The 123,849-nt window shown below is 33.4% G+C and overlaps 6 protein-coding genes, 3 long non-coding RNA genes, 1 other non-coding gene and 3 pseudogenes across 14 annotated transcripts; 6 read left to right on the forward strand and 7 right to left on the reverse strand.

Annotated features, from left to right (window-relative positions):
* The first annotated feature begins 15,108 nt into the window (after positions 1–15,108).
* On the forward strand, positions 15,109–17,849 carry LOC110653907 (cytochrome P450 78A5). Its single transcript, XM_021809707.2, has 2 exons — positions 15,109–16,347; positions 16,913–17,849. Exons 1-2 carry the CDS (start codon positions 15,361–15,363, stop codon positions 17,516–17,518), a joined length of 1,593 nt encoding a protein of 530 aa, XP_021665399.2. The 5' UTR covers positions 15,109–15,360; the 3' UTR covers positions 17,519–17,849.
* A 10,657-nt stretch (positions 17,850–28,506) lies between these two features.
* On the forward strand, positions 28,507–30,349 carry LOC110653905 (pentatricopeptide repeat-containing protein PNM1, mitochondrial-like; annotated as a pseudogene).
* Positions 30,350–30,942: 593 nt separating this feature from the next.
* On the reverse strand, positions 30,943–31,104 carry LOC131175610 (U1 spliceosomal RNA). Its single transcript, XR_009145806.1, has one exon. It is a non-coding gene; the product is annotated as a U1 spliceosomal RNA (small nuclear RNA).
* Positions 31,105–31,828: 724 nt separating this feature from the next.
* Positions 31,829–36,581, reverse strand: LOC110653903 (cleavage stimulation factor subunit 50). 2 transcript variants are annotated; one of them, XM_021809705.2, is made up of 14 exons: positions 36,387–36,577; positions 35,951–36,034; positions 35,710–35,837; positions 35,428–35,500; positions 35,238–35,321; positions 35,060–35,146; positions 34,562–34,632; positions 34,257–34,308; positions 34,084–34,141; positions 33,468–33,568; positions 33,224–33,378; positions 32,683–32,791; positions 32,328–32,384; positions 31,829–32,244 (listed from the first exon to the last, which is right to left on the reverse strand). In XM_021809705.2, the coding sequence occupies exons 1-14, from the start codon at positions 36,486–36,488 to the stop codon at positions 32,089–32,091; spliced, it is 1,317 nt and encodes a 438-aa protein (XP_021665397.2). In that variant the 5' UTR covers positions 36,489–36,577; the 3' UTR covers positions 31,829–32,088. The 2 variants fall into 2 exon arrangements, 1 of the variants encoding a protein (XP_021665397.2); XR_002494648.2 differs by lacking the exons at positions 31,829–32,244; positions 32,328–32,384 and having other exon boundaries at positions 33,050–33,378; positions 36,387–36,581.
* Positions 36,582–37,457: 876 nt separating this feature from the next.
* LOC131175444 (uncharacterized) lies at positions 37,458–43,482 on the forward strand. The gene is made up of 3 exons (XR_009145650.1): positions 37,458–37,823; positions 38,596–43,032; positions 43,338–43,482. It is a non-coding gene; the product is annotated as an uncharacterized LOC131175444 (long non-coding RNA).
* LOC110653902 (COBRA-like protein 4) lies at positions 43,426–46,483 on the reverse strand. The gene is made up of 6 exons (XM_021809704.2): positions 46,232–46,483; positions 46,055–46,134; positions 44,721–45,177; positions 44,483–44,630; positions 44,111–44,388; positions 43,426–43,998 (listed from the first exon to the last, which is right to left on the reverse strand). The coding sequence occupies exons 1-6, from the start codon at positions 46,428–46,430 to the stop codon at positions 43,715–43,717; spliced, it is 1,446 nt and encodes a 481-aa protein (XP_021665396.2). The 5' UTR covers positions 46,431–46,483; the 3' UTR covers positions 43,426–43,714.
* On the forward strand, positions 46,369–46,894 carry LOC131175445 (uncharacterized). The gene is made up of 2 exons (XR_009145651.1): positions 46,369–46,516; positions 46,605–46,894. It is a non-coding gene; the product is annotated as an uncharacterized LOC131175445 (long non-coding RNA).
* Positions 46,895–52,951: 6,057 nt separating this feature from the next.
* LOC110653877 (COBRA-like protein 4) lies at positions 52,952–55,113 on the reverse strand (annotated as a pseudogene).
* A 707-nt stretch (positions 55,114–55,820) lies between these two features.
* LOC131169085 (COBRA-like protein 4) lies at positions 55,821–72,044 on the reverse strand (annotated as a pseudogene).
* A 1,549-nt stretch (positions 72,045–73,593) lies between these two features.
* Positions 73,594–74,252, forward strand: LOC110653901 (histone H4). Its single transcript, XM_021809703.2, has one exon. It carries the CDS (start codon positions 73,804–73,806, stop codon positions 74,113–74,115), a length of 312 nt encoding a protein of 103 aa, XP_021665395.1. The 5' UTR covers positions 73,594–73,803; the 3' UTR covers positions 74,116–74,252.
* Positions 74,253–75,464: 1,212 nt separating this feature from the next.
* Positions 75,465–76,165, reverse strand: LOC110653900 (uncharacterized). The gene is made up of 2 exons (XR_002494646.2): positions 75,708–76,165; positions 75,465–75,582 (listed from the first exon to the last, which is right to left on the reverse strand). It is a non-coding gene; the product is annotated as an uncharacterized LOC110653900 (long non-coding RNA).
* A 3,912-nt stretch (positions 76,166–80,077) lies between these two features.
* Positions 80,078–82,973, forward strand: LOC110653899 (UDP-arabinopyranose mutase 3). Its single transcript, XM_058140051.1, has 4 exons — positions 80,078–80,580; positions 81,767–82,017; positions 82,099–82,267; positions 82,391–82,973. The coding sequence occupies exons 1-4, from the start codon at positions 80,257–80,259 to the stop codon at positions 82,727–82,729; spliced, it is 1,083 nt and encodes a 360-aa protein (XP_057996034.1). The 5' UTR covers positions 80,078–80,256; the 3' UTR covers positions 82,730–82,973.
* A 2,827-nt stretch (positions 82,974–85,800) lies between these two features.
* On the reverse strand, positions 85,801–94,138 carry LOC110653897 (squamosa promoter-binding-like protein 6). Of its 4 annotated transcripts, none has more exons than XM_021809700.2 (6): positions 92,798–94,138; positions 92,024–92,160; positions 88,103–88,273; positions 87,638–88,023; positions 87,382–87,559; positions 85,801–86,284 (listed from the first exon to the last, which is right to left on the reverse strand). In XM_021809700.2, the coding sequence occupies exons 1-5, from the start codon at positions 93,457–93,459 to the stop codon at positions 87,398–87,400; spliced, it is 1,518 nt and encodes a 505-aa protein (XP_021665392.2). In that variant the 5' UTR covers positions 93,460–94,138; the 3' UTR covers positions 85,801–86,284; positions 87,382–87,397. The 4 variants fall into 4 exon arrangements, with proteins under 4 accessions (XP_021665392.2, XP_057996033.1, XP_021665390.2 ...); XM_058140050.1 differs by having other exon boundaries at positions 87,638–88,008; positions 92,798–94,136; XM_021809698.2 differs by having other exon boundaries at positions 87,382–88,023; positions 92,798–94,136.
* Between the last annotated feature and the right edge of the window lie 29,711 nt (positions 94,139–123,849).

The following is a 123,849-nucleotide window of genomic DNA, read 5'->3' on the forward strand; positions in this document are numbered from 1 at the left end:
AGGCCTAAGAAAGCCTAGTTAGGAATTTTAAATGGGACCCATTTAATTATTTTCTAAAAATTAAAATAACAAAATATCTCTCTCCTCCTTGGCCCCACTCTCTTCCTCACTCCCTATTGGTGCCTTCCATTTTTTCCTGTATTCCTATTGGTTGAAACACCTCACCCATATCCCAGTCTTATTCAAATTCTGCAATCGCAGTTGTTTAAGCCATCTAAACTTTATCACCCTAAGACTTCAAATCCTACCACACCTCTTCCTCATTCCCTATTGGTGCCTTCCATTTTTTCCTGTCTTCCTATTGGTTGAAACACCTCACCCATATCCCAGTCTTATTCGAATTCTGCAATCGCATTTGTTTAAGTCATCTAAAGTTTATCATCCTAAGACTCCAAATCCTACCACACCTCTTCCTCATTCCCTATTGGTGCCTTCCATTTTTTTCTGTCTTCCTATTGGTTGAAACACCTCACCCATATCCCAGTCTTATTCGAATTCTGCAATTGTAGTTGTTCAAGTCATCTAAACTTTATCATCCTAAGACTCCAAACCCTATCACACCTCTCTCCCAAAACCCTATAAATACCCTACTAGAGAAGAGAAGAAGGGGATGATGGGAGGAAAGAGGTAGAGAAAATTCAGAGTTATGAGAAATTTAGAGATATTTAAGACTCTTTGAGTTCTTCCTTATTATTTTTTTTTCTTCAAGAAGATTTTCATACAAGATTTCTGGAAGGTCAGTTTTTATTGTTTTCTTTTCAAGATCTATGCCACACAATATTTTAATTCTATGCTATTTGTCTTCAATTTATTTTATATGTTCATATAGATCATGTAATCATGTTTAATTTGAGGGGATACACAACTCTGCACATATTTAGTTTCTGTCTCTCGTACTTTTATTATTTTTCTTTATTTTCTTTATTTTTTTATTTATAAACAAAATTGGTAAGTAGCCCTAAGGTAAGTGCCAAAGAGGGCATTTGCGCGGAGCTTATATGGAGCTAAACGGGAGTAAGCCAGGGATATCATTGCCATACTAGAAGAGAAGACGTAGCTTGCCCCAATGGCAACTGCATTTACCAACAAGTAAGTAGTTCTAAACTTCTCGAATAACCATTGGCATGAAATTGTAGTAATAATAGAACTTTCATTTGGTAAATTAAAAATTAACTTTGTTTTTAATTTAACTGACTTTTGCATGTAATTAATTTAAATTAATACTTTGTAAATTAAAATTAATCTTGTTTGTAAATTAAACTAATATTGGCATGTAAAATAAATTTAATTTAATACTTGGTAATTGTAAAATAAAATTGCATGTTAGAAATCTTTATTAGGTTGTGATTGTTTGGGACTTATGTGATATTAGAATAAATTACACATGTACATAATTAACTTAGTTCAATTATCCTTAGGGTAACTTGGTGAAAATTAATTAATTAGGTTAAATAGAAACATAGGGTTATTTGAAATTGAATTTGTTTGTAAATTAAATTCCCAATAATAAATTAATTTTAGTCATCTGGTAAATATCATTTAAATAATTAGCAACCCCATAGATAGGAATTACTTGTGCATGAAAATTGTGTGTAAACAACAACCCTTTTTGTGAATTACTTGCGTGTGTATGATTAGAATTGCATTTTTTAGGATAAAATTTAATAAAGGAATAATAAACAAGACTTCTAGAAACATTAGTAGAGGACTGGCACTCGAATTAACGAGGTTAGACCAGGCGTAAGGGGTGCCTAACACCTTCCCCTTACGTATCCACTATCCCGAACCTAGACATTGGGCTATGGTAATGACGGTTGTGGAAACTCTGCAAGGAGTAAGTTGCCATCCATGACCCTCGGAAGAAACACTAAATATGTCCCGGTTATTACCCGGGTGGCAACTCCTGTCTATCTATGCCTTCGTGGCATAAATCCTTAGTACCGTGGTAGTGTTATGGGAAGACGGTACTTACCAGTGGTTTGATTCTATTAGGATTGTATGAAGTGCATGTCTAGGAAATGCTGTCTAAGGAGGTGGTACTTAAGTGAGACCATTGTGACTCCACCATCTTTTCTGGGCATTACCTGGTGCATTTTATATAATTCTAATGGATGATATTTCACCTCACGCCCCACCCCTTACAGTTTGGCGACTCCACTGGGGACTAAATGGATAGTTACTCCAACATGTTTCTATTAGTCTAATATTATTCCTTTGTTAAACTTTTTGCATTGCACTACACTATCACACGGATCACCCTTACCCTTTTAGCCTCGTTAGTACTAGCCAAGGAGACCATGGTTCTACTCGAGCTATGACAAATTGGTGAATGCTAGCACCCATGCCCGTACCTTCGAGTATATAAAAGAGCCACAGCTCCGGCCGTTGTGCTTAATGGACAAGCTCTCGCATGGGTGACCCTTTTCCTACCCAATAAAGCCCATGAGCCATAGATTTCAACCCTAGGTGCCCCGTAGGTTTTTGTTGTGCTGGATTTATAACCTTACTATTTAAACCATAAGTTCTAGTGGTCGTTGAGATGAACCTAGGCCTATGCATAAACCCAATGTGTGTATAGGCCCAAGTTCATTTCAAAACCCATGTTAAGTAAGAGGATGCTTACTTATGGTTACACTTTAAGGATATAAATCCTTTGTTTGTGAGGGAAGGATCATCCTGGACCACCCCCTGTTGGTGTGTCCAGTGTACCAAAGCCTATGATAGAATTTTTTCTTACCCTGCACGTGAGAGTTGAAGGTATAAGGGGGCGAAGATTCAGTTCTGGAGACATTCTTTTCGGTTTATCATTTAGTCTTTGGTCCGATTTTAGTTCGGTTTATACAGTTTGGTTTTGGTTCAGTTTTGGTCGTATTAAATGCAGTTCGGTTTGGCTTTGTAAAGGCAAAGGTAAAAATGAAAGTGCATATTCATGCATTCATGCATTGCATTTGTACATAGCATAAGATGTTAAAACCTTGTATTTTTTTTCTCTTGTAGTAAACATAGCTTTAGAACACATCAGGAAGACTTCTAATCAGGTCACTTGGGTTAGGGAGGGAAAGAGATTGGTAAGAGTTACACCTGCACAAGCTAAAATGGAAGACACTAAGGTCATGTTTAAACAGATGCTTGAAGAAGCTTTGAATGCCAAGATAGCTGAGCTTGAAGGAAAAATCATGGCCAACTTTGAGAAGAAGTTAGAGATGGGTGGGCCTAGTGATGTTCAGGTGAAAAGGCCTGAAGAAGAGACTAGTAAAAAGAAGGCATTTGATGACGTTTGGGATGAAGAAGATTATCTCCAAGACAAAGCCAAAAAGAAAGAAAAGGGGACAAGTGAGGAGATTAGAGTTGTTACTGAGATGATGGAAAAACTTCAGGCCAGTGTGAAAAAGCAAGCTGAATTTACTGGAATGGGGCTGTTAGATGCAGATGACTTTGACATCCAGTTGGATGGAAATCTACCTGGAAAATTCAAGATGCCTGATTTGGCTAAATTCGATGGTACTGGTGACCCAAAAACCCACCTCAGGTCTTATCTTATAGTCATGAAAACAACTGGTTTGACTAAGAATCAAGTCACTCAGTTCTTTTCTATGTCACTAGGATGGGTTGCATCTTCATGGTATCATGGGGTAGGAGCCATTGTGAGAAAAGATTGGAAGGAGATAGTTAGGAGATTTGTGCAACAATACTCCTATAATACAGCTTTAGATGTTACCCTGAGAGACTTAGAGACCACTAGGCAAAAACCAAATGAAACCTTTTCAGAGTATCTATTGAGATGGAGGAAAAAGGCCATGAAGATGACCAATAGGCCTGCTGAAAAGGATCAAGTGCGATTGGTAGTGAAAAGTCTGCAGCCTAGTTATTATGAGAAACTTTGTTATTATCCCTTGGCTACCTTTGAACAGCTATATGATGCTGGGGTATTAGTGGAGGATGTATTGAACAATGAAAAGAAGAGTTATCAGCCCAAGAGGGGAGGATACCAGTCAGCTGGCAACATTACTGGGGAAAACAAAGTCATTGAGGTTCAAACCGTGTCTCGTACCCCTAGAAAGTTCTCTCAATTCAACCAACCTCTATCTAAAGTCTTCGAGCGACTCAAAGCTCGGGGTCTCCTCGAACCCTTGGCACCTAGACCACCACCAAACCCACTGCCACCCAATTACAATGCTAACCTATATTGCCAATTCCATCAAACTCATGGCCATGACACTGATAGATGTTTTCGGCTAAAACACGAAGTTCAGGACTTGATCGATGCTAAGAAAATAGCTGACCCAGAAAATCGACCCAACACACGCACCAACTCAATGCCCAACCATAATGTTCCACCTCCACCAGGACTTTATATGATTTCCACCACCTCAATTGACCCTGACCAAATTCTCAACCTTATCCAACCTATCCAAAAGCTTGATGAACCTCGATCTGTAATGACAATTGATATTTGGGATAGTTCCAGTGATGAGGAAGGTTTGTTAGATGTTTGGGTTGACTCTGACGGAGAGGAAAAGAGTAGGGTGAGCCACATGACCAAGAGTGGTGGATATTATCCTGATCCACCCATGGAGAAGGACAACGTGAGAGGGAAAGCCAAGGTGTTGGCTAAAGAGGACACAGATGAAGAGGATGATCAGTTCCTTAGGCAATTCAAGAGGACTCAGGCTAGTGTAACGGTCTAGGAATTGCTATTGGCATCAGAAAAACACAGAACCGCACTGACCAAGGCCCTGAGTGTACTCAAGGTCTCCACGGAGATAACTCCAGAAGAGATTGCCAAAGTTGTGCTTATAGAAGATGGGGGTCATATTACTTTCTCTGATCATGATCTCCCAGTTGAGGGGAGAAACCATAGTAGGGCTCTGTTCGTGACCGCCGAGGTTAGAGGGTGGAAAGTGCCTTGTGTGATGATAGATGATGGGTCAGCCATCAACGTATGCCCTCTGAAGATTCTACCAAAATTAGGAATTTCTATGTCTGAACTAACTGGTTCTGATCTGGTTATCAGGGCCTATGATGATTCAAAGAGAAACGTGATAGGGGTATTCAAGACTATGGTTAAGGTGGGGCCTGTAGAGACCGAAGTTGAGTCTACTGTGCTAGACATCCCCATGACATTCTCTTTACTGTTGGGTAGAATCTGGTTCCATCCCTTAGGTGGAGTCCCCTCTACACTCCACCAAAAGATCAAGATCCCGTATCAAGATGGTATAATCACCGTCAATGCTGAAAGAGATGGGGAAGTAGCTATGCTGCAAGTGGATGGTTCGGTACCACTATTGTCTGGTTTCCAAGTTGCTGGGATCTATGAAGACTGGATGGATCCTAGGGTGGCCACTATGATGAAAGAGATGAAGTTTTTTCCTGGCATGGGTCTGGGAAAACGAGCTAATGGCTTAATGACTTTTCCAGAAATAAAGGGGCAAATCACTAGATATGGGCTGGGCTATCAGCCAACTGAAGATGAAGAGGAACTCAAGCCCACCAAGTTTATCAGGGAAGGCGCAATTGCATGGACTGATGACCAGGAGCTGCCGCATGTTGAGGAATTAGAACAAGAGGTCAATGTCATCAAGTTAAGGTCTGCTTGGAAGCCAAGCACTTGGACCTACACCCCTAAGTTTGAGTCTGTCTTTTGTAATGCTCATAATAGTGATACTGATATTGTTATTTCTGATGTGCTTGATGATGATTTTGAGGCAAAAATAAATAATATGACTAGTCCTTTTGCTTATTTGTTTGATGTTCTTCCTAATGGCTACACGCATAGCATTCATAATCATTTAGAATCTATTTCTGTTAATGCATTAAAATCAATCTCTATTAATTTGGGTACACCAGATGATCCTAAAGACATTAAGTTAGCTGAAGATTTAACCTAAAAAGAAAGAGATAAATTTGTAGCCTTATTAATAAAGTACCAAGAAGCATTTGCCTGGTCTTATAAAGATATGCCGGGAATTAATCGAGACATAGTACAACACAAGATCCCCACAGACCCTAACATGAGGCCAGTAAAACAAAAGAAACGTCGGCTTAGGCCAGAATGGGAAGAAAAGATAGCTCAAGAGGTGAAAAAGCTTATTGAGGCTGATTTTATTGAAGTAATTGAGTATCCCGAGTGGTTAGCCAACATTGTGCCAGTCCCCAAGAAGGATGGGCGAGTTCGGATGTGTGTAGATTAAAGGGACAAGAATAAGGCTACTCCTAAGGATAATTTCCCATTGCCTCACATCGATGTGCTTGTTGACAGTGCTGCTTGCATGGCCATGTACTCTTTCATGGATGGTTTTTCGGGATATAATCAGATCCTCATGGATTTGATAGATAAAGCAAAGACAGCTTTTATCACTGAATGGGGGACTTATTGTTATAAGGTCATGCCTTTTGGGCTAAAAAATGCTGGTGCAACTTATCAGAGAATGGCTACTATGTTGTTTCATGACATGATGCACAAAGAAGTTGAAGTATATGTGGATGACATGGTAGTAAAATCCCCAACTAGGGAGAGACATTTTGAGGCATTAGAGAAGTTCTTTCAGAGAGTCATCAAGTATAAATTGAGACTGAACCCTAGCAAGTGTGTGTTTGGGGTCACTTCAGGCAAACTGTTAGGGCATATGATCAGTAGGAAAGGGATTGAGGTTGACCCAGATAAGGTGAAGGCAATCCAGGAGATGCCAGCCCCGAGAACAGAAAAAGAGATTAGAGGTTTCTTAGGCAAATTACAGTACATCAGTAGGTTCATAGCTAGGCTCACAACTACCTGTGAACCAATTTTTAAGCTACTAAGAAAGAATCAGCCAGTGGTGTGGAATGAGCAATGTCAAGAGGCATTTGAAAAGATAAAGCAGTACCTGAGCAATCCACCAATTTTGTCACCACCCATACCTAGCATCCCTCTAATCCTCTACCTATCAGTGGAAAACATGGCCCTGGGGGCAATGTTGGCACAAGAAGTAGAGAATCTGGAGAGAGCCATCTATTACATCAGTAAGAAACTCCTTGCTTATGAGGAGAATTATTCACTAATAGAAAGAACCTGTCTGGCTGTAGTATGGGCAACTAAGAAGTTAAGGCACTACTTTCAGACTCATCGAGTTATTGTAGTATCCCGGATGGATCCTTTAAAGTACCTATTTGAAGTACCGACGCTAGTTGGAAAATTGGCCAAATGGTTGGTCCTACTGTCTGAATTTGATATTGTGTATGAGACTCGAAAAACCATTAAAGGGTGTATAGTGGCCGAATTTCTTTCTGAAAATCCAGTTAATGAAGGGGAAGAAGTCGAAACAGCCTTCCCGGATGAGAGTCTCAAGCTAGTAAAGGTCCAGTCATGGAAAATGTACTTTGATGGGGCCATGAATAAGAGCGGAGCCGGTATAGGGGTAGTTTTGGAAGCACCGAATGGAGAACAATTGTTAATGTTAAAAAGGCTATGTTTCCCAACCACTAATAATATTGCAGAATATGAGGCTTGCATTTGTGGCCTGGAGGCATTAATAGTTGTTGGGGCAAAAAAAGTGGAGGTATTCGGAGATTCAATGCTAGTGGTTTCCCATGTTAAAGGTGAATGGGAATTGAAAGAAGAAAAGTTGAGGCCATACCTGGAGTATGCTAAGAAACTATTATTTAGCTTTGAGGAAGTGACAATGAAGCACATGCCTAGAGCTCAGAACCAGATAGCTGATGCTCTAGCCACGCTGGCATCCTTATGGGAGAAGGGTGATCGGAGCCTGACCAGATTATCTTGATGAGGAGTAGAATCCCATGCTATGAAGGGTTAATAATAGCACATTTAGATCTAAAAGATGAGATGAAATGGTATGAGGACATAAGAAGATATTTAGAGGTAAGAGAATACCCACAGTCAGCCAATAGTAGGGATAGAGCTACAATTCGTAGATTAGCCACTCAGTTCACTTTGGCTGGGGGGCAACTCTATAAAAGGTTCTTCGAAGGACTATTGCTCTTGTGTGTGACGAAAAAGCAGTCTGAGCAAATAATGGAGGAAGTACATGCAGGAGTGTGTGGTCCTCACATGAACGGAAGGGTATTAGCAGGCAAAATTTTAAGATTGGGCTATTACTGGTCTACTATGGATACTGACTGCGCTAAATTTGTGAAAAGATGCCATGAGTGCCAAATCCATGGAAATTTGAATCACCTACCATCCAGTGAACTCTACAGCATGACTTCACCGTGGCCATTCTCAATATGGGGCATAGACATTATTGGGAAGATTTCTCCCACGGCTTCTAATGGCCATAGATTTATCATAGTGGCAATTGACTATTTCACCAAGTGGGTTGAAGCTGAATCTTATAAAGTAGTAGGGGCTAAGCAGATAAGTAAGTTTGTGCGAAGGAACTTGATTTGCAGGTTTGGGGTATCCCATGAGATAGTATCAGATAACGGCAGCTAGTTCAAAGGTGATTTCTTAGAATTAATTACCGAATTCAAGATTAAGCATCACAAGTCCTCACCATACAGGCCACAGACTAATGGAGCAGTAGAAGCAGCAAATAAGAATGTGAAAACCATTCTGAGAAAAATGGTTGAAACCTATAAGGATTGGCCTGAGAAACTCCCTTATGCTCTTTGGGGTTATCGCACTACTACAAGAACATCCACAGGGGCAACTCCATTCTCTTTAGTGTATGGGACTGAAGCAGTGCTACCCATTGAGCTAGAGGTCAAATCCTTGAGAGTGATACTAGAAGCTAAGATTCTGGAAAATGAGTGGGCACAGAAAAGATATGAAGAACTAGCTTTGATTGATGAGAAGAGGATGCGAGCCTTGTATCATATGCAGGCTTATCAAAGGAAGATAGCAAGGGCCTTTAATAAGAAGGTGAAGCCAAGAAAGATCAAAGAGGGAGACATGGTTTTGAAACAAGCTCGGCCCATCCCTTTTGATCCAAGAGGAAAGTTTAAGCCAAACTGGGATGGTCCATACATAGTCAAAAAGATCTTGTCAGAGGTCTTTGTAAGAATATCGCACTGGATGGGAATGAATTTCAAGAACCACCAACTTAGACAAGCTCAAACGGTACTTTGTGTGAGATAGGCCCGCTAGGCTGAAAATTTACAAAAGACGGTCTAGGCAAAAATAAGGGTCAAAGAAAAAAAAAGAAAAGAAAAGAAAAAAAAATGTTAGATTGAAAACCTGCAAAAGTCAGTCTAGGCAAAAGGAGAGATGAGAGAAGATTTGGATGGAAAACCTAAAAAGGCCATTCGACAGGTTATAAAGCTTATTTCTAACTTTGGAAGGTTAGAAATTTAGCAAAACTAAATGTAAGAGGGAGTAATGGTGTACCTGAATAAATAAAGAAATTTTTATTGCATTGACTAGGAATGGGTTTTATTTAATTATGATCGTGAATGTTTGTGTCTTGAGGGATACATCAAATGATTAAGTAATTAAACTGTGTTGTTTTGATTTAATCTATGTCTTCTGAGCATGACAAGATAGGTGCTTGATATGAATGTCCTGGTAATTGTCTAATTTCAAAAAAAAAAAAAAAAAAAAAAGGAGCTTGCTAGGTGGAAAACCCGGAAGGGCCACTTAGGCAAAAGTTAGAGCAAGCTCGCTGAGATGAAAATCCGAAAGGACATTTCAGGCAAAAGTTAGGGCACAGAGAATGGAGTTCATGGAAGAGAAATGAGTCAAGGCAGAAACCATGGGGGGAGAGAAGAAAAAGAAAAATCAGAGAGAAATTGTATTGTGACCTTAAGGAAGTCTTTTTTGGTGAACAATTCTTCTAAAAAACTTAGAGGCTAAAAGAAAGTTTTTGTAAAAAGAGGTCCCTCAGAGGACTAAGTTTTTTTAGAATCTCTAGCAAAATCAGCATGCCTATGATAGGAAGTAGCATACAAGAAGCACAAAAATCACAAAAAGTGTTATGAGACCTAGTCATCCTAATTTTTCAAATCATGAATTAGATATTTTTTGGTAAGTCCTTAGACGTTGTTTAGGGCGCATGACATAGTTGTGTAAGGTATAGAAGAACATGCATCAACATGTCACCTGTGGGTGTGTAAGGCGTAGAATAACATGCATCACCACAGTTTCAATTGTCGAACTACGAGGTGGTCTGATTCTTCCTTAGGATAGCGAGGGGGATACGTAGGTAGTTTAGGACCGCGGTCCTAAATATGAACCCACAACATTTCATGACAGATATTTTTTTTTTGTAAGTCCTTAGACGTTGTTTAGGGCATATGGCATAGTTGTGTAAGGCGTAGAAGAACACGCATCAACATGTCACCTGTAGGTGTGTAAGGCGTAGAAGAACATGCATCACCACATTTTCAAGTGTCGAACTACGAGTGGGTCTGATTCTTCCTTAGGATAATGAGGGGGATACGTAGGTAGTTTAGGACTGCGGTCCTAAATACGAATCCACAACATTTCAAATCACACATTTGCCATTGTCATGAGACCATAGCTAGTCTCATGACACAGAGTGTATTGACAGAGCAAGATGCACTCAATTTTCACATGACACAGTTATCACTGTTATGAGACCGTAGCTAGTCTCATGACGCAGAGTGTATCGACAGAGCAAGATACACTCATTTTTCACATGACACAGTTATTACTGTTATGAGACCGTAGCTAGTCTCATAATATAGAGTATGTCGACCGAGCAAGATATACTTGATCCTCATAGCCAATGTTTCATAGTTATTAGAAATTCGAGTTTCACTTTGACGAAACTTGAGCAATGCTTTCGCATTGATTTCAACTTTCGCCAAAGTGGGGGGCAAACTGTAGACCCTTATTTTGTGATGAGTATGTGCATTGAGGCCGTGGGAAACCCGATGATGAAAAATTATATGACTGTAAGATGTAATTGGAGGCATTGAGCTGAATTATTAATTTCGTGGCATGATCTTGAAAAAAATTAAAATAATAATAAAGTTTTGGGAAAATTAATTTAATTAAATTTAAATAAAATTTTATTTTGTTTAAATTTAATATGGGTAGTTTTTTAAATGGATCTAATTAAGTTTAATTGGGCTCCATAGGCCTAAGAAAGCCTAGTTAGGAATTTTAAATGGGACCCATTTAATTATTTTCTAAAAATTAAAATAACAAAATATCTCTCTCCTCCTTGGCCCCACTCTCTTCCTCACTCCCTATTGGTGCCTTCCATTTTTTCCTGTCTTCCTATTGGTTGAAACACCTCACCCATATCCCAGTCTTATTCGAATTCTGCAATCGCAGTTGTTTAAGCCATCTAAACTTTATCACCCTAAGACTCCAAATCCTACCACACCTCTTTCTCATTCCCTATTGGTGCCTTCCATTTTTTCCTGTCTTCCTATTGGTTGAAACACCTCACCCATATCCCAGTCTTATTCGAATTCTGCAATCGCAGTTGTTTAAGTCATCTAAACTTTATCATCCTAAGACTCCAAATCCTACCACACCTCTTCCTCATTCCCTATTGGTGCCTTTCATTTTTTTCTGTCTTCCTATTGGTTGAAACACCTCACCCATATCCCAGTCTTATTCGAATTCTGCAATTGTAGTTGTTCAAGTCATCTAAACTTTATCATCCTAAGACTCCAAACCCTATCACACCTCTCTCCCAAAACCCTATAAATACCCTACTAGAGAAGAGAAGAAGGGGATGATGGGAGGAAAGAGGTAGAGAAAATTCAGAGTTATGAGAAATTTAGAGATATTTAAGACTCTTTGAGTTCTTCCTTATTATTTTTTTTTCTTCAAGAAGATTTTCATACAAGATTTCTGGAAGGTCAGTTTTTATTGTTTTCTTTTCAAGATCTATGCCACACAATATTTTAATTCTATGTTATTTGTCTTCAATTTATTTTATATGTTCACATAGATCATGTAATCATGTTTAATTTGAGGGGATACACAACTCTGCACATATTTAGTTTCTGTCTCTCGTACTTTTATTATTTTTCTTTATTTTCTTTATTTTTTTATTTACAAACAAAATTGGTAAGTAGCCCTAAGGTAAGTACCAAAGAGGGCATTTGTGCGGAGCTTATATGGAGCTAAACGGGAGTAAGCCAGGGATATCATTGCCATACTAGAAGAGAAGACCCTTTTTTAAGGGTAGCTTGCCCCAATGGCAACTGCATTTACCAACAAGTAAGTAGTTCTAAACTTCTCGAATAACCATTGGCATGAAATTGTAGTAATAATAGAACTTTCATTTGGTAAATTAAAAATTAACTCTGTTTTTAATTTAACTGACTTTTGCATGTAATTAATTTAAATTAATACTTTGTAAATTAAAATTAATCTTGTTTGTAAATTAAACTAATATTGGCATGTAAAATAAATTTAATTTAATACTTGGTAATTGTAAAATAAAATTGCATGTTAGAAATCTTTATTAGGTTGTGATTGTTTGGGACTTATGTGATATTAGAATAAATTACACATGTACATAATTAACTTAGTTCAATTATCCTTAGGGTAACTTGGTGAAAATTAATTAATTAGGTTAAATAGAAACATAGGGTTATTTGAAATTGAATTTGTTTGTAAATTAAATTCCCAATAATAAATTAATTTTAGTCATCTGGTAAATATCATTTAAATAATTAGCAACCCCATAGATAGGAATTACTTGTGCATGAAAATTGTGTGTAACAACAACCCTTTTTGTGAATTACTTGCGTGTGTATGATTAGAATTGCATTTTTTAGGATAAAGTTTAATAAAGGAATAATAAACAAGACTTCTAGAAACATTAGTAGAGGACTGGCACTCGAATTAACGAGGTTAGACCAGGCGTAAGGGGTGCCTAACACCTTCCCCTTACGTACCCACTATCCCGAACCTAGACATTGGGCTATGGTAATGACGGTTGTGGAAACTCTGCAAGGAGTAAGTTGCCATCCATGACCCTCGGAAGAAACACTGAATATGTCCCGGTTATTACCCGGGTGGCGACTCCTGTCTATCTATGCCTTCGTGGCATAAATCCTTAGTACCGTGGTAGTGTTATGGGAAGACGGTACTTACCAGTGGTTTGATTCTATTAGGATTGTATGAAGTGCATGTCTAGGAAATGTTGTCTAAGGAGGTGGTACCTAAGTGAGACCATTGTGACTCCATCTTTTCTGGGCATTACCTGGTGCATTTTATATAATTCTAATGGATGATATTTCGCCTCACGCCCCACCCCTTACAGTCACCCAATGGATATGCCGCTTATGATTTGGTTTAACCTTCGGAACCTCTGGATATGCTATTGGAATCCAAGCATCTGTTTTACACAAGATTGATCTCCGATCCCTTAGTTGCCATTTTACTCATTGTTGAAGGATATTTTTTCCCCATTTAAACTTCGCCAGCCCCATGAGGAATTGCTTCCCACGTTTGCTTCCATGAAAGAGGAGAATGGATAATATTTGTTTTTCAATACTTGAGCTAGCAGAGAGTTGGGGTTGGAGATTAATCTCCACCCTTGCTTAGCTAAAAGAGCCATGTTAAAGCCTCTAGGTCTTTGAAACCAAGACCCCCCTGAGATTTGGGTTCACACAACTGCTTCCATGAAATCCAGTGTAGTTTCTTCTTCTCTTTTTGTTGGCCCCACCAAAAATTAGAAATTAGACTATTTAAACTCTGGCATATGGACTGAGGAATGCGAAAGCATTGCATGGCATAAACTGGTATGGCTATCACCACTGCTTTAATAAGAACCTCCTTCCCTCCCATAGATAGAAATTGCTCCTTCCACCCTGAAATTTTGTGTTGAATGCAGTCTTGAATTTGACTAAAGACCTGTCTCTTTGATCTATCGAATGACTTTTAAAAATATGAGCTCCGAGTTTTAATTTGTAATATAATACTCTCATTAGTTTATGAATTCAAATACTATTAACCATTCTTTTCAAGGGATAATTTGTAAATTCTACTATAATTTCTCAATAAAATTAATAATATGCCTTCATCATTGACTAAGGAACCTCCCTTCACTTAGATTTTTGTAATAAAAATAAATATATCTATCAAACTTTTATTATACATCCAAACAATATAAACTACAAACACAACAAATTATTATTTTACAAAAACTTCATAAAATTCAAGTACTTTGAGAATATATATAGCTGGTTCTAATAAGAAATAGAAGGTAGATGTGGTTGGACCCCTCTCATTTTCAATATGAACATAGCTATGCATATTTATGCTTATTAATCAGCCCTTCTAGAATAGAATTTGATGCTTGAAATTTTCATTATTTAATATTCATGACCCTACTACACTATCCATAATAATTTTCCATTGTGCGTTATTATAGAAACACTAAATTTAAACTTTAATGTCTATATATATATGAAGACATATTATTATTATTACATAATTCTTATATCATCAAACTTCGTATTATGCTGCATCATCATTAGCATCATAGTCCACAAATCCCATTTAAAACATAATTGTTGACTTTCCATTCCAATTCCACCCTCCATAAAATTATAAATTACATTTACTATAACGTAAATAATCGTCCAAAGTAAAATTTTTTTTATCATATTAATAATAAATATAAATAATTAAAATTTTCAAAATTGTTTACTACCCTTACATTTAATAACTAATTTTATTAAATATTTTTATTTTAAATTATTATATAAATAACTAATTATTAATAGTTAATATTTAATTATTAACTGTTTATAAAACAATAGATAATTATTAAAATAATTTAAAATTATTAAAATAATTAATATTACTGAATAAAACTTTAATAATAATAATAATAATAATAATAATAATAATTTATGCAAAAAAATTCATTATAAGAGTTATTTCTTCATAATTTATAATAATTTTATTTGGCACCATTTAAATCGTCTCTAACATGGGTCCGAATCATTTTAGTAATGAGTAATGAGACACAGCCACAGCCAAACCCTGCCAAGGAATAAAGCCTACGTGGCCTTCAATTTAATTTTAAGGCCAAACTCTGCCCAAAGAAGAGAGAAAAAGGATAGAAAATTTTAAAATACTATACTTTAAAAGATAACGGCAGTGAATCATTTTTAACCATGGTTAATGCGTTTCCTCCGCCGTTCCTATAAAACCGCCTTCTCTGATCTTCTTCCTTCACCAGCAACTTCTCAGCTCTCTCTCTCTCTGCCCTCCCTCTACCTCTACCTACAAAGCTTTACGCTTCAGTGTCTTTACAGCTTCCTTTTCCTTCGTTTCGAGCCTTCATTACCGTTTTCTTCCTGTGTTTAAATAACTACCCATTTGCGCACTTAGCAAAGCGTAGCCTTTTTTTTTTCTTAGTCTTCCCTGAAATTAAAAAGTCTTCTTGCTTCTCTTCATTTGTGAACTAACGAATCACCAAAATGTCACCAGAATTCGTGTTTGAGTGTTTTCCCTTCATTTATCGAACTGGGTCTTCACCATTTTTCAGTTTGGAGGTCGTTCTCTGCCTCTTTCTTTTTGTTTTCATTTTCTCTTTCTGGTTAGCTCCAGGCGGTCTTGCTTGGGCTCTATACAAAATAAGGTTCAATGTTCAATCCCCAGTTGCTATACCTGGTCCTTCTGGTTGGCCTGTCCTTGGTATGGTCTTGGCTTTTACTGGTTCCTTGACTCATAGAGTTCTTGCTAAGACCTCTCAGCAGGTCAAATCAAAGTCTTTGATAGCATTTTCCGTAGGCTTTACTCGCTTCATTATCTCTAGCCATCCTGAAACGGCTAGAGAGATCTTGAACAATTCAGCTTTCGCTGATAGACCTGTTAAAGAATCCGCTTATGAGCTTTTGTTCCATAGAGCAATGGGCTTTGCACCTTATGGAGAGCACTGGAGGAATTTAAGGAGGATCTCAGCTATCCATTTGTTTAGCCCTAAGAAAATCGCTTCTTTTGGCCAGTTTAGGGCAAAGATAGGGCAGAAAATGGTGGCTGAGATAAAGGGTTTACTGGAGAGAGATGATGAAGTTGAGGTTAGGAAGGTGTTGCACTTTGGGTCACTAAACAATGTCATGAAAAGTGTGTTTGGGAGGAGTTATGAGTTCAATGATCACAACAATGTTGATGCCTGTGAACTTGAGGGTTTGGTGAGAGAAGGTTATGAGTTACTAGGAATTTTTAACTGGAGTGACCATTTTCCCTTCCTGGGTTGGTTGGATTTGCAAGGAGTGAGGAAGAGATGTAGAAAGTTGGCCTCCAAGGTGAATGTTTTTGTAGGGAAGATTATAGAGGAACACAAATTGAGGAGGGCTGAGAATGGAAGAGGAGGTGATGAGAATTCTGGTGATTTTGTTGATGTGTTGCTGGATTTGAAAGAGGAGAACAGGCTCAGTGACTCTGATATGATTGCTGTTTTATGGGTATGCCTTGAATCTCAATTTTAACAGATTGATAGCCCCATACAATTAAAATTACTTGAAACTTTTGCTATTTAGATTGCATTTATTAGGTCGTGCCTTAATATATGCCGTTCTAGTATTGTAATTGAAAGTACTGTTGCATAAAATAGATGCTTGAAGGAAGTTCGACCTTTAATCACATGCGACACTTACTCTCACAATCTAATCTTTATCTGAAATTTTTGTTTCCTTTCTTTGATTTTTTCTATGTACTTCATGAAATTGTTATTTTACCTTTTCTTGTATGGAAGTCTCCTGGAAACTGTTATCTGTGAAGATGATAGAATATGTTCGTTGTTATGCAAAGAAGTTGAGAATCTGAATATTTTCTCTTCCTTTTTTTTTCCCTTAACAATATTCTCTTTTCTTGTCTGGCACCTCTCATGCTTTGTTTATATGCTATCTCACCTTTTTTTTTTTTTTTTATCTTATACCCTATTATGTATGCCCTAGCTAGCTGATACTGCCTTTACTTTTTTCCATCTTTAATAAATGCTACGGAACTGAAATTAATTTTTGTTCTCAGGAAATGATCTTTAGGGGTACTGATACAGTGGCAATCCTTATCGAGTGGATTCTTGCAAGGATGGTTCTACACCCAGACATCCAAGCCAAAGCCCAGTCTGAAATAGACACTGTCGTTGGCACTGGACGGTCAGTCTCTGATTCTGACCTGCCTAACCTCCCCTACGTCCGTGCCATTGTCAAAGAAACATTACGAATGCACCCACCAGGTCCTCTCCTCTCGTGGGCGAGGCTAGCCATCCATGACACCCAAATAGGCCCCCATTTCATCCCTGCGGGCACCACTGCAATGGTCAACATGTGGTCCATAACCCACGATGAGCAGTTCTGGTCGGAGCCGGAGGAATTTAAGCCGGAAAGGTTCATGGAGGAAGATGTTGCCATCATGGGATCTGATCTCAGGTTGGCTCCCTTTGGTTCAGGTAGAAGGGTTTGTCCTGGCAAGGCTATGGGCTTAGCAACTGTAGAACTTTGGCTTGCTCAGCTGTTGCAAAAACTGAAGTGGGTGCCAAGTGAGTCTGAAGTCGATTTTTCTGAAAACCTGAAGCTGTCCCTGGAGATGAAGAACTCCTTGGTGTGCAAAGCTGTGCCTAGGGTTTCTGCTTGATATTTGGATGTGTTGATTTGGCTTGCAGTTAATCTCCTACATGATTTTGGAAACCTCGGGAGTGGGGAGATCAAGAAAGAAAAGAAGCTTGGTTTGTGGTATTAATTAGGTTTTTGTTCTAGGAAATGGGTTGGTTTTCTAGTATTTGCAGGGCTTGGATGTATCTGTAAAAAAAAAAAGAAGATGCATGTTTAATACCTGCTACAATATTAGGTCTTGTCTTTGTGTTTAATAACTTCAAGATGTTTTAAGCATGAAAGTTTTCCTTGCACTTGTGAACAAATTTGCCATATATCAGTGCAATATATCAGTTTGTTTCTTTTGTTGTAAATCCATTCCAGATTAAACAAGCTAATTACAGGTAATTAATATTAAATTAACTGCAGCCTAGCTTAACTTGGTTTCCAGTGGCTAAAGGCGTTCTGGATCCCTACTTCTCCATTTGAAATTAAAATTGGAATATTAATTTACAGTGGTCATGTTTGTTACATGAATTAATATATATATATATATATATATATATATATATATATATATATATATATATATGGTCATGTGTGTCTCATGAATTGATTTTTAAGGCAAATTGTTGATTTCCGTTGAGAGTTTGGTTGCAGATAAAAATGTGTGAACAGGTTTAGGTTACATATTGACTGGAGAGATAGGAGTTATAGAATGAACACCGGTTGATGTTGATGATTTAATCTCATTCATTCATTTAAAAAATAATTAATTTTCTGTTATATCAAGATTTTCGGTTTAACATGATCATCATCAACATCAGCATTAATTATTTACATAAATTTGTTAAGATAATTATTCCTGACCTTCCCAAATTGCTACAATTCAACTGCACCAAAACAAGAATGACAAGGACTTCCTATCATCATTTTGTAAACTAATCTCTGTAAATGAGTTTTCCAAATTTAATCACAGATTTTTGGTTAGATGAAATTAGATTACTCCTCAAAAAATGGAAATATGTCCATGTGGAATGTCTGCACCTATATATTAATAGGGTTTAAATCTAAAGGTTGAATTTTCTGGTCAATCTTGATGAAATTAATTGCATGCATGGTTGTAAAAAAAAAAAAAAAAATCTCCTTTTAGCAATACGTTATACAAAATTTCATATGATGAAAATATATATAAACGGTCTGAATCTCTAATGGTATATTGATTATTGAATTATGACTTATTAATACATGTTATCGACAATATCATCGGTTAGTCACTATCTTATTTATTAAAATTAATTTCTAAACTTTTAAAAAGAAAAAAAACATCCTTCTCTCCCATCTTTTTCTTCTCTATCTATCTTTATTCTTAGATGATTCCTGCTGCATTTTATCCCTTGTATATAGCTTTTTCTTTTTGTGTGTGAAATTAATAAATAAATGAGGAGCTAGGTTATAGTTGGTATTAAACAAAACCAAGATTCCTCAGCTAGGGGTTCTAAATCATAATATAAGCAAAGAATTCATTATTATTCTGATTTGATGAACACAGTACAGAAACTTTTAAATGATTGAAGAATAAGAACCTAAGCTAGCCAAATAACAATGATGTGGCTCATCTCTTTAATTTTGCAAGGATCAAAATCCTTGCCAAGAATACATTTTCAAGGAAGCATGCAGCTAAGTAGTGAATGCTTTGTGGGAAAAGCTTTTCTCCTTTTTCCCAACTGTAAAAGAAAGATGCATATTGGATTTGAATATGCAAAAATAAAACAATAATAGGGTTTCTGATTTTTATCCACATGAATGCAAGTTGCTTCCTTTCCTTGATTCTCTCTCAATCGTCGCACCTATATATATTCCTTCCTCACTCTCAAGTTTCACCATCAAATTTTATAATTTCCAATAAGCCAACCCAAGAAGAGAGAATACTTATTTTCCTAATATTAATTTTTCTTTTATTTATATATATATTTATTTATTTATTTATTGCCAAATACCTTATATATATTTTTTCCGCTAAACACCTTATAGATTTCAAAATACAGTATTTTGCAAATTAATTAACCCCATGTATCCGTTCACAGGCTTTACACTTATTCCATGCAATGACATAATTCTCATAATATTATAATGGGGAACCATGATAATACATATATATATATATATATATATATATATATATATATATATATATATATTAGCGCTTGGGATTCGATGTATTAGTAATCATGGAGATAAAAGTTAATAATTTAATAATCAAGTATTTTTCTATATTCTAACTTGATCTAATAGTTAAAAATATAGTACTTGATTTAGTAGAGTCATGTTCGAGTCATTAATCCCTCTACTTAATAAAAAAAATAATCAAGTACTTATTTCATAAATTAAATTTTAATATTAAGTAGAGTCATGTTCGATTCATTAATCCCTCTACTTGATAAAAAAATAATCAAGTACTTATTTCATAAGTTAAATTTTAATATTAATTATTGTCTTTTTCTTTAAAACATTATAATATGTATAAAATTAATGTCATAACAAATATTTTTCTATTAAACAGAAAACTAAGTTACTTTAAGGAGAATGATCACTTCCAGAAGTTAATTATGGACTTTGACAATTTTATTAAAGTGTAAAAACATTTATACATGTATGTTATTGTTAGTAGTATGCCCTAGAGTATATCATTAAGTATCTATCTTGTACATGTTTTATTAATAAAATGCATTTTCACTTTTCCGTTTACATAATATATTTATGTGTAATAGAAAAGGTCCATTGATATTTTATTAGAAATTTTATTCTTAAGTTGTTAAGAATATGAGTGATATTATTTATAGCACAAAGTATCATAAATTGGTTCACAATCGATGATACTTCACAATAAGGATATGACTTATCCAGAAAGATTGTAATTATGTTTGTTCCCAATTTATTTATATGAGATATAAATAAGATGGAATGGTGAGTCTTATGCCATATAACAAACATGATAGGCACTTATATATGATAAGTAGGCCAAACCAATGACATTTATGATAAGCACATGGAGTTTACTCTTGTCAATGCATTGTCATAAATCATATCAGTGCATATAATATTTAGACTTGAGATAGTACAGTTATCTTGTATATAGGTGGTTTGAGTTTGATATTGCTTTCATACTTGTACTGTGTATAGGTATATGGGCATGTTAGCTCCTACTAGTTATATATGGAGATAGGTGTTGATCAAGATGGAATCTGTTACCCTAAGTAAATAGAAATAAAATCCTATGTTCATTTAATTGTTCTTGATGTTTCAAGTTCCTGATCAGGACAGATAGATTTATTCAGAAAATAGTTTTTGATGAGAAAATCTTTTTAATCAAGAACTGGAATTAAAAGAAAACATAATATTTATAGCAAATGGGATTTGACATAAACCATGACTCCAACTCGAATTGGGATTTTGTAACAAAGAGATTCTAGTGCATGGTAATATATGATTATAGGTTCATTTAAGATAAACCTTATTACTAGGTGGGTGGCTATGACATACTATGCTAGGTGTTAACCATAGTATATGAGGTGCATAAAATGATTTAGAGAAATTATTTATGGTAAGAAAGAATTATGATGATATTAAGAGTTGATATCATGTCTCATTGCCTATTAGTGATGAACCTAGTAAGTTATATACATACACAAGTAATCATCAAATTAAATATAATTGAATTAATTAATTAAAGAGTTTAATTAATTAATTAAATAGGTTTGGTTTGCAATTAGATTGCAAAGTCCCTAGCATGGCTTGAAACCAAATCTAGGTTAATTGATGTATAGTATAAGTTAAATTTATATTTAAAGTGTTTAAATATGAATTTAATTATGAGAAATTAATTAATAAATATTCATTAATTAATTTATATTTGATATAAATTGATTAGAAGAAAATAAATAATTATTTTGGGTTGAGAACTCAAAATTAAGACACAGAGGTGTTTTTGTTATTTCACAGGATAACATGTGACACTATGAGATGATGACACATGGTACTACACATAAGCTTGTCATATGTCTTTTAATCATGTAAGATGATCAAAGTCAAGATTAAATATAGGTTTGACACTTGGCACAATGTGATTGGGTCAATTAAACCTAGAGCCAATCAGAATGTGACATGTGGCAAGGGTTTTAAGTGATGACCTAGCTATATAAGGGAAAGGATGAAAGAACAAAATACAAGCTGCCACTTCTTTCATATGTGCCGCCACCCTTGGTGTCATCTTCCTCTCATCTTCTTCATCTCTCATCAACTCAAAGAGAATTGCCAACATTCTCTCGAATTAAAATTGCTAGAAATCGTTTCTAGTGTTCTGTAGACATCAGTAATTTCTCAAAAGGCAAAACCTGAATTTCTAATTGATTGGAAAGGTTTGAGAAGCTGCTCAAGGGGCTGCCATTAGTGTTCTTGGTGTGGACAAGCTAGAGAGACAACATCTGGTGTCCTAGGCACATCCTAAAGGTGCTGAATATACTGCAGTGCATCAAAAAGGTTAGTGCACTTGTTTTTTATCTAATCTAGGGTTCTAATGAATTAATCTATTAATTCTAAAATCTTAAATGACAAATATATATCTAAAAACATATTGAAAGAGTTTTAATATACTGTTTATCATTAAAATCAAATAGATAAAAATGAATCTTGCATAATACATGTGACCCTAGATGAAAAATTTTTGAATTCAATGATCTAAACTTATGTTTTTCATGCTTTCGCTCCTTCAGTTATAAATATATACTATTAGTTTAATATTATATTAAAATAATGAAAAATATTTTTTTAAAAATATTTTATTAAAAAATGATTTCTATAAAAAATATTATATATATATATTATTTTTTGTGAAATAAATATAACGGAAATAAGAATAAGCATCAAAATATTCAAGTTCCTTTTCATGGGGTGCAAAAGGGAATGCATATATATGTGTGTCGTTTGAGCTAATGCCACATAATGATAAGGAAAAGAATGGTTTATTCGATAGCTTTTTGTAAAGAAAATCCCATGTCTCCACCTTCTCGTTTCTTTGTTTTCACTCACGTCGAATATGGCAGCCACATTTACAACATGGAACCCTTTTTGGCTATTTGGAAAGAAGCTTTCTCTATATATGCTGCTTACTTAGCTATCGGTTTCTATTCTTCTTGGCTTTTCAATTAGACGGTTGTACTTCATTACAAGAAATTTTAAAAATAACTATAAAAATTACAAATCACTGAATTTCATTAATAATTTATCAATGATTTACCAATACTTTATAGAAAAAAAAAAGAAATAAAATTTAAATCAACGTATATCTACGAAATTATCGATAAATTACCGATAAACAATTTACTGACGATGCAATTTCATAGGTAAAAGTAGCGCCTAATATTGACAGTAAAATTAGTTATCAAATAAAAAAAATACCGACTAAAATATTCATTCATAATTACCAACTAACTCATATTTGGTCGATAATATTAAAAGAGAATTTAAATAATTCAAAAACTTAAAAAATTTTAACTACGAAAATTTTTCGTCGGTAATTACCAATGAACAATATTTAGTCGAAAATATTAAGAAAAAAATATAAAAAAAATAAAAAAGCTTAAAAACTTTCACCTATAAAAATTTTTCGTCGGTAATTACTAATAAAATGTACTTAGTCGGTAATATTAAAAAAAATTAAAATAAATTACCTACGAAAATTTTTTATCGACAATTACCAACAAACTCATTTTTTATAGATAATATTAAAAAGAAAGTTAAAAATAAAATTTTAAAATAAATTACCTATAAAAAAATTTTATCAGTAATTATTAACAAATTGTATATAGTCAGTAATACTGAGAAAAAAAATTAAAAAAGCTTAAAAACTTTTACCTACAAAAGTTTTTTATCAGTAATTATCAACGAATTGTATTTAGTCAGTAACATTAAAAAGAAAATAGAAAAAAAATTAAAATAAATTATCTATAAAAAATTTTTGTCAGTAATTACCAACGAACTCATATATTATTGGTAATATTAAGAAGAAAATAAAAAATAAAATTTTAAAATAAATTATCTACAAAAATTTTTCATCGGTAATTATTAAAGAATTATATTTAGTCAATAATACTAAAAAGAAAATAAAAAAAATTATGAAAGGTTAAAAAATTTTACCTACGAGAATATTTCAAAGGTAATTATCAATAAATATCGATTTCGTTGATAATATGTCAGTATCATAAAAAATGTAAAATTATCACATCGCTTATGAATAGATAAAAAAGGAGTTAGTTGCTTTATAAAAGAAAAGTCACTTCCCAATATATGGCAATTATGACATAGACAATATGTGGGGCCTACTTTGGGCCCACTAGTTATTTTTTTAAAGTCATTTAAATCTTAGAAAATTAAAAAAATAATTTTATATTTAAATTAAAATAATTAATATTTAATTTAAAAAATTAAAAAAATTAAAAAGTAAAAATAAATTAAAAATTAAATTAAATGAAAATTTTAAATTAAATTAAATGAAAATTTTAAATTAAATTAAATTTAAAAGTTAAATTAAATTAAAAATAAAATAAAATAAAACAAAATAAAATAAATTAAAAATGAAAAATTAAATTGAAAATATGAAAAAAAATTAGCTACGAAAAGTTTTCATTAGCAATTACCTACGATAACTTATTGTCGTTGATAATTATCTATGATAATTTATTATTATCGGTAATTATTAATAAAAAGTATTGTTAGTAAATAGTTAGTAAATTATCAGCATACGATTTCCCACAAAATTATCTAAAAAAATCTTAATTTATCAAGGAAATAATTCGTCGGTAAATTTAGTAACAATATTTTTTTCGTTGGTAAAAATTACCTATGCTAAAATTTATAGACGAAAAAATTTCATCGGTAATCCTAATTACCAATGAAATATAAGCATATTTGATCGGTTATTTTCGTAACTATTTTTTTAATTTTTTGTAGTGCTTGTTCCCATTTTTTCTTTCTAATTTTTTAATTTTATATATGTATTTCATAAATCTCAAGAATTCATATGTTATTTTGAGAGAGGAGAGATCAGAACTAAAAATTTAGATGCTTTACCACCCACAATGCTACGAATAAACAAGCTATCAATAATGCATATTACATTGGTGAAAGACAAGGATTGATAGACCTTTGCCTAATTATTATAACTGTATGTGGGTGTGGTATATATAACAGAATCAATGTCAATAGGATAATAGCCCATGAAAACTACCCCAATGAAACTGACCCAACAGAACAACTGTTTGGTTGGTAAAGAACAAAATGCTAAACAAACAAAATTTAAGGCTGGTGTTAGATAACTAAGGCATGGGTGCCTCCCTTTAGGGAGGCTGGCCATTCCTTTGGGTAGCCAAGTTATGATAAGATAAAAATAATAACAAATTAATGTTTAATTATCGATGAAGTTATACAATTAGGAAATTATTCATCATTAATCAACCCATATCCTCTATTAATTATTTTAATCTAATTAGTGAAAGGAGGGGGGGAGGGGAGGGGAAGAGAATGTTTAAAGAAACAATGTTTCCTTTACACTGCATGCGTGGTAAAGTAGTGGGTGATGCGATTTTGGTATAATATAATAATGTGTGTGTGACCATCATAATATTCTCTTGTTTGATGCTTCTCCAACATTAGCTTTCACAAGTTAAAGAAACATTATGTGAAAAGTTGTTTTTTTTTTTTTTTTTAAAGCTCCTAATTAGTTAATTCAATGGACCACAAAATTAAACCTTATAGATAGTGCTTAAAATTAATTAAGATTACTTAATCATATCTTCCCACATAGGTGCCTTTGATGGAGCAATAGCTAATTGTCATGTCAAATCCCAGATAGCAACACAATCAAACCCTGTTGGAAGGTACAGAGCAAACTGTTTTTAAAGAAAAATATATCATTTTAGAAGATGTTTTAAAAAAAATAATTTGAAAAAAATTATTTTATTATTTTACTATTCTAATTATTAATAAAATTTATCAAATTTATTTAAATTATTTTTTAATATTTTTTATTAAATTTTTTTTTTATAGTAACTCTAATAACAATGTCAAATAGATTTTTTTTTAAATGATGGCTGCTTCAAAGTCTTCTGACTAATAAATGGTGGATTTTAATTTCTTTGTTTAGTAGGTCCATATGCAATAGTAATTAGGACTTAGGATTATAAGCAAGTTTATTAATTAATTTGTGGTGTGCAAGTGTAACATGGGTTCCACATGCCCTAGTACACAATACCTAATTATGCTTCTTCTCATTATAATTATCTTCACCATTATGTGATGACAATCATGACTAACACAATTTTAATAATGATCATTACGCGGAGAGATATCATAGTTAATGGAAGATTATCAAAGTGTTTATAGTACGAATGCTTTATTAAATTTCGACCTTCTTATTGGATGCAATTTGACCCCTTTTTTTTCTCCCTTAGGGTTTGTTTGTATAATTACTGAGGTAGCACAGAATCTGTTAAAAAAAAAATAAAAAACTTAGCTACCTTAACTCTAAAAACTAGCTCGAAGAGCGTTGTCAAATTCCTTATATTTAACTCTATTTCTTTAACATTAATTGATGTGAGACAATATGTCCCTTATATTCAGGTGTAGATATCTAAAATTTGAAATTTGCAAGATTGAGCGTCTTTGCAAATGACTCAATATCGAGATAAGAATAGGATATGATACCGTATAAAGAAAATAAAGTATGTCTAAGTCAATAAGATAATCACAAAAGTTAACTCAAGAAGGGAAAATTATTGTGCTAACAGATGTTTAAAAAAAAATTAATGATAAATATCTAATCAATAAAAACTCAAAATTCTTATCAAAATTTTAAAGTGACATCAAGAATTTCATTATAATATCTTAATTTATCTAAATCTTATGAACGCTAGCTATAGTAGATTTTATTCTGTTAGTAAAAGAGAAAGGAAAGAACAGCTGTGTGTGATATGTAGATAAAAAAAGTAACGTAGATGGAAGATAAGAGATGGTGATTTTATCTAATGCATGGGACCCTGAATTAAAGTTGTTGAGCCCCATTTCAGAATCCTTTTCTGTAAAGTGTTGTCCATAATGAACATAAAATGATGTTGACATCCCAATTACCATCCATTTCTGATAACAATTCATTAATTTCTTCATCCACAATTATCACCATTTTTTTTTTCTTTTTCAAATTTAATTGCTCATATGTTTAAATTGATAAATTCTAAAGGATGGCCTACTTGCTGAATAATTGTTCTAATTTTTTTTTTAATGAATTATCTATTTGATTGCAATTAAAAAGAAAAATCCACATGTTCATGTTTCTAAGGTCCACATACTTTATGTATAGGGCTTTGAATTTATGTGTAAATTTGAATATGCAATATACTAAAGTTTCAAAGTTTGTGTATAGTCAGAAAAGATGGGCTTGGATTTTGCTATAGATGATATTAAGAAATGCAATCTCTTTCTAAAACTAGCTGACCCTTCCAAAATTGGTCACACTTATGCCTTCCAAAGGGACTTCTAATTATGATGTTCTTCATCATAAATATATAAGTAGTTGTATTAGCAACACCAACTTTGCATATATAATTGTAATTAGAAGAGCAAACTATAACAAAGAGGAAAGTTGGACCCCAAAAGATTAAAGTTGAAATTAACTTTTATAGGGATAGTGATTTTAATATGTAAGAGATAGGATTTTTTTTTTTTTTTTTCAAGTCCAATTAGTGATTAGGGTGTTGAATTAATAATTATCACCAACACCCACCATTCAACATGAATCTAGCTAGACAATGTGAATCTTGTTTTATTCATTGTTTGGGAATTATAAGTAATCAAAATTGTATTATTTTGGGCTCCAAAATTTAGTTAGATTGTTGAATTTTAAACCCCAATTAAACACTATAGTTGAAACGAACTAATCTTTGATGCAAGTGTTAACCTTCTTGTTTAATTTAAGAAGTTGAAACAATTAGTAATGCCTTGACTATACCAAATTAAGTCAAGGGAATTATTAGTGCCAAAATTTGTGCATGATTCTTGTTTTACATATTTCCTTTAACTTTTAAAACAAGAAGCACATTGGAAATGGATCAAAGCAACTTTAATTAACATAATATTGAAAGGATAACTATCTAGCTAATTAATCTTGTTTTTATTCATTAATTAATTGATAACTACAATCATACAATAGCTAGAAAAAAGATGTAATCAAACATGTTCCAACTAGGAGAATTGACACATTTTTGGAAGCAGGAAAATTAAAATTGTGATCCTACTTTATTTGACTTTAAAGGATCAAATAATTGGTGCTATGACCTATTTAATTCATGTTGGTGCCAATCTTGACATCCAATGTCCTAATCTTTAAGATGTTTAGTGGCTTTAATTGGACCATTGATCTTAGTATTTTTTTTTTTTAATTATGAAAAAGTAGAATTGTTCTAATAAGAATACTTTTATTTAAGTAAGAAAAAGTAGAATTGTTCTAATAAGAATTCTTTTATCACACATATTTCAATAATTGTGGATAACAATTTAAAAAAAAAAGAAAAGAAAATGATGAGTATACTTGGATTATGTTATAATGCTAATAAAATAATGTGGACCTCATGTGTATACATGTCAGGGTACAACAAATTTTTTATTTTATTTTATTTTATTTTTCTCTCTTCTTTTCAACTACTTAACTGAATATTGTTGTGTTACTAGTTCTGTTAATATACAAATTAAATGATTTAATTTAAACCTCATAGCTCTCTTCCTTTTCAAAATTTTTCTGAAAAAAAACAATAATTGAGGTATGCTCTTAGGTCTCTTCACTCTTGAGGGCTGAGTTTGCTGTGTCCATATTCATAAGAGATATTCTGAACCTAGCCCAAAAGATAAGGGCCCAGGCCTAGAAACAGGTGGAAGTAAAGACCAACCTGTCCACCACTTTGGGTTTGGACCTAAATGCCCACATAGCTTATTGTGCACACTCTCTCTCTCCAGATTATTGCCCCGGTAATGAAGCAGCTAGGTTTCCAAGGGTCTCGTCAGCTGTATCTTCTTCTTCTTCCTCTCTCTCTCTCTCTCTAAGGAATTGAAAATGCTCCCTTTCACCTCTCTGCAACTCCGTCGCTTCCCCCACCATTATTACCTCTCTCCTACTCCATCTCTCACTCAGTCCACTTCTGTTCTAACTTTTTCCCTACCCGTCTCCCTAAATTTACGTTCTTGCCATTTTCTATCTGTAGACCCTTCTCTTCGGAGACCATTAATCCTAACTATGACTCAGATTCCATTGCACGTTCTATATCCACAGAGCTCGTCAAAAATCCTGACGCTGAGTCGCTGACTCCCTCTCAATTTCTCAAAGACTCAATCTCAATTTCTCTCACGTCACCAATTCCATAACCCCTTCATTGGTCCTGCAGACGCTCAAAGTCTACCCTGATACTGGCCGTACGATACTAGGGTTTTACCAGTGGCTGGTCACGGCTGCTGGGTTTAAGCACACAGATGAAACGATATCGTTTTTCATCGATTACTTAGGCTCCATCCATGAGCTACTTCGTGATGGTAAGCATGTCATTAGGTCTAAAAGTCTTGAATCAATGGTTGATAGACTTGTACGGGCGGGGAGACCTACCAAGGTTGTTGGGTTTTTCGATAGTGAGGAGAGATATTATGGGTTTAAGCGAGATACGGAGTCTCTTGCATTGGTTGTGAAAAAGTTATTTGATAATGGGTACGCGAGTTATGCAGGGAAAATGGTGAAAAACTTGGCTAAGGAGATTTTCCCAGATGAGATAATCTGTGATTTGTTGATCAATGGTTGGTGTGTTGATGGGAAACTTGAGGAGGCTAAAAGGTTGGCTGGGGAGATGTATAGGGGAGGTTTTGAGATTGGTACAATGGCTTATAATGCGATTCTTGATTGTGTTTGCAAGCTTTGTAGGACAAAGGATCCGTTTAGGTTACATTCTGAGGCAGAGAAGGTGTTGGTAGAAATGGACACTCGTGGAGTTCCAAGAAATGTGGAATCATTCAATGTCTTAATCAATAATCAATGCAAGATTAGGAAAACTCAGGATGCGTTGAATTTATTCTACAGGGGAATGGGTTGTAATCCTGATGAGACTACGTTTCTTGTTTTGATTAAGAGTTGGTATCAGGTTGCGAGATTTGGAGAGGGGGATGAGATGATTGGTAGAATGAAGAGTGCTCAGTACGGGAGGCTTATTACAGCTTTTTGAAGATTTTGTGCGGTATTGAGAGGCTTGAGCATGCTATGACAGTGTTCGAGATGATGAAGGCGGATGGATGTAAACCTGGGATAAAGACTTAACGAATTGTTGATGGGGAAGTGGTGTTCTCATAATCATCTTGTCAAGGTAAATGCCCTCTTTAATGAAGCTTTGAGTAATGGGGTACCGATCACACCCAAAGATTATAGAGTGGATGCAAAATTTTTGAAGTCAAAAGTTGTGAAGAAAGAGAAGAATGGGGAGACACTGCCTGAGAAAATTTCTAGGAAAGAGGTTTCGTCTTAAGAAGATAAAACTTAGTTTGGTGAAGAAGCCAAGAAAATGATGCATCGAGCCTTCTGACCACACTTGAATTGTTTCTACCAAGTGGGATTGTAAGGCGCATGTTAAAGTCGGTTCAATTGGAGCGATTTCTTTTAGATAGTTATGTTGTTTTTCAATTTTATTATTTTTAAGTTTTTGTTGACAAAAATAGGAATAAGATTTTGTTTCAGGCATACATTCACTTTAAACAACATGAGCATTGTACTGATAATTGAAATTAAATCTTCTAACTTGCATGTGTTTCAGGTCGTATGTTAATTAGAATTCTAGGCCAGTGGAACTGCCCATATTTCTCACATATTGTCACTTTCTTTTTTCTGATGGTTGTGATGATTGCTTCTTAGTCTTTGCATTGCTAAAAGTAAGGACGAATGAGTTTTGTGATAAAAGAACATTACATTTATGTAGTCATTTCAATATGGTATAATCATGTGCTTGATAATATGTCAGCAGGCCAACCAGCATTTACCCTCAGTGTGATCTAGTATGCTACTGGCAAACCTGAAATGTGGCATTTCCAAAGATCGGCATAAATGTAATGCTTTCCCAGAAGTTGTCAATCGAGAATTCTCGTGATTTGTTCTATCAGGTAATTAGGAGAAGAAGACCGACTTTAAGTTGGCATCTACATCCAGCCACTTTGCCTTTTCTCCAACCAATGGAATCTATTGATGTTTGCCTGATTGAATCTACTTTAAAGCTGTGCAGAATACCTTGTTTCTTTCGCTTCCTGTTATAACCGTGTCGATTTTGCCACTGATGGCAGCTTACCTTACTCTAGTACAGATATCCTGATATTAATTAACACTTGGACTAAGAAATGAAAGGAGCCGCGCGAACACAGGCCCCCGCTACTACAAATTATGACGTAGACTCTGCCATTTGGAGAGACCTTTAGGATAGCACCCCTCCTCAGTGCAATGGAAGTCAATAACCCAGGCCATAAACCTTATTGTTCACCCATTGACTCCGTCCAGGTAAGTACGTTTTAAAGTGCCTTGCCCTTCTTATTTATTCCCTCATTCCTTTCCTTTTGCTTACAGTAATTTCGATGTGGGATTAATACTCTTTCCAAGTTCACGCTTTCTGATCAAGGTTCTTCTGCCAGAAATTTATCAGGGCTTCCAAGGACCAAAACTATGAAAGGATTCCCAACCAAAAAAATCAGTTACGAGTGTTTTCTAGCGCTCGTACCATGCAATGTAAGTTCATTATTGTGATGATTATCCAAAAAAAAAAAAAAAAAAAAGGTATTTTGAGGAATGCGACACTGATCTTACTGATTCAACGTATATATATGCTACAAGATAATGATATCAGTTACAACAAATAGATGAGAACATCTTAATCCCAAAAAATAAAAGGAAGAAGAAGAAGAAGAAGATATGAACATCAGCAACAGTCGAAGATGATAAGAATTCTATCCTTACTGACAATTGACTTATTGACAATTGAATTCATCCTTCTGCTTCAACAAGTTGGACTTTATGGACATTGATAAGGATCTTCACTGCTCTTATTTGTTTCCACTCGGTAACATGAATAATTATTTCGATTATATTTTCCTGTTGGTTCCAATTGTTTTATAATTGATTATGATAAGTAGTTACATAACATCAGCATTCAGAAGTGGTAAGAAATAGGCTTAAAAATTACCATTGCTCAGGGAAAAAACAAATTTAAATACAAAAAGTACCATTGCTCAGAGATAAAACAAATTTAAATACAAAAATTACCATTGCTCAGTAATAAACAAATTTAAATACATTTCATGGTAGATGACACAAGCAAAGCAGCAGAAACAAAGGCAAAAAATGGAAAAATAGTTTCAAATTCCTACACATTCTCCAACTAAAGAAAGAATCGTTTGTAGGTCTACATATCTGGAAAACTAGCCTCAAATAAAAATCTCGTCCTGTGCTTAATTGTACAGAAGATTTATGGAAATCAGTCATCTCTTTCCATTTTCTTAGAGAGTTTCCTTCCAGAACCGGACTGACCTATCAGTCCCACACGAAATAAAGGCTGCCTCTATTGGTGAGTGCTCGATCCAACGGGGTGTACCATTGTGGTTGGATGGCCACTTTGCCACTTTCTCTGCCGTTAGAGCATCCCAGATAACAATCTGTATTCACCAGGCATAGATAAGAATCCACAAAAAAAAAAAAAAAAAGCTTGATAGCATGGAAGCAATGAAGCAGAATAAACCTCATTGCTTTGTTCATCTATGGATAGCACAAATTCTTCAGTGTCATTGAAAACAGCCTGCAGAGAGTAGCTTAAAGCATTCAATATTTGGGTAAGTCCATAAAAATCTTAACAATTTTGTAACTTTCTACTTTAAAAAATCTAGCATCTAATTATTCATATACTATCCTAGTAAATAACATTTGGAGAAAAAAGCCAAAAAAAAAATATATTATCAGCACACAGCCAATGTTAAATAGTTTGAAACTGTGCCCTTCACTAATGTGGATTTTCTGTTGATCAAAAGAAAATAAATAAATTCCATGGATGTTTAAATCCAAATTCCAGAAAAACGTTTTCCTACTTCCTAGCATACCTGGCACCTCAATTGTGCATGTGTAGCCCCAAGATATTGCTTGACCAATCTTCCACTGCCAACCTCCCAAAGCTTAACAGAAGAGTCTTTCCCACAGGAAAGCACAAACCTAAAATGTAGAACTTTCAGTCATGTTGCGAACCTATGTTAAGGAACATCCCAAGGGGGAAAGCAACTTCCAAAGTTGTAATATCTTACATGAGCACCAATGAGAGACAACAAAAAACAATTAATTGACAGCGAAGAAAAGAAAATTTTCTAAATTTTTATAAAACCTCCCGCTTTCACATTTATCATTGCAATTAATTATAATTGCATACCAAAGACTACTTTATTATTGTTGAAATTAAGTAGTAATAATTCTCACTTCAACAATTGCATCCAAATGGAAGTTTTTATCTTCTTTTCCCCCTTAAGATTTCCCATTTGATATGCACTATTTGTTGTAAATTGTCCATGGAAAGGACTGCAAGTCCTTCAGAACACTAAGAAACGAAAATTCCACATGCACATCCAGGGATATATCTTGTGGCATCTGTACCGTTGATCCTTTGTAAAAGTCACACTGGTGGCTTCTGCTGTTCCATGTGCACCAACAATGGACCGCACACAATTGGATGTTACCCCATCCCACAACCGAAGAGCACCATCTTTAGATGCTGTGACATACATTCCACCTGTAGATGAATACCTCACCTGTACAACCGAGTTGTTATAATTATGTTAATGCCTCTGAATTCATCTATTACATGTGGATATTAGATCAAATAAAGTATTGACCATGCCTGATTAATGGCTCCACTAATTCCGATTTCTGGGGCATTAGCAGATAGATAACACTGAAATGTATTGACATCATACAAGTGTGCAATTTGATGATCAGTTCCTGTCATTTTTTTGGTCCAAGTCAAACTTTGTTAATAAGCCAATCACATTAAGAGCGATGCATTATAGATATTCTGGCAAGCATGTTAAACTTCATTGGCCAACTCTTTAATGAAAATCAGGAAAAGGGAAAGATATTTTTGCTTGTTAAGAGTTAAAATGAACAGACAAAAGATAACTTTCTACCATCATAATCCATATAGTAAATTCTCCTAAGTTCCCTCTGATCTTAAATTCTTAAATTCTTGTTCCAAGTTCAATTTGTAAAGTTATTAGAAAAAATAGAGAGCAGAGCAATATTAATGAAACTCTGCAAAGGGTCTAGATAGATAAAACTTACAAGACAATATATATATATTGACAAAGTCCCTCGATAAAATTTAAACACACTTTGCTGAACTTAATTTTTGATAACCAAACATCAACTCTATTACTTAACATTCAGATGAAACAGAAAACAAATTGTTGCATCCTAATCAAATGTGTCTGAAAAATGACATATATAGGAACAATTACCGGCAAGAAGGAAATCCCCAGAAGGATGAAAGGACACAGAACGCACATTGTGAGTATCCTGTGTCATTACACATACAGATTTTCAGTAATACATCAGTTTGGTCTTGTGAAATGAATTCCACCAGAAAACTCAAGAACCTTCTCAGACTAGTAACAAAATGAAGACAAAAAACCTGGATAACTCTAAATGCTCTCTTTGCAGTAGCTTTGGAAAAGTCAAAGAATCTGAAAAGCAGTAACAGGCATTGTGTAAAAAGGGCAAGTCCAACAATGTCATCAAGTGCTTGAGTTGGCAGTGTTTAATGCTTTTGTTTAATATACTTGTATAATTAACCTATACGCAAGCACTCATGCTAGCATTGAAGTACTATATTACACTGATTTATCAACTAGATAAACAAAATAGCAGAGAGAGAGAGAGAGATAAACATGCATAAAGTAAGAAAACTTCTGTATGAATGAGTATAGATGTTTATACTTTATAGTGTGATCCTTGGCTCCTGATATAAGAATAGTACTTTGAGGATGGAAGTCCAAATCATTTATAGGCTGCAGTTATATTAACAAAAAATTAGACGTTAAAGGAATGAAGCCCTAAATTAATCTAATGAAAATAATAATAAATGCCTACAAGCTAATTCAACTTTAACGATTTAAGATCCATGAGACCAAACATACTTGGTTGTTCGGAGCATCCCCTTGAACTCAATATAAGCAATCACAAAAAAAAAAAAAAAAAAAAAAAAAAAAAAAAAAGAAGAAGAAGCTAATTTTTTCAAATGCGGGATGCAAATTATGAGCCAACATAATATTAACCACGCAAGATGAGTAAAAACAGAATAACCAAATGATGGGAGATGAGGACACAAAGCTAGATAATTCAGATTCTGAACTTGGTTTAATGTAATAACAATTTCTTCTTAAGTATTTCATGCACTAATGGGCAGTGAGTAAATTATAATTATGATTGAAATACTTGTATGTGGTCATAAAATGTCCGTATGACAGGTCTGACAGGACCATCCCTTGTATCTGAAAGCAACATTTGCTTGATTTTTGAAATCTGCAACAAAGAAAAAGTGCTTAGCAGGTATATACGATTATCTTTGAAGAGACAACAAACCATATAATCAAGATAGGGGAAAAATTAACACCTCAAAGAGCTTAATTGATGTGTCTGCACTTCCAGTGGCAACAAACCTCCCATCAGGACTAAATCTTGCACATCTGGCAATATTCTAGAAAATATAAATGTCAGTCTATAAATCATAAGACTTGAATTATTCTCAGCCACAATAGCGTGTGCCAGAGAAGATACACAATTTCTTTTTCCTCTGTTCATACCTTATGTTCAGAAAGATGCCGTGTCTCATGCTTTGGAAAATTTTTTGATAAGCCTTTTGTATCTTGTATGGCACTGATTTAACAAAAGATAGATGTCAATTTGTTAGGAGGGGAGGGGGAAGATACAGTCATCTTTTAGTGCAGTACTAAAATTACTGATCCATTAGGGATTTAGGGTAAGGCTCCTTTAAGCTTAATTAGACCTGGATCAATTTTTTTTTATCAACAAGGCCATAAAGTTTTATTCATGATTACAAAAATGTATTGTAAAATGTAAATTACCTGAAATCAACGGAAGCAGCACGGGGAGCTGGGATTGATCCATATGCCGCAGGAATCAATGTGCCCAGATCATATATGGCAGAAGAAGGAACCCCTCTTAACGCATCATCTTTTTCCGCTGCAAGACCCTGTTGTCATCTTAGTACCCAAAGAATTCATTTTGTTTTTTATCCAGCTACAGTATGCAAAATAACATCAAAACAGAAAGAATGAGAAGGAACATAAAAACTGTAAATAAAACCTTAGCAACGAGCTCAAGAAGTTTATTAGGAGGAGCCTCAACATTCAATGGTGTCATGGTGGCTGATGCAACTGCACTTGCAGCCTGCAGAAGACAAAATTTCATTAGATTCCCAATCAATCACACAGTTTAGCATTGGTTTGTGACTGTTTCATTGCGGAAAAACTGAAAAATGATGGTAAAAGAAGATAAACGTAAAACCCTAATATTCTATGTAGATAATCAAATGCAATGAACCCTGATTATCAGAGGGGGTAAAGGAAGTGACTTTGGTAGATCCCATTAAACAAAAAGCAAGCGTCGATTGCGGTCAATTGAGGAGAAGCTAATAGTGATATACGTCCATGGTTCTTTCTAAACAACCAAACAGAAGATAGAAGGAGAAAGATCTAAAAGGAAAGAAACAACATAGGCATGTGTAAGTAGAAAAGAATGCCTGGGTGAGATTATTATCGCGAAGATGAGCAACGATGAGGGAATTGAGCTGTCGATGGAGCTTCCCATCTAGCAGTGTCTGCTCCAAGCTACTGTTTTCCATTTGCTTTTCCTTTTTCTTTTGATTTTCCCCCTACTGTTTTCTTTCCTGTTCTTTCCCAGTTTCACTGTCTGGATTTTAAAATCAGACTTGACGATTTTCATTTTGTCATATAAAATTAGTAGGCATTTTATTTTCAAATTTATTTTTTGAAATTTTATAAGATTATATAATAAAAATGATTTTATCCTTCAAATAATTTTTATTATAAAATAAAAATATTACAATTAATAATTAAAAATATTTAATTTGAAATCTCTTTACTTCTTATAATTTAAAATTAAAAAATCAATTAAATTATTCTTAATTAACCATTTTTTCAAATAACTTAATTTTAATCTGCGTTTTAGGTATGCTTTCCTTCATTGAAGATTGTATAAATTGAAGAAGAAAATTATCTTTCATGTTTCTTCATTTATTTTTAGTAGGAGCATTAATTCATTGTAAAATATAATAGTGGATGAATTCAGCTCTCCTTATATTATTACAATCATGGTATATATTTTTTATTAATTAAAATTTAAATTAAAAATTATAAAATAATATAATGATTTCAAGATTAAATAAATTTATCATTATTAATTCATCTTAAAAGAATGATTTACCAACTTGTATTACGTAGCTAGAACATAATTCCATGCAACTTTTTAAAAATTAGTTTTTTTTTATAGTTCAAAATAATTAAAAGATAAAGATTATATAGCTTGAATTTTTTAATAAATTTATATATATAATTTTAAAGTTTAAATATTAATTTAACTAAGATTTTTCATAATAATAATAATAATAACTATTATATAAAATTATTTTAAAAATTAAAAATAAAATTAAATTGAAATGTAAAAAATAAATCGAAATTATACCAAAAGATTAATTAGATTCCCATTTTTTGTTAAACTCCAAATCAAAATCAAAATCGCATACTATATATATAAGCCAAGAAGAGTTGTCTTCCACTTGAGCTTAGAAAAGCTTCCTTCCTATGTGAGAAGACAGTCCACACCCATTTCTATCCTCTCTCTCTCTCTCATGTAGATCTTGAGCTAAGGCAGAAGCATAAACATCAGGTTTACATCAAGAATCTGCATTGAGAAATGGACTCCCACTTCTCTTCACTCTTTGTTAAGGCTATAATCTTATGATCTTCACGTCTCCTTTTATTTCACAAAATTTCTTTCAGAAACTTCACATAAAAAGGCATTTGGGAAAGAGTATTAACGAAAAGCATATAGATGTACAACTTCTTCAAGACTTCTAAAAATTTTCTAAATTTCTTGTCCAATCTTGCTTTTTAAAACCTTTGTGGAAAAGGAAGCGGTGGCTAGTAAGGCTCTGAAGGTATGTACTTCTTCTCTTTTTCTTCAACCTCCTCTTTACTATTTCTTGCACTCTCTTCCTTCTCATTCTCATGCCTTTCACTTTCGTCTACAACTTCCTTTTTATCATCACTCTCAATATTTTTCTCTTTCTCAACATCTTTCTCATCTTCTCTCTTCTTAGTGTTTTCACTCTTCTCATTGTATACTATTTTACCATTTCTTAGTGTGATGGTTTGACATTGCTCCCTTGAGCTTTCTGGTTGACTAGAGAGCTTCCCCATAGACTTAGTACCTGAAGAACTTGTTTGTTGTGAAATTTGATTTTTTAGCATCCTATTGTGTGTCTGCACTTATTCAAGCCTTACCTTCATCTCTCCCATCTCTTTATCATGCTTAATTTGATTAGTAAGAATTTGTTGTAGCAATACCTCTATTGTAGAACCTTATTCTTATTGTCTTAGTGGAGGTGCAGGATTAGTATTCCTCAGTTGAAAACCACGTGGTGGTTGTCTAAGTTGCTCATATTGATGCCTTTGTTGTTGTGGTGAAAATCCTTGACTTGGAGCTTAGTTCTATTAATTTCTCCATGAAAAATTGGGATGGTTCTTCCAAGCTGAATTGTATGTTTGAAGAATTTTCTATATGTTTTTGCCTATAATTCCCAAAATATAAACTTGCTCTCCATAATCCACCCCACAACTTATAGTTCCTTCTATATAAGCAACTTATTGATAGCTTCTAGATGATGATGAACTAACTAACATACTCAAAATTTTCATTTTCTTTGCAAGGACATTTGTAAGGGCATCGAATTTGGCATTGATCATGTTGAATGGATCAAGGTTACACATCCTAGCTGCTTGTTTTTTTTGTGTTGGAGTTGGTTCTCTTGAATTACTCCATAGATGGGTGCTCCTTGCTTTCTCTTCCAATAATTCAAAGGCTTCATTCTCTTGCTTCATGATGAACTCACTTCTAGTTTGAGCAACAATTATCCCTCTGATTATTGGAGTAACAATATTATAAAAATTCTAATTAATCATCTATTTAGGAATGGCATGATATGGACATTGCCTCTCCAACTCCTTTCATCTCATTTAGGACTGATAGAGAGTTTCATCTTTCCTAGGTCAAAAAGTAGTCATATGATTTCTCAACTCTTGAGTTTTTCTAGGTGGAAAATATTGAGCTAGTAATGTATCAGTAAGCTCCTCCCAATTTGTAATAGAATTATGAGGAAGAGAATCAAGCCAATCTAAAGCTCTATCCTTGAAAGAAAATGGAAATAATTTAAGCCTTACTGCATCGTCAGACACTCTTAGTTGCTTTTGCATATCACAGATCATTACAAATTTCTCAAGATGTATGTAAGGATTTTCTGAAGGATGACCTCCCAATCATACTTCCCTAAGTAAATTAGGATTAACATTTTCTTCCCTACGACCATCATTCTCATCTCCACCATTACCACCCATTCGAACTCTTTCTTTAGCCATTTCTATTTTAATTTCAGCTACTCTCAAAGCTTCTTTTCTTTTTCTGATTTCTTTCTTATTTGCTCCATAAAACTTTTCAATTTTAGGATTAAATAAAAGAGATGTATCACTTGCACTTCGAGCTCTTCTTATAAAAGATAAAAAAAAGTACCTAAAAATAATAATTAAACACAATAAAAATAAAATAAAAATTAAAATTAATAACTAAAATAATCAAGAATTGAATCTTAAATAAATAACTCCCTGGCAACGGCGTCAAAAACTTGATGTGGAGTCACTGCAAGTACATGGGTTATTCAAGTAATATAGAAAATAGATATCGTTTCTTCGAAAGGTTGTGTTATAAATTGAATTTTTAATGTAAAATGAATTATATTAAATTTTGTAATATAATCAAACAAATAAGAAATTGAAATTTGAAGTTTAGAATGTGAAAATGCAAAGTTCAATGCAACGAATGGCTAATTCAATAATTGAATAAACAAAAAAAAAAAAGAGTATTAATAATGAAAATTGATAAAATGAAATTTAACTAAGCACTCAAAGGTAAAATTCTAAGCAACAATTGGTAAAATACGATATGGAGTTAAGAGTTTATATTCAAGTCAATTTGAAATTTTCCCCAGTTAGCCCAATCTATGAAATTAATGAATTTTAAGGAGATTAATTCTAAAATTTTTTGAAATCTCTTTTAAGTGAACCAAAGAATATTTTAGTTAATTAAATCCTACTTTCACGGAATTTAAAATCAACTAAAACCCATTAAAATCTTTAATCAATCTATAAAACTCTCTTAATCCTTAGTCTATTTATAAATTTAAGTTAATTAAGTCCATTTTTTTATTATCTATCATTTGATTTTTTCCTTTCAATCTTTCAACCAATGGTTAAAAACATAACTCAATGGGATCCTATACTAAGCATGTTATAAAATACACAAGAAATGGATAAAACTTTATAAAAATCATAAAATCTGGTCTAACCTAATTCAAATCCATAAAATAACTAAAATAATACATCCCTAGCTCTAAAATCTTAAAAACTACTAAATATTTATGTTCAATACAAGAGATTCTAAGTAAAATAGGAAATAAAATATAAAAGGTAAACTAAAACTAAAGAAACCTGATGTTTGGTGTAAAGAAATGGTGAAAAAGAAGAAGAATCCAAGCTTTTGTAGACAAAAATGGCGTGCGGCTCACTTTCTCTCTCTTCTATTCTAAATATATTTTCTTACAACAAAAATAATGTAATAATGCTTTTATACCCCCTGACAAAACCCTAAAATAGGCTAAAAATAGTCTGCACTGAAGTTATTGCATGTGTGCAATGATTTGCCACATCAGCTAATTTGAGTGAAAATGCATAACTGGGAAGTACTTGTGCAAGATCTTATACAGAATCAGGTTTGAGAAAGATAGTTGAAGATGGACTTGCATGGCTATGCATGATGTACACATTTTGGCAAGTTTTATAATCCCTCCGTGTCATTGTATAAGCAATTATATGGCCATGCAAGAAGTTATACAAGTTTCAATAACTCTGGATAATTTTTTAGCTTTCTGCATAAATGTAGGAAGTCATGCAACTTTCAACAACTCTAAAGTTGCTCTTCGAATTTGTGCATAAGCAGTTGCATAGCCATGCAGGATCTTATGTAACTTTCGGCAGAGTTGTAGCTATTTTTCGGATTTTTGCATAAGCAATTGCATGGCCATAAAGTAAATTGTGCAACTTTCGGCAGAGTTCAGCACATCTTTTATTTTCTAGATGCGAGTTACATAAGCTGTATAGCTCCTTATACAGCTTTCAGCAGCTTTTAAATTCAGCAATATTTACTCTTTATTTTTAGCATTTTTGAACTTGCAATTAATTCAAAAATGTAATTGACTCCTAATTCTTTAAAAATACCATTTAACCTACAAAACAAGAATCAATTCATAAATTAAACTAAAATTAATAAATATAAAAAACTAATTAAATAATCAATGAAATTAATTAAAATTAATCAATAAAAAAGTAAAAAGACTATGAAATCCAATCTAATTAACTACATGATATGTATTATTCGCCTAGCTCTTTCTTCTGACCTTTTTTGCCTTGATGGCTGCCTTACAGTTCCGATGCTTTGCATTTAGCCTCCGTGGCCAGTCCAGGCAAAAACTAACACTACACCTTTGGTGCAATGTACTAGACAAGTGTCCAATCCGAGTTCATTGGCATGTTAAGCTCAATTACAAGGAGTACTGGCTAGTGAAGGTCACCATTACAAATTTCAATTACAGAATGAAAAACACACAGTGGAATATAGTTGTGCAACACCCCAACTTTGATAACGTCACCCAGATTTTCAGCTTTAACTATAAATCATTAACTCCTTATGATGGATTAAGTGAGTTAACTCTTGCTAGATATCTATCCATCTGCCTTTGTTCCACCACCACCACCACCGTCACTTCTCCCTCCCCGCCACAACCCCTCCCCCCCTTGTGTAAAGGGGATAGCCCGTTACCCCATGAAGATTGGCCAAACCCAGACAAGCCGTAGGCCTACAAGATGGTTAAAGGGTACGATTGATGAGAAAGAGAAGTTTAACGGACACTTTTATAAATATAAAAAAGTGCAGGGGGTGACCACTGAGACATACTGATATCTCTTCCTGTCAGAGGTCATTTTGTGACTAGTTGGCCATTGGTGAGCACGGTGGGGCCCAGCTAGTTGCTAAGTTTGGTGTCAAGCTCTCCACCATCCCCAGGGTCACTGGCGCAAGGGCGGGACTCTAAGTGAGCTCCCTACATACTCATTGTACTAGGTGGCGGGCATTGTGCTATCGTGAGATAAGAGAGCTCGGTGTCTCCATGAAGAAGGAGCTTCATGGACACTACAAGGCCGAGGGGCTTGTAGTGCGCGTCTCTCCTAGGCCCGAGGTTTTCATATAAGGCCGACAATGTTGTTCGGTATAAGGGCCAATGATGCTACTCGGTATAGGGGAACAAATATTATACATTGGCTTTGGGTTCAGCCATTATTGCCTTGCTTTTGGACGATGCTTGTAGATGTACATGATGAAAGGCAACATCGTGCTACAAGGAATAGCAATGCTCAATTACGGGGCTAGATACCTGGGAGACCCTCCATTAGAGTATTTGAGTTCCTCTATAAGAGGAAAAGTCCTAGGCTGGCCTAGATTGGGTGGAAGCCTAGGTGCTACATGGTACTACTGTCCGAGCTAGGAAGTGGCCCCGTGACACCTTGCACGCGTAAAAGCTTTCACAATTCTCCTGTTTTGGGATTAATGTGAATTTTGGGAAATGAATTATGTTTGCAGATGATACGGCCATGTTATGGGGAGTTGAGTTCTAAAATGATTCGCTCTCACAAGCTGGTGCTCTTGGAAAAGGGATGGGCTTTCCCTAGGAGGATTTATTTTAACGGTGATAATTGTCTGATGCCAACTCCAGATGCCTACCCGTGGTTGCCAAATGACAGTTCCTGTCCAATCATGTCTCTATTTTGTCTAATCATGACATTCTTGGTGTATTTTGTCTTCTTTTTCGCATAGATGTGATGAATCATGTCTGAGCCAAACTACAAATCTATTTGTTCTTCTTACAATCTGTAAACCTGATCTGGTATGACCCACTCGCGAAAATCCAGTCTATGGGCTCAAATGTGTCGAGTGCTGGAAGTTGATACAACACAAGGTGCTTCAGATGCATTGTATCATAATAGGTAAATAAATGTCCCTTCTTGACTGGTTTTGATATATGGGGCTTCAGATGCACTATTGCCTGCTAGACAAATATTGGCTTTGGTCTTCAGTTTATGAATCATTAATTAGAGTTTTTATTCTGCGTTTAATTGATAAGCAAACTGTATTTATGTTTATTCTGTATGGTTATTTATGTTATACACTTAATCATTTTGTCTGTAGAATATTCATAGCATATATATGTTTTTATCAATGTAACAAGCAACTGTGTATGGAATTTATAGTTGATTAATGGGTTTGTTCCTATCACTGTGTTGGACTGCAGATTTTTTTTTCCAGTTCCTATATGCCACATCCTACACCACATAACGGAAAAACAGAAGTTGATGAACTTTGAATTGACAGAAGGCAAGTAAAAAATGAATCAATTTGATTTTATACTGATGCACTGCAGATGCCTTGGAAATTCCGGATATGTTTGGGAGGTATTATAGTTTCAACATGTTTATTCACTCGTGTAAAAGATATTGGCAAGTGAATTATCCCACACTCAAAAGCACATCCTCCTTTCTAGCTTGTTTATGAGAGTTAACATTGATATATATACCTGTGGTAAAAAAAATTTTCTGGCTTCCTAAACTGCATCTGCATTATCTGTTACAAAGAGATCTGAAGAATAAAATTTCCCCCATAGAAGATAGATCACCATATTGAAAGTAACATCAAAAGCAAAGAAGCTGCCATTGTTGAAAATGCAACTGGATTTGCATAGGCAGAATTTGGCAGATATGGGTATGCATCTGGTGGTGGCATCTTGCATTCATCACCATTGAAATAAACTTTCCTGGGAAATCCCCACCCCTGCTTCAGGGTAAAAGTGTTCTTGTCTTTCCGTAGAAGCACCTCAGACTGGACATTTCCAAAAGGTCCAGCTTCCATTAGAAGGTCATTGTAAAACTTCATACCATAGAACATACCAGTATCATCTGCACAGGCAAGTCAATCATATGTGAATATCAGAAAACTTCATAAGCATATTATCTGTCAGATAGTTTCTGCAACAGGACATGGAGACATTTTAGGATTTCAGGCACTCACTTATGGATTCGTAGGGTACAAGAGGCTTGTAATCAAAGCTGAAGACTTGTGTGACATTGTTGAGATTGGGATGCTGAATAACGAGTGTCCACTGTGTGTAGTTCAACCTGTAGTTGAAATTAGTAACAGCAATCTTTGCACGCCAGTATTCTCTGTAGTTGACCTTCACATGCCAGTGCACTCGAATCGGGCACATATGATGTGTACATTGAAGCAGTGGTGTATTGTCCTTCTTTGGTGTGTTTACTCCCTTTCTATGTGCTTCCTTTGAGTTACTCCTGCATTTTTTGCAATTTAACAACAGCATTAGCTACACTCATATCCATGTGTGATAGAATCAAATCTGGAGAAAACAAGGATTTGTAGGCCTACTTGATACAATTCTTCTTGTTCTGGCATCCACACGCACAAGAAGGACAAGGAGTGATTGTCTCATTGTAGAAAGAGGAGAAGGAAACACAACAGCTTGGATTTTTGGAAGCTAGAAACTGTGAGTAAGTGCATGTTACATTCCATGTCACTGCATAAAGATAGATTCAACATTATATTCGATACCTACAACGTTCTAAAAGATAAGATATTTAGAAAAACTTGGGGGAAACAAACTCACTCAGTGCTTGAGTTTTTCGCCTATGATCGGGTGTGAAGAAGATGGTGGATGGCACGACCTTTGCAGGCCCACAAGTGTACCCTGGTCCTGGACCAAGCAAAGTGAAATTCTTGGGCAGTTTCACTGTTTTATTGGATGTGCCAGCAAGTCCAACACTGACCTGAAAGGCTGAGACTGAAGCTGTAGGATCCTGCCCCCATGCTGCCACCACACCACCCTTGCAACAATTGGTGAATTGCTGATTGTAAGGGACTCCAGGGAGAAAGTCAACAATTGTTGGGGTCTTCTTGCAGCAATGAGGTATATTTCCCTTGAACTTGGAACAGTCTCCTTGTTCTGTGGCTTGAGCTCCCACCATTGACCATATCACTTCCTTTTTAGCCCATGACCATGACAGAGTCCAGCCAGGGCTCATGATGTGCCGGTACATTTGGAAGTTGCTCATGGTTACTGTAGCCTGAAATTGACATCTTATTTGAAAACTAGAATTTTACAAAATTCAATTCAATTGATTGTTTTAATTAATTTTCATATTTGGAAACCTAATATATGGATGACAGAATTTATTTTTTTTAACTTAAAAAATTCAGTTTAAAAAAATTAAAAATATGCTAAAAATAATATGATTATTTGAGAATTAAATTTTTTCTTATAAATGATTTTTTTTTTCCAAACGAAGCATTAAGGATTACCAAAATGTATAATACTAGTTTCCATTTCAATTTCTTAAGAATTTTATTTTATTTTTTAAGTGTTACTGGAACTTATTTCTTGATTTAAAAAATTAAAGATTGGTCTTGCATCTGGATCAGAGATTAAAAAAAATTCTCAAGCAACTTGCTTTATTAATTTTTTTTCATTCTAGTATGATCAATCAGAAAAGCAAGGATATAAGAAAAGGAACTAAGGCCTGAAACCAGTGCCAGCTAGACGTATTGGGTTTAGACTTTCAAGTAGTTCTAGATTTCTAGTAGACCCCAAGGATTAGTTTTCTTTCCTATGACTGTTCAGTATATGCATCAGTATTCTGTTCATTGAAGGAATATTGATTTCTTGATAATTGATACCGATATTTCCATCTCTTCATTTGATTTAATATTCTCTATTTTATTTCTGTTGATGGCTATGGGAAATTAAATCATTTTTTTTTTTTTTGGGTTTCAAAAGTTAAATAGTTTTTCCATGATTCAGAAGTTCTTCTCTTGGCCTAGAAGCAACTAGTTGGTCTAGGACTTTGGTTGCGTATACATTATTTGCTGATTTTCCATTAGGAGTTCCAAAGAAATCTACTTTGAATAACAAAATACAGCCAAGCAAATTATAATGATACTCACCACATAACCATCTGGTGTCCAAGACATTACATCCCATTTGATGGTTATGTTCCCATTTGGATCTAATGGGTCATATGCAGCTGCAATCATGTGAAAACAAAAGCAAGAAATAAATGAAATGAAAATAAGAGTCATGAACCAGTTTTGCGGTTTGATGGGCTGAGGAAGAAAGTTTACCCGCATTGGGCAACATCATGAAAACTGAAGCAACCATGCAAACGAACTTCATTTGAGCAAACAAGCACCATTGCTGGTACTTTGTTGCTTGGAAGGCAATTTTGTGACGGGGACTGGAAGATTTATCGTCTCCCATCGCCTGAATTCCACTGGATCGCAAACTTGCAGGCAAGTACTTGAGAGGGCACAGGTTGCACATTGCAGTAGTATTATTTTAAAAAGGAAAAGAGAAGAGACTAGAGTGAAAATGAAAAGGCTGAAGATGTCTCACCTACTGGTTGTTAGGTGAGTTATATTTTCAATTCTCAGTTTTATTCTAATATACACAACAGCTTATTCTATTTTTGCTCATTATCGTTCCTGCATCTTGAAGCATAATTTTGGCGAGAAAAGATGGAAAAGGTAGCTAGCGGGAGATTTTGAGAGGATTGAACACAACAGCTCAACGGTTTTCCAGATCAGATTGACATTTATGGTCAGTGGTCACATACCCACATGTATTAGTCCTCACAAATATTATATTTATATGCCTGTATGGTATTGGACTGCTTTGGATACAAGTCTTCTATTCCAGTGACTTTTTACCCATCCAATTAGGTCTGGAGCCTGTCCTTGTACCAGGAAAACAATCATCTTCTATACAATGACTTATCACTTACTTAATCTGGATTTTGGATCTATAGAGTGTAAAGGGTATAACCAATGAGTTTTAACTCAATAATGCTAAAATAATCTCTAAAACCGTAACATTTTATATTCAAATCTTTATTGTCCGTGCCCAATATATCAAAAAAGAAAAGAGTCTAAGACGGGCAAAATTGCTCCATCTATACTGAACTTTGAATTGATTAATGGATTGGTAGCTGGTCACCCATCCAGATCCATTTATGTTGACTAATTATACTTAAAAAAAAAATTGTAATCCAAGTTAATTTTTCATGAAAATGGAAAACTATGAAAAGGGTAATAAGCAAAATCTGAATCTCAACTTGTTAAGAAAGGGTCACATTGCAGTTTTTAATGAACTTTAAGCAAGCAAGACATGTTTGTACCAGTATTATAAAGGGGCAAAAAAAATAATGAATACTATTTTATCCTAGAAATGGAATTTTTGGAAGCTTTTGGGCTGGAGCTGGTCCATGGGCCATCTCGCTACTTCTATTTACTTTTAAGCCTAGCGAATTCTAGAGAATCTTTTTCAAGAGGAAAGCATATGCGATCTTAAAGGCTGGAAGCATTGAAACTTCCAATTGAATGACCGAAAAAAACCGTTGGAAATATAAAATCAAAAGGCAGAGAAAGGCTCCGAGAAAGAGTTGGGTATGAATTTCATTTCATTTAGTCATACTTTTTCTCTTATTAATTTTCACAGAATGGGATTTCTATGTACACTGGCTTGTGCATTTCACGAGGAGAGTTACTGCACTTGTCAACAATTTCAACCTTTGTACTTCGTTTAAACAGTATCATTCAGGCACATACCTGTTGGTGAACAAAACTTTTATCAATGAAAGTTAGAAACCAAACCTCCTGCTTCAATACATCTATCTTTATAGTCCAACGATCACCAAAACGCCATCAACTCCAGAATCAGAAGGGCAGCAATGAAAGTTGACAATGCATCCTATTTGCAGCTTGGGGGTGGGGGTTGTAACGGGCCACTTCCTGGCCCGGATAGTAGTCCTGTGTGGCGCCTAGACTTCCATCCAATCTAGGCCAACCTACTCATATTCAAGGATTTTTTCCCTTATAGAGGATCTCAAATCTACTTATCGATGGTCGTTTAGCATATTTAACATGGAAACCGAATATCAATATTCTTTGCAGCACGACGTCACCCCTCATCGTGTACATCCTCAAGCATCAACCGAAAGCATAGCAATAAGCATCAATCTATCATATGGCTGAACCCAAGCCAAGGTATAATATTTGTTCCCTTATACTGAGCTACATCATTGGCCCTATACCAAGCAGCATTGTCAGCTTTATATAAAATCCTCAGGCCTATGAGAGATGCGCACTACAAGCCCCTCAGCCTTGTAGTGTCCATGAAGCTCCTTCTTCATAGAGACACCGAGCTCCTATCTCACAAGAGCACGATGCCCGCCGCCTAGTACAATGAGTACGTAGGGAGCTCACTTAGAGTCATGCCCTTGTGTCAGTGAGCCTGGGGATGATGGAGAGCTTTACACCAAACATAACAACTAGCTGGGCTCGATCGTGCTTATCAATGGCCAACTAGTCACACCCTCCTCAAGAGCATTAGGAACAAAGTGGCCTCTAGCAGGAGGAGACATCAGTATGTCTCAATAGTTACACCCCCTACACTTTTTTATATTTATAAAAGTGTCCGCCAAACTTCTCTTTCTCATTAATTGTACCCTTTAAACATTTCATAAGCTTACTGCTTGGCTGGGTTTGGCCAATCCTCCTGGGGTAACGGGTTGTCCCCCTTACATTCTCCCCCACTTAGACAATCGATGTCCTCATCGATTTGCCTCGAACACCTCTTGTTGAATAAAGCTCTCCTGAACATCTTCTACCTCTTCATGTTATTCACCATGTTGAACAAAGCTCTCCCAAACATCTTGTGCATTTTTAAATCTTTCATCATGTCTGATTCTCACATATTGATCTAATGATTCCCTTATGTATCTTCATATGAACTTGTGTGTGTCTTCATACACCTTCTTCATATCATCCTCATGTTAGGATTGTGACATGGTTGCCCCACTTGATCAATGATAGAAGTTCCATATTCTTCTTTATGACATTTTCCCCCACTTAAATAGTTGACGACCCTATCGACTATCGCTGTTGTTGCTGTGGCATTGCATTCCAGCGAGTTCTCGCTTTGATGGATCTGTTCAATTATCTACATACTCCCCCACTTAATTCTTTATGGCTCATTTTGTGATGGTTCCTCCGATGCTTCATTTCTTCATATTGTGATGAACATGCCTCTACATGAATATAATCGGGCCTTCCCTAAGTTATTCTCGTGGCTTTGCCTTATTATTGCACCATTGTAAGTACCTTGCAAAATAATCACATTACAAGACAATAGTGTTATACATAAACTCAAGCGTAAGGAAGTAATAGTATTCAATTTTGGGAGCTATAATATGCAACTATGGTTGTCAATAATGAACAACATAGTCATCATATAAATGAATAGAGAAACTTACACATTACCGATTTCATGTATCACTATGTTTCCCTCTGGAACTTGCTTTATGCTCGTGGGACTCATTGCTCATGCTAGTTTTGCCCTCACTGTCCTACTGCACACCCATTGTTCATACACCCATCTCTTGATGCGACCGCCTATCGACGATAAACAATTTTCGGCTACCAATTGCTTTCGCTCGCTTCGTTCTTTTCCTGTTTGGTTTTAATTCATCTTGGGCACCACAAGTGAGCTTTGCATTCATGTTCTCTTGAGGTCTCCACCTTTTGGCTACTTCTCATCTTCCAATTGGGATGTGGTTGACACCTCAAAGGGATACCATATTGCTTATGATTGCACTCTCCACCTGCAAAATTTCCATAAGATTGCATTGAGGGACTTCTCTCATCCCACATACTTTCCATTTTAGTTTCCTTGGTGAAAAACACATATACACAACTACCACAGTCATCAAGCTCATCTCGTTATCACAACCTACATACTTGGCCATCATAATTGCTTAGATCTCCCACAAATGTTTGGAACTCTATTTGACACCACTATCCTTACAATTGTGATCCAAGATCATTTATTTGCCCATAACTCGATTTCACTTGACAAGCTCTTCATCATTTCTATGTATTCTCACTTCATAGGTATTCAAGGTGGCCTCAAGCTCTATTGTCACACCCATTCATCGTAGGGTCATTACCTTCTCCTCAAAAGATTACATCTAATGAGGCGTGCAGCCCCCCCACACGTGATATCACCACTTTTATCACAATATGGCTCTCATAGCTACCATCTCATATTTTAAGAATATTTTGGCAAGCTTTTATCGCATAAGCTACCACCATCCGCATGATGACTTGGTTACCAGTACCAAGCATCCGAGACTTTGAGTTTTATGAATATTCAGGCTACTGTTTGCTAAGACAACTTCATAGTGCTTATATGCACAATTAGGCCTCTGCCCTTTCTTGTGTTACCATAAGCCAACTCGTTACATCCGAATTTATATTTGGGTTTCTTACCCTTTCTAGGCTTATCGTAAGCCAATTTAATTTCTATGCAACATGATTTGGGATCCACTTGTCCCTTTTCCGAATTCATCTCATAGCTAATTTTAGCTTCAACAGCTCTTAGCAACTATCGCCTCATAATTAAACAGGATTCAATAGAATCCATGCATAATCTGAACTTGCCATCAATGGCATTTAACAACCATCTCATTTCAAGTTGCACTCTAGCAACAGCTTCATTTTCTATGTTATCCATAGAATAACAACATTCTTATCTCAAGGGACTCTATACATGTCTCATCCTTCATTTGAAGGTTATAGTAGCCAACCACAATGGTTATTCTTCAGGAGAGAAAACAACCGTCTCAACATTGATTAAGGGTATTTCAACCCATCATTCCGAAGGTTCTCATAACCATTAAGCTATCTCGAATTTTCCATCTCTTTACCCGCACAAAATACTTTACGAGCTTAGCAATCCGTTAAGGTATTTTGAAGGCTTTCATAGCCAATAAGTAGTTCTTGATTATTCTAGCTCTTAACCCAATTAGGGTAAGACACCATCTCAATGAGATAAGCCATCAATTCCATAATCTCTTGGGGATAGCACACCCCATATCTCGAAAGACTTCCACAGTCTATTAATAATTCACAATCATCTTATGAAACCTTGGGGCTTACTCTTCCCCACTCATCTCGAAGACTTTCACGGTCTTTTAAGTAATCCCGAGTATTGTATCTCATCACCTGACAAGGGTCATTCACCATGTCAATGGTTTTGGGAACATAATTCATGCCATATCTTTCCAAGTTTTCTCAATATCGATTGTCTCATTTTTATCTGATTAAAGTCTTAAATTATGTTACTTGCTTGGCGAATGTCATTTGCGAACTTCGCACCCAGTTTTACCCACGTTAGCATCCTTTATATTGATAATCCTCAATTGGGATACTACACTCTCACAGACCACCTCTTAAGGACTCAATAACATCAAGAATACTCACTTGCACATTGTATCACTTATTCCTTGTGCATGGCACGATATGTTTCTAATGAGGACATCATGTGCTTCACCCATTTGAGGGTTATATCTTCGGCTCACCCTTCCTTGAGGTAAACACACGATTAGCTTTAATCGCTTTGTTTAACGACCATCGCATTCCATCATTTCTCTTTATTCTTGTATCTCCTGTGCATCACATAATCGAACGTTTCTCAAGGGAGGTATGGATTATTATCCACCGCGAGCATTGACCTTGCTCTGATACCAACAATCACGGGGCCACTTCCTAGCTCGGATAGTAGTCCCATGCGGTGCCTAAACTTCCACCCAATCTAGGCCAGCCTACTCGTATTCAAGGATCTTTCCCCTTATAGAGGATCTCAAATCTACTTATCGAGGGTCGTTTAGCATATTTAACATGAAAATCGAATATCAATATTCTTTGTAGCCGATGGAGCCCCTCATCGTGTACATCCTCAAGCATCAACCGAAAGCATAGCAATAAGCATCAACCGACCATATGGCTGAACCCAAGCCAAGGTATAATATTTGTTCTCCTATACCGAGCAGCATCATTGGCCCTATACCGAGTAGCATCGTCGGCTTTATATAGAAACCTCAGGCCTAGGAGAGACGCACACTACAAGCCCCTCGGCCTTGTAGTGTCCATGAAGCTCCTTCTTCATGGAGACACTGAGCTCCTATCTCACGAGAGCACGATACCCACCGCCTAGTATAATGAGTACGTAGGGAGCTCACTTAGAGTCACGCCCTTACGCCAGTGACCCTAGGGACGGTGGAGAGCTTTACACCAAACATAGCAACTAGCTGGGCCCGATCGTGCTCACCAGTGGCTAACTAGTCACACTCCCCTAAAAATCATTAGGAACAAAGTGGCCTCTGGCAGGAGGAGACATCAGTATGTCTTAGTGGTCACACCCCCCTACACTTTTCCATATTTATAAAAGTATCTGCCAAACTTCTCTTTCTCATTAATTGTACCCTTTAACCATTTCATAGGCCTACTACTTGGCTGGGTTTGGCCAATCCTCATGGGGTAATGGGCTATCCCCCTTACAGGGGGGGGGGGGGGGGAGAGGGCCAGCAGAAAATGGTATTAGTGGCATCATACATTCATCCCCGTTGAAGTAGACTTTCCTAGGAAAAGCCCAACCTTATTTGGATGTGGATGTGTTCCTATCCCTTTTAAGAATCAACTCTGGCTGCACATTTCCATCTGGTCAGGCTTCCATTAGCACATCATTAAAGAAATTAATAACATAAAACATTCCCAAGTCATCTGCATATTCATTTCAATGCAGAGATTATAATTAGCCTAACTAGTAGACTTCTAATACTGCGAAATTTTACTAACAGGAAGGCTTTTCAGGAATTTTTTGGGCAAGTTCTTGTGGACTTACCTGCTGATGGGCATGGGAAGTGTGGCAAAAAATGAAATGAAGTTACCAAATCTTTTGCCTAATGAAAGCTTAGGCATCCATCTCATTCTCTAATCAATTCAGCTTTACGCAACATAATTGTTCTTGTTCTGGCAACCACAAGCACGTGTAGGACAAGGAGTGATTGTTGAGTTATAAAAAGATAACACTGAGACGCAGTACAGTACAGTAGTGATATGGTACACCCAAAAGTCCAAGAGAATTATGATCATTTAAGAAGAGGTTGGATTCGGATTCATTATTTAGGGAAATTGAACAAGATGTTCGGATAGAGCATAAGATGTTTGGACAAAGTACAAGGCATTTGAACAAAGTACAATGTGTTTGAATAGAACACAAAGTACAAGGTGTTTGATAGGGCATAAAGCGTTCAAACAAGATATACAACGTTTGGATAAAAAAGGACTATTTAAAGAGATCGAACGAATTGGGATGTGTTATATCTCTGCTGAGAATATTGCCTAATAAGGTGAGGTAATTTCACAATACAGGAAAGAATATAGTTTGATGTAAGCATTCAAGATCTCGAGTATAGTGGAAAGGCATTATCCTTACCTTATAAATAGGAGTAATGATAGTCGAGTTATGCAATCTATTCCTTTCATATTTTCAGTATTTGCTTTCCTCTAAGTATAATGGACTTGAGCATCGAAGTGGCCTTGCTCAGGCAATTAACCTCACGTCTTTCTTCGTTACAAGTTATATGAAAATCATTGGTCGACCCGAGGATCTCATACAACATCAAGTAGGTTGGGCTTAGAGAGGTTGGATTCGGATTCATCATTTAGGGTAATTGAACAAAATGTTCGGATAGAGCATAAGGTGTTCAGATAAAGTATATAATGTTTAAACAAAGTATAAGGTATTCGGACAGAACACAAAGTACAAGGTGTTTGGACAGGACACAAAGTGCTCGGGTAAGACATATGATGTTTGGATAAGAAAGGACTATTTAAAGAGATCGAATGAATTGAGATGTGCTATATCTCCGCTGAGAACATTGCCTAATAAGGTGAGGTAATTCCACAACACACGAAAAAATATAGTTAGATGTGAGCAGGCACGATCCTGAGTATAGCGAAAAGATGTTATCCTTACCTTATAAATAGGAGTAATGATAGTCAAGATATGCAATCTATTCTATTCTTTTCATATTTTCAGTATTTGCTTTCCTCTAAGTATAATAGACTTGAGCGTCGGAGTGGCTTTACTCAGGCCACCGACCTCACGTCTTTCTTCATTGCAAGTTATACGAAAATCATTGGTCGACCCGAGGATTTCCAACAACATCAAGTAGGTTGGGCTTGGAGAAGCCAGTCTATGAGTAACTGCACGTCACATTCCATGTCATTGCAAAGAACAGACAAAATATTAAAAGGAGGAATTTGATTGCAATCCTGAAAATCCATGTTATTGGGTGACCTCAATCTTTTTGAGGTATTTCATCAAGAACATGTAGTAGCTAGCACTGAATTTTCAAGAAAGTTTACCTCCAGGCAGCAGATACTTGTTCTAGGATCATTAGAAATTTTCATTTTTCCTTGAAAATTACATAACCTAGTTGTTTTATCAAGAATCAAACTTATTGCTTTGAGCTTTTAGGCGACCATCAGATACCAGAAAAACTGAGGGTCTAAAAATTGTTGCTTGGCTGCACGCGTAGCCTTATCCTGGACCGAGCAAAGTTCACTTCTTTGGCAGTCTTACTGTTTTATTGGTAGTACCAGATTGTCCCACACTCACTTGAAAGGAAGAAACTGCAGTTGAAGGGTCCTGTCCCTAAGAGGACACCGCACCACCTTTGCAGCAATTGGCAATTTGTTGGTTGTTAGGCACTCCAGGTCCAGGAAGCCAGTCAACCACGGTAGGATTACTCTTAAAACAGTGTGGAATGTTTATTTTGAACTTGGAACAGTCTCCTTGATCAGGCTTGGGCTCCCACCATAGACCATATGATTTCTTTCTTAGCCCATGTCCATCCCAACGTGCGAAGTCCAGCCAGGGCTCATTATGTGCCGATACATTTGGAAGTTGGTCATCGTCACCACTGCGTGGAAAATCATAGCAATATTTAGAAAGAGGCAGAAAATAAAGGTACATAAGCATGAACATACCCATAATTCTAATAATGAAATTGATGAAATAGAGATTAAACTGCCACTTGAGCAAAAATCATAACAAAAACAACAGTCAAGACAAATGGGTAAATAAATCCATCTAAATCCATGCCTCAAGTTCTCTGCTATCTAGGGCCTTTGTGCAGAAGATACAAAGATGCAGAAATTAGCATCAAGCCATTAAGCAAATCAAGGCTTGAACCAATTATTATCAACTCTTCATGCTAGACTCTCCTGCTTCTTGTTTTTAGTTTGCAGTCATCTATGTGTTAGCAAATGCTTTATTGAGAGTAATCAACAACAAACGAAAAGTTAATTAAAGATTAATGCTGCAACTAGACCAGTAGGAGCTGGAACAGCTAGTCAACTCTTCTTATGAGAGTGACTTCTTAGCTGTTCTTATTATATCCCAGACTTATAACAGTAGTGATGCCACTTCAATGAGAAGTGAACTCATACTGTTAATTTCTAATAGAATTTAATGATGCTATTTTATAGGGGGATTTTTTCATATCAATTTTTCAAATCTCATTAGTTTTTTTTTTTTTAATTACTCTCATTAAAATTCAATTTCGATATCTCATAAATGCAGAGACAATTTAAGCACTATCAAATAAAATTTATTAGTGAAGAATTCTCAATTTTATTAAAACAATCTTTTATAATTAGTTTATCGTAGACTACCATAGAGATAGAATGTGGGATTCAAACGTGGTGTATGCATACACACGAAACCCTTGATTAATTGATGGGGATTAAGATTGTATTTCAGTTTAGTGGTATGTTTCTACTGTGACTTGCGATTTCTGATTATTTTTCATTCTTTGACGAAAACGGCTTGTCGTTGCTGTTCCGGGAAAATAAAATATCGAACAAGACAAGCCATAAATTCCCATAGGGCAAACGACGTATCGTTCCATGACAACTATGAAAATGAGCAGAGCAGCCATACATCATAACATTCAATATCATTCTCTCTATACGCTTGCTTGTTTATGAATTTAACATGCTTCCATCTTTCTCTTTGTCCTCTTTTAGTCTCATCAATTCACTAAATTATATTAACACAACATGGATGCACTTTTCTTAATTAAAAACCACAGAGAAATACCTTTTTCTTTTCTCTTTTTGGTCTGCGTTGCCACTTCAATGTCCATTGGAATGATGAATTACTAGCATGATAAGAAGGAGAAAGGTCACCAGGGTTGAGGATGCAACTAGATTGAGATTGGCAGAGTTGGGAAGGAATGGGTATGAATCAGGAGGCGGCATCATACATTCATCACCATTAAAGTAAATCTTTAATGGGAAAGACCAACCTCGGTGGAATGTGAATCTATTCTTATCCTTTCCAAGAAGCATTTCTGATTGAACGTTCCCATCTGGTCCAGCTTCCAGAAGTAGATCGTTATAATCCTCTACGCCATAAAACATCCCAGTCTCATCTGCATGTTGGACATTACGTTATAAAAGAAAACCATTTGCAGAGTGGAATTTCAACAGGACTTACTCAAGGAATTATAGAGCATGAGTGGCTTGTAGACAAACTTATAGACTTTGGTGATATTGTTGAGGTTTGGATGCTGAGCAACAAGTGTCCACTGTGTGTAATTCATCCAGTAATTGAAATTGGTGATGCTAATCTTCACACTCCAATACTCCTTGTAGTTGGACTTGACATGCCAATGCACCCGGATGGGGCACGTGTGCTCTGTGCATTGCAGCACTGGTGTGTTGGATTCCACTACACTGGAAATTTTGGGTTGACTCCTGATTAAGCCCAAAAACATTGGATCAGAAACACTCACAAATCTTATAAAGAAAAAAACTCTTGATATTGATATTTATGTATTTGTTTTGGAAATTCATCAATAGACTACTTACATGGCACAGTTATGCTCATTCTGGCAGCCACAAGCACAAGATGGACAAGGAGTTATCTTCGAGTTGTAAAAGGATGACAAGGACACGCAGCAGGTTTGCTTTTTAGATGCAAGCATTTGTAAGTAACTGCAGGTTACGATCCATGTCACTGCAAATAATCATGTTTGTTGTTCTTCACTATTTGTTCCAACACAAGAAAACAAGCAGCTTGCAGAGACAACAGGAAAACAACAACCTACTCATTACTTGAATTTTTCGCCTCCCATCAGGTGAGAAGAAAACTGAAGGAGGACACAATATTTGCAGCACTGCCTGCGCAGCCTGGTACCGGACCAAGCAATTAGAAATCCTTGGGTGGTCTAACTGTTGTATTGCATGTGCCATAAATGCCAACACTGACTTGAAATGCCGAGACTGTAGTTGAAGGATCTTGTCCCTGATACATGCATTTTGCATACTCATTTAGGTTTAATTTTATGGTCATTTTATTTGATTGTTAGTCACTTTTAGCTAATTTTATTAGTTATTTAAATAGTTTTTCATGATTGTCAATTTTTAGATTAATTTGTAATTTTACTTTGTTTTGTAGAAAAAATAGTATTTTTGAGGGACTAAAAAAGAAATTATGCCAATGAGGAGTGATTCCTACAGCCAAATATATCAAAAACAAGTTTGAAAGTTGAATTATGTAGTGGCCAAATTGCGCATAACTTGCCACATAAGTTGTGCAGTTCTGCACAAGTAGAAGAAGTAATTTTTCCATTCCTGCCGAAATCTGCATAAGTCACTGCATGACTTATGCAGACTTATTCCTTGCTTATGCAGCTTCACACAGAGAGCCCAGAAACTTGCCGAAAACTGCATAAAGGACTGCATAACTTATGCAGTCCACTTATGCAGTTTCATAGAGTCTTCATAATGAGCTGGCAGAAGATTCCCTCATGAAAACACACCTCAAACACACCATTTTAGGGCTACTTGTCAGAAAAAGATATAAATATGCTTTTATCTCATTTTAGAAAGGGGGAGGAGACAAAAAAAGGGAGCAGCAGCAGGGGAAGAGTCAGAAAATAGAGAGCAAAACGTCACCTCTCCATTTCTAGACCAGATTTGGAGTTTTCTTCCTTTCTTGCATATTTCCTACCTTTCTTGTATTGGGTTTCTTAGTTCTTAGCTTAGATTAAAGATTTATTTGCATATTAACTCAAAATTTTTTGTAAATATTATGGATAGGGAGTAGTTTTCATTAGATTCTGGAGTTAGGATGTAATATTTGAGATATTTTGTAGATTTTGATTGGGTAATTCATATTTTGTGGTTTTATTGAGTTTTATTCATTTCTTGTGTACTCAATGACATACTTAGTGTAGGATCCCATTAAGTGTTATTCTTAATCCATGGTTGAAGCACCGAAAGGAGAAAACCTTGTGATAGATAGTCAAGAAATTGGACTTTATTAACTTAGATCTAGAAATAGACTAAGGATTAAGAGGATTTACAGATTAATTAAGGAACTTAATGGGTCTTGATTAATTTTAACTCCACGAAAGTACGATTAGATTGATTAAGGCACTATTTGTCCCACTCGAAAGGGTATCCAAAGGATTTAAGAATTAATCTCCTTAAAACCCATAAGTTCCATAAGATTTGATAACAAATTTAAAAATCACAAAATAGCTTGAATATGAACTCCCGAACTCCGGAATCGCCCTTTTTATCATTGTTAATTTCTAATTGAATTTAATTACTTGTCATTTTAAATCTTGCCATATTTCAATTTGCTTATTTTAATTTGATGTAAATTTAGTTAAATCATTACATTGTTGAATAGATTATTAATTTTACACATATAGAATTCACACTTCAATATCTATCAATTTATTACTTTAATTTTAAAAATAGTTCAAATTAATCAATTTTCATATCAAAAATTCGATCATTAATACAACTCTTCGTGGTAATGATATCTTTTCTATATTACTTGTACGACCCGTACACTTGCGGTTGGGCCACATCAAGTTTTTGGTGCCGTTACTGGGGAGTTGTTTGTTTAAGATTGAATTCTTGATTATTTTAGTTGTTTATAGTTTTATCTTTATTATCTTTCTATTTTGTGTTTGTTTGTTCTTTTTTTAGGTACTCTTAATCTTTTATGAGAAGAGTCGCCAGAAGCACAAGTGACACATCCTTATTGTTTAATCCTGAAATTGAAGCAAAAATAGCTGATGAAAGAATTAGAATTGGTGGTGGTAATGCTGAAAATGATCGAAACAATGAAAATGCAGCCCAAGGTGAAGAGGTTGTAAATGCTAATGTGCCTAGGGAAAGTATGATGGATCATGCATTTCCTCGTTTTGATGACTTGAGAGAGAGTATAGCAAGACCAAGAATTGATGCAAATAGTTACAAGATAGATTTTGGAGTTCTTCAAATGATTCAAAATTCCCAATTTGGTGGACATCCTTCTGAAAATCCACACACACATCTAAAGAAGTTTGCTATGATTTGTGATATGCAAAAACAACCTGGAGTATCTGATGATGCAGCAAGATTGAAGCTATTCCCATTCTCTTTGAAGGATAGAGCATTGGATTGGCTTGATTCTTTACCTCACAACTCCATTACAAATTGGGAGCAACTCACTGATGCATTTCTTGCAAAGATGAATGCATGAAGATGAAGCTTATGAGCTATTAGAGAAAATTGCAAAGAATACTCATCTTTGGAGTAGTCCAAGAGGACCAGCTCCAACTCAAAAGAGGCAAGCTGCTGGAATGTATGACCTTGATCCATTCAATATGATTAATGCAAAGTTTGATGCACTTACAAATGTTTTGGCTAAAAAGATGGAAGATTTAAGTATGTTGGTTAGTTCATCATCATCATCTGGAAGTTCACAATAAGTTGCTTATGCAAAAGGAACTACCAGCTGTGGAGTAGACTATGGAGAGCAAGCTGTATATGTTGGTAATTATGGAAACAAACAAATGGGGAATCCTTACTCTCAAACTTATAATCCAACTTGGAGAAATCATCCCAACTTTTCATGGGGAAATCAGCAAAATCAAGTCCCAAATCAGAATCTTCAACCACCACAGCAACAAGGAATTCCATATCAGCAAAATAGGCAACCATTGCCTAATTTTCAACAGAGAAACATGAATCCTGCACCTTCACCAAAACAGCAAGAACAAAGTTCCACCATAGAAGCTTTATTACAACAGATTCTTGCTAACCAAACTAAGCATGATGAAGAGATGAGAGAGATGAAAGCAAGGCTAGAACAGATGCAAACACATAACAGAATGTTGGAAAATCAGATTGCATAACAAGCATCTTCCTCAGATACCAAGTCTTTTGGAAAACTTCCAAGTCAATCGAAAAATCCAAGAGAGCAGTGTCAAGCTATTACTTTAAGAAGTGGGAAGGTTGTAAATAATGAGAAGAGTGAAAAAAATGAGAAAAGTGAAAATAGTGAGAAGAGAGAAAATGAGAAAGAAATTGATGAGAGTGAAAAACAAGAAAGTGAGAAAGAAAGTGCAAAAAAAGGTGAAGAGAAAATTGAAGAAAAGTATATTACCTCCAGAGCCTTACAAACCACAACTTCCCTTTCCACAAAGATTTCAAAAAGCCAAGCTTGATAAGCAATTTGAAAAGTTCTTAGAGGTTTTGAAGAAGCTATACATAAATGTGCCTTTTATTGATGCTCTTTCACAAATGCCCTCTTATGCAAAATTTTTAAAAGAAATTCTCTCAAATAAGAGGAAACTTGAAGACCATGAAACTGTAGCTTTGACAGAAGAATGTAGTGCCATACTCCAGAAGAAACTTCCTCCTAAGCTTAAAGACCTCGGAAATTTTTCAATTCCATGTCATATTGGGCAATCATGTTCTACAAAAGCTTTATGTGATTTAGGGGCTAGTGTTAGCCTTATGCCACTCTCCATTTATGAGAAGCTCAATATGAGAGATCTTAAGCCAACCCACATTTCTCTTCAGTTAGCTGACAGATCAATTAAATATCCTGAAGGGATTTTGGAGAATGTGCCTTTGAAGGTTGGGAAGTTCTATATACCTGTTGACTTTGTCATCCTGGACATGGAAGAGGATTCTAATATCCCAATTATCTTGGGAAGGCCCTTTCTAGCTACAGCAGGAGCATTGATTGATGTTACGGGAGAAAAATTGACTTTGAGAATTGGTGAAGATCAATTGATTTTCAATATTAATAACACTATGAAGAAGCATCATTCCGAAGCTGATATTTGTTTGAGAATTGATATCATTGATGAGCTGGTTGAAGAACACTTTAGAAAGAGATATCTAGAAGATCCACTTGAAAATTGCTTGGTTCATGGAGGAAGCATAGACTATGACAACCCTAATGTGGCTGCATATGCTCAACATTTAGAGGGTAGTCCACCATTCATTTCTGCTCCAGTTTTTCAACTCACACAAAAGAAAAAAGTCGAATCTAAGCAACCATCATTCAAGGAAGAAGATGCACCTAAGGTAGAACTTAAGCAATTTCCTTCTAAGCTCGGGTATGAATTTCTTGGCCCCAATAACACTTATCCAGTAATTGTAAATGCAAACTTGAGCACTTTAGAGGTTGATAAGCTGTTAAGAGTGTTGAGGCAATTTAGGAAAATTTTATGATATACCATAGATGATATTAAGGGAATAAGTCCACACTTTTGCATGCACAGAATTATTTTGGAAGAAAATTGTAAGCCATCTATTGAACATCAGAGGAGGTTGAACCCAAATATGAAAGAAGTTGTTAAAAAAGAAATTTTGAAGTTGCTTGATGCAGGGATCATATATCCTATCTCAGATAGTACTTGGGTGAGTCCAGTACATGTTGTCCCTAAAAAAGGTGGAATGACAATGGTCAAAAATGAAAATAACCAATTAATTCCTACCAGAACAGTGACTAGTTGGCGAATGTGCATAGATTACAGAAAATTAAATATTGCCACTAGAAAAGATCATTTTCCACCTCCCTTCATTGATCAAATGTTAGAAAGACTGGCTAGGCATTCTTATTTTTGCTATTTAGATGCGTATTCAGGATTTTTCCAAATCCCTATCCATCCAAATGATCAAAAGAAAACCACTTTTACTTGTCCATATGGAACCTTTACTTATAGGAGGATGCCATTTGTGTTGTGTAATGCACCAGCCACTTTTCAAAGGTGCATGATGGCAATCTTCTCAGATTTCATTGTAGATATAATAGAGGTTTTTATGGATGATTTTTTTGTTTATGGATCTTCATTTGACATATGCTTGGCTAACCTTTCTAAAGTTTTGTAGCGATGTGCAGATACTGACCTTGTGTTAAACTGGGAAAAGTGTCATTTCATGGTTCAAGAAGGGATAGTGCTTGGACATTTGGTGTCTAACAGAGGAATAGAGGTTGATAAAGCCAAGGTTAAAGTGATAGAGAAGATGGTTCCTCCTATCAATGTCAAAGGAATTTGAAGTTTTTTAGGACATGCTGGGTTCTACAGACACTTTATCAAGGATTTTTCTAAAATAGCCAAACCTTTGTCTGATTTGTTAAGTCATGACATACTATTTGTATTTGACCAAGAATGTTTGGATGCCTTTTATAGGTTGAAGCAAGCTCTCATCACTGCACCAATCATGCAACCTCCTGATTGGAGCGTACTTTTTGAAATTATGTGTGATGCTAGCAACTATGCAACTGGAGCTATTCTTGATCAAAAAAAGGACAAAAGGGCTTATGCTATTTATTATGCTAGTAGAACACTGGATGAGGCTCAAACAAATTATGCAACAACTGAAAAGGAATTCTTAGCAATTGTCTTTGCATTGGAAAAGTTCAGACCTTGCATTATTGACTCAAAGGTGGTTATATTTTCAGATCATGCTACTATTAGGTATTTACTTCGTAAAAATGAGGCTAAACCTAGGCTCATTAGGTGGATTCTGATGCTACAAGAGTTTGATTTGGAAATTAGAGATAAGAAGGGAGCTGAAAATGTAGTTGCGAATAATCTTAGTAGGTTGAAATTGGATGATAAAGAAATGGATGAAGTCCCTATTGATGAGTTTTTCTTGGATGAATAACTTTTCTCTCTTGTTGCTAAACTACCTTGGTATGCAGACTTGGTGAATTATCTATCTTGTGGAGTTTTACCTCTAGGAATGACATGGCAACAAAAGAAAAAGTTTTTGTATGAGGCAAAATTTTATAGCTGGGATGATCCTTTACTCTTTAGGAGATGTTGTAACGGTTTAATAAGAAGATGTATTCCTAATGAGGAGATAGAGAGTGTTATGCATCACTGCCATGCTTTTGATTATGAAGGACACTTTGGAATCTCTAAAACAGCTAATAAAATTCTACAGGCTGGTTTTTTTTAGCCAAACCTTTTTAAGGATGTGAAAAAATTTGTGTTAGAATATGATAAATGTCAAAGGAGTGGAAATCTGTCAAAAAGAGATGAAATGCGCCTAAATAATATTCTTGAGGTGGAATTATTCGATGTATTGGGAATAGATTTTATGGGCCCATTTCCTCCTTCATATGGTAATAAATACATTCTAGTTAGAGTTGACTATGTGTCAAAGTGGGTAGAAGCTATTGCAACTTCAACTAATGATGCTAAGGTGGTAGTGAAATTCTTGAAGAAATTTGTCTTAAGTAGATTTGGAGCTCTAAGGGCTGTGATTAGTGATGGGGGTTCACATTTTTGTAATAAGCAATTTGAGAGCTTAATGGGGAAGTATGGTGTAGTGCACAAAATAGCTACCCCATACTATCCTCAAACTTCAGGACAAATTGAAATTTCTAATAGGAAACTCAAACATATCTTGGAGAAAACAGTGAGCAATTCTCGGAAAGATTGCTCTGTCAAACTAGATGATACTTTATGGGCATATAGGACTGCTTACAAAACCCCTATAGGAACTACTCCTTTTAGGTTGGTGTATGGTAAGTCTTGTCATTTACCTGTGGAGCTAGAACATAGAGCATATTAGGCCATTCAGACCTTGAATTTTGATATCAAGCAAGCTGGTGAGAAGAGGCTATTGCAACTTAATGAGCTTGAAGAATTGAGGATGGATGCCTATGAAAGTGCATGTATTTATAAAGAAAGAACTAAAGTTTGGCATGATAAGCATCTTAGGAAAAAGGAATTTAAAGAAGGTGATTCAGGAAAACTTAAATCAAGGTGGACTGGTCCATATAGAGTTTTAAGGTTTTCCCTTATGGAGCAATTGAAATTTGGAGTGAAAAATCTGGGAATTTTAAGGTCAATGGGCATAGATTGAAACATTACATAACTGGAGACCCAATAAAGGGAGCAAGCTGTTACAAGTTCTCTAATCCCACACCTCCTTTTTAGTGAAATGCATGAAGAGTCCAGCTAAGGACTATAAATTAGCGCTCTTGGGAGGCACCCCAAGTTCTTTTATTTTGCTTTTGTTGATTTACTTTTATTTGCATTACTTTTATTTTTGTCTTAAATCTCCCCAAATTCAAATTTTGACATTATTGAATTTTATCTTTTGTAGATGTATTTCAATGGATGAAGGTTGTTGCACTGCTGGGGAGTAACTCTTAATTTGATATTTTATCCATTAACTCTTGTTTTCTGTGCAGGACACCTTCTTGGCTTATGCAGAAAATTTTTCAGCAAAAAGGATCTGCAACATATACTATTTGCTTCTTTGTTGAGGTTGGCTGCGTAACTTTTATGTATTTGTGCTTATTATGTTAATATGATGGTAAGTGAGTCATTTTAGTAGTTTTGAACTTAATTGGGTTGTGTCATTCAATGTGCATATGCTGCATTTTCTTGACATAACTTGGAGAGTCTATTTTCTTTTGTGGATAAGTGCAACTTTGTGCAGATTTTTATTGAGCTTTAATGTGCTAGAATGTTAATTTGCAGGGTTTGAGTTGAAATGACATAATTCACATATGTCTCTTATGCATAACTTACTTCTACAAGCTTGTATGGTGCAATTGTGATGGATTCTGCATATATTGATGTGTTTTTTATGATAATTTCTCATGATTTATACTTCACAGGGTTATGTTTCTTCATTCTAGTGTATTTTTCAAACTTACAAAATTTTTTATTGTAATCTGAATCTTGTTGAAATGTGCATAAGTAACTGCATAACTTATGCAGCTTTCAGGTCTCATTTTTTGCCATTTTTCTTTTCTGCCAAAACCTGCATAAGCTCTTGCATAACTTATGCAATCCTGCATAACCAAATTTTTGCCATTTCATTTCTTACCAAAATCTGCATAAGGGTGTGCATAACTTATGCAATTCTGCACTGCCACATTTTTGCCAATTTTCATTTTTGCCAAAACTTGCATAAGTGTGTGTATAACTTATGCACTCTTGCATAACTTCAAATCCTACATTTTTATTTCTGCCGAATTTTGCATAAGTGTGTGCATAACTTATGCACTATTGCATAACCAAATTTTCTAGGATTTCCATTTCAGCTGAAACTTGCATAAGAGAGTGCATAAGTCATACACTTTTGCACGACCAACTTTTCAGACTCCCAATTTCTGTCGAAACTTGCATAAGAGAGTGCATAACTTATGCACAAAATTTTCCCCTCATGCAGAAACTCGCACGACCTGTGCAAATCAAAATTTTCGGCACAACCTTTTTCCCACCTCCCACTTCCCATCATTACTGTTCATAACCACCTTCATTCCCATTTTTTCTCGGCATCAATCCCTCTCCCCACACCCCTTTTCGCCGACCAATACCCTAACTTCCCCTTATCTCTTCTACTTTCTTCTTCCCTCCTCCATTCCCACCATCGACGACCACCACCATGGAAATCCCTTCCCCTCAAGGCTCTCCTCTCTAAGTCATGCCCCTAGCAATGCAAGCCCCCAATCTCGATTCTCCTCCACAACAAACCCCTCCACCTCCTCCTACATCCACCTATAAGAGGAGAATCCGGTCGAAATCAACTCGACCCATGGCCTCTGCACCACCTCTCGCAAAACGAAAAGACCCACCTGCTACTCCACTTTTAGAGCCTACACCCAAAAACTCCAAAACTTCAGCTTCCACACGACAGGGGGTTGGTGTTTCTACCTCTACCCCATAAGCCAAATCACCCTCCTCTAGCAAGAAACAACTTCAGCAGCGGCAACACAGATATCTAAACTACCTTGGCCCCTTCCTGATGCAACCCATAAGGCAACTTTTAAAAGGCTAAAGGACAGAAAAGTGTAACCCACTAGGTACATTTCTGTAGATGCCTTCCAATCAGTTGGTTTATTTGATAATATTGTTGCCTACCTTGATGGTCTAGGTTGGATGGAATTTGTGCATAAACAAGAACTAGTTTATCTAGCCCTAGTTTTGGAATTTATTTCCTCATTTTCTGCTACTCTGAAATTGCATGAGATAAATTACAAGCCAACTATGAAATTTAGGTGCTTGGGGCAAAATAGAGAGCTATCATTAGACCAATTTCACAGTATTTTTGGGTTTGCTATTGATGGATTTTTTAGGGTACCATATACAGGCATAAAGATAGCAAATAAAGGTGTTTGGAATGCTGTTCAGTTTTGGAGAAGTATTACAAACCAATCTCAGAGTTTTTATGTTGGCAGATCCAAGACCTCCCAAATAATAGACCCAGCACTTAGATTTATCCATAGGCTTATTACTAGCACTATCTTGGGCCGAGAGACTAGTTCTGGTGCTATTGGAAAATCTGACTTGTTCATGTTATGGTGTGCTTTTCACAAAGTCAAAATATCTCCTGGTTACTTCTTCTGTGAGCATGTGTTACATATTGCTACCAAATCTGTAGGTGATATAGTCATGGGTGGGCTCATAACTGTTATAGCTAAACATTTTGGTTTTAATCCGGAAGAGTATCCTCTACCAGCACTTTCAGACACTCTATATTTTAATGCTACTCACTTATCCAAAACTGGATTCAGTTTGCCACCATCTGATACTGCACAACCAGTAGCAGATACAGGACCATCTGCACAACTAGAGGCACAATCTGTACCAGCAATCCAACAGCATTCTGCTAAACCTGCACCACCTACTTAGTCAGCACAGGATACCCCAGCAGAATCTGCACAGCCAACACCATCTGTAGCTGGACCCTCTTCATCCATAGCACCTCCTCCTTTCAACACTAAAGCCTTATTCACTTATCTTGAGAGGCTTAGTGATATGTATATTTTGTGGATAAGAAGCTTGAATCTGGTCTTGATACCCTTAAGGATCGTCATGATCAACTCTTTGATCTTGTTATGGAAACCAGAGATAAGCAGAAAGAGTTAAAAGAGATGATGAAGCAGCTCATGGCTTTTCTGGGTATGCCACCTCCACCCCCACCTCCATCACCTCCTCCAGAGCCACCCCTTTAGCAGCAACCAGCTCCATCCAGTCCTCTAGTAGCAACTTTGGACAAGGGCAAAACCATAGAATTAGATTAGTTTTTATCTTGCTTTTGTTCAACTTCTAGGAGCTTTTCTTTTTAGATGTGCTGAAACAATTTTAGTCTGTCTTGAATTCTATTTTCTTGAAATACAGTTGGATGGCTATTCCATTGGTTCTTCATTGCTTTTTATTGCCTTTGCTGACCCTTTGTGCATACTTGTCAATACACTGTATATATTTACATACCTCTGCTGGTGTTTGCAAGTTTTTCCTTGATATATCATTATGCTGCAGCTTTTCAATATACTACACAGGCTGTGAAACTCCTTATGCAAATGTTCTGCATCACCTATGCAGTCCCTTATGCAACTTATGCCATACTACATAGCTTATGCACTCTTCGTATACACCTGTTCTGCAAAGCATTTATTCTGCATAACTTGTGCAGCTTTCTTATGCATCACCATCATCTTTTGAATTCACATTTTAGATGCTAAAACACTGCTCTATACCAAGTAACTCTTTCTTTTTGCTTTTAAATTTAACTATTCCTAGTTATTCCTCTTTGCTTTGAGTTTTCATGCTGCACTACCTTCGACATTGAGGACAATGTCCAATTTTGAGTTTGGGGGTGTGCATTTTGATTTTTGCTACATTTTTCACATTTTGAGTATAGGAACATCTCATCCCATTCCATTTACATATATATTGTAAATATTTTACATAAACATCCATACATACATATACATAACACATTCACATACTCATTACACATCACTTAGAAATTATACACATTGCACACAAATAGATTTCCTCCATTTAGTTAATGTATTGCTCATTTTTAGGAATCATGCATCATGAAATAAAATCTTTTGCCAAATCCCTTGAGTATTGAAAAGTTGCCTATAAGAGTGATTTGACTTACTTTAAGTTGGGTTTGTGGATTGAAAGTTTCCTAGGAGGTGCAAAGTTTTGAAGTGTTTATTCCTTGCCTATATCTTCTTAGCCAAAAAGCCACCCAACTAGTCCTTTAGAGATTAGAGTGTTTAGAGGGAGTTATTGGATATAAGGTAGTCAAGTGATGTCTCACCAATCCTACAACAAATTTTCTAAACCTTTCAAGGCGAAATACTAGCTTGTACTTGAAAAGAGAGATGATTATGCATTCTTTGATTTAAACTTTCTCATTTTAAACCTTTGACCTTTTTCCTAATTAAAATTAACCCTTGCAAACCCCTTTGAGCCTTTTTATTCCTAATTTTTCTTGAAACCCTTATTGCTACCTAGCCAATGAACCAAACACTCCAACTCTTTTCATGAGAATAATTATTTATAATATTAGGTACACTTTATACTCATATTAAAAAAAAATTAAATAAAAAAATAAAAAAAAGAGAGAAAAATATATAATAATGAAAGGGAGAGAAAAAATGCTTGTCATCTTGTAAAAGTGCTAGTATATATGCTTTTCACTATTGTCATTCAAATTGAAAGAAATCCACTCAAAGTAATTAAAAGAAATGAGTTTGGGGGTGGCATTTTTAGGGACAATTATCAAGAGAAAATATAAGATACAAGTTTAAAGTATCAAAGTGTCCCTCTATTTTATGTATTTTGTAAAATATGCTAACACTTGAAAATTCTCATTGTGTATTTCTCTCCTCCTTATATATATATAAAAAAAAGAAAAAGAAAAAGAAAAGAAAAGAAGCGTACCTTATGTTTTCAAGATTGAAGATATTCTCATGCTTTGAATCCTTTTTACTCTTATTCTTCTTAACCTTATTTTGAACCCCATGGCCTCATTACATCCCTAAAAAGACCTTTGATCTCTTGATAGTACTTGCTACATTAGTGGAGATAGGAGTAGGAAATTTGCCTATGGGATTGGAAATTTATTCATTCACTCATTAAATTTCATCATTCTATATAGAGACACTTTGGCTATTGATTGTTCTAGAATTCCTTTTGAGCATGACTCTCTCTTTTGATTGGTTGGTTTGGGAATTTTGGATGATAATTGACTTGATGGCTAAGCGGTGAAAGCTTGGATAAGCATTAAATTCTTTGCATCTTGAAGGATGGGTATATGGATTGTTGGTATGGCTAAAGGCATGTTAAGTTACTTTAATAAGTGATTTTCATAGCTATTTAGATAAGGCACCCCTAAAAATTACATTATATTTTAAAGTTTTCTTGAGGGCAGGCAAAGACTTAAGTTTGGGGGTATTTGATACATGCATTTTGCATAGTCATTTAGGTTTAATTTCATGGCCATTTTATTTGATTGTTAGTCACTTTTAGCTAATTTTATTAGTTATTTAGATAGTTTTTCATGATTGCTAATTTTTTGATTAATTTGTAATTTTACTTTATTTTGTAGGAAAAATGGTATTTTTGAGGGATTAAAAAAGAAATTATGCTAATGAGGAGTGATTCCTACAGCCAAAGATATAAAAAACAAGTTTGAAAGTTGAATTATGCAGTGGCCAAATTGCGCATAACTTGCCGCATAAGTTGTGCAGTTCTACACAGAGAGAAGAAGCAATTTTTCCATTCCTGCCGAAATCTGCATAAGTCATGCACTTACTACTTGCTTATACAGCTTCACACAGAGAGCCTAGAAACTTGTCGAAAACTGCATAAGGGACTGCATAACTTATGCAGTCCACTTATGCAATTTCATAGAGTCTTCATAATGAGCTGGCAGAAGATTCCCTCATGAAAACACACCTAAAACACACAATTTTAGGGCTACTTGTCAGAAAAAGATATAAATAGTCCCTTATCTCATTTTAGAAAGGGGAAGGAGACAAAAAAAGGGAGCAGCAGCAGGGGAAGAGTCAGAAAATAGAGAGCAAAACGTCATCTCTCCATTTCTAGACCAGATTTGAAGTTTTCTTCCTTTCTTGCATATTTCCTACCTTTTTTATATTGAGTTTCTTAGTTCTTAGCTTAGATTAAAAATTTATTTTCATATTAACTCAGAATTTTTTGTAAATATTATGGATAGTGAGTAGTTTTCATTAGATTCTGGAGTTGAGATGTAATATTTGACATATTTTGTGGTTTTAATGAGTTTTATTCATTTTTTGTGTGCTCAATGACATGCTTAGTGTAGGATCCCATTAAGTGTTGTTTTTAATCCATTGTTGAATCACTGAAAGGAGAAAACCTTATGATAGATAATCAAGAAATTGGACTTAATTAACTTAGATCTAGAAATAGACTAAGGATTAAGAGGATTCACAGATTAATTAAGGAACTTAATGGGTCTTGATTAATTTTAACTCTACGAAAGTATGATTAGATTGATTAAGGCACTCTTTGTCCCACTTGAAAGGATATTCAAAGGATTTAAGAATTAATCTCCTTAAAACCCGTAAGTTCCATAAGATTGGATAATCAATTTAAAATCCCAAAATAGCTTGAATATGAACTCCCGAACTCCGGAATCGCCCTTTTTATCATTGTTAATTTCTAATTGAATTTAATTACTTGTCATTTTAAATCTTGCCATATTTCAATTTGCTTATTTTAATTTGATTCAAATTTAGTTAAATCATTACATTGTTGAATAGATTATTAATTTTACACATATAGAATTCATACTTCAATATCTATTAATTTATTGCTTTAATTTCAAAAATAGTTCAAATTAGTCAATTTTTATATTAAAAATTCGATCATTAACACAACTTTTTGTATGAACGATATCTTTTCTATATTACTTGTACGACCTGTGCACTTGCAGTTGGGCCACATCAGTCCCCAAGACGCCATTACACCACCCCTTGCAGCAATCTGTAAACTGATGGTTTTTAGGGACTCCAGGAAGCAAATCAACTACTGCAGGGTTTCTCTTACAACAGTACGGAATATTTCCTTTCAACTTGGACCATTCTCCTTGATCCGTAGCTTGGGCTCCCACAATTGACCAGATCCCTTCCTTCCTTGCCCATGTCCATCCCAGGGTCCAACCAGGGCTCATTATATATATATATATATATATATTATTTCAGAAAAATCTTGATTTTAGTACTGCTATACACCAGCTAACCATGGCCCATGCATGATAGTGAAATTCGACAAGCAATTAAATAAAGAAAATGAGATGACAGACTCACAACATAGCCATCAGGGGTCCAAGACATTACATCCCATTTGATGTTTATGATCCCATATGGATCCAGTGGGTCATAAGCAGCTAAAACCATAAGGTACAAACAAAGAACACAACGCATCAAATAAGCGATTTAGCACAAATGGCAATCCCAAATTGCAGAGTTTCTGTGAATCAGAAGTTCACTTGCAAGTAAAATTGCCATTAAACGTAGAATAGCTGAAACTATTAACAATTCAAGCCTACAAAATTCCATGTTTGTAGTTCACTATTAATGCTGCCCTTTTTATTTAAGATGCAAGACTACAGAAGGCTAGTATTTATACCCACCAAGACCAAATTAACCAAGTACATATTATTTAGAGAAATTAAGCTGACTTTTGTCATTTTGTTTGGTACTTAATCTGAGATTCTCCTGTCATATTCAAGAACATTTTTGGTTACATAATCAAATAACTAAAGCATTAATATGGTAAAGGTATGTAATATGATTTGCCAAAAAATCCCATCAACAAACATGAAGGAAAATTTTGCAGTCCAATATATAAATTGGCACCTAAATTTTATTTTTTCTATATTTTTATTTTTAGAAGATTCATTTTAAAATACATATACTTTCTTTGGATCTAATTGATCCCTTTAACTATTTAAAATGGCCCAATTACACTGAATGTAATAAAAGTTAAACGGTGTTAATCATTCAAGTGGTGCTGCAACTCCCCATTCTCAGTCTCCAGCTAGAAAATATGCAAAGGGTTCTAATGAGAATATTTAGTAGCAGCCATTGCTTAGTCGCAACTCTTCGAGGAAAGCAGAGAAATTGCCTCATAGAAGGAACCCATTGAGTGAAATCGATACAAGTTCCCTGTATATTTGCAAGCAACCAAAAACAATAATAATAGCAGCAGCAAAGTGCAAATCAAAAATAAAGAAACTGGAGAACAAGCAGTGATAAATGAATCTATCAATGTCCTAAATTAGATATACTCATCTTTTTGCTGCTTTTAGTTGTTTTGTTGCATTTTCCATACTTTTTTGCCATCTTCTTTCTGTATTGCTTGCAAAAAGCATAATGAAGTTTTATTCCATAACAATATCTTTGTATTTTTAGGCTCAAATGTAGAAGCCAAATGCTAAGATAAACAACAGACCAGTTGCTCTAGGGACTAATTATAGAGAAAGCAACAACATTGTGAAAGAAGCATCAGTAATTGTGGAAGAGACTGAATTACAAGGACAAATTAGCACATGGGTAGCTTCAGGAACTGACTTGAAACTTCAAACACTATAAGGAAGTAGGTCAACCAGGAAATCTCAAGACCTAAACTTCAATTTTGAAACTTTGTTGAATCCCAACTCATTATATACTGTGTTATTACTTAAAGATATATAGAAATTTCACCAAGAGAATGCCACCATCACCTCTTCATTCTCAGTTCCACCATGTGTCACCAGGGTGACTTCCTAATTGCTTTTGTCAGGAAGAGGAGATGATGATAAGGTGGCTGTAAATCAATTTCCATTCGCGGTCAAGTGACACGTGACCATTCCTTGGCCTTTTTTTATACTGATTTATGTCAATTGTGATTTTGAATAGATATTTTAAATAGTTAAGGTGGTCAATTGGATTCAAAAAAGTTTAAGGTGCAAAATGACTATTGGACCTAATGGTCTAGGGTGCAAAATGAACCTTTGGCCTAAATTTTATTAAGATAAAGTTATATAACTATATATAATTAAATAATGAATAATGTTTAGTTAATTTAGTGATAAATATTTTTTTATATTTATAGTTAATAATATTATTGAATCAACTTTTATACATCCAGATTAAATTTTATTTCGAGTAATTTAAAAATGTGCATCGTTTTAATATATTCAAAATAAATAATTTTTAAATAAATTTTTTTAATAAAATTAATTAAATTAAATAATAAAAAAAAGAAATTCTCATATTTATCAATTGCCCTCAGACTATTGATTAGTGATAAGCATTTTTAATACATAGTAATTAGGAATTAAATTTAAATACTAAGAATGAAAAGCTTTTTAAGAATTTTTAAATTAAAAAAGTAAATTTTAATTTTAGGGCCAACTTTTTTTTTTGGGGGGGAACCAAACGCGGGGAAAAGCTGCGTTTTCAGTTTTTAAGCACCCGCCTATTTCTTAAGTTCCAACAATCCCACTATTGATTTCCACCAATCAATCCAACGGTTACTAATCTAAACCAAACTCTTCACACGGATCGCCTCGCGATCCATCGGCCGCCAATAGCACATCTCCTACTATAAAAGGACCCTAGCAAACTCCAATGACAACAATATCATATTGAAGAAAGAGCGAGCAAGGAGAGGGGAAGATCAAAGATGTCAGGGAGAGGAAAGGGAGGAAAGGGATTGGGAAAGGGAGGTGCCAAGAGGCACAGGAAGGTGCTCCGGGATAACATTCAAGGCATCACCAAGCCTGCCATTCGGCGACTGGCTAGGCGTGGTGGAGTCAAACGCATCAGCGGTCTCATCTACGAGGAGACAAGAGGCGTCCTCAAGATCTTTCTCGAGAATGTCATTCGGGACGCCGTTACCTACACCGAACACGCTCGTCGCAAGACCGTTACTGCCATGGATGTTGTATATGCCTTGAAGAGGCAGGGGAGGACTCTCTATGGCTTTGGTGGTTAAAGATTTGGGATTAGGGTTAGGGTTGAGTTTTGTTTGCACTAGTGGAAAACGATGTTAAAATTTAATGACCAAATGGGTTATGTGTAAAATGACTAAATGGGCTTCATGTTATACTATTACACTGGTTTTCATGCGAACTGTTTATCCAATAGCTCTAACAATTAGCGCTTTAAGGAGTATACATATGTATGTAGCTGAGCTGCAAGATGGTTTGTTGATTGCTTAAAAGAATTATAAAATATTTTTTAAGACAATTTTTATTCGTGCTCAATCTTGGAAAAAAAAAAAAGAAAATGATTAACACTGTGTTATAATATGATATAAATTTGGTGTTCTGAAATAGGACATTGTGATTTGCTTTTGATTAAAAAATAAATAAATTTAAAGGGTCTTGATATATATGAATGTAGCTTAATTCGCATAAATCTTTTAATAAAATTAATATTTTAAAATTTATATTAATTGAGCATATATGTGAATTACATAAATTAATGAATTTTAATATAATTATCATGATTTTGTCGTGCTTTATTATTAACTCATTTATATGTGTAAATTGCCTTTGAAAAAAAAAAATATATATATATATATATATATAATATTGCTGGCCAGCGTTGAACTGGCAAAGGCCATTGGGTCTAATCTTAATGGTGCCGATATCTCGATTAAGTACCTCATTCAATTATTACTAAATTTTGTAACAGAAAAAATTGGTAATCAAGTTATATTATAATTAATTAAAAAAAAAAAATGAAAATTGGCATACTATTCCCTCCCATTACAGAAAATATCTTGGCTTAACCATAACTATTTCAAATTAAATGGGTATCCCAATAAGTAATCAAGTCTTTTCCATCTCATTTAATGCAAATCAATTAAAAATATAGAATATTCATTTAGAATAAGCTCTAATTATAATTTATTTATAAATAAATTCTTATATTTAATATTAAATTATAATTTAAATTGTTTAATTTTTTTAAAATTCTTACTTCTTAAACATTACATTGCATAAATCTTATTTTTATTATATAATATAAGATTAAGTTATTTATATTTTTAAATAGTAGTTTAATAGACGCTAAGATTAATTGACTAATGGAAAAATTACAAAAAGATTAAATAATTTAATGAACTAAAATTAAAAAAATTAAATAATATATTTTTTAAATAAAAAATTAAATAATTAATTTTATTAAAATATAAAGATTAAATAATAATATTTTTTATTTTGATAAAATTAATTTTAAACTAATTAAATTTAAATGATAAAATTAAATAATTAATTTTAAACTAATTTTGATAGAATTAAATTTAGAAATTAAAATTAAAAAATTTTAAACTAAACATGTAAAATTTAATTAAAATTTACTAAACTTTATGGAATTCATTCCAATAAAAAATATACCCATAGCCACCAAATCTACCGCACTTGTAAGGTCCAGAACCAAAGCACAAGTCTTTCACCTGCCCATTAACCACATCGATCAGATAACATGAACAGGTAAATTAATCCAAATACTACGCTTTTTCTTTTTTTTTTTTTTTAAGCGCCAAACACTAAACTAAATAAAACAAGGAAAAAGCATCACCAACGTATTCGTTGAGCTGAAATTTAAGCCATGACCAGAAAGAAATTCAGAGGCCACAGCTATCACCGTTTACTCGCTGGTACTCGGTCTCTGTCAATGCGGAAATAGTGTTATCCAAATTTACACCTAGAAAATGGGCACTACTCTTATTGAACATATACATAAGCTCGATGGGAAAGGGAGAAACGCCCAGAAACAATAGAAATGGGTGGCATGGGAACGACCTCAATCACAGACTGGTTTAAGTTCACTCCCATCCACCCATTTCCACTCGCCTCTGGGAGGCTTATTCTCCCATTCCATATCAGCTTAGCTATCTCCACGGAATTGAATTGTGCCCACCGCTAAATTTAGGCAGGGTGTGATCACTTATATAGAGCAGATAAGTAATGGAAATTGTATTATTCTGGTTTCAAGAAACAGCTTTGCAGCCCATGGTTTCACTCAAAGTAGTTTTGGTTATGCTGACGGTGATCTGCATTTCTTGTCATAAAAATATTACATAAATTTTAATAATAATACCTGAACTTATCTAATTATAATATTATAGTCTCTTAACTCAAAAATATAATATAAAATTTCATCAACTTTCACATTTTACACTGTAAAATTTCTCTAATCTCAAATAACTAATTTTTCAGTTATACGATGACCTGAACAGTTTTAGCATGGAGTTTAGTCAGTATTTATTTTTTCTCTCTCAAGCTATGTGTAAATTAAATCATTCTCCTCTTTATAAATAAAATAAATTTTTATAAGTAGAAATAATAATTTTACACTTTATATAAAAAAAAGAGAGAAATGTTGATAAAATACTATGTGAAAGCTGTTCACATCAGTTTATAACTAAAAAATCAATAATTAAAAGTCAGAAGGATTTTACTGTACAGAATTTAAAAATTTAAAAAATTTTATAATACGTTTTAAAGTTAAAATATAATAATATAACATTCATATAAATTCAAAGACAATTATTAAAATTTATCCTCAACATATTTATGAAATGGGAGGATAAAGACGAAAAGATGCCTGCACAATAAAATTCTATGGCTTATTTAACTTCAATTAAATGGTTTTCATTTTATTGATTCCTTGGACCCGCACACAAGGAAAGGAAAGAATTCGACTGGCTGTTTGATTATCTTCCAGACAAGATTGTTACTCCTAAGAGTCATCTAAAAATTGATTTGCTGCTAATACATATAATGTTAGGAATGGATTACTATTCATCTCCCCAGCTGAGAAAGTTTTATTTTTATTTATTTTTTAATTTATTATTATATAATATAAATTTAATTATTTATTAAAAAATAAATTATAAATTAAAAAAATAAATTTTAAATATAATTTTAATAATATATTTATATTTTTTAAATTATAATATTTAAATATATAAAAATAATTACTTTTTAATAAAAATAATAATAATATATTATCGTGCCAGCCGAGTTATGAAAATTCAAGATAAAATATTTTTAATATCGAATTAAGTTGAAGTTTTAAAAAATTAATTAAATTTGAGATGAATTAAATTGAATTTAAAAATAATTATCATTATTTAATTTTGTTTTATTACTCATTTAATTTGAATAATAAACACGGTGATTTTCAAATTTCAAAATAGATATCTCAATTAGGGAGAGTTTATCTCTCTAGTTTTTAGTGAAAGAGCGTTTCCTTTTTCTCACTAACAATTTCCCGTTCTTGTTGTTGTGCTTGTGACCATGGATGGCTTCTTCCCCAATCGAAGAGCAATCCTCCCTGTCCCCTTCCATTAGGCAGCGTATGGTTGTATTATGTTTTGTTTAGTTAGGTGTGCTTCCTTGAGTTTTTGCAATTCTCCCTGTAACAGCCGAAGTCCTTTGCTGGAGATAGTGGCCTCGTCTCTTTGCTTTGGTTGCAAGAGATTCGGATTGGGGTCATGCACCCATTTGCACTCCTAAGGACTCTTTGTATATAAGCTTGGGTAATGCAGTGATGTGGTAAAATTCTAGTATTATGCTGATTCAATGAACTATGTGCTCTTTCTCGATAAAAAAAAAAGATGGGACAAAAATGTGATGTGACTTGTGAGACCTCCATGGCATAGCAGCAGCAAATGCTTGCTTCGCTGGCTTGTCCCACAAATTTGACCATTGTCCTTTGGGTTGGGTTTGTCCTTTCGCTATACTCCATATCAAACTTATGCTCATGAATGTACCTTATGTATATATGTTAATTTCATTTCAATTAAGATTTTAATTTAAAATTTTATAGTTTTAAAAATAATTTTAATATAAAATTAAGTTTGTTTTGTATATATAACAGAAAGACAACAGGGTAGATGGACACCAGCTAAGCAACACGTGCTAGATCGTCTAGCAAAACAAAACCAAAACCAATCGCAGCAAGGGACAGAAAAGAAAAGAGAACCCAAACAAAGAGCCAGCATGAAAACCCATTATCAACAATTTTTTTTTTAGACTTAATTTATTTCAGACTAAAAATACAAACATATATAAAAAAAAAAGTCAGTATATATTTTATAATAGATTAACTTTAGCAAATCCACTTATCTACCGACATTAATTGTTGGAAGTTTTTAGAAACTTCATTTTAATTAGGAAAAATAAGGATATTTTATTTATTGTTGGGGAATAAGATATGGTAGGAACAATATACCTTTCCTATGATTCAAATTTTCTATATATTATATATACTCTGTTGTACAAGTTACTATGGTAAATATTAAACACAGTCACTTAATTTTATGAATATTTTAATAAAAATATTAAATTTTAATTTTTTAAAAAATTTATAAAATTTTAATTTAATTTAAAAAAATCACCATGAATAAAAATTAGAAATTTTCATATTAACTTATTGATCTATCAACTATTTTATAAATAAAATTATTTTTTCTTAAAAAAAAAGATATATAAAATGCATATAACTACTCTTTTCATCATCAAATCCATTCTTTTTCTCTATTTCTCACAATCACTAGTTAAATAAATTTATTTAAAAAATAGTTGATAAGTCAATATTTTAACTTAAAAACTTTTACTTTCAGGTCACAATAACTTTTACAAAATATAATTAAAATTTAATAAATTTTATGTAAAAAAATTAAAATTAATGACTTTTATTAAAATACTCATAAAATTAAGTGATTATAATTAATCCAAATTATTATGTATGATTTATTATCATCCTATATATTAATATTTTTTTTAACGTGTTTGATAAAAAATTAAAAAATTAAAAATTAAATATTATCATTATAAATATTAATTTTTTAAAGAGGATAATGATTAATTTAGTTCTTTCAATATTAACATCCAACGTTTCAAAAAGGTATAAGAATAAAAAATTAAAAAATTAATAATTACCCTTTAATTGCTATTCTGTACCAAACGCTGACTAAAAGTTAGAGGAAGAAAATGGTAGACTAATGAAAAATTATATAAATTTGTAAAATTATATTTTTAATAAAATTTCTTTTATAATTAATTTAAATTGAGATTCAAAACTATAATCATATTCAAGTTGCACCACAGACTGAAAGGAGCTTGCCTCTGAAATCGATTTTTTAATTAATTACATAATTTTTCATAATTACGATATTCTGCACTACTTTAGTTTTAAAATATTATAATTTATAATTAATTTTAAAAAATTATGAGATTTTAAATTTTTCTTATAATTTGAGTCAAATTAGAATAATAATAATAACAATGTGAGATTTTTATTCGACGGATGAAATATTGAAATATCATATCACCAATTTGCCAAATTTGTCTACCTTTGAGGAAAAGCCAATTTCATGCGGATTTATTATTATTATTATTATTTAATTTTTTGGAAAAGAATTTGTCATGAGGAATTGAAGAGGCAGAACTTTCTAAAGTATCCACATAGCTAGTTACAGGTGGCCAAACGTGTTTGACCTATCATCAGAGTAACAAAGAGGGCATGACCCAAACTTTTTCTTTTTCAACACGTTCAAACCCAGTCAAAGCCACTATGATCCATGCAATGTGTTGACCATCATGCTGTCATATACCACGTCCACGAGATGAATGCGGGCGTCCATGATCAAGCAATGCTTGGGATTTCAGATTCTACATGCCACGAAAGGATAGTCCAAAGCTCAAAGACACCGCCGGCGACTTTGAAAGGGTCGCCCCATTAGCACTTTCCAGTTGGACGTCTTGCTGGTGCCGACCACGCCGGTCTCGCACCTACCTTTACGTAATTGGAACCTTGCACGTGCCATTCCTTCTTTTTCCTTTTTTTACTTTATTCTAAAAAAAAAAAAGGAAAAAAATTGAATTATTTTTAAAAATTAGATTAATTATTACTAAGATATAGAAAATACGTGGCAAAGAAAAGAATGAGAAAGCATGAAGGCGGGATTCTTGTAGGCTAGAGCCCAGATCTACGTGGCTGGTAAGGTCACACACTCCCTCTCTTACAAATACCGAACTCCCAACCACAATCACCCTTCAGCTTCAACTTCAACTCTTCCTCTTTCAACTCTCTCCCTCTCTGACCCAAACCACCTACAATGGCCGAGTCCTCAGTCTCCCCGACTCCTCTGTTGAAAGATGAGCTCGACATAGTCATTCCCACCATCAGAAACCTTGATTTCTTGGAGATGTGGAGGCCATTCTTCCAGCCATACCATCTCATCATTGTTCAGGACGGTGACCCGTCTAAGACCATCAAGGTCCCTGAAGGTTTCGACTATGAGCTTTATAACAGGAATGATATTAACAGAATTCTGGGTTCCAAAGCTTCTTGTATTTCCTTTAAGGACTCTGCTTGTAGGTGCTTTGGCTACTTGGTTTCTAAGAAGAAGTATATCTATACCATTGATGATGACTGCTTCGTAAGTCACTCCTTGATCCTTCTCACTGTAAAATTTTGTTCTGGGTTTCTTTTTTTGGGTTTTTGAGTTTTTATTATTTGCGCTACTGCTTGATTCTTTTTTTCGTAGAAAATAAATAAATGAATAAAAGAAGTCTTTCCTTAAACCTGGTATTTAATTTTCTCATTGCATCTTCCTCTTATTTTTCGGATGCGAATTTTGTGATTCAGTTTGGTCCGCTTCGTGTTCTGGACGAAATTCTGAATTTTTCATGCGCAAATTGGTTTATTTGATTGTGGGGTTTGAAGGTATGGATGCAATCTGGGTTATCTGTTTGTGGTTATAATCAGTAGGGTTTGAGGGGTTTTTGGTTTTGGTAGGAATTTTGAATTTTTTTTGGTGTTGGGTATGTGGAGCTGGGTAAATTGGATTGTGATTTGATATGATATGGTGTTTCTTCCCTTTCTTCTTTCTGTTACTTCTGTTATTTGGATCTGGTTTTGCTATAGTTTTTTAATTCCTGCTTTGTTCTGTGTACCGAGTTTTCTCTTCCATTGCATGCTTTGATGATCTGATGTTGCTTAGCCAATTCCATAATGTTCTAACAGTTCGATCTGTTTGGCATCTTAACAATTCAATTGAGTTTGACTAGGGAAAAGTATCCATATAACACTATAATGTGCAATAAGCCATTCTCTTGGACAATCTGTTTGGAGCCTTGACATTAAACTACATTACGAATAATCGAAGATATAATTTGGATTGATGTACTTGATCTCGTTATTTTGGTGACAAATTATCCTCTGTTGTGTTGGTACAATTGCGATAGCGAATGTTAGAAGCAAGGTTGATTCTTGACATGTATTTGGGATATAGATCTGCTAACTAACTCCATTAAGAAACTGGAATTCTCTTGTTTTGTATTTGCATTGCATTCTGATTCATCTCATATTATCTTCCCCAATAATTTGGTTCTAGTTCATGCAAGCGAGTAGTTTTGCTATTTGACTTAAGCCATGCAATAGAGTTTGCAGTTTTTCCTTTGCGTTTATGTGCTTCAAATGGTACCACATCCACCATTTCTGCTTTCATATAATTTCATGTTGAAGTTTTTAAATAATTTCTTAGAAAGTATTATATTTATATTTTGCAGTGAATTTAATTTGAGGGTGTGATCTAAAGTAGAGCATCTCTTCTGTAATTGCAGGTTGCTAAAGATCCTTCTGGCAAAGATATTAATGCACTTGAGCAGCACATAAAGAACCTTCTGAGTCCATCCACTCCATTTTTCTTCAACACCCTGTATGATCCATACCGAAATGGTGCAGATTTTGTCCGTGGGTATCCATTCAGCCTTCGTGAGGGTGTCCCTACAGCTGTATCTCATGGCCTCTGGCTGAATATCCCAGATTATGATGCCCCCACCCAGCTTGTCAAGCCTCTTGAGAGGAACACCAGGTAGGAAGATCCTTGATACTAGCTTTAGCTTATGTATATGAATACTTAACAGAAGGATTTAATATTGGATCTGTCTGTCAGGTATGTGGATGCTGTAATGACAATACCAAAGTCAACCCTGTTCCCCATGTGCGGTATGAATCTGGGGTTCAACCGGGAATTGATTGGTCCTGCAATGTACTTTGGTCTTATGGGTGATGGTCAGCCAATTGGACGCTATGATGATATGTGGGCTGGCTGGTGCACTAAGGTTTATGCTCATCTTTTTTAACACCTTGCTTTCCCTTAACTGTGTTTGTTTGTTTGTTAGGCTTTAAATCTGCTTATCAATTTCATGTTGCAACTAAAATTATTATTTTCACTGACTCTGTAGGTTATATGCGACCACTTGGGTTTCGGAGTCAAGACAGGATTGCCTTACATATATCACAGCAAAGCAAGCAACCCATTTGTGAACCTAAAGAAGGAATACAAAGGAATCTACTGGCAGGAAGAGCTGATCCCATTTTTTCAGTCTGCAGTCCTTCCTAAGGACTGCAACACTGTTCAGAAGTGCTACATTGAACTCTCCAAGCAAGTCAGAGCAAAACTTGGTAAAGTTGATGAATACTTTATCAAGCTAGCAGATGCCATGGTAACATGGATTGACGCGTGGGATGAGCTAAACTCATCAGGGAACTCTGGTGAATTGGCCAATGGTGCTGCAAAATAGAATTCTTGATAGCAGGGAGGTTAACAGTTATGAGGTCAGAGATGTTATTATCTCATAGAAAGTCCTAGGGTTGAGCCCATTTATCGAAGCCTTTCGCTTTGAAGCTTGGATTAATTATTTTGCAGGTGGAGGGAAAATATAATATTTTTCTTGTTATCATGAGTTTAGAACAATAACAAATGATATGCATTTCTGTATTCAAGTAGATTATTGCTTTGGAAATTTTACTACATTTTGTTGGCAATTATTCTAATGTTGATTTTTAGAAATGGAAGAGGCTCAAAATAAAACTTTGACTGATCAATCATTGTCAAGTGAGAAATTTCTTGACAGAAAAAGAACCAATTTGTTTGGCTTTTCAAGGTGCAAGTGCTTCAATACCAGCTGGAAAACATTAGGTTTTGGTCTGTCTTCATGCCAGGATAAGTCAAGATACCATGATTAAGCAAAGGGCCCTTTGTCCCTTACTGGTGGCGCTTGTATATATTTATAGGGTCTTGTTTCATAGAGGTTAGAGAACATTCTCAGCATATTCATTTCCCCCACACCTTGATAATGACGAACTAACCAAATTAACAAAGAAACAACTGGAATAATGAACTAGAAACATACTTAGACGTTTCTTGTCGACATGTAGCAAGTTAATATGTAGGTGGTGTTGTGTCTCCATGTGGATGTCTAATATGGGATTCTGCTCTGAATCCGGCCATGGGACATCCGATTCCAGCAAAGCATGCTTCCTTGTAACACCAATTTCTTTGTTCTTTTCTAACAGCCAACCAAAAAAAAAATGTCCACCTTACCATATAATTCTTGGAGTCCCCGTGATCATCTATTCCATTTTCATTCCTGCATTGCATGATCATGAAGGGGAAAAAAAACTCAGATGAAAAGAAGAATTAAAAGGAAAATTTTTTTCTTGCAAGCAGAAGAAACAAGCTATCTAGATATATATAATCTTATTTTTTTAGAAAAAAAAAATTAAATAAATGTATAATTAATACATGCAATATTTTTTGTTTAAAAAATATATTTAATATTTTAGTATTATAAATATTATTATAATAAAATGAACTGTCAACACATGAAGGATTATTGTACATACTGGGTGCACCATGTCACATGGATGATTTGGTGCACCAAACCAAGCAAACCTACGTGGTAAGGAGTTAGATATTTATAAAAAAAGATAGTTTAAGTTTAAACATTTAACGCCGTTTAGTCGCAAAATAGTGACTTCATCTTTTCACTAGGTGAAAACTGCTGCAATGATATCTTATTGTTTGCTAAGAAACTCAAGGGAAAGAGAATGAGAAACTTGGCTGCAAGTTTGAGTAGTGAAGGTGCCATTCATGAGCAGGGCTTTAACATAATCATACACCCTGACCTAAAGGAATTAGTCTCTCATCTAACCGTAAAATTGTGGATGGAGAATACTTTAAATATTTCCCAAATAAAATGAAGTATCATGCCTTATTTTTGAGATTGGATTGATACTAAATTTGGGTAGGTTTAAATTCTTCAAAATTTATTATAAGACTTAAAATATCATTACACATCATACTCATATGAACATAATACTACTGCACTAGATACATAACATGAATATCACCTCGACTGATATTTATAAATAAAGGTTACAATTTACAAATTAAATATTCTCAACATGTCACGTATTTAAGAACGCATAATATTTCTTTTTTTTTTTTTAAATGAGAATGCATAACATTTTCTCATTTAACTGAAGCGATAAAATATATATTTTTAAATTTAAAGAGTAGAGATTTAAAGTAAATTTAAGTGATATGATCACTAGACAAAATCAAACTAGTCAATTAATAACTAGTGCTTATTTGAAAACGTTCCCTTTTTATGTCTTGATAATCAAGAAGGAAGTTGTCTCAAACTTTTTTTTCAAGAGATTGAAGAAATAAGAGTCGAACTAACAACTATTAGATAAATGATATATTTTTAATCACTAATCAAATCAAATCAAGCGAGATAGCCTTTTCAAAACTTGATTGCTTGTAAATATCTGTAGAATCAGATCATTCCCCAACAAGTCATTGTTATTACAAGGCAAAAAATAAATTACTACCAAGTATTAAAAAGAACCCTCAGACAATCTATGAATGCGGACACCTAAATTATGAATGTTAGGCGAATATCCAGAACTTAATTTGGAAAAATAACGATTAAGCAAAGTGTGATTATAATTTTCTAAACTACATTTTTTGCTTTAATTTTTTTTTTAAAATCTTATACCATCTAAAATAGTTTAGTTTGTGCAGTTTGTCAAGCGAAGTGCCGGCCTTTGTTTATTTATTTTAATGTCTTGGAAGTGAAAATGGTTATTTTAGCAAAGGTCATAATATGGAACAGAGCCATAGTCACATGGAAAACTTTCAGGAGGTGGTTTGAGCGGGAGAGCCAAGTAGTATTTTACTCATTTTAGCGGAGGGAAACTTTTCCATCCTTTTGAAGGAAAAATTTTCCCCATCATTCATCTTTCAAAGAGAGTTTTCTCCGCTTGATTTTAGCTAATATACTATTTGTAGATTGGTTAGGTGTATACAACGAGAAGACTTACTTCCAAAAGGAAACAAAATAAAGATAAAAAAAAAACTTACCATCTGCTAAACAGTTGCTATTAATGGAGGTTCCATGGAACACAAAAAGGTTGCTCCATTTTCTATGCTCTGAAGGGCAAAACTCCATTGCCATGCCCAAGGATTTTCTATTACTTGTGGATGAAGAACCACTAATAGATTTTAATATTAATTTTTCAGTGCGAATCTCCTACCTCTCCTGTAATTACTCAAATGATATCATTGAAATAACAAATGCGCTAATTTTTCAGTGCCAATCTCCCACTCCTACCTTATCCATCAGTAGATTCAGAATTCGAGTGCAGCCATGGACATGAGAGTTATGGGATTTAAGAGATTTGCTGCGTGATTCAATGACAGCTTTCAAATTACAGGGACATTACCGAGGAGAATGAGCCCTATCTCTCCCCAGTGGCTCTACCCAGAGAAGATGAGAAATCAAAATGATCTCAAGCAATGATATGCGTGTGAATCCTTCCTTTCAGATTATACTTTGAATGCATAAAGAATATCCAAAAATCCTAACTTTGGGTCATAGAACTTTCAGCTTTTGTTATTTGCATATCAGCTGAAACTTCCAAATGAAATTCGAGTCATCTAAACCATCCAAAAAAAAAGGGCTAATGTGAAACTTGCACAATCATATGCAATAGGATAGTGAAGAAACCCCAACACAACATCAAATGATCTCTCCATTCAAAGGGAACAAATGCAGCAGAGTTGAATTTGTTAATGAAATTCTTTATATTGCAGAGAGATCAAGCATTCAAGCACGAATAGCACATTCAATTCTCATTCTCAGAAAAAGGAATGATTTTGAATCAGTATCAACGTGTGAGGAGGGACTCTATAAACTGTCTTCTGCTCTTTAGCATTTCAGTTGTGCTGCTTTAGAAGATCTGGTGTACATGCCACTGAAGCTACCAGATACTCAGGCACCCGCTTCCTGTGCCAAACCAAGCACAATACTTTAGTCTTCAAAAAACCAAATGCAAGAATGAAGCCCATTTAACTCAGCAAGTTTATTTCCAACATATCATCAATTTAAGATATGATTGCTGTTTTATGAGAATTAAAAAGGGATATAAAACAGAACCAAGCAAATACCTAAATATTGATGACAGTGTTTAGTAAGGAACAGGATTCTAAATTACAGAATCGGAAACACTGAAACGAACTGAATCGTCAGCCATGAGTTTTTTTTAACCCGTTACCAAATTGACTAAAATAAAAAGTAAATCAATGCAGCAGAATATCAAAGCAAAGATTCTGCAGCTTAATTGTTACGAAACAGTGAAAGGGCCCATATTGCTGCGTATTGCACGATGTCTCGCATGCATTTTGCCATGATTTGTGAATCACCGTAGCTGCAATGGTAAATAACAGATCGGCAGGCCAACATTCCTTCATGTAACGTACCACACATTATTTAAAACCATAGTAAGGAAACAGCCATTGTAAGCAAATTATATATAAATGGAGAAAGAGCAAGCATCTTGTACTACTTTGGCTCATAGCATGGTAAAAGTATGCTCATAAATGAGCTATACAAAGCAACTTCTTGCCATACTTGGTTATTGCTAGATATGAAGGAAAAGCCGCAACATTTTAAGTGGATCCACAGACAAAAAAGCACACACAAATGCACACTTGAGTGTTCCTTTTATATAAGCACACAACACATCACTGCAACAGTTGATCCTGTGATGTAAAGGACGTTAGCAGTGAATGGTTAAGACATGGCTGTGAAGGATGTGCCAGCTATAGAGAGTTAGAGACGGTTTAGTGTTGGCAGACATGGCCAATCTTACAGTGTTTTCTGTTGAAAGAGTTAAAGGATATAAATGCCACGGGAGTTGGCCTGTCAGTGATGGTGATTGCAATAGTATTATAAGCTACTATTTTGATTTTGCTTAGCTCAATGTGATAAGCCAAGATAAGTCATTTCCAAGAAACACAAATCTTCATCTATTCCAAGAAAAACACTTGGGACATATAGCTAGAAGTTATAAATGAAATTTTCTAAGGGATTTGAGCAGATACCTTCTTTGCAAAGCACTTAAGTGATGTGGGGCCAGCAAAAAGCATCATTTTCCTGCTTCGCTTGCATGGATTGCTTTTGACTTTCTACTCGCTGAAGCTGTGATGACAGCTGAAGCAGGTCAATGGTGGTGCCATCTTCACAGGAAAGATGATCCTTGGCATTCATAAAATTTGACCCCTGGTAAATCCCATCAGTGATATCAAAATTAATGGCATCACTACCATCAGATATCGGTATGGAGCCTAAGTGGCTTACTTCTGCAGAACTCGTTCCTGATGAAGAGAAATTGTTTGGTACCCCGCTTGTGGAAGCCTGAGAACTAACTCCTGTAAGCTTTTCAGAGACTTGAGTCACACTATAATGGGTACTGCTTCCTGGAACAACCAATGGACAGGCCATAGAAATTCCGGATGAATGGCTTGAATAATTATGGGACTGAGATGACAGAAGAGAGAGAGCACAACTAGAGCTTGTGATCCCTGCTAGTCCTTGAATGGTTGATACTGCATCAAAAGCAGTTAAGTCTTCATTTCCCAATGAGGTGCCCCGGATTAACGAATGTGAATAAGAATTTAAGCCTCCCAAATCACGTGGATATCGATTAGTGCTCGCACTGAAAATGCTTCCTGTTGCAATTGGAGCTTCATTATCATGAAAAATAATAAATATGTTATCCAATTTATCAGAAGGAAAGAGGGATTTTGAAATGAAAATACCCACTTGTAACAGGAATAGATGATAGTAGACTAAAATCAGAACCATCTTCCACTTTTATATGCCTGCACCAATTACTTGTTCCATATTTCTCAGGATGCAATGGGCCAGTAGGAAGTATATCTTGGCAGATAAAAGATGTTAATGTAGTGCCATGAAATCTGCTGGTGGCAAGGCCTGCACGGTATTCGAAAACAATATCAGGTATCAGGATGCCATAACTGCAATAGTTGGCATAGGCTATGTAAATGGGATTATTCCATCACTTTCATGTCCTAATTCAATAAAATAAAGGGAGATAAAATAGGCAATTTCACGCATATTTGAATTCTGAGAAATCTCAACATCAAATGCAATAAAATTACTAGTAGATTACACACAACTACAAACAAGATTAATTTGACATAAATTCCAAATATAGAACACTATTTTAAGTAGTTTATGCTACAAATGTGAATCAATAGAACACTATTTTAAGTAGTTTATGCTACAAATGTGAATCCCGAATCCCAAATCCCACAGTCAAACACAAGAAAGTTCCCATCATCCCTTACCACTTACACTGTTTGCCGTTTAGGACAGCAAATTACCTGCCATTACCACTTAAGATTCTGGCTTTAGATTCTTAAACACAGCTAATTTTCTATGTCTTGGCATGTAGATTTCCATCATTCTGAACATTCCCACAGATGATTAATAAAGGTGATTCGAATTTTTATATTGGAATCATGAACATGGAAGTGTTGTACCACTACTGGTAACAATTTTTCTGAAGAGTGAAATAATACAGTTGATTATGAGAACGATGATGATTGAAGTAATGGAAAATTTGGAATCTATTCTTTTAGATCTTGTAGCAGATAAGAATTAACATTGATCACCCAATCCATTCTCAGTTAGAGTACCAGCTCTATCACTACCTAAATCTGCCAGCACGACACAAGGAGCTGTCTTGTGTCTCATTTCATCACTCACTTGGCAAAATAAATGCTAAAACTTAGCATATGTGTTTTTCAATGAGATAGATTCTCACTAGAAGAATCAAGAGTACGTTTTTTAGGCTCATTACCAATTGCAAGCACTACCTCAGCAGGGTTATGGAAGGGTGCTCTAGATGTTTCCTAACCTTTAGCATTTTGCAATAAGCAGTTGCTCTAGAACTGTGAAACCACACAGTGGTGCTTGGCAGCCGAAGCTGTCAATCTTTTGCAGCTATACCTAGAAAACAGTCACAGATTCACGGGGTATTTCCCATAAAGATGGTTGAAACAGGAGCTGGACACATGCAAACATGTGTCAAAAAATGATGCGTGTGATAAATCAATCACCAACAAGTTCTCGTATTAAAGGTTGTGTGCAGCCTACTGAGTATGACCCGGGAGTGAAAATTTCAAGGGGAGCTAACCAATAACTCGTGCAGCTTATCCAGAAAATTAGAACTTTGCTTTGTATCTGCACATTAAAGGCTTAAACAATTGTGTAAATTATGGTATTTTGCAATCAGGAACAAATATTCAGAAAATTTGTTTTTGATTTCATTGTCCTTCGCATCATATATCAAAATGATAAGCTGTCTGCACAGTGAAACCATAACTGTGCAGCTTCAGATCTTCGAGGAGGTGCAACAAAATAGCGATACTCATACTACGAAGACACTTTCAAAGATACAAACTTATATTCAGGTGCAACAAAATAGTGATATGCATACGGTGAAAACAGTTTCAAAGATGAAAACTTGCATTCAAGTTTTAAGCAATGAATAAGCATGTATCAATGCAACTCTTAATGCATGAAAATTAGAAAAATGCCAAATTAGTTTTCTAAATGCCAAGAATGTTTAACTCAACTTAACTCAACTAAATTTTTATCCAAAAAATTTGGAGTCGGCTATATAGATTCGCTTTCTCCACTCTAAACAATTTTGGGTTAAATCCTCATAAATGCGTAATGCTTCTAGGTCATGTTGTACTAGTCTCCTCCAAGTCAATTTAAGTCTACCCCTTTTTTTCTTTCTATTCTCTAACCTAATGTGCTCCACTTGTCTAACTGGAGCCTCCGTATATTTACGCTTCACATGACCAAACCACCTTAATCTCACTTCTCTCAACTTATCCTAAATTGACAACACTCCTACCTTTTCTCTAAAACTCTCGTTACGGACTTTATCTAGTCTAGTATGGCCACTCATCCACCTTAACATTCTCATTTCCGCAACTCTTATCTTAGACGCATATGATTCCTTCAGTGCCCAATACTCACTACCATATAACATAGTCGGTCGTATGGCTATAGGGTAAAAGTTTCCTTTCAACTTATTGGGAATCTTGCCATCACATAAAACTCCCGTGGCACATCTCCACTTCAACTATCGGGCTTTAATCCTATGACTAACATCCTCCTCACATCCCCCATCTACTTGAAGGACTTAGTCGAGATATTTAAAGTGATTACTTTGGGACAGTACCACTCCATCCAAACTAACTCCTTCCCTATCACCAGTTTAGCCTTCACTGAATTTGTAATGCATCATTCTACTTAACTTAAAGCCCTTTAACTCTAGAGTACTTCTCCAAAGCTCTAACTTTCTATTGACTCCTTCTCGCGTTTCATCTATCAGAACAATATCATCTGCAAACATCATACACCAAGGAATACTCTCTTATATATGTTTCGTCAATTCATCTAAAACTAATGTAAAAAGGTAAGCTGATCCTTGGTGTAATCCAATTGAGATCGAAAAATCTCTTGTGTCCCCTCCCACTTTGCGCACAATAGTAGTTGCTCCTTCATATATATTTTTCAACACTTGTATGTACCTAATAGATAACATCTTTTGTTCTAATACACTCCATAAGACATCTCTTGGAACACTATCATAAACCTTTTCCAAATTAATAAAAACCACGTGTAGATCTTTCTTCACATCTCTATATTTCTCTGTCAAGCTTCTAATGAGAAAGATCAATTCCATAGTTGAACGACCGGGCATGAAGCCAAATTGATTGAGAGAGATAAAAGTATCATGACGTAGTCAATGCTCCACAACTCTCTCCCACAACTTCATAGTATGGCTCATGAGTTTAATTCCCCTATAGTTTGAACAACTCTCTATGTCTCCCTTATTTTTAAAAATAGATACTAAAATACTCCTCCTCCATTCATCAGGCATTTTCTTTGAGTTTAGAATCTTATTAAATAATTTAGTTAACCATGCCACTCCCATATCTCCCAAACACTTCCACACTTCAATTGGTATTCCATCGAGTCCATAGGTTGTTTAACGCGTAAAAAATTTCAGAGGCAGAAATCAGGTAAAGAGAAAAAGCTGCAAGTTAGAATACAAGATTTCATGAAATCAAAAACAATAAAACCACCAAATACTGGAAATTATTCTTATGTGTTGCACTGTTGCTGAATTTCTAAAATGCCAATAACTTAGTACTCTGATTACAGACTTAAAATGGTGCACAGTTCCACAAAATGACAAGTAGTTTGCAACTTTTCTGACCAAGTCTGATTACCTCAAACAACTCCAGTAACACATACGATAACTGCAGAACAACTGAATCATATAAGAGAAGTTTATATGCATTAGTGTGAGCACAAATAGCTACTATAACTACTCAAGTATCTAGAAAAGTATTATAAGATTTAGCATATTTAATAGTCTTCCAGAAATAGTTGAACATCTAAAATTACTTGGTTCAAGAATTCATCTACAATGTGATACAGAGGCAAAATTAAGATTCTCTAGACAATCTTTCCCCATGAAGATTCAGCCTACCAAGCTAAACTAAAAGTTTAAAAAGTGATATGCCGCTTAAATGGTTGATGTAAAATAAAGGGATTAAAAAGTCAATTACTATCAAACAATTAAGCAGAGAAATTATATTAATGAAAAGAAATTAGATAATATGGATGTTTGACCATTGTACGGCTGAAGTAGCCTCTCATTCCTTCCAGAGTGAATACCAACTTGAGGCTTTCTCCGACGCTCATTATGGCCTGCAAGGCGTTTACGACAGCTGCGTTTACCATCATCAAATTCAGCCAGCAAATGAAACCTGGGCAGTCAAAAGTTAATACACATTATAGCAGCAATAAGACTCGACTCATGCACTAGTGTAAGGCCATCATTGACCAAAACTTGAACCTGAGCAAAGATTCAGAAATTCACATTTAGCTTTTCCTAAATCCCGAATAGAGAACTCCAGCAAGCAAAAGCTAAATAGATTCATCTAGGCATATATATATATATATATATATATATATATATATATATATATATATATATATTAACTAAGAAACCCATCCACATGAATAGATAAACAGGTTTATTTAGTACTTGCAAGGATTACTTATGAAGTACCCCAGATAAGTGATAATTCATCACATGTTTTTTTAAAGATTAGGATAAGCCAAGTCAACAAAAAAAGAAGGAAAAATTAAATAAATTGATCACAAAGAAAGCAAGAGGATCCGATTTCAAGAAAATTACACTTTCAAGAAAGAAGGACACAGGAAAGAGTTCAACTTGAATTTCATAGCCTCCACATTTGATAAAACAAGTGAAAAAGGAACTGAAAACTTGATATATAGGTTGGGATGGCTGTTTCAAGAATTAAGGTTTCCTATTCACATATATGAGTTTTGATCCTTCATCAGCAAGTCAAAGTGAATTCTCAAGAGGAAAAAATATACCTGCTGCATTGTTGGCAAAACCTCTGCTCTATTCCGTTCACAATAACTTTCGAAGTCTTGGAGTGAGTTTCACAGACTTTATGCCTCTTGTGATACTCTTTCGAGGAGCTGAGATCCTTATTACAACCATAAACTTGGCAACGGGCAGTGTGGGAATTCACTCCCAGTCTCGCTTTCTTTGGAGGCGCAGATGACTCAGATGAAGACAGAATGGATGCTCCTTTGGAAATCTTGGAATTCTGAGCGTCTGCAGGACCACCAAACCTGCCCAGCTTCAAATCAATGAATGAAGAATCCTTACTATTAGAGTCCACAACAGAGCTAGAAAGCCTGGTGGTGGACTCATCTTCCAAAGAAAACGTATTCGTGCTAACCATAAAAGGATTGATGATTTTTCCACCACCAACCTCGCTACTCAAAACATCCCTAATTGAATTATCAGGTAATTGTTTTCCCATCAGTTCGTGATAAATTAATTCCCCAAAACCATGATTTTCAATAGCTTGTTGACTTGATACGACCATGTTATTGCCAAAACTACAAGCATTTTTCAAATCCCAACCCATCAAGGCATTTTTGCTTTTGGCAATAGCATCAGAAGATGAAATTGTTTCATTGGATACTAACCCCTTCCCTCCAGTGACACAGCTCCAAGACTGCATTGCGATACTATAGAATCACTGTTTTAAGAGATTAGACACAAACCTTGTTGTCAATACAAGCAAGAAAATTATGTCTCTCATACACTTTTTACCCAACAAGGCAAAAATCAAATTAAATTGTCTCCCAAACCACTTGTCACAGTAAGCATTGAAAAATCTTGCTAGGACACTGTGCACATTACCCACAAAAATCCCCACCTAAATACCTAAAGAAAAGCCCGACAAAGACCCTCCATATAAGTCTCCAATTCACAAGAAACTCAATTTCAGAGATACCAAATGCACCAAAGCAAGAAAACCCATCAGAGATAGCTCAAACCCATAGAAATTAAGCAGCAAAAGAAAATCATAGAAAATGAATAAAAGAGAGTAAAACCGCACGTGTATTCAATCAAGAGTGTCCAGTGCAAGAACGAAATAAGGAAGCACAGAAGCAAATGGGGAAAAAGTTAAAAACAGCGCAGATAGCAACAATGAAAGTTATCAAGTGAGTGGAAAAAGAAAGCAAAAGTTTTCCTATATGATAGTATATGGAGTGGTCTGCTTTACCAGAGCAGATAAGAGTAGTGGAATTGAGTAATGGGGGTTGAGGCAGACCCAACTCACTGAAAATGATTTAGGTGTCATGAGAGAGAGAACCTGTGGCTGCTATTTTCACACACGCACACAGTGGGAACAAACATTGACTCATTGATATAGAGAGAGAGAGAGAGAGAGAGAGAGAGAATCATAAACTCCCTTTGCATTGTTTAGTAATTACTAACTAGGATTAGTTACTTTCTCCCAATCGTTGTTGCCACACAAAGAACAAGAAAAATACAAAAAAAGAAAGTCTTGCATTATTGCCATCCATTACTTCACATTTTACCCTTCACGCTTTCTTTAGAAGGTGAGTTTTTTTTTTTTTTTACCGTATTTTTGGATAGAGTTAGAAAAAATTTTACAAAGTAAAATAACATAAGAGGTAAAATGTAAGATAATAAAATAATCTCTAATTTATCAATTTGATGAATTGAAAAAATGACAAATTTCAAAAATTTTATCTTCTTTAAAAAAAAATTCATCTCTTATTTCTAAAAATTTATTTTCAAATAAATTAAAAATAAGGTACAAATTAAAGGTAAAATTTTTTTAAAATAAAGCAAGATAATTAAAAGTAATTTTTTTTTCAATAGAAGACGAGAGGAGTGAAAATCTAATTCTATTATGTGATATGTTTTTAACCATTTAATCTAATCAAATTAGGTAACTAAAGGTTAAAAAAATTGAGTACTTTAACTTCTCCTAAAAGCTTTACTTTTACTCTCAATAAGGTATTTATATGACTATTGCGTAGCATTAATCAATTAATCACTTGATTTAACTATATATCGTAAATTGTCAATATTTGCAGTTGATCTTCAATAGTCGAATTTAATGTTATATGATTAAAAATATTTTATATAAAACGACAAATATTTTCTTATAATTTAATTGTAAAATTAGAAAATTAAGTGATAAGATGAAAGTAAATTCGTATGTCATGGAGCTAAGATTACTCATAAGATTGATTGATATTGATGGTGAAATTTGACAAAGTTCCACGAATTGGAGAGAAGGAAAAAAAAAATACATGGGGCTTTTTTTAAAATAATTGAAATTTTATAATTTATGAAAAGTATTAATTTTTTAATACACACATAATATTTTATAAGAAAGTTGAATTTGGTAATTTAGAAAATGCTTAAAATTTAATTACACTCTTATATTTATTAAAAAATTTTAATTTAATTATTTTAAATTTTTTATTTAATTTAATAAAAAATTTTAATTTAGTCTAAAAATAAAAAATTAAGTCTAAAAATAAAAAATTAAACTTATTAATTTTTATTTAAATTTTAAAAAATTAAGAAATTTAATTAATAATTTTTAATTTTTAAATTAAATTGAATTTAAATTAAAATTTTTAGATTAATTTAGATAAAAAATTAGAGTGAGTTAAATTAAAATTTTTAAAATATATATAATTAAATTCAATATTAAAAAAAAAAGGTAGGCAAAAGGCATTTAATCCATGCAAAATAATTAAAAATGGGGAAGAGAAAGTGCAACTGAAAAGAGCGTGAGAATGCAATAATGCTGGGAATCTGGATGACAGGACCCACTTGAGAAAATTTACACCAACCAGTCTCTTTCATTGTCCGCCCGCGCGTGCTCACGCTCCTCTTGGCAGACAGCACAGCAACCACATGTGTCGGTCATTATAGCTCACCAGCTTTGAAGGCTCGTCGAAATCGCTTTGATTGATTGAGGCTTCTTTTTTTTTTTTTTTTTTCTAACTCGCCATTGTATTTTTCAAATGGTAATGAAAAATTATAAGAATAATATTTAATAGAATAATAAATTATGAAAAAATAATTAAATATATTTAATATGTACTAAAAATAATATGATAAAAATAATATAATTAATTATAATATATATATATATATATCCTTTTTTTTTCATTTATCCTTAGAGGGGAAGGATAACATTTCACACCAAAATGGAGTCAGAAGAAAATAAATGTTGCCCTCCTCAATATTTTTTTTTCCCATTTTCACCTAAATATAACAGACAAATTTATGATATTTCATAATTACTAACTCCATAATTATAAAAATATATACCAAACAAACTTATGTCTTCTCTTGTCTCGTATGCATGTGTTCTTAATTAGTGAAGAAAATAATTTTAATGCCTCGTTACTATAAAAATAACATTTAAATTATAAAAAGTTAAAAATTCATATAAAGGAACAAAAGCTGAGAATTTTTTTACGCTTAGGACAAAAACATAATTTAAATCTTAAATTTTACCTAAAAATCTATCAAATGTTTAGATTTTTGTTTATATGAGAATTAAATCCTTTTAAAGTATGAGCAATATTTCTTAAATTGAATTAAGAGGATATCATTCTTATGTACAAGAAAATGAAATTAAATTACAAATTAAAAGATAATTTGATTAGTTTTTTTTCATTTTTAAGGCACAATAAGTAAAAATATCTGTTTCTTTATCTACTTAATAATTACTTGCTTTATTGTGCCTCTATTAAATCCCCATAAAAATGGGATTTTTTTTTTCTATAAAATTGCAAGATAACAAGGGGTAAAGGGATTAAATTTGGATTTTCTCAATTTGACACTCTAATATTTAAGTTTATGGACAGAAAAGTGGAATGAATAATTAATAGCAGGAGAATATGAGTAAGAAAGTCTGAGATTGGGTGATACTCAGTGCACGTACGTATACTAAATGCAAGTGTCTTGTATTCTATTATGCATATCCTGCAATTGGGCAATCATTGGTTATTCCTCAATAGGAGTCCATGACGATATCCATACTCAGTGTCTCAATCGAGACACTACAGCCATTTCAAGGTTTATCAGAGCAAAAATTTCTCGAATTCCTTTTTGATCAGAGGCCTCTCAGAGGGGGGGATTATAAAACCTTATAGCGATGCTTGCTAGGTTTACATGGAAAATGTGTGAGCCCAACATATCTAGCGATCGATCTTGTGCAAGTCTTTTTAAATCCTCGGTAGGTCTATTCATATTTTTTATCAGTCTTTACAACCGTTTACGATCTTTATTCCTTTTAAATTTCATTGATTGTTCTCTGTAAATCATAAAATTGGACCTGTGTCATGATCATATGAGGCTTGTATTATACCCTCTATATCGCATGATATAATCTATCTACTCTGACTTGACTTGATGGATAATATGAAACCAATTATAGTTGAAAATAAATGTTTAAATATTAGATTTCATTCAAAAAAATACATATTTTTAATTTATTGAAAAAAATTAATACCTCATTACAAAAAAAACATCTGGGTGAACCCTGCAAATGAAATTTCTGAAAAATGGCAATATTATATAATTAATATTAAGATTCTCAATACCATTATTGGAAAGAAAAATGGAAAAAAAAAATTGAACATGTTTTTCTTTAAATGTAAAGTGCGCCTAATAATTTAAAAAGGTCTCAATCAAAAATTTATGGAAGATATTGTACATAGGACTTTCAAAGCATCTTATCATCCATATAGTTACCAGTTCATGAAAAAAAAAAAAAAAAAAAAAAAATATATATATATATATATATATTACATTTAATATTAACTCGGTTTAAAAAATATCAAATTAAAATTTTAATTAAAAATTATATAATATAAATTAAAATATACATAATATATATAATAATTTATATATAAATATTTAATTTAAAAATTATTAAATTATTATCATATTAGATCCAATTTATAAAGTGGTGAAATCATATATATAAGACACACATGAATTGCTTTGGATAACCCTGAAACTAAATTATAGTCTAATTTAATTAAATTAAAGTGTAAACTTGACTTGATTGAATTAGTTTCGAGTATTGAATATTATAATTTTTTTATCTAATAATAATTAAAAAAAAAAAAGATGGAGAGGGGAGCGGGGGCCGCCGCACTAAGGCCATGTAGATGAGTGTTCTTGATGGGGCCAGGAAAGCGCCTTCTTAACTACTCCTTTGGCGCTCAACCAAAGCCATCCCAGTTTCCTGTGATATATACAATACAAATTTGGACTATATATTGCCAACTAATCAACCCATTTTATTTTAATAATTAAATAATATCAAATTTTTATGAGTCTAATCGATAGATTTGATACATTCTCTTTATTATATATTAAATTTAAATATTTTATAAATAATAATATTAAACATAACATATTACTCAAATTCTCATATATAAATTTCACTGTTAAATAGATTCAATAATTTTTTAAGTTCTGTTACTTGAATAGATAAAAAATTGTATGTAACTTTTCATAGCCGTTAAATCACTCTCGTAAAATAATCATTATTAAATTTTTTTTAAACAGTTATTGAGGAATCTAGACAATAATTAGTGTAGTCTTTATATTTATAATAATGAACAAAGTATCAAAGAATGATCTTATTATATTATTTATATTTTTTTTCAAATTTTTTAATATTTGTATGATTATAATTAGGAATATCCTTAACTATAGCTTACAAAGTATCCAAAGTAACTTTCCCTTAGACGCATGTTTTCCACATTAGTTTGATATACTTTTCAAATTAAAAAAATAATAATAATAATTAATAATGCTCAAGATACCTAATCACAGTTTTTTTTATTATTAATTTCAAGAATTCGTGCAAGCTTATGTCCTTGTTTGTGAAAGGTATTTATATGGGAAGACTAAAATTTAATAATTGTTCAGTTGGTATTTACAAAACATTTATTGAAAATTTGTTTTTTTTTAATAATATATAGAGTGTTATCCACATTAATTTGGAAAAATATTATACTAAGTATAAAATTTGAATAAATTTATTTTTTTATTTAACTTTTAATTAAATTAAAATTAATTTATTTTCTATATATAATATCATAGTCTATCTTGATTAAATATTAAATCAAAACAGATATTTATGATTACAAATTTTATGCTATATATATATATATTGGCTTTGGTTTTGGGTGTGAATAAGCCAAACAATAACATCAATTCATCCCACTAGGCCTGGCTGCTAATATCTCTTTACAATGGGGCAAATGGCAGTGGCCAGCTGTATCCAAATTAGCCACAAAATCTTCTCATTTTTTTTTCTTAGTCTTTTATATTTCCTTTTTATCATTAAGACTTAGAAAAAAAACCTGGATAAATTCTGTACAGCATTACTATATGTTATAATTTTCATTACAAAAATATAAATTTTATAATAAGCAAACAAAGAGATTCAAAGTCTGGAATCTTTATCACCCTTAGATCTTAAAAAATTATCCCTTAATTGATATTATGAGAATTAAAATTAATTATGTTTCAAAAATTAGAAAAAATATTAATTACTTATAATTTAAAATTATAATATATTTTATTTTATAATATTATTTATGAAATAATTTAAAATTTTTAATATGAGTGTTTATCTAAAAAAACAAAAAGTAAATGAAAAGTCTGAAACTTGAGACTCTCATTCTTATAGTTTAGATTAAAAAAAAAAACCAATCAATTTATGATTTATCCGATAATATTAATTATTGTAGTAATTAATAATTATTTTAATAATTAATAATTATTTTATTAATTATTAAATATATAAAAATAATAATATAATTTTTTAAATTTTAGATAAAATATTTTTTTAAATTTTAAAAATTAAAAATTAATGTTTCTCAAATCATTCTCTTTATATTAATATAAATATTACACTATTAAATAATATAAATAAAAAAATAATATTTTAGCTAAAAATTAAAATACTAAACACGTGGAAGGGATCTTAAAATGCTAGTGTTGGCCTTTCCGTGGAAATATGATTCTAGAGTTGAAATTTATACATGAGAATATTCGAGAATTTTAGACCAATAATTGCTGCTTCCTTATTAGTCTCCCGATTCACGTTTAGACACATCGAATTTCTTACGAATAAAAAATATTAAATTTTATTAATAATTATTATTATATTAATTTTTTAAATTATATATTTTTATATAATTACCTTTAATTAAATTTAAAATTTCATAATTCTAATATTATTAAAATAAATTTATAAATTCATGTATCCTTTATGCCATATTATATAATTTTATTATCAATGATTTAATAATATTCTCATAAATTAAGATAAATATTAAAATTAAAGTGAATTGAGACTAATCATTTGAATTTTTATTATTAATTTATTTTTAAAGTATTTCATTATAACTACAAAACATTAATTAAAGTTTTTAAAAATTAATCACTCAAAATATAATTCGCTAAAATAGGAAGTTATGAGATAAGAAAAAAAAAAGGGGAAACCCATCAGTCGGCAGCAATTGACAGCAGGATCAAAATCTTTTGTTACTGATGAAACAGCTTTGGACCAATATGAATGTACAAGTGAAAGAAGGAATTGACCATACATTAATCTCTGCTCAACTTTGGGCCCCTTGCGCAGCTACCATGTTCCAGTTCTGCAGCAGTATTGATGAGATAAATGTAGTCAAAGAAACTACTAAAATTTACAGAGAGTAAATAATAATAAATGTTCAAAATAAAAGGTAAAAAAGTTTTGTTTAATAAAATACATAATGTTTTAAATGAATTTAAATAAATGAAATTAAATAATTAATTTTATTAATATATAGAGACTTGATAGTCATTTATTTAAAAACAAAAGGGACTCAGTAAGATATTTTGAGCAGCATTTGTTCTTTTACTTCACACTCCTAACATCTCTAAAATAGTAATGACCAGTTTGAAATGGGATCATTAATGAGACCCAATGTGTTGGACCAGCAATTAGGAAAAAAAGAAAAGTCTTGGACCTTCACCTTCCTTTCCTGTTTGTTCTTCCATTTCTATCTATCTGAACTTGCGGCCACTTATGAGCCTCATCAATCTCTCTACCAACCCCTCCATTCTTCCTTTTCAATCATTTTTGCTCTTCTGTCTTTTTTTACCCTTAAAATTAGTAAACACTTTTTTTTTTTTGAACAAAATGTTTAGTACTTTAGATGAGCAGGAAATACTTTTTTTAGTTTAGAACTAAATTTTGTTATCAAACTCGTTGATAAATTATAGTATAGTATACATATTACTAAAAAAAACTTAACAATACTCAAACTTTTAATTTAATTAAAGTTTTAATTTAATTTTTTGCTGACTGAACTAACTTTTTTTTGCCTTTTCCTTAATAAAATGTTTATTACATTAAATGAGGAGAAGAGAATTTTGTAATTTATGACTAAATCTTATTGTCAAACTCGTTGAAAAATTATAGTACAATGTGCATATTACTAAAAAAAATTTAATAATACTCGAACTCTCAATTTAATTGAAGCTTTAATTTAGTTTTTTTCTGACTGAATTAATTTTTTTTGCCATTTTTTTTAATAAAATGTTTAGTACTTCAAGTGAAAATGAGAGATTTTTCTAATTTATGACTAAATCTTACTATCAAACTCGTTGACAAATTACAATATAGTGTACATATTACTAAAAAAAAGTTAATAATACTCAAACTCTCAATTTAATTTAATTTTTTATTTACTGAACTAACTTTTTTTGCCTTTTTTAAATAAAATATTTAGTACTTTAGATGAGGAGGAGAGACTTTTTGTAGTTTAGGATTAAATTTTACTGTCAAATTCATTGAGAAATTACAATATAATGTACATATTACTAAAAAAAAGATTAATAATACTCAAACTCTCAATTTAATTGAAGTTTTAATTTAATTTTTTACTAATTAAACTAACTTTTTGTGCTTTTTTTTTAAAATAAAATGTTTAGTACTTTAGATGAGTATGAGAGACTTTTGTAGTTTAGGACTAAATCTTACTGTCAAATTCATTAAGAAATTACAATATAGTGTACATATTACTAAAAAAAATTTGATAATACTCGAACTCTCAAATTAATTGAAACTTTAATTTAGTTTTTTTTACTGACTGAACTAACTTTTTTTACTTTTTCTTTTTAATAAAATGTTTAGCACTTTAGACGAAGAGGAGAGATTTTCCTAGTTTAGGACTAAATCTTACTATCAACTTATTGAGAAATTATAGTATAGTATACATATTGCTAAAAAAAAATGTTGATAATACTTGAACTCTCAATTTAATTGAAGTTTTAATTTAGTTTTTTAGATGATGAAATATTTTTCTAGTTTATGACTAAATTTTACTATAAAACTTGTTGAAATATTATAATATAGTGTACATATTACTTAAAAAAAGTTAATAATAGTTCGACTCTCAATTTAATTGAAGCTTTAATTTAGTTTTTTATTGACTGAACTAACTTTTTTACCCTTTTGTTTTAATATAATATTTAGTACTTTAGACGAGGAGGAGAGACTTTTCCAATTTATGACTAAATCTTATTATCAAACTCATTGAGAAATTACAGAATAGTGAACATATTACTAAAAAAAATAATTGATGATACTCGAAGTCTTAAATTAATTGGACCTTTAATTTGGTTTTTACTGACTGAACTATTTTTTTTTTTCATTATTTTTAAATAAAAATGAGGCTGTTTCAAATTATTTTTAATTAATTTTCTTTTATAGTGAGAAATTTTTAAATTTTTATTATAAAATTTCCTTTGGCGTTAAAATAAAATAGCATGATTTTATCATATTACCAATTTATCATAACCATTTCTGTAAGCTTTTTTCATTCATAATTGTGTGAGAATTCTTTCAAATTCTTTTTTCTTAATTATTTATTTCAAATGAACTCTGTAAGTATAATGATTGCATTATAAATTTTTATTATAACGAGTCTCATTATAATTAATTATCAAAATTTATTCATTATATATATAATAATTATATAAAATAATTTCTTTATTATTGATCTGTTTTTAGGAAATAAATATCATATTTAAAATTTACTAAGATATTATTTGACCATTTGATTTGATTTAGATGATGAGGTTTTTCCTCAAATTATGTTTGGCAAACTATACTAAATTCTCAAAATTCATTTGATTTAATTAAATTTCATTTGAAGGTTTAGATTGAGTTGTGAACACTTTTAATGAAATAAGATTATTTTTTATGTGAATGTTTGGAAATAAATACAAGAACATAATTTTGGAAAAATCAAATCTTTATAATATTAGAAAATCAATCACCAACAACTACAAATGACATCACCTAATTATTGCTTTTGTATTAACAGTTATTAGATATTCACTCTTCTGTGTATGTGTATGCATATATCATTTTCTTCTTTTAAAAGCAATACAATTTAATTGCAGTTTATCAAAATAACTTTTACATATTTTTCCCTTGAATAAGTGAAAATTTTGCTTAAATTTTGGGTTTTAACTTAAATATTGTGATTTTCTACCTTCTCCCCTGTAAACATGATGATTTTCTCAATTTTCTATTTCTTTATAAATGGGGAGATCAAGATCACAAAAGTTCAGGGAGAAGCCTTTTACAACAACATGTTTAAATCTAAATCCATATCTTGTATGCATTTAAAGTAAGTTTGATTAATTTTAAATTAAAATTTTTCTAGATTCAATCTTTTATATTTATATGTTAGAGTTTATTTTATCGTAATTTTTGTATTTCTTATTAAATGAAATAAAATTTTATTTTTAACAAGAAAATAAAATATATGAAAAATCAATTAAACTATCTATTATTGTTATTATTATTGTTTAGGTAGAATCTAAAATGAATTAAAACACAAAATGGGTGTTGATGGGTGAAGAGGGAGCAACAAAGGTGGATGCCACCAAACCATGAAGCTAAGAGTACACTTCACTAGCAAAGAAGAAGAAATTGACAACTTCCCACTAAGTTTAAAATGAGTGAAAGTGATGCCAAGAGGATGGGTATGAACTCAATTCTTGTATTGTCTCTCTCAAGAATGCAAGTGACCAAACCAAAGGATAAGCTGTGAGGGGCTAGGGTAATTGCCATGTATGAAGTGGACCCTTTACATTAAATTTTGTGTCCAAAAGGCCTCAATCACCCAACTTGGCTATATGCATCTCTTGCACTTTGGCTTTGTGCTGTCCTGTCCATTGTTGCATTCATTCATATACCCATTTGTGACTCATAAAGTTAGCTATGGAGACAGGACAAATTAATTTTGTCATCTTCTTTCTTAATTTTGGATGGATCATTGCCAATTTTAATTATAACTATGTATTTATTTCTTATTCTTAAATATGCTTTGACAAATTGTATAATTAGAATATAATTATTATTTGTTCTTATATTCCATATTGTTTGTCCAATACTTTAAGGTGTATATATGTAAAATGGAAGAAGGGTAAACTAATTTCACATCCCCAACTGGGCAATATATGTGTTTTTGGTTGACAAGTAATTGAAATAAACAAGGCCCATAATGGAGGTTTTTTAGAAATCCATAATGCCATAGGCCCACCCAAAACTGAAAGCCCAAAAGCCTTTTTTTGTGGGCTGGGGCTTGTAAGATTATTATTTTGAAATCTTGGAAGATTTTAGATTTCTTCAAGCTCATAGGCTATCTAATAATTTCTCTATTTTTAGTTATCATTAATATCATCACAAAAGCATCTCTCATAATTTTGGATTTTACCATTAGGAACGTCGGTGCTTAGAGCTTCGCATGCCTAAACAATTGGCTTTGAAGTAGTTCAGTGCATGTAAATAGATCTTAATAGACCATGCTTTGGACTAGCCTATATATATATATATATAAACTACGTGCCAGTTGACAAAATAATTAGTTTTTGAATTTATTCATAAAATGTTTGTGTTTTCACCATAGGAATTGGAGAACAGAAGCAAGTGGCTTCGTTACCCCTTTATATGATCCATCAAATTTTGTGCAGGCTTCCTACAGAATCAATCATCTCATGCAGCTGTGTATGCAATTAGTCTTGGTATGCCTGGACTCATGAACCTTCCTTCATTGAACAGCAACTGGAAAGGACTAAAGATGGATCCTAATTAACCTTCAGTTGTTGGATATCAATGGAGAGCATCTTAATGAAATTTCTTTCAGGAAAACCTTGAAGCTGCCCACCAACGTGACCTCAAGTTGTCTGCTTTTTATATCGTCTGCTTCTGCAATGGTTTGCTTTGCTTAGCTTCCAAAGAGCAGATGGATATCCAGTGCAAATCTGCAATCCAATAACTAATTGATTTTACCCTCATCAACAACAGGTTTTGAAAGGCCATTATCATCTTGGTTTTCACTTTGATTCCTCATCTCATAAGAATTTTCTCTCTTCATTATGAGTGCTTGTGATCCTTGAGCGATGGATCGATTATAATATTTATTCAAATTCTGCAACTCAGTGCAATTACTTAAGATTGATTAATTATATCTTATGGATCTTTGAACTCTCAAATTGGTATAGCACTAATTATGATGAAGATCTTTAATCAACACAAAGATACGTAGAATCATCCAAAAATTTTTATGACAAGAACAATATTATGATTTCAGGATCGAGCTAAATATATTGAAGTTATTGGTGATATGAAAAAATAATTTTATTATGATATTTTAGATTGAAAATATGAATATTATTGGAGACTTGATATGGCCATTTATAAATTAAAAATGGATGATTGATATATTTTATAAAATAAATTTATTTTTAAAATTTCAAGAAGTGATTGAGTAGTCATATAGCTAATTAGACAATGAAATTATTACAATTGTTTTGAATTTAATATTAGACGTACGAGCATGATATATACCTCATGTTTACTGCTTATCAACTGCCAAGGTTCAGACCCCTCAATGATTGATATCTTATAAGTCAATTTTGTGCGCAATAAAGCATGTCGGAGCCGGCAAAGCTTGACAGATTCCTAATTTTATCTAACCATTGTTGGACTTTGGTGGATGGATATTAATATTCCCCACACATTTCACATCATCTATGAAGCTTCTCTCATATTTAAATAATAAGAAAAGTTTAATGACTAAGGATGAATCAATTAACTACGTTATTTAATAAGTTCTAACTTAATAAATTCATCTCATTTTTTATAGATTCTTTTCTGGACTCATTCATTTATTTCTATAATACCAATTAATATTTTACATTTAAATTTTTATGTATAAATAAACTTAATTAGTATATATGAAGCAGCATGAAATTATTTAATATTATTGAAATGTTTATTTAATAGTTTATATAATAAAAAAGTCCATTTATTTGAGTGGCTTCACGTGGCCAAGATAAGGGTACATTGTGCGTATTGTGGTGTAGAAGATTTGCGCCGTTGCTATCAACCAACTAGCAGGTTATATACATGGACAATTTCCGATTCATTTCTCATGATTGGACTCCCTTATTTGTCATTTTCTCCGTTCTTCTTCAATCATCTCATCTTAGTTTATAGAGAAGAGTGCGTCTTAAGATTATCTATGTCACTCAATTCTACAAGCTACACCGATATTAGGATCTAGATCAGCATAAAGCCCTTAAGATTTGTAATAAATCTCATTATTTCCAATGCTATAATCAGAACCAAAATCAAGGTCCAACATACAAACAAAAATAAAATAAAATACTAAAAATTTAGTTGGGCTAACTCAACCCGATTTCTATAAAAAAATCCTCTACTAAGGGAGTCTGGCTCAATTCTAATACCCATAATATACAGACTATTTAATACCATAAAATTTTCATTAATTTATATAATATATACATAAACTAATATCACAGCGAAGCTCTAGTTATTAAAAAAATAAGTAAATAAATAGACATAATAAACTATTAAACTAAGAAGCATAACTTATGGAGGAAAATGCAGGTTAGATTCGAAGAAATAAACTTACTCCTCTTGCAATCGGGGAAAAATATTTGAATATGAATGAGCATTCGACTCAAAGAGTTTAAATATTAATTATAAGTGCAATTTCTATAATTATCTAAAGCTAGTGCAATCCTACCATGAAAATGCACATCCATCACATATAACAATAACTCATTCAATATTCTTATTAAAAGTTAATCTGGAGCGAATCACACAACCAGTGTATCATATCAATGCATATATATGAGTTGATCCTCTATATATCTCTTTTAATCTAATACCGGCCAGTGATATCAACTCAAGTCGGACTTTCGCTTAATAATCCAAGTGCAGGGGTTAGTGAGATCAACTCAAAGTCGTACTCAATCCAACTTATCCATATATAAGGATCGGGTCTCAGTGAGACAAGCTCTAACCACAACTACCTGTCTTACCCATATCCATATTCACACTACACTCAAGTCAACACACATACACAACTCCAAATTATTCTCAGGATAGCAATAAAAAATATATAACAATAATTAAATATATAACAACCAAAATTCCCCTAATATATTAACTATTTATTTGCATAATAAATTATTTATAGAATGTATGAGCATTCCATATATATAATTAATATTAAAATTACAAAAATAATCAATATTCCACTCACAGACTAGTTGACTTGATTGCAGCTGGTCTGGCTAGAAGGACAAGAAGGCCGGCATCGATCACCTAAAAATACACACTAACCTCTATCAAATGACTGACAAAATTAAATAATTAATTTAATTAAAGAAGTAAGAATAATTTCTAAAGTCGTGCCAAAATTTCGACAGAGTCTCCCCTATAATTGGACTTAAGCCCCTTCAAGAAAATGCAACATTAATAATACACAGGGTTTCAGGCCCACAACAAAAATTAAAATGCTCATTCGAGGCCTACAAGAAGCCTAATCTAAGTCTAATCTTTCAAACTCCAGCTCGGGTCCCTAATTCCTCGTTAGACCAAATAATTATTTTTAGTACTTTCAAAAATTATAAAAATATTCCTAGAGGTCTTCTATATTGTCCTTGTATTGATTAAATTTATTTCACTCAATTTTACTAAGTCAGGAATATTTTATAGATTTAACTAGCTAACTTAATCAAAGCACAAACTACCCAACTTGAGTTAGGGACTATCTTTGCAAATTTTGCTATCTAGAATACCTTCGGAATGTTTGAAAATGTTGGAAATGACTGTAAACATGAGCCCATTATCGAATAGCCCATCAGGCACCTAGACCGGCTCGAAAACTCGGTCCCAAATGCCAGTGAGCTATCACCATTCCAATTGCATCTAAACGAAGCCTAAAAATTATTAATAATTATCATATAATTATATTTAATTTACGGGCATCCAAAAATTTAAAAATCTTATCAAGCGATCTAGACTATCCCATGATCGCTTTTTCCAAAAGGTGTCCAATTGGAGCGGGGCAGGTCTCATCTCGAAGGTTTCGTCGTCAACGGTGGTCTCGGATCATTGATCCGACAGTTAGATTGGCCAGAATCTGACCGAAAATGTAACACCCTCACTTTAGCTAGTCCGTGCATTCGACTGTTTCGATGATTAATGTCGGTCCAGATAGTCGAAATGTCTGGAACTATAAGTAAGCTAGAGTGATGAGTCATAAATAACCCAAATAATAGTAAGAAAAAATTTAGAAAAATTTAAGCAATGAAATACAATGAAGTTAAATGAGCCGGTGCCCCGGTGATGGGTGACCCTAACGGGAAGTTACTGTCTTCACAGCTAATAGTCCTAAACCAGAGAGAAATTCCATGAAATAATTTCTGGAATGCCAGAGAAGAGTTACGGCGCCCTAGGTAGCATTAGAATGCCAAGATAAGGTTAGGAGAATGTTTTAGATCGGTACAGACAATTTTAGTCCGTTAAGCAAAACGAAGGGAATTTTGGTCATTTCGCCTTCAGAGACGATTTTTGACCAACTTGTACAATTAAGTAAATAAATTATGTGACATAAAATATGAAAAAAATATTGCTAAAAATTTAATAAAAAAAAATGAGTAGAAAGAAGAAAGGGAAAGAAGAAAGTTAAAGAAGAAAAGAAAATAGAATTTAATTAGATTTATGACATGAGATGATGTCATTAAAACCTCTCCCACCAATCACAATTAAACAAATCCATTATAAGAGATAAAAACAAATCAAAGAAAGAAAAAGTGGTCATCTTCCTTATTCTCACTAGTTGGCCAAACCATGAGTCCCATTTCCCTTCCACCATTTTGATTTTAAAAGCTTCAATTCCCATCCATTTCTTCCATATTTTTCCTACCTCCAAACACAAAAACTTGATATCTAACTTAACTAGTGTGATTAGAAGCAAAATGGAGGAAGGAGATTGAAAATTTAGTGAGAAGAAAAATTGGTAACAAAAGGTTAGTGCACTAACTTCTTCTTTTCTAACTTTAGATATGGTGAACATGCCTAAATAAGTGTGAATGGCAAGAAAATTTAAAGAAATGACTAAGGACTTAAACTTCTTAAATTTGGCAGCCATGAAATCCTTTAGGGTTTAATGTTTTTATTTGATGAAAATTTATCCCATGATGATGCTTGTTAAGTTGATATGCTTAGGAAGTAGAATGAATTGAGTTTGCACCAATTTGGAAATTTGAAATTAGGATTAGTGATCATGAATTAGGGTTTTCAATATGTTTTGGTGAATGAAAGTCTTAATGATCAATTAGTGACCATTTGGCTATATTTGATAAGGAATTGAAGTGATTTATGCCAATGGAATTGAGGTTAGGTATGCTGCCTTAGGTGACCTGTAAGGCTGGATGTGAGTCCAGCAGATTTGGGCAGTTGTAACTTGAGTGGTGTAGGTTCAATTGGTGCAAGGCCAATTGGACATGAAACTAGACATATAATGGCACAACTTTAATGAAGAAACCTTGTCCAGAAAACAAACTTAGAATACCCTAAAAATTGACCAAATCCGGGTAACCAATTCTGGACGTGGTAAAAGTGACCAAATAAATAGTATTTATTCATTTGGCCATAACTCAGTGTAGAAATGCCCAATTGACCTGATTTTTATGTCAATGGAAAGCTTAGACAATTTAGGACAACTTTCATGGAGACCATGACTCTAAATTCTAATCAGAACTAAATGAAATTGTTCATCAAAATCAGGACACCAAAACTACCAGAATTGATTTTGCCTATAAATTCTGGAAAAATTGTAATCCGGCCAGTTATGGTATTTAGGCCATAACTTGAGCTACAAAACTCTAAATGGAGTGATTCAAAAAGGGAATTAAAGAAGACACAATAAGAAACAACTTTGATGAAGAGAATTTTGCTAAATTTCTACTATAGCAATGACCAATGGAATAGTGAATTTGGACCTCAAAATATAAAAATTTGAAATAAAACCTAGGAGGCTAGGAATTGAGTTTGACAATCAATGCCAACAAAAATAAAATGCAAAATGTGGTATCTTGGTGAACTTAGACTTAACAAATCTATTATGAATTAAAAAGTCAACCTTTGAAGGGAAATGGTCAAGTGAATAGTAATCCCAATGATATAGGAAATGGTATGCTAAATTAAAAAAACTATTAGTATAGTTAATATAGATAATGTGATTAATGAATTTAAATTCATGAAGTTGAGTGACTCTAGGATTTAAGGAAAACTTAGTTAAATTTGAAATCTATGAAATGTTCATGGATTACTTGAAATATGAATGATAATTTATATAAATAATATAATGAATAAATGGATCATATTAATGTATGAATGAAACATTAGTTCTCATTATTGTAGAAAGGAAAAGTACTTTGAGTATAATAGTATATGAGAATCATTGTTGTGAATTACGATCAACACAAATGATATAATGAATAAATATATAAATTATGATGAAGGCAAAATTTATGTAGAAATGTATTTTAAAAATTTATACTTTTGTTAGGAATAGAATTGAAATGTTATAAATTATAATTGGACTTTGTCATGAACTAATGAAGTCATAAAACACAATATATTAACATTTAATGGTACCTATGTGTCCATGTATTGCCTAAACACGTGTGTCAGATTAGATAGATTGGCATGCCAATAGGGTATTATTTTAGTAATATTGCATAAGACTTTTTGTCTGTATTCATGGCTTTATGCCCGCACTCATGGCTTTTATGTCCGATTATTTGTTATCATGGCTTTTAGCCATACTGATATGTTATCATGGCTTTTTAGCCATAATGACTGTATACGTGGTTGACGTACTGAGCTTACACGTCTCATGGTATGATGGCCCGAGACACCACGGTGTCTAGTGCCAACGACTCATTATCTAGTTTAGTCAGCCTGTCATAGATTACTTGGGCAGTGAAATATATTGAAATAAGTTAAGAATGTTAGCAATTAAAAATATTAGAAATTAAATAAATGAGCAAGAAGACCTAAATAAATTAGATTAGTTATTTAGCAGAAAGAATTGAAATGAACTGGACTGATGTTAAAAAAATTTATTTATTATGAAATGACTCTGAGAGTCTTATTTATTATGAAATAATTAAAGATAACCTAGAAAGTATTGAATTAAATGATATAAAAGATTAGTGATAGAATTATAATTTAAATAAATGTTATAATAAACTATGTTTTATTTTTATCTGTATTTTGTATATTATTTTCTTTGTTATATTATTGCACCACTAAGCAGCAATGCTTAGCGGGATGGATTGTTTCCTTCGCACAGGTATTGAAGTTAAAATCCAGTGGATAATTGATTGGGATTTTTGGAGTTTTGATCTGCAGAATGTTCAAGGTTATCACCTCCTCAGCAATGCATGTAGATAGGGCCCATATAAGTCATGTCATGTATTTTGTATGTTATGAATATTTCGCATGTTGTAACGTAAACTAAGAATTTGTAAGTAATATTTATGTGATGTAAATTAATAAATTGATTAGTTCATATGTAATTAATTTATATATCATATAAATTGTAAATTTATTCAATTAGTTTGCAAATTATGTAAATTAATGGAAATATGAGAATTTTGTTATATGAATGGAGCATGAATGATAATGCATAGAAATGAATATGAAATTGAAATATATGGATGAGATTTGAACTATAAGATGATTATGAGAATAATTGATGAGATTTTGATTGCAAAATATTATTGAAAATTTCAAGCAGGTGAATAGTAAAATACACCAAATGATAATAGAAATAGGGGAAACTTCGCTGGTTTCTCCTTAGAAAAATAATTGATATTAAAATATAATGAGAATAAATTATTAAAAGAATAAAGTAAGATAAGATAGGGTGCTCCGGCACTGAATGTGCCACGTCTTGCTCAGCTACACTGCAGTCGAGTGAGAGGTGTCACATTTAGTGGTATCAGAGCACGGTTTAGGTGTTCCTAGGCATCGATAGATAGAATAAGATCGTATGCATAACATGCATTACATTCATATGAGTCGAGGTGACACTAATGCAGATCTGTTTTCTCTGGTAAGGTGAAGAAATAAGGAGGTAGCAGCTCCTCAATTATTTATATCAAGTAAATTTCGAGGACGAAATTTTTGTTAGAGGGGAAGAATTGTAAAACCCTCACTTTAGCTAGTCAGTGCATTCGACTGTTCCAGTGATTAATGTCAGTTCGGACATTTGGAATGTCTGAAACTATATGTAAACTAGAGTGAGGAGTCATAAATAATCCAAATAGTGGTAAGGAAAAATTTAAAAAAATTTAAGCAATGAAATACAATGAAGTTAAATGAGCTGGTGCCCCGGTGATGGGTGACCCTAACGGGAAGTTGCTGTCTTCACAGCTAGTAGTCCTAAACCAGAGGGAAATTTTGTGAAATAATTTCTGGGATGCTAGAGAAGAGTTACAGCACCCTAGGTAGCATTAGAATACCAAGAAAAGGTTAGGAGAATTTTTTAGATCAGTACAAACAATTTTAGTCCGTTAAGCAAAACGAAAGGCATTTTGATCATTTCACCTTCAGAGACGATTTTTGGCCAACTTGTTCAATTAAGTAAATAAATTATATGACATAAAATATGAAAAAAATATTGCTAAAAATTTTAAAAAAAAAATGAGTAGAAAGAAGAAAGGAAAAAAAGAAAAGAAAATGAAATTTAATTAGATTTATGACATGGGATGATGTCATTAAAACCTCTCTCACCAATCACAATTAAACAAATCCATTATAAGAGATAAAAACAAATCAAATAAAGGAAGAAAAAGTGGTCTTCTTTCTCATTCCCACTAGTTGGCCGAACGATGAGTCCCATTTCCTTTCCACCATTTTTGATTTTAAAAGCTTCAGTTCCCATCCATTTCTTCCATATTTTCCCTACCTCCAAACACAAAAACTTGATATCTAACCTAGCTAGTGTGATTAGAAGCAAAATCGAGGAAGGAGATTGAAGATTTAGTGAGAAGAAAAATTAGTAACAAAAAGTTATTGCACTAACTTCGTCTTTTCTAACTTTAGATATGATGAGCATGCCTAAATAAGTGCGAATGGCAAGAAAATTTAAAGAAATGACTAAGGACTTAAACTTCTTAAATTTGGCAGCCATGAAATCCTTTAGGGTTTAATGTTTTTATTTGATGAAAATTTGTCCCATGATGATGCTTGTTAAGTTGATATGCTTAGGAAGTAGAATGAATTGAGTTTGCACCAATTTGGAAATTTGAAATTAGGGTTAGTGACCATGAATTAGGGTTTTAATTATGTGTTGGTGAATGGAAGTCCTAATGGTCAATTAGTGACCATTTGCTATATTTGATGAGGAATTAAAGTGATTTATGCCAATAGAATTGAGGTTAGGTATGCTACCTTAGGTGACCTGCAGGACATCAAAACTGCCAGAATTGATTCTGCCTAGAAATTCTGGAAAAATTGTAATCCTGCCAGTTATGGTATTTAGGCCATAACTTGAGCTACAAAACTTCAAATAAAGTGATTTAAAAAGAGAATTAAAGAAGACACAATAAGGAACAACTTTGATGAAGAGAAGTTTGCCAAATTCCTATTGTAGCGATAACCAATGGAATAGTGAATTTGGACCTCAAATTCTAAAAATTTGAAATAAAACCTAGGAGGCTAGGAATTGAGTTTGGCAATCAATGCCAACAAAAATAAAATGCAAAATGTGGTATCTTGGTGAACTTAGACTTAACAAATCTATTATGAATTAAAAAATCAACCTTTAAAGGGAAATGGTCAAGTGAATAGTAATCTCAATGATATAGGAAATGGTATGCTAAATTAGAAAAACTATTAGGATGGTTAATATAGATAATGTGATTAATGAATTTAAATTCATGAAGTTGAGTGACTCTAGGATTTAAGGGAAATTTAGTTAAATTTGAAATCCATAAAATGTTCATGGATTACTTGAAATATGAATGATAATTTATATAAATAGTATAATGAATAAATGAATCTTGTTAATGTATGAATGAGACATTAGTTCTCATTATTGTAGAAATGAAAAGTACTTTAAGTATAATGGTATATGAGAACCATTGTTATGAATTGTGATCAACATAAATAATATAATGAATTAATATATGAATTATGATGAAGCAAAATTTTTGTAGAAATGTATTTTAAAAATTTATACTTCTATTAGGAATAGAACTGAAATGTTATAAATTATAATTGAAATTTATCATGAAATAATAAAGTCATAAAACACAATATATTAACATTTAATGGTACCTATGTGCCCATGTATTGCCTAGACACGTGTGTCAGATTGGATAGATTGACATGCCAATAGGGTATTGTTTTAGCAGTACTGCGTAAGGCTTTATGCCTGTATTCATGACTTTATGTCCGCATCATGGCTTTTATGCCCGATTACTTGTTATCATGGCTTTTAGCCATACTGAGATGTTATCATGTCTTTTTAGCCATACTAACTGCATACATGATTGACGTACTGAGCTTACACGTCCCATGGTATAACAGCCCGATACACTACGGTGTCTAGTGTCAACGACCTGTTATCCAGTTTAGTCAGCCTGTCATAGGTTACTTGGGCAGTGAAAATTATTGAAATAAGTTAAGAATATTAACAATTAAAAATATTAGAAATTAAATAAATGAGTAAGAAGACCTAAAATAAATTAGATTAATTATTTAGCAGAAAGAATTGAAATGAACTGGACTGATGTTAAAAAAAGTTATCTATTATAAAATGACTCTGAGAGCCTTAGTTATTATGAAATAATCAAAGATAACCTAGAAAGTATTAAATTAAATGATACAAAAGATTAGTGATAGAATTATAATTTAAATAAATGTTACAATGAACTATGTTTTATTTCCATCTTTATTTTGTATATTATTTTCTTTGTTATATTATTGCACCACTAAACAGCAATGCTTAGCGCGATATATTGTTTCCTTTGCACAGGTACTGAAGTTAAAATCCAGTGGACAATTGACTGGGATTTTTGGAGTTCTGATCTGCAGAGTGTTCAAGGTTATTACCTCTTAAGCAATGCATGTAGATAGGGCCCATATAAGTCATGTTATGTATTTTGTATATTATAAATATTTCGTATGTTGTAATGTAAACTAAGAATTTGTAAGTAATATTTATATGATGTAAATTAATAAATTGATTAGTTCATATGTAATTAATTTGTATATCATATAAATTGTGAATTTATTCAATTAGTTTACAAATTATGTAAATTAATGGAAATATGAGAATTTTGATATGTGAATGAAGTATGAATGATAATGCATGAAAATGAATATGAAATTGAAATATATGGATGAGATTTGAACGATGAGATGATTATGAGAATAATTGATGAGATTTTGATTGTAAAATATTATTGAAAATTTCAAGCAGGTAAATAGTGAAATATGCCAAATGATAATAGAAACAGGGAAAACTCTGCTAGTTTCTTCTTAGAAAAATAATTGATATTAAAATATAATGAGAATAAATTATTAAAAGAATAAAGTAAGATAAGATAGGGTGCTCCAGCACCGAATGCACCATGTCTTGCTCGGCTACACTGTAGTCGGGTGAGGGGTGTCACAGAAAAACTTTAAATCTTCCCATTTTCTCTCTCCTTGGTTCTCTCTTCTTCGGCCACCGTTGGAGGCGTGGCTGGTCTCAAAAGAAAGCTCTTATCAAGGTGAGTCCAACACAATTTGAATCATTAGAATCAGTCAAAATGGCTGCTTGAAAATTTTGCTTCGCAAATCTCCCTTGCTCGCGTCCCTTAGTCGGATTTGGTGTCTTCATCGCTTATCTGTAGCTGCAAGAAGGGTTATCAGAGTCGCTGGTGTTGGTAGAGTGTCTCGCCAATTATGAAGGAGCGGAAGCATGAAAAACATAAGTTTAAATCATTGAATTCAAAATTTTTTTTTCTAGGGTCTCATGCATCATGCAAGATTCATTATTTATCTATTTGATTTCAATGATAAACAACATATTAAAATACTTTTAATATGTTTTTGGATCTACATTTGCCATTTAAGATTTTAGAATTAACAAATTAATTCATTAGAACCCTAGATTCAATCAAGAATAAGTGCACTAACTTTTTGATGCACTGTAGTTGTGTTTGGTACCTTTGGGATGCACCTAGGGCATCAGATATTGTCCCTCTAGCTTGTCCACACCAAGATCACCAATGGCAGCCCCTTGAATAGCTTCTCAAGCCTTTCCAATCAATTTAAAGTTTTGCCTTTAGAGATGTTATAGATGTATACAAGACACTAGAAATGATTTCTAGCAATTTTAATTCAAGAGAATGTTGGCAATTCTCTTTAAATTGATGAGAGATGAAGAAGATGAGAGGAAGAGGAAGACAAAGGTGGCGGCACACAATGAGAAAGAGTAGATTGTTATTTTGTTCTTTCATCCTTTCCCTTATATAGCTAGGTCATCACTTAAAACTCTTGCCACATGTCACCTTCTGATTGACTCTTAGTTTAATTGACCCAATCACATTGTGCCAAGTGTCAAACTTAGATTTAATCTTGACTTTGATTATCTTACATGATTAAAAGACAAATGGCAAGCTTATGTGTAGTGTCATATGTCATCATCTCATGGTGCCACATGTTATCCTGTGAAATGATCAAAATACCCTTGTGTCTTAATTTTGAGTTCTCAACCCAAAATAATTATTTCTCTTCTTCTAATCAATTTATATCAAATATAAATTAATTAATTAATCTCTATTAATTAATTTCTCATGATTAAATTCATATTTAAACACTTTAAGTATAAATTTAACTTATACAATACATCTAATAACCTAGATTTGATTTCAAGCCATGCTAAGAACTTTGCAATCTAATTGCAAAGAAAACCTATTTAATTAATCAATTAAACTCTTTAGCTAATTAATTAAATCACATTTAACCTGGTGATTACTTGTGTATATGTGTGACTCACTAGGCTCATCACTAATTGGTAATAAAATATGATATTAACTCTTAATATCATCAGAACTCTTACTTACCATAAATGATTTCTCTAAATCATTTTATACACCTTATAGACCATGGTTAACACCTAGCATAGCATGCCATGGCCATCCAATCAGTAATAAGGTTTACCTTAAATGAACCTATAATCATATATTACTATGCACTAGAATCTCTTTGTTATAAAATCTCAATTTACTATGAATATTATGTTCTCTTTTAATTCCAGTTCTTGATTAAAAAGATTTTTCTCATCAGAAATTCTTTTCTAATTAAATCTATCTGTTCTGGCTAGGAACTTGAAACATCAAGAACAACTAAATGAATATAGGATTTTATTCCTATTTACTTAGGGTAACAAATTCCATCTTGATCAAAACCTACCTCTATATATAACTAGTAGGAGCCAATACATGCCCATATACCTATACACAGTACAAGTATGAAAGCAGTATCAAACTCAAACCACCTATATACAAGATAAGTGTGCTATCTCAGGTCTAAAGATTATATGCACTGATATGATTTATGACAATATATTGACAAGAGTAAACTCCATGTGCTTGTCATAAATGTCATTGGTTCGGCCTACTATCATGTATAAGTGCCTATCATGTTTGTTATATGGCATGAGACTCACCATTCCATCTTATTTATATCTCATATAAATACAATGGAACAAACATGAATACAATCTTTCTGGATAAGTCATGTCCTATGTGAAGTATCCTTGATTGTGAACCAATTTATGATACTTTATGCTAGAAATGCTGTCACTCATATTCTTAATAACTTAATAATAGAATTTCTAACAAAATATCAATGGACCTTTTCTATTACACATAAATATATTATGTAAATGAAAAAGTGAAAATGTCTTTTATTAATAAAATATGTACAAGATACATACTAAATGATATATTCTAGGGCATACTACTAACAAATTAGAGGTTCAAGTCGCCGGAGCCTGAACAGAGAGAAAAAGGAAGAGAGAGTTATGGGGAGAGAGAAGGCTTCGGGGCTGCGTTTTGAGATTTTGAGTTTTTTTTTTGAACTTTTAATTGCATATTAAGCCTTAAACTTTTGTAAGCTTTTCAATTAAGTCCAAAATTCTTCAAAGGGGTCCAAATATACTTTAATTATTTTAAATCAAGGTTTTTACATAAAATACAACAACAATGATAATAATAATAATAATAATAATAATAATAATAATAATAATAATAATAATAATAATAAATCTCATTTAACAATACTATTACTTTAATACTTGAAATAGTATTAAACTTTAAAATACTTCCATAAAATATATTTGAAAGAAATAACAATTAAAATATTAAATTTTGTAATTATAAATAAATTTTAAAATTTTTTAGGGCATTATAGTCTTTCTCCCTTAAAAAAATTCATCCCTGAATTTTAAACAAAAGGACTAAAGAAAAAAATGTGGTTGTCCATTGCTCTTTGAACTCTACTTATATTGTCAAACCTGTTCTGCTAGTCTCTAACTTTGCTGTAGTGTCTAAGCCATCATCATCCTTTCATAGCGAAACTCCTACCTCTAACCACTCCTTAATCTTTTTCTGATATCTTTGATACTCTTTATTCTTTCACTGCACTCTGGTGTAGTAGTTTGAAATTCTAATCTCTGTTCTCTTCTATTATTAATCTTTGTGGCGCATAAAAGTGACTCGTACTGCTTGTTTTAAAATGTCTCAAGAAGCGCTCTTCTAAAATAACTAACTTTATACGCACTTTACCCAAGATCATTGCTGATCCTCTTTGGCCATTGGGACTTTAGCAAGACTTTTCTCCATACTAAAAGCACTTGTACTTCTTAATTCCATGATATTATGAACTTTGTACTTACTTCGTGCCACTAACAAGGTCCTTGTACCAACTCTTACCTATCTTATAGGTAATTAGCTGTGTAGAGTTCCATCCAAAAGCCAAACGTTCCTTGCACATCTATCGACATCAGAAAGTGATATGGTTTCTGCTCTGTCATGGCAAAAGTTTAAGTATCCTACTCTTTTCCTGAAAAAGAAATTCCTTGACTTCTGCTTAAAACTTCTTACTTTCAGACGTACTTCCTGACACATTAGTACTTAGATCGAGTCTCCACCATTTCTTTGACCTACCATTTTACTATAACTTGTCCTAAACATCCCTTAGTGTCCCTCTCATACCATTCCTTTTTGTCTTTTCCCACCTTGTGACTTTTCCTTTGAAGATATCCATCTCATTAATGTTAACTTTAACTTTTTTTTATTATTTCTTAACCCTAACTTGATTGCTAACTCTATTACTTTTAAAATTCTAACTTTGTGATTGATTTCTACCAGCATATACACCATATAGTATCATACTATAGTACTAACCTACTACTCATATTATGAAACATAAGCCATTTACCATAGATGATTCTTCTTGCACCTCCTTCCTAACATGACTATCAAAACATAAACCATTTACTATCCTTTGTAGGGAATTTGCTCTTCATGTTTAGATAGGTATCTTTGAACTTATAAGTTTTACCTGAACTAACATGGCAGTGAGAAATGTGTATTGTACCACAATCCCATATAAGATACTTTATGTATTCGTTCTTCATGATATAGCTACATTTATTGCCTATAGCTTTTTAAACTTTAGCCTCAAATTTACCCATATTTTTTTATCCTCCTTTTCAAATTCATTGTCTCTTTGCAATTATTGTGCTTTATTATAAGATATCAGCTACACATATCCTTTGTTGTACTATTGTCCCACCTGACATATCATCTTAGAATTTACAATCTCTTTTTATTCTCCATCTGTCCACCATACTTATAATTATTTGTTTAGTGCCCCTTATACTTGGTTATATTTGGAAGATAAATCATTGACAGATTCTTTTAGAGCTAACTCCAGTCTTACCAACAATCACTCCTCTAATCCATGTACTTCCTAATAACTTGTAACTACATATATACCTATCTTGACCTATTCTGTCTTCTACCAGTGTTCTGTTGCATATTATCAAATGGTCACTCATGTTTTCTTATAAAATTATCCCGTTGATCACACTGAAAATGCCTGCCTAACCCTCAATTATAGACTCTAAGTCTCACTATTTGAATTCTAACATCAAATTTTTGTGCTATTATCCCTCATTTTTTTCTCTCATCATGCATGCTTGAATCCATTAGGTTGAGTTTTATTCAATTTACTACCTACTGATTTCGCTTCTTTGTTTGATAAGATAGTTCGAGTTACCGTTGCACACCCTCTGGTTACTACCTACTACTTTGGTTGCATACTTCACTTAACTTTCCTTATACTATTAATAGTCTAAAAGGTTTTTGTCCCATTGCCTCTTATTCTACCTTGGGGACAGCAAACAAACAAAGCCTATTCTAGATCCTACAAGTCTGAGCTTCATGTTTTGGCTCCTAACATTGCACCAACTATGACATGCTATGAGTTTTGCACTTCTGGGTTCTATACCTAGACAAACATTCTCCCTAATGGCATCCTTTTCTAAGCTCTCTATTCTTACTTTTCTGTTTATCTCATTTACCTTTTCTAGAATCGCATTTTGCCTCCCCTGTATCTTGACTCTACTCTTACTAATCTCATCCTAATTCGGGCCTTCTAGTTTTTTCTTAAGCCAACTCCTTTTATTTTACCCAAATTCAAACTTTGATTATTTTATTTTTTAGCTCTATTCTCTTTCTTGATCTGACTGTCATGTCAGAAACTTGTACCTTTTCACTATCTCTACCAAGTCATCTATACCTCAATGTTACTCAGAATTGGTCCTTTGACCACTCTAGCTAGTACTTCCACTGGCATTTAGGTTATGCTGTATCTGCAACCAACCATCCTAATTTTCACTTCTACACTTCCTCTATTTACTAGCATTCTGTAATTTATCTTTGCTGACTTACTGCCCTTAACATTATTTTGTTCAGAGTATACTTTTATCTTAAGCAATAAGAAGCTGAAAAGGAACTCAAGAAATTACAGCCATGCATTCATTGTGTGATCTGTGTTCCTATCCTTTTGACTATATAATACTCTCTACTACCTCAAGGAGTGGATCTGCAGGGATTTTATTTTCTCATATCCACTCAATTAGTCAAAACTTAAGATACTGGGTACCATAACCTGTCATTCAATTCACTGGCTTTTCATCCATCATAATCTGATCACTTATGGTTCCTACAATGGAACTTATACCCTCTCTAGGATACCTGAGCCAACAACTCTTTACCACACTCCACAGTCCCATTTGGGACACTATTCCATAGGTCATCATCACCAGTAGTTACCTTCTATCTCTCCTAAAAGGATAAGACCATACCCTACATCACAACTAACTGTAAAAGAGGTACTATATCTGCCACTTTGTCACAACCATGTTAAGCTATCTGCTCTCTTATCATACTGCAAATCCCTTAAAGCATTATTTCACAGGCTATAAACATCATTTATAGCATCTAGTCTGCTTTTAGGGAAGCAAAGTCATATTTTGTGCCTTGTTACCATGCAAGGGAGATACTATTCTCACTAAACTTTAGGTAAAACATCCATCATAATACCAAAATTGTCCAAGACCTCGCACCGAAGATTAGATGGTCCCACTCTGCTAGTGCTATCTTTATTCAATGACCATACTGAAACATCTAATCTTATGATAATTTTTGTTATAACTCTAGCTCATGTGAGAGTGATAGAGTTACTAACTCTGTTTACCACCTAATTGTAATCTTTAATATTCTAGCTCAAGGGTTTTAAACCCCTAACTACGAGTTTCAAACTCTTTTATAGAAATAGAACTCTATTCTGGTGTAACTATACCAAAACCGAGGCTGTCTACAACATCTTTAGGATACACATTGGGGATGTACGCAGCTCTATACAATAATTCTATGTCGATGCTGTAATTTACAGCTTAAAGCATAAACATCGAGAATATTATATAGGTCACTACGGTATGTCCCAACAAACCAGGTTTTCCCATCTCTTATCTCTCTTTAACCACTAATACCATAAACTTGCCCTGACTTGGCTATCTGCTGATAACTGCCAGTAGTGGTACTTTTACCCCTATCTAAGGCAGCTATACTGCCATAAACTTGTATGCTCATGCCTTGCATTAGATAGGCACACCATTTAGCCCCACTATGATAGAAACACAACATTTCTTAGCGTACGTATTCCTAAGGCAAACCTCAATACGTTTGCTAACTCTAACTCACATCACTATGTACTCCATGAAAATTGAAATACTAAACCTAAGGACTTTACACTATGCAAGAAAAAACACAAAATCTAGAAATAAGAAATTACAAAAGAAGATGAAATAGGATCTTATACTCTACATGTGACGACTCTAAGTACACACTTTCCTATGAATTTAGAGCTTAAGCTTTGATATCAACTTTGTCACGACCCGATTCTACAGGCTAGACCGGCATTAGGACCTGGGCCAGTAGAAAGCCCCTGAGGCCTGTAGTAAGCCTCACTATTATGCAAGCCATAACTAAGACTAAAATCAAGGCCCAACATGCAAATGAAAATGAAATAAAATACTATAAATTTACTTGGTCTAACTCAACCCGATTTCTATCAGAAATCCCTTACTAGGGGAGTCTGGCTCAACTCTGATACCTATCATGTATAAACTATTTAATATCATAAATTTTTTATTAATTTATAAAATATATATGTAAACCAATGTCACAACAGAGCTCTAGTTATTAAATAAATAAATAAATGAATAGACACAATAAACTATTAAACTAAAAAGCAGAACCTGCGAAGGACAATGCAAGTTAGATTCGAAGAAATAAACTCACTCCTCCTGCAACCTGGGAAAAATATTTGAATAGGAATAAGCATTCGACTCAGAGAGTTTAGATATTGATTATAAGTGCAATTTATATAACTATCTAAAACTAGTGCAATCCCACCATGAAATGCACATCCATCACATATAACAATAATTCATTTAATATTCACACGAGAATTTAATTTGGAGCTACTCACATATCCAGTGTATCACATCAATACATATATGGGAGTTGATCTCCTATACAGCTTTCTTATATATAATTAATAATGAAATTATAAAAATAATCAATATCCAACTCACAGACTGATCAACTTTATTACAGCTGGTCTGGCTAGAAGGAGATGACTGCTAGCACCGATTACCTAAATATACACATTGGCTTTTATTAAAAGATTGACAAAATTAACCAATTAATTTAACTAAAGCAGCAGGAATAATTCTTAAAGTCGTGCCGAAATTTCGATAAAGTTTCCCCTAAAACTGGACCTAACCCCTTGCAAGAAAATGAAATATCAACAATACACAGGGCCTCAGGCCTATAATAAAAATTATAATACCCATCTGAGGCCTACAAGAAGCCTAATCCAGGTCCAATCTTTAAAAAACTAGCTCGGGTAATTAATTTCTCTTCAGACCAAATAATTATTTTTAGTACTTTCAAAAATTATAAAAATATTCCTGGAGGTCATCTGCATCGTCTTTGTATTAATTAAATTTATTTC

The sequence above is a fragment of the Hevea brasiliensis genome, chromosome 17 (assembly GCF_030052815.1).
Source record: "Hevea brasiliensis isolate MT/VB/25A 57/8 chromosome 17, ASM3005281v1, whole genome shotgun sequence".
In the NCBI taxonomy this organism is placed as follows: Eukaryota; Viridiplantae; Streptophyta; class Magnoliopsida; order Malpighiales; family Euphorbiaceae; genus Hevea; species Hevea brasiliensis.

Excerpts from the sequence above, each read along its gene's own strand:
- LOC110653907 (XM_021809707.2), top strand. The coding sequence starts at position 15,361 with ATGTCACCAGAATTCGTGTTTGAGTGTTTTCCCTTCATTTATCGAACT. Across the intron at positions 16,348-16,912 it reads ATATGATTGCTGTTTTATGG|GAAATGATCTTTAGGGGTAC; the intron begins GTATGCCTTGAA and ends TTTTGTTCTCAG.
- LOC110653903 (XM_021809705.2), bottom strand. The coding sequence starts at position 36,488 with ATGGAAAACAGTAGCTTGGAGCAGACACTGCTAGATGGGAAGCTCCAT. Across the intron at positions 35,147-35,237 it reads CATCAATTAAGCTCTTTGAG|ATTTCAAAAATCAAGCAAAT; the intron begins GTGTTAATTTTT and ends TCTTTGTTGCAG. Across the intron at positions 33,379-33,467 it reads TTAGTGGAGCCATTAATCAG|GTGAGGTATTCATCTACAGG; the intron begins GCATGGTCAATA and ends TCGGTTGTACAG.
- LOC110653902 (XM_021809704.2), bottom strand. The coding sequence starts at position 46,430 with ATGTGCAACCTGTGCCCTCTCAAGTACTTGCCTGCAAGTTTGCGATCC. Across the intron at positions 45,178-46,054 it reads GGACACCAGATGGTTATGTG|GCTACAGTAACCATGAGCAA; the intron begins GTGAGTATCATT and ends TGTCAATTTCAG. Across the intron at positions 43,999-44,110 it reads TGTACCCTACGAATCCATAA|ATGATACTGGTATGTTCTAT; the intron begins GTGAGTGCCTGA and ends TTGCCTGTGCAG.
- LOC110653901 (XM_021809703.2), top strand. The coding sequence starts at position 73,804 with ATGTCAGGGAGAGGAAAGGGAGGAAAGGGATTGGGAAAGGGAGGTGCC.
- LOC110653899 (XM_058140051.1), top strand. The coding sequence starts at position 80,257 with ATGGCCGAGTCCTCAGTCTCCCCGACTCCTCTGTTGAAAGATGAGCTC. Across the intron at positions 80,581-81,766 it reads CCATTGATGATGACTGCTTC|GTTGCTAAAGATCCTTCTGG; the intron begins GTAAGTCACTCC and ends CTGTAATTGCAG. Across the intron at positions 82,268-82,390 it reads GGGCTGGCTGGTGCACTAAG|GTTATATGCGACCACTTGGG; the intron begins GTTTATGCTCAT and ends CTGACTCTGTAG.
- LOC110653897 (XM_021809698.2), bottom strand. The coding sequence starts at position 93,459 with ATGCAGTCTTGGAGCTGTGTCACTGGAGGGAAGGGGTTAGTATCCAAT. Across the intron at positions 88,274-92,023 it reads GCTACTTCAGCCGTACAATG|GCCTTGCCACCAGCAGATTT; the intron begins GTCAAACATCCA and ends AATACCGTGCAG. Across the intron at positions 88,024-88,102 it reads ATCATCTATTCCTGTTACAA|CTCCAATTGCAACAGGAAGC; the intron begins GTGGGTATTTTC and ends ATGATAATGAAG.